We start from the raw sequence: 120,906 nt of genomic DNA, 5'->3' as shown, positions 1-120,906 counted from the left end.
GAAGAGGAGAGCTTAAAAAAAAACAGCACTGGTCAGTCCAACAAATACAGTATTCAGAATCAGTACAAAGCAACAAAGTCCTTGTCAATGAGAGCGTAACATCCACAGCACTTAACAGAAATACAGATCTAAGAATTCCATGGTCTCAGAGATCTACCACTCCTTAAGTAGATGACTTATACATAAATAAGTCTTAGATCAATCTGGTTTTCTTAACTCCCTCGCCATATTAAAAACAGAGTTATCAACTCAAGTGATTGACTCATTTTAATTTTTAATAAAAATGCCAGAAAGTACAAGCTATATTAAAGCAATCTGTGGAGGTTATGGCTCCATTACAATTACCAGACCACTGTATAGACAATTACCGCTTGGGAACATGGGAGTTACTTTTTAAAAAATAACCTCTTTTCACATGCACTTTTGTCTGTTAAAAAGCTGGATTTGGTGTTAGGGAATGGCCTGAACTCATATGGATCAAAGGTACTGGAATAAAATTGGTAATGAGGCTGGATACTTGTGGTACAAATTCAGGTGTGTTTACTAACAAAGTCTATTTACCTTCTTATGAGACTCAAACAGACTTTAAAACAATTCCAAAAAGATGTCCCAAAACTTTTTGGATGGAAGTAGGGCTGTTATAATACCAAGATAACTTCTCAAGGTGGCTACTCCAAGTAAGAATCCTCTTTTGAGTAATTCTTCGGTCTCACTTCACTGAGTGGAAACTTCAACTACATGGTCGCGGATATCCCGTTCAATGCTTGGTCTTTACAAACATAATCACACCTCATACGTACGAACAAAACAATTCCTGCACACCACACTTTATCAGCAATGGGCATCTTATAACATGGAAACATCACATAATAGAGTACCTTTTCTTCAAAATGATCACATATTAATTTGTTTCACCTAAAGCATACTACCATTAAAAATGCCATAACTGAGCAATGCAGAAGCCAGCTTCTGGATCTTTAAAAATCACTTTAATATTAATGGAGGTGATTAATACTTATATGTCACAGACTTATTAGTGTGCAAAATGTTTCAAGTCAGTATTTATTAAACAATAAGTATACCAAAGGGTACTTCTAAATAACTTCCAAAAAGTTATTACCTTAAAGTTTAAACAAAGCAGTTACCTTCCACATAAATTCCATGATAAAATAATTTAAACACACGATTGATTCAGCAAGTCTTTAAAAATTGCTTTGGAAACTGTACAAGGAAGCGTTTTTCTTTGTCCTGTGTCACTTCTTTCTTTTTCCCTTCCTACTCCTGTCCCCCTCAGTTTATAATATTTCGGATGTAAACTCAGGAATTCAAAATGAACGGTGTAATTTTGCTTCACAGAAATTATGACCTACACCTTATAGAGAAACAAGGCAAAAACTGAATAGAACTGTATGTACTTCTTTCCAAAAAAAAAAAAAAAATACAATTAAGATGTATAACAAGATTATCTTTGGAAACTAGTTATTTCCCCTCTACTAAAAACAGCAAAATGTTCCACATTATTTTTTCTTTCCCAAGTACACAGTTAATTAGCATACATTCCAACAGTGTGCGTGAAAAAATTTCTAAGCCTAAAATATTTAAATGATTTCTTCGTGTTTTGGCTAATTCAGTGGCCAAGAAAACATGTTTAGTCATGATGTTTAGATGGAGTCAAAAAACGAAAAGCCAGCAAAAATCTGTCATTATGTCAGCTATAAGTCTCCCTTCTCCCAAAAAGGTAGGGGAAAAAAAAAAAAAGTACTGCTTCAAGTGCACAAGATTCCAGTAAACTTCCAACATCTCAGCTGACCTAGGAATGGAGCAAGCCATCTGTAAAGCCTGGAGTGGTCCAAATAGCACAGATAACTTCAGTAACAGCTGGAAACAGATGCTGGCCCCAAATCAGGCAGAAATCCCATCTTCAGTGTCAAGGAATGAAACGGGAGTCCAAGCTTCTAAAACACGTACCGACAAGTCCAGGAACGCGGACGGATATAATCCAGAAATGTGGGCTTTGATGGGGAAAAAAGAAGGGAAGAGTGGCTTATTTGCAGGCACTGTGAGCACGAGGTGTCAGGGTAGATAGGGGTGTTAATGCTACACACCGCACAGTTTTACAATGCCTCCCAGCACTTCCACAACCTCTAAGCTGTAAGCAGCTCACTAATTCAAAAGATTTTTATCTGCAACACAGATTATACCGATTTACAAGTTTTACGCAAAGCTTCTGACCAAATTCCAAACAGGCACTACCTCTTTTCTGTATCTTGCATTTTATCTTAGCACAGGCCTACTTTTGGTGGTCTAAAATCTAAATGGTGGTAGGGTGAGGATGCTAAAATATATACACAAATTACTATAATATGAGGTTTGAAATGACTAAATGAGAACAGATGAAGCACCGTGAAAGGTCAGAAATGGGAAAAGACTGGAGCAAGAATCTGAAAAAGCTGGAAGATATTGCATCCAAACCGGATTTGAAAAGAAAATCTGACAGGTGGATTTGGAGTGCAGAGAGTACCATAACCAGAGACAGCCCAAAGCAGCTAGTTCAGATGTAAAAAGGGGGTTAACAGGAAATAAGGAGGGAGCATTGGGGCAGCATAACAAAAACAAGGCCGTAGGAGAAGCTTTGGGAGAGAAGCTGATTAACTGGACTCTAGGCAACTTCAGTCATAGGTCCCCGTGAGAGATACTCAAGTAGATAGATCAAGGAGGCATCATTAAATATTCGGGAGTTCTCCATACGCAACTAAAAGTGAAGGCTCTAAAAATGAGAATCGTACATAATTACAAACAACAACAACAAAATCAAGGGAAAAGGGATCCTAGGCATATGAGTGTAGCTGGACTTTTTCACAAACAGTTCACTATTCTGGGATGACGTGGTGGCAGGAGGGGCACACGTGCCATTGAGAAGACTCTGCAGAACACCACATTTTCAGGACACAGGAAGAAAATCAGAAAACACTACAGAAAAAGCAGTGAAAGGGGGAGAAAAAAAGAGAGAACCGAAAACTAGGAGTGCTCAGTGTAAACAAAACCAGAGAAAAGAAAAATTTCAAAGACAGTGCAGTAAGATCAAATAATAAGCTAACCCTTTTACCTCCCTCCCCTTAACATTAATCTGGCATCATCTCCACTACTCTTCTCCTTAATATTGCCCACGAACCCTCACAACCAGGGGGCGAAAACATTGCTTTTCCGCTCCAGCCTGAATGAGGACTCACATTTTTCAGAGGACAGTGCTGACGTGCATACCACTCTTGGGAATAAAAGCACAGGATGACTCCGTTGCCCGCGAAAAGAGAAGTCCACACCATAACATTCCAAAATGGCCTTTTCCGACTGTCATTGACAATGAAGTTGAAAGCCACTGAAGTCAGAAAGATGATAAAAAATGTAACAATCTGTCAGGAAATAAGTGGCTTCAGATATATGCTGTGATCATCATCACAATGAGCATCAACTGTGGGTATTCATGTTTGTTTATTTATTTATACAGGTATACAGGTCTTATAAGTGAAAATGAAACTTCAGAATTAAAATTTATCAGTGATTAACTGGAAATCAAATAATATTCAGGACAGGTGAAAATATATTTCATGGACTCATTCATATTTAACCTTGTCCCTCCACCCACCCACCCAAAAAAGGGTCCATGTTTTCCAGGGAGAGAACACTGAATTGTTTAAAGTTTTCATGACCTCCCAAATTACTGTTGTCATTAGTCTTCAAGGCTCTTTATGTCCATTTCTCTACTTCAAATTTAAGCACCCTGCAACAGTGTGTGTTTAAATTACTCAAAATCAATGTTGTAAGCATCTCACAAACACTGCCTCGAAATGGTATTAACTAACATCTGGTTTTCTAGACTGCCTTATAGATTTTTTCTTTTTTAATTTATTTAAATTTAAGTTTGTTAACATACAGTGTAGTACTGGTTTCAGGAGAAGAGCCCAATGATTTATCACTTACATATAACATGCAGTGCTCATCCCAACAAGTGCTCTCCTTAATGCCCATCACCCATTTAAGCCATCTCTCCACCCAACACCCTCCAGCAACCCTCTTTCTTCTCTGTAGTTAAGAGTTTCTTATGGTTTGCCTCTCTCTCTGTTTTTATCTTATTTTTCCTTCCCCTTCTCTATGTCCATGTTGTGTTTCTTAAATTCCACAAGTGAAATCAATGATATTTATCTTCCTATGACAGACTTTTTGCCTAGAATACACTCTAGTTCCACTCACGTTGTTGCAAATGGCAAGATTTCATTCTTTTTGATCGCTAATATTCCATTGTATATGTAAACCATGTCTTCTTTATCCATCTATCAGTCAATGGACATTTGGGCTTTTTCCATAATTGGCTACTGTTAATAGCGCTACTATAAACACTGGAGTGTATGTGCCCCCTTTGAATCACCATTTTTGTATCCTTTGGATAAATACATAGTAGCGCAATTGCTGGCTGGTAGGGTAGTTCTATTTTTAATTTTTTGAGGAACCTCCATACTGTTTTCCAGAGTAGCTGCACCAGTTTGCATTCCCACCAACACTACAAAAGGGTTCCCCTTTCTCTGCATCCTCACCAACATCTGCTGTTTCCTGAGTTATTAATTTTAGCCATTCTGACAGGTGTAAGGTGGTATCTTACTGTGGTTTTGATTTGTATTTCTCTGATGAGGAGTGATGTTGAACATCTTTTCATGTGTCTGTTAGCCATTTGGATGTCTTCTTTAGAAAAGTGTCTATTCATGTCTTTTGCCCATTTCTTCATCGGATTATTTCTTTTCTAAGTGTTGAGTTTGATAAGTTCTTTATAGATTTTGGATAGCAACCCTTTATCTGATACATCATTTGCAAATATCCTCTCCCATTTCATCAGTTGACTCTGGGGTTGCTGATTGTTTCCTTCACTGTGCAGAAGCTTTTTATCTTGATGAGATCCCAACAGTTCATTTTTGCTTTTGTTTTCTTGCCTCCAGAGAAATGTCTGGCAAGAAGCTGCTGAGGCTGAGGTCAAAGAGGTTACTGCCTGATTTCTCCTCTAGGATTTTGATGGTTTCCTGTCTCACATTTACGTCTTTCATCCATTTTGAATTTAATTTTGTATATGGTGTAAGAAAGTGATCCAGTTTCATTCTTCTGCATGTCACTGTCCAGTTTTCCCAGCACCATTTGCTGAAGAGACCATCTTTTTTCCATTGGACACTCTTTCCTGCTTTGTCGAAGATTAGTACACCATAGATTTGTGGGTCCATTTCTGGGTCCCTATTCTATTCCATTGATCTATGTGTTTGTTTCTGTGCTAGTACCATACTGTTTTGATGATTACAGCTTTATAATAAAGCTTGAAGGCCAACATTTTGATGCCTCCAGCTTTGGTTTTCTTTTACAACATTAGATTATTCAGGGTCTTTTCTGGTTCCATAAAAATTTTACAACTGTTTGTACTAGCTCTGTGAAGAGTGCTGGTGTTACTTTGATAGTGATTACATTGAATGTACATTGCTTTGGGTGGTACAGCCATTTTAACAATATTTATTCATCCAATCCATGAACATGGAATGCTTTTCCATTTCTTTGTGTCTTCCTTAATTTCTTCCATAAGCTTTCTATAGTTTTCAGCATACAGATCATTTATCTCTTTGGTTATTTATCTCTAGGTATCTTATGGTTTTTGGCACAAATGTAAATGGGATAGACTCCTTGATTTCTCTTTCTGCTGCTTTATTATTTGGGTATAGAAATGCAACCAATTTCTCTACGCTTATTTTATATCCTGCAACTTTGCTGAATTCATATATCAGTTCTAACGGTTTTTCGGTGGGGTGTTTCAGGTTTTCCATGTAGAGTATCACGTCATCTGCAAAATGTAAAAGTTTGACTTCTTCGTTGCTAATCTGGATGCCTTTTATCTTTTTGTTATCTGATTGTTGACGCTAGGACTTCCAGTACATAACAGTGGTGAGAGTGGACATCGCTGTTGTGTTCCTGATCTTAGGGGAAAGCTCTGTTTTTCCCCATAGAAGATGATATTGGCTGTGGCATCTTCATAAATGGTCTTTAAGATGTTGAGGTAAGTTCCTTCTATCCTTACTTTCTTGGGGGTTTTCATCAAGAAGAGATGCTGTACTTGGTCAAATACTTTTTCTGCATCTATGGAGATGATCATATGGTTCTTATCCTTTCTTCTATTAATGTGGTATATCATATTGATTGATTTGCAAATATGGAACCAGCCTGCAGCCCAGGAATAAATCCCACTTGATCATGGTGAATAATCCTTTTAATGTACTGTTGAATTTGATTTGCTAGTATCTTGATGAAAATTTTTGCATCCACGTTCATCAGGGATACTGGCCTTTTAATTACCTGGTTTTGGAATAAAAGTAATGCTGGCTTCATCGAATGAGTTTGGAAGCTTTCCCTCCATTTCTATTTTTTCAAACAGTTTGAGAAGAATAGTTATTAACTCTGCTTTAAGTGTCTGGTAGAGTTCCCCTGGGAAGCCATCTGGCCAAGGACTCTTATTTGTTGGGAGATTTTTGATAAATGATTCAATTTCTTTGTTGGTTATAGGCCTGCTCAAATTTTCTATTTCTTCCTGTTTCAGTTTTGGTAGTGTGTGGGTTTCTAGGAATTTGTCCATTTCTTTCAGATTGCCCAGTGTGTTGGTATATAATTTTTCATAGTATTCTCTTACAATTGCTTGTATTTCTGTGCTGTTGGTTGTGATTTTTCCTCTGTCATTCATGATTTTACCTATTTGGGTCCTTTCTCATTCTTTTTGGTAAGTCTGGCTAGGGGGTTATCAATTTTGTTTATTCTTTCAAAGAACCAGCATTTAGTTTCATTGATCTGTTACTCTGTTTTTCTGTATCATTTATTTCTGCTCTAGTCTTTATTATGTCCCTTCTTCTGCTGGCTTTAGGCTTTATTTGCTGCTCCTTTTCCAGCTCCTTTTGGTATAAGGTTAGGTTGTGTACTTGTGACCTTCCCTGCCTCTTGAGATAGGCCTGAATTGCCATGTACTTTCCTCTTCTGACTGCTTTGCTGTAACCCAAAGGGTTTGGACTGTCATGTTTTCATTTTAAACAGCTTCCATGTTTTTTTGTTCTTTTCTTATTTCTCAATTTCCTGGTTAACTCATTCTTTAACTTCCATGTATTTGAAAGTTTTCCAAATTTTTTCTTGTGGTTTACTTGCATGGTATGATATAGATTTTTTTCTACCTGTTGAGAGCTGATTTGTGACCCAGTATGTGATCTATTCCAGAAAATGTTCCATGTGCACTCAAGAAGAATGTATGTTCTGCTGCTTTAGGATGAAATGTTCTGAATATATCTGTTAAATCCAACCCATCCAGTGAGTCACTCAAAGCCATTGTTGATTTTCTGTCCATTGTCAGATCATCTGTCCATTGCTATTAGTGGGATATTAATGTCCCCTACTATAATGGCATTATTATCAATGAGTTTATGTTGTTATTAATTGATTTATATATTTGGGTGCTCCCACATTGTAAGTGTTGCTACAGTTGTTAGATTTTCTTGATGGACAGACCCACTATGACATAATGCCCTTCTTCATCTTGTTACAGTCTATGCTTTAAAATAGTTTGATATAAGTATGGCTCTTCCGGCTTTCTTTTGACCTCCATCAGCATAACAGATGGTTTGCCATCCCCTCACTTTCAATCTGCAGGTGTCTTTAGGTCTAAAATGCTCTCTTGTAGGCAGAATACAGATGGATCTTGTTTTTTAATTCATTCTGATACCCTATGTCTTTTGGTTGGAGCATTTAGTCCATTTACATTCCAAGTAATTACTGAAAGATAGGAGTTCAGTGCTATTGTGTTATGTGTACAGTCGGGTGTTTCTGGTGACGTTCTCTGGTCCTTTGTAGTCTTTGTTGCTTTGGTCTTTTTTTCCTCCACTCAGACCCCCTTTAAATTTCTTGCAGGGTGGTTTAGTGGTCATGAACTCCTTAGTTTTTGTCTGGGAAAGCTTTTCTTTTTAAGTTTATTTATTTTTAATGAGAGAGGGGTAGGGAGGGGCAGAGAGTGAGAGAGGGTCCCAGTCAGGATCCGTACCGTCAACACAGAGCCCAGTGCATGGCTTGAAGTCGGACGCTTAACTGAGCCAGCCACCCAGGTGTCCTGGTCTGGGAAACTCTTCATCTCTCCTATTCTGAATGACAGTCTTGCTGGATAAAGCATTCCTGGCTGCATATTTTTCCCATTCAGCACATTGAATATTTCCTGCGAATCACTTCTGGTCTTCCAAGTTTCAGTGAACAGGTCTACTACTAACCTTAGGTGTCTAGCCTTGTAGGTTAAGGACCTTTTGTCCCTAGCTGCTTTCAGAATTCTCTCTTTATCTTTGTATTATGCAAGTTTCGCTATATGTCATGGTGTTGGCCTGTTTGTGTTGACTTTGGTGGGAGTTCTCTTGCCTCTTGGACTTGGATGCCTGTTTCCCTCCCCAGATCAGGGAAGTTCTCAGCTATAATTTGTTCAAATAAACCTTCTGCCCCTCTTTCCCACTCTTCTTCTGGGACTTTATGATATAGATATTGTTTCGTTTCATGGGATCATTGGGTTTCCTAAGTCTTCCCTTGTGATCTAACACTTTCCTTTCCCTTTTCCAGGTTCATTATTTTCTACAATTTTACCTTCTATATCACCTATTCTCTCCTCTGCTTCTTCAATCCTCGTTTTCACTGTATCCAGTTTGTTTTGCATCTTAGTTATAGGATCTTTTATTTCAGCCTGACTAGTTCTTAGGTCTTTGATCTCTGCAGCAAGAGTTCTCTGGTGTCTTCCAGGCTTTTTTCAAGACTAGCTAGTAGTCTTACGACTCTTGTTTTCAATTCTTGTTCAGATATATTGTTTTTGTCTATTTTGAGTAAGTCCCTACCCATGATCTCTTCTTGACCTTTCCTTTGGGGAGAATTCCTCTGTCTTGTCACTTTGGCTAAGTTTCTGTCTTCTGTGTGTTTTAAAATCTTGTTACATTTCCTAGACCTGAGAGTAATGCTGTTAAAAAGGGGCTGTACACTGTCTGGGGCCTGGCACTCGAGGAAGTGTTTCTGGTATATGCTGTGTGCACTCTGCTGTTGCATTCTGGCTGCTCTTTCCCACTGGTCAGTCCTCTGCAGAGCTCCTCCTTGTCTGCAGTGAGGGAGTGTTTGGACCTTTAACTAGCTGTGTTTTGATTTGTTTGTTGGAGTAACCCTGGAAAACAGGAGGAGAGAGGGAAAGCCTGATCCCCCCACCACCACCAAAATGAAAGAAAGAAAAGGAAACAAAAGGGAACAATAACAACAAAAAAACTCTCAAACAGAGAATCAAAAAACTATACGGCTGATTCCAAACAAAAAGGAAAAAAAAAGAAAAAGAAGAAAAAATAAAAAAGCCCCTTCCAAAAAAAAGAGAAAAGAAAATGAAAAAAACAAACAAGAAACTATAAGCCTGGTTCCAAAAGAAAAAAAGAAAAAAAGAAAAAAGAAAAAAGAAAAAAGAATTGCAGGTGTCATTGTCAAGCACTCGATTTTCAGTGTACTTGGTGCATGCTGGGTGCTGGCTGTGCTGGCTGTGCTGGTCTGGAGGAGAGGCCAGTTGCAGTTGAGTTGGGTCAGCCAGTCTTGCTCCAGTAAATAAGCAGTTACCAGGCACGAAGGGGTGGGGTTTGGTGTAAGGAAGTCCTGCCTCCACTGGGGGCAGCTGTGTTGTTCTCTGAAGTCCCACAGTGTCGATGTTGGGGGGGGAAATGGTGCCATCCCAATCTCTCAACCCCGGACCGGGGATCTCATACCTCCTGGTATTCAGGCAGTCCTCACCGAATAGCGAGGGCAGTCAGCTTGCCCTGTGCTACAACTATCCTGCACCTTCTCCTTGCAGACAGCTGGGATCCAAAACCCAGCGTCTAAAAGGACCCAGCATCATACAGATCCGCTCCCCTCCTCTGGGGTAGAGCCTCTCTACCTTCATGATGAAAGGCCTTTGGCTGGCACCTACTGGGTCTTTTGTCCTTGGGGAGGCAAGAAACCCTCTTCCAAGAGTACTCCAGGAAGGAGAATATTCCCTCCCAATGCGCCCCAGAGATCTCTACACCACTCTATACACTCCAGGACCAACTCCCTCCTCCGCGGGAGCGCACGCCAACAGCTCCAATCCAGAGAAGGTTGCGCACTTCCAAAACCTCAAGAGTTTGAGCTCGGAATGCAGTTTGCAAACAAACAAACACACAAACAGAACTAGACACTCGGTGCTTCTCGCTCCCCAGTCCATGGTCCAGAGAAGTTTTCCTCTTGTGCTAACTCAGTGCCACACTTTCTAAATCCCTCTCTCTTTCTCTCTCTCCCTTTTGTCTCTTCACAGAAAGGGTTCCCTCCCTTCCATGGCATTGCCATTTTCCTCTCCCCTAATTCACTTCCACTCGCCTAGTATCTGCCAAGCTCTCTTCCTCCAACTGTGGAGATTCTTCCGCCACTCCGCAGATCAATTTCCTGGATGTTTCAAGTGATCTGACCTCAATACTAGCTATGTTTGAGGGATGAGGAAAGCCTAGGGATCCCCCTACTTCTCCACCATCTTAACTCCTTGCCTCTATGCTGCCTTGTATTTTCTCAATTTCTCTTTTACCTTGATACTCGGTACTCACAGCGTGCCAAGATACTTACTTCCAAAGAACATGAAGAGCACGAAAAGCACTGGATAGAAAAAGTTCAAGCAAACAGCCAAGGCATATTCATGCACTACAGCAGACACAGCAAAGACAGCTAACATGGCAGCCCATTTGAATCTCTTCGTGAAAAACTAGGATAAAAGGAGAATAGGAAAAAGTCATTTTTTAAAAAGTAATAAGCATGAACTATATACAGCTGACCCTTGATTTTCTTATAACATTTTCTTTTCTCTAGCCTACTTTATTGTAAGAATATAGTATGTAATAATGCGTATAACATGCAAAACATGTGTTAACCAACTATTTGTTATCAGTAAGGCTTCCAGCCAATAGTAGGTGATTAGTAGTTAAGTTTTGGGGGACTCAAAAAATTATATGCGAATTTTTGACTGTGTGGGAGGGTCTGCACTCTTAACCCTTGTGTTGTTCAAGAGTTAACTGTATATAAGACTTAAAATTATCACATGCTAAAGGCACCTATTTAATTATGTTTGTATTTGATTTTTCCGATCTACTCTTTGGATTAAATGAAATGTAGTGAAATAATTACAAAAAACATCTAATGCTGAAGAATCCTTATTTTAGTAAAATGAGGCATTGTCAAAGCCATTAATGTCAAAGGATCTGGGCATATTTTCAAAAACTTATTTGTAACTTCTATTTGTAATTCACTACCACAAACCACAGTTTTCATATACAGATGGACACATCACATCCAATCTCAACCTTTAGAGTAACACTGTCCGATAGATAGGACAGGCATCCTCCCCATTTTCACAGGTAACTAAATTATGATTTGTTTGGAAGGAAGCGACATGCCTTGTCCATAAGTGAAACTATATTTACAAATGAAAGAACACTCGACTATAGCGCTATTTGTGCATCATGCTATTGCTTAACCCAACAGTCACTTACTTAACAACTAAAATCTGCAATCCAGAGATACCAGCATTAATCAATCACGAGATTCAAGATTACACTTCATCAGTCTAAATAGATTCCATTCTAAAGAAGGTCTCAAAGACACGTATCACCAACTGGAGATACACCGAACATAAATGTTTCCCTTTTTTCGCAAAGAAACAAAAACAAAAACAAAAACCAAGAAGCTAGATTATTTGTTGGCAATCAGATTCAAAGAAATGATCCATTACTGGTAGATGATTTCAACGTCTCCAAATGCCTCCATGCGTTCTTACTGTAACCATGTAAACTAAAACCCAAAGCAAAACCATGGTATTAGATCTAGTAATTGTACATACTAGTCTCTAAGGAGTAGTGTTCAAAGCATAAGGTTTCTTGGACATATAGACCTAAATGGCCCACAGCAAACTGAAGACAACTAAGCATAACTTCTTCCAGTGGCACAATACTAATACCTTCTGGAAAAGAATCTCCATTTTTTGAACATCAACTAACTCTTGCTGCTTACCCAAAGAAAGTCCTTGTAAGCATAGTAATATAGCCAGTCATGAACTACCACATTCCAGGTCCTGTAATAGTTAGAGTATGATGTAGAGTTCCACCAATCCTGAGGGAAAAAAAGCAAAGGTTCAGAACTACATACACACACACACACATACACAGAGAACCAAAGTAAAACACCCCGAACGTTCCTAAAGAGCACACGCACACAACATAACATCCAGTGTGTTATAATTTGTTAGTCCATACGCTGATGTCAGAAAAAACTTAAAAGCCATTTTGGTTATTAGTGTTCAATAAGACATGAATTCTGGTTCTGAAGTCCCTAAGCTCATTTTGTCTCATTATTAAAGAAGTTACGATGGAAGATACAGAACATACAGAATTATTAAATCTAAGGTTCATCTAAACAGCAAATCCCCTTACCTTGCTAAAACACAAGGAGAGAATTCTAAGGTCATGTAGACTTAGTGTGCAAACCTGAAGAAATGTCCACTGGTACCACAAGTGACAAAATTTACGTTGCACAAGGGAGTGAGACAATGGTTACCTGCAAGTCCCGGTGCGCCTTCATACATATCTTGCTCCCTACTTTCAGATCAAACCAACGGAATCAGAAAGCTACAATTTACAACCCACACTCCCAGTTTCTTTCAGAAAGGAGTGCAAGGCTTTGGGTGTTGCCAGATGAACCACGAAGAAACAAAACTCCAGAGGGCTTTAGGCAGGGTCACAGAACACTGTGAGCAACCCCGCTCCTGTGTGAAACTTAATTCCAACTTTGCAAGTATAAGAATACTATCTTAAGCATAATTGAGGCCTTTCAAAATAAAGGAGGGAAAAGTGATTTCCTTTATGAACTATGACACAATCCTACACAATTTGCTAAGAAGATCGCTCCTACGGCACCAGAGAGCCAATTTCAGATGAAGGATCGGCAAAGTCTCATGATGCCCTCTGGATACTTGCTTTCCCACTTCATCGCCCACACAGGTACCAGCAGAAACTTTACACTTTATTAAGGGAGCAGATATTAGAGGTAGGAGATGTGGCTGTGAGGCTGTGCTAACTGCATCAGTATCAGAATTTCAGACTTAATGTTGGTAAAACTTATGGAAAAAAAATTTCACAACGTTTATGTTAGAAAGCTAGTAGCCAACAATGTTCAAATACTTAACAATGAAGATGGAAGTACTTAAGAAAAATGGGAAAAGAAAGAGAAGTGCAAGTATACATTACCCTATAAAACATCCTGTCACCGAAGCATAACATCTCAGCAAAGGCATTGAGCCAGCAGTGCAAAAAGGCAAAAAACATAAGGAACAGTATCAGCACACCTAAAAATAAGATGAACAATATTAAGAGTCTTTCCAAATAGTTCATATACCTAGCAGTTAATTTTTTTAATGTTTATTTATTTTTGAAAGAGTGCATGCACAAATGAGAGAGGGGCGGGGGGGGGGGGGAAGAGGATCTGAAGCAGACTCTGCGTTCACAGCAGAGTCCAACGTGGGGCTCAAACTCACGAACCACAGGATCATGACCCGAGCCAAAGTCGGACGCTTAATGGACTGACCCACCGTGGCACCCCCCAGCAATTAATTTTATGTCACCATTTGATTAGTCGTAATTTTTCTGTAAAATAAAAGTTACTGTTCCAGCTTACCCATTCAAGTGATGACAGAATGTTCTTTTGAAAGTGATTTTAATTTTAGAAAGCAATAATTACCTTCCAAGTGGGTTTCAAGATAAAAAGAAAAAAAAACAGGCTAGGTCATTTGTTAAGTTTATCTGATTTGAGAGAGAAGGAACGCTAGTGGGGGAGGGGGAGGGGGAGGGCGGGGGGGGGGTTGAGAGAGAGAGAATCCCAAGCAGGCTCCACACTGTCAGTGCAGAGCCTGATGCGGGGCTCAAACTCACACAAACCAAGAGATCGTGACATGAGCCAATGTCAGACGCTTCACCAACTGAGCCACCCAGGTACCCCATGACCCAGCCTGTTTTTAATAGAAATGCCTAGATGAAACCTGCTTTAGACTCTGTGTCTCCCTCTCTCTCTGCCCCTCTCCTGCTCTCTCTCTCTCTCTCTCTCTCTCTCTCTCTCTCAAAAATAAAAATTAAAAAAAAATTTTAAAAGAAAAAAAGAAATGCCTAGATGTACGGCTTAACTTGGTACCCAAGGCCTTTTAAAATCTGGCCCTCATGCATTCCTCTAAACCAACTGCTTAAAACTGTGGGAGATTTGGGGGCACCTGGGTAGCTCAGTGGGTTGAGCATCCGACTTCAGCTCAGGTCATGATCTCACGGTTCACGAGTTCGAGCCCTGCATCGGGCTCTGTGCTGACAGCTCAGAGCCTGGAGCGTGCTTTGGATTCTGTATCTCCCTCTCTTTCTACTCCTCCCATGCTCACACTCTGTCTCTCTCAAAAATAAAGATAAAAAAAAAACAAAAACAAAAACGGAGGGAGATTTTGCTCCTCAGAGAACATCTGACAATTCTGGACACATGTCATTGTCACGACTCAAGGGATACGGGCTGTACTACTGGTATCTAATTAGAGAAGTGGGGATGCTGCTAAATATCCTACAATACACAAGATAGCCTCCCCAAACGGAGTTATCCAGCAAAATGTCCAAAGTGACCAAGTTAACCGATCTGACTCTACTCGCACTGCTGTAAACATTGTCCATGACTGGACTCCTGCCATCCTAAAATCCTCCGTATGGCTCTGCTTCCATCCCACCACCTAAAAGCACATTTCCACCAGTTCTGCCAAACATCTAGCTGTTTTTCAAAACTCAGTATCAAATGTCATGTCCGATGTGATGCGAAGTTCATCAGCACCTTGTTCATCCCAGTTAATATATATTACGTTGTAACATATATTATACATTATATGGTAAAATATCCGTTTATATGCCTACCCCTTTCATTCACCTGTTTATTAAAAAAATATCAAAACATATTTATGGAGCATCTATTATGTATTAGACAATATCAGAAAGACTGTGATTGGCTGACGGGCTGTAAGACACAATCCTTGATCTCAAGGAATTTGCAGCCTAGTGAGGAAGATATGCATTTAATACATATTCTATTAGAGGGACAGATAAAATAATTTATTGGAGTAAATCTCGGGGGACAATCATAAAGGATTACCTAGGAGCATGGGAGAGGGAAAGGAAGAAGGAAGGTAATAAAAGACACAACCAACATTTAAGAGGTAGAGAAAAAAGAAAGTAAAGGAAACTGTAAATATAATTAAAATGCAAGCTTCCAGAGAGTAGAGTATGTGTGTCCAGTTCACTACTAGGTCCACAGCACCTGGCACATAATAGGTACTCCTACATCTCTAAAAAAAGAACTAAGTGGAATGAATGAAGTTAGGAGATAGAGGTATGGCCAGAAAGACAGGAGAGCAAGAACAGGCGGCGAGAGGTTTCCAAACGTGGTCGACAGCATCCAACAAATGCTTCCTGGAGAGCAAACAGGATAAAGGCTAAACCATCTACCGGATTTAGAATCAGGAGGTTACCAGGGATTTCAATAAAGGCCATGTCTGCGGCCTGGATGGAGTCGGAGGAAGATTACAGTGAAGTGGACAGTGAACGGGAAGATCAGGTGTAAATATGGACTATCCACAGTCACAGAAAGCAGAACTTGAGTGGAAGTCAGAAGACAAATGGGAAGACTGGGCTGAAACTGGAAGTATACTTACTTAGGAGACAGACAGAAAGAGGGTGACATGGGTACAGATGTACAGATGAGTTCAGAGCAAAAAGCAGGTAAATCAAAAAAGTGCATATTCAATAGCCCTCTTTTTCCTGCATCAATAGCCACATTAACTAGTACCCATGTTACCTGGCAAGATGGAATTAAATACACATAGGACCAGAACGCGAGCGCTGAAGGGCTCCTGTTTGATATTCCGAAACAAGGGGGTGCAGAGCCTTTCAAAGATGTAGTACATATAAAAAAGGCAACCAAAAACCTGGAAAAAAAAGGACATACTAATCATGGCTTGATAAGGAAAGACGGGGATGTTTTTCCTTCAATAGAAGAGAAATGTGACCCTCAGACTGATGTTTCCATCTATGTTCCATTTAGTGCTACTACATAAAGTTGCCAACCTACAATCCTTCACAGATATTACTCAAGCCTAGTTTCTATCATACCTTCTCTCAAGCCTTTACCAAATTACATACCAAACCCTTGGAACCTGCTTATCCTGCTACATAAAACCCAGAACAGAAGAACTTACTTCATAAATGGGTATTTGGTTGAGACAAGATTTTAAAATGGAAACTTCTGGGATTTATGATTCTTATCATTCAAACTATACCCACACATATATTTCCCAAAATAAAAAACCATAAGGGGAGGGAGAAATAAATGTAAAGGCTTACTAAAGTTACCAAATGAAATGACTTAATTAAAATAAATTCTTTTACTGAAAGAAATGACTTTTGATGTTGACAAAACAAATACCATTTACTGTACTGGTAACATTTTAAAAGACTTCAAAAAGCGTTCTAGAGTCCCCAGATGACAAGAATTTACCAACAGCTTCAATAGATTAAATTAGTATTATAAATTTGAATCCCCATCTCTCACCAATCAACAAACCTCAGGTGGTTAAAGAAAAAATTCACCTGTAAAAACTGCATAGCGACATAACCCCATCTTACAGTGGGAGTCCTAAAAAGGAAGAAACAAAGTAAGTTTTCTAAAGAAAGCTAATGAACACAGAACATCATTTCTGGCATAGGAAATGCCTGTATAATTCTGTCCAGAATTACTGCAATCGAATCGGATTGCCAGAATCACCATTTGGGGCTTTTCCATGCCAGCATGAGAATTAAAACTCATCCTATACTCTTTATAACCCTATATGAACTGGCCCCTGCCTACTATCCCACCTCACTCAGGCTACACTTCTGGTGCTCAACACTCTTCGAACCTCACGCTACCATTACCTGGGATAGTTGTCACGGTAGATGAGGGTAGGAGCAAACAGGAAGTACAGATACTGGTTGACTGTGGGTACTGGAACAATCTCTGGAAAAGGAAAACTGTGGTTAGATCAGACACTCTTCAACTTCTCCTGGCAAAACTGAAAGGGAGAAGAAAGCACACAATAGGGAAGAATAAAATGACTTCTCTTAGCCCACGTCACTTCTTCCTGATCTCCCCAGATGAAGACTTCTTATTCTTATACGGATTCAATATTACCGATCTGTCTAAACTAAGTTATTCCTGTGACTTAGAAATACCTTCTAGAGTTTGAAGCAGCAATTCAAAGGGAAGCACACGTGGGTGTAATGAGTCTATTAACATCCTATAAAAATAAGACCAAGTGTAAGAGGCTGGTGATCAATGTTTTTCAATTGTAGGTACGAAGGCAAAATGGGAACAATCAGGAAACAGTAAGACAGTCTTCCAAATCAGTATGGATCCTACATATCTGAAATCGAACATAACGTCTACAGAATGTAATAAGCCATCCCACTAAATACCAAAGGTTGAAATATTCTATTGAATAATCCTTGACCTAATGAAATTACATACTTGATTTCTCCTTAGCTGAATTTAGTACCCGAGGCACATTCTCTCTGACAAATGAATAGGCCTTCATTATGAAACGAATCTACAAAAGGAGGGGGGGGGAAAAGATGAATTTTCTACCATCGTCTTGTCTCCATAAGCAACCCCAGAACATCACTAGATTGTAATCATATAAAGAACTTCCTAATTTTGCATACACCAACTCAAGTTCACTTTTATGGAATAAAACAAATGAAAAACAAACTCTAAGGAAGGACATGTTATTACTCAAATTATTTTGCATCTAACAGCATTATCTATTACAACCGTATTACGGTAAGAAACAAAAAACCTATTCAAACAAAGTTTCCTGAAATAGTCCTTCCCATTAGTCACACAGAACATTACAGACAGCCAATGTAAGTCAGAAAATTCTAAAGGGTGTATGAACAAAATAAATCCTTTATTCATATGGGAACCGTTTAGATGACAGAACAATGAATCGGACACCTCAAAGGTAGAGTTTTTAATTACAAAAATATTTTATACTTTAAATGATTTCTACACGTGTTCAAGAACAAAATTTGAATTCACCCAGCACAGTTCAATATAATTACCAAGAATCAGAGGATACTGAAACTAGTATGAATTTTAAGACAGGAGATGATCTAGTTTACCACTTTAATTTTATACACAATAGCACAAAGAACCAGATAGAAAGATGTATCCAACTAATACAACTAAAAATAACAGAACATCAGTATTATTTTAACTAAGTTAAAATAACTAAGTTGCACTGCACTGGGCAACATTCAAAACCTTACCTGTTCAAGTATGACAATGCTCCGGGAAGCTGGTGGGAGCGTGTAAGCTAATGCAACATATGTTGGTCCCAAACCTAGAACTCCTATCAGGAAGACCATGAAAAGGAAGCCATGGATGAGACAATGGACCACTGGATGAGAACTCCGGCTGTAGCCTCTGGCCCAATGTTGAAAGAGGAAATAGGGAATTGAAAGTGTACTCAAGAACATGGTCCACCACGTCCACATGGCAATAGGAAATTTGCCAAAAGCGTAAGACATGAGATTGAACTCAAGCACCAGCCTAGGGAGAAGAAGCACAGAGAAAGAACACAAATTTTTAATGTGCGTTGACTCACAGAATCCCAAACTTTCAGACCTAAAACTCTGAACCTTAGGAAACACAACAACATTAATCTACTCTAGTTGTGGAGGTAAGAGCTGTGCTAGAGAGAGAACTGCTCCAAAGCCTCTGCTTCACAATGTATCCCAACAACAAATTTTCTAAAAGCCCTAACATAATATAGTTTTTGAACATAAAGTACCCAAGATAACCTAAAAGAATAAAACTTTAAACTTCTTGTGGTTAGATTCTAACATTCATAAATTCTCAGTTCTAAGATATTATAAAGTTAATATCTAAAGTATTGAAATAGCAATCACTGTTACGTCCAAAAGATGATTTTTAAGAATAGGAATAATTCAAAACTCTAATATACTATTAAACCATTATGTCAAAATGTGACTTTCTAATAATGCACATAATTCAATGTATGATTACCACCCTATCATTTTTAAAGTTACAATTTCATTCTTACATTAAAAAGAAATGTTTTTCAAGCATAATTCCAATAAGCTACTTATTTTTAGTAACAACCTGAAATGCATACCATAGTAGAAAATTGATAAACTGTATATACAAAATTTTCCCATTTAGGAAAATTATTTAGAAACTGCTAAAATGTACTAAAAAAGACCATTTGAAAAATAAAACTAATGAAACTTCCAATATTCCATTTAGTTGTGCTCTTGAGAGAGAGGAATCTCATCCTCCAGTGAGCTGCTCTGGGATTTCCTGAAGCAAACTTAACCAAATCACCAAAATTTACCGAAATTTAAATGTCACAAAAGCTCCCAACACCCCATGCAGGAACTAGCCAAACATTCATTTTCTTGCCTTACCTTCCTTCATCAATGTAATCTACTACGAGTGTGCTGAGGATAAAGAGAATGAGCAGGGCAATAAACATGTGATATATTGTTCTGATGTGGTCCACCTCAAACAGCTCGCTGTAAATGCAGTTCAAACCAATAAATTAATTATCTATATTTAATTTTAAAACACCACATATTAAACACTTAAGGCAGTTCGGCAGGGGTTTAATCTACCCTTGACTAGTAATCATGAGCAAACATCTCCAGTAGTAATCACAGAATATTAAATCTGAAGCAGAGATGGTCAATGACATGACCAAGGTACAAACGTAATGTAAAAGCTTAGCATAAAGTTCTTTCTAATAAAACAATACTGCCTTCTAGAAATAGCATGGATGTCAAACATTTAAAACAAATGATGGGCATTCTTGAAAACCTGCGAGAAGTGGCTGTTTTGTAAGTAGGCAAAAGGCAATGAAAACAGGAAACACAAAAGCTATTCCACAGATTACAAGTTTTTTTTTTTAATCTTATTCTTACATTCCACTCCCTACACTTAACTTACATTAGGTGCTATCTATTTCCAACATGTTAAGATTCACATACATGTGGGGAGCCTGGGTGGCTCAGTCTGTTGAGCGTCCAACTTTGGCTCAGGTTGTGATCTCACCATTTGGGAGTTCGAGCCCCACATGGGGCTCGCTGCTGTCATGCAGAGACTGCTTTGGATCCTCTGTCCCCCCTCTCACTGCCCCTTCCCTGCTTGCACTCTCTCTCTCTAACATTTTTAAAAAACATAAAAAAAATTCATACGTATGCATTTCTATAACAATGATAATCAACCACTACCCTACATATCTATAAACTTAACCATTTACAAATGCTTTTATTTTCTATCCTCATCGATCTTTTCATTTAAGATAGGGCTACTTTTAAAATACAGCAATGACTTTCTAGATGACACCTTCTTAAATAGGTATTTTTTATATTTGACTAAAACAAGTTTGTTTAGCTTTGTTTTTGCAAAGATGTGTGCTCATCATCTAAATAACTTTTCGATGATATTTTAGATTGCCCTGGATTAGGAATCTTCAAATTCTAATAAAAACCCACCTGAGCCATAAAATATTTATTTCCTTGGTTACAAAAATGTTTTATAAGGGCACCTGCGTGGCTCAGTCGGTTGGGCGTCAGACCTCGGCTCAGGTCATGATCTCACAGTCTGTGAGTTCGAGCCTCGCGTCAGGCTCTGTGCTGACAGCTCAGAGCCTGGAGCCTGCTTCAGATTCTGTGTCTCCCTCTCTCTCTGCCCCTCCCCAACTCGCACTCTGTCTCTCTCTCAAAAATAAATAAACTTAAAGAAAAATGTTTTATAATTATCAGATACTTGAGTTTTATTTTTTTACATAGCACAATTCTATCATTAAAACCTTCATTACAATGTTCAAAATCATTTATTTTCCCTTTTATGAGAAAAGCCTGCATTTCCCCCCAGACACAGATTTTAAAAGATAAATTTCTTCAAACAACAGTGTGGCAACTACTGAAACTGTATTCTATATAACATTAACAGGTCCAGAAAACTGGCCTTCTTGGGGTGCCTAGATGGCTCAGTTGGTTAAGTGTCCGACTTTGGCTCAGGTCATGATGTCACAGTTCGTGAGCTCAAGCCCTGCATGGGGCTCTCTCTGCTGTTAGCACAGAGCCTGCTTTAGATCCTCTGTACCCCTCTTTTCTTCTCATCAAAATTAAGTAATACAGATCAAGTTGGCTCACAGAAAGCAAATTTTGGTAAGTAGAAGATGGTTATTTTTTTCTGTTTTGAGAGAGAGAGAGAGCGTGCATGGGATGTGGTGTATGTGGGGGGGCGCAGAGGGAGAGGGAGAGAATCTCACGCAGACTCCACGCCCAGCTCAGAGGCCAATGCAGGGCTCAATCCCACAACTCCAAGACCATAACCTGAGCTGAAATCAAGAGTCAGATGCTTTAACCAACTGAGCCACAGGCACCCTGAAGATGTATTGGTTTTAAAAAAGCACATTAAGACACTCAAGGTAATTTTTCACCAGCCCAACTATTTCAGATGACCTGTACTAATGCAGGTGAAATTATAGTAGTCTGTTAATGAATAAATGACTGAGTAAATAAATAAATGATCTACTCAGAGAATACTATAAAAGAAACAATCATTACCTACCCAAAGTACACCTTTAATTTGCAGTTCACAAATGAGGTCACCATGATTAATATACATTGCTTGATTTTTTTTTTTTCCCATAAAATTCACACAATCAGGATTCTAAACTAAGTAAATCTGAGAAAACTATCAAGTCTCTTGGCTGGCTAGCCAAAGACATGAAAAATATACATAATATACCAAGAAGGCAGCAACACCAGAACTCTCATAATGGGGTTTACCTAATCAGAAAACTTTTGTTCTAGCTTCTTCAGTAATAGGTTCTCTGCATCACAACTTCAAGGAATTTATCAGAGGACAGTTAACCACTGTTACCGCTAACTCCTCCTTTAAAACTAGACATAGAACCAGAAGATCACAGAGGAGGAAAAGAGACAGCAAGTGTACAAGAAGTATCAAAACCAATGATTTATATCAATACAGAACAAACTCACTAAACATGTGTAGATTAAGCAGTGATTTTAATAATCAGAACACTTTTAATTCAAACTAAGAATTTAATAAAAGCAACTAAAAATACTCACTCTAAGAGAGACCGCCTTACAACAAAAATCTTTCCATGTTCTGGAGGTGCTCTGAGATCTCTGGAAAGAGCAAAAAATTAAATTAAAATATAAATACAGCAAGTATTTTAAGAAATGTAAACCTACAGATAAGAGAAACTATAGCATATAACATTAATAAAGCAGCTTCTCACTATGACCCAGGCACCATGTTAAGGGTTTTATGCATGTTGTATCATTTAATGTTGAACAATGCTGTGAGCTATATACAGGCCTATCTGGTTAGGAAAGAAGAGATGTTACTAGAGCAGGGTTCAAAGGCTCTCCATAGCCCAGCCCCTATGGAAATGCATGCCTGCCATCACACAGACAGCCACTCTCTTCTCCTAACAGGCCTCTAGCCCTGCTCCAGTTCACACGCTGTTACTGGCCTGTCCTCTGAAACTGCACTGAAATTCATGATGCCAGGGCACCTGGGTGGCTTATTGGCTAAGCATCTGACTCTTGATTTTGGCTCCGGTCATGATCTCACATTTTGCGATTTTGAGCCCCACTTTGGGCGACCGCAGGCCCCACTTCAGGTGAGCATGAGCCCCACTTTGGGTAAAAACAAAACAAAAAAAAACAGAAGCCCCACTTTGGGTGAGCCCAGCTTCTCTCTCTCTCTCTGCCCCTTGCTCACTTGCGCCCTCTCTCCCTCAAAAAAAAAAAAAAAAAGGCATGGTCTTAAATGAGGTACATGTTTGTTATAATCCTCATATTAAGATGAAGAAACCCACCCTTCAAGTGGTTCATTTGCCCAAGACAACACAGAGTTAATAAAAAGTGGTATTAGCATGTGAATCCAGGCATTTTTCCTGCAGTCCATATTCTGACTACTGAGCATGATCAGAGTACATGTTTGCACTAAAAGAAACTAATATTCATACTTACTTAGCTCTATGGTTTTTATCGCCTTCAAGAACAGAAAAGCTCGTGATGGCACACCCACCACTGTCTAATGATGTTGATTTCTCAATGAGATTGTTCACAAAATCATCAAAGTGACTGCCAACTTCCTTCATAAAAAATGGCTTCAATTCCTAAATTTTAAAACAAATTAAAAAAAAAAAAAGAACACATTAGGAACTAGCACATGCTTGCAGGTTATTAACATTTTTCCAAAGGATTCTCTTAAACAGAGCTAGATCAAAAGAAATCCATGTTTCCAGACTCATTCTATGAAGCCAGCATTACTCTGATTCCCAAACCAGACAGAGACCCAGCAAAAAAAGACAACTACAGGCCAATATCCCTGATGAACATGGATGCAAAAATTCTCAACAAGATACTAGCAAATCAAATTCAACAACATATAAAAAGAATTATTCACCATGATCAAATAGAATTCATTCCTGGACTACAGGGCTGGTTCAATATTCACAAATCAATTAATGTGATACATCACATTAATAAAAGAAAGGATAAGAACCACATGATCCTGTCAATAGATGCAGAAAAAGCATTTGACAAAATACAGCATCCTTTCTGAATAAGAACCCTCAAGAAAGTCAGGATAGAAGGAACATACTTAAACATCATAAAAACCATACATGAAAAGCCCACAGCTAATACCATCCTCAATGGGGAAAAACTGAGAGCTTTCCCCCTGAGATCACGAACACGACAGGGATGTCCATTCTCACCACTGGTGTTGAACATACTGTTGGAAGTTCTAGCATCAGCAATCAGACAACAAAAGGAAATCAAAGGCATCAAAATTGGCAAAGATGAAGTCAAGCTTTCACTTTTTGCAGATGACATACATGATATTATACATGGAAAACCCGAAAGACTCCACCAAAAGTCTGCTAGAACTGATACATGAATTCAACAAAGTTGCAGGATACAAAATTAATGTACAGAAGTCAGTTGCATTTTTATACACCAATAATGAAGCAACAGAAAGACAAAGAAACTGATCCCATTCACAACTGCACCAAGAATCATAAAATACCTAGGAATAAACCTAACCAAAGATGTAAAAGATCTGTATGCTGAAAACTATAGAAAGCTTGTGAAGGAAATTAAAGAAGTACAAAGAAATGGAAAAACATTCCGTGCTTATGGATTGGAAGAATAAATATTGTTAAAATGTCAATGCTACCCAAAGCAATCTACACATTCAGGGCAATCCCAATCAAAATCGCACCAGCATTCTTCTCGAAGCTAGAACAAGCAATCCTAAAATTTGTATGGAACTACGAAAGACTCCGAATAGCCAAAGTAACATTGAAGACCAAAGCGGGAGGCATCACAATCCCAGACTTTAGCCTCTACTACAAAGCTGTAATCATCAAGACAGCATGGTATTGGAACAAAAACACATAGACCAATGGAATAGAACAGAGACTCCAGGATTGGACCCACAAATGTATGGCCAACTAATCTTTGACAAAGCAGGAAAGAATATCCAATGGAAAAAAGACAGCCTCTTTAGCAAATGGTGCTGGGAGAACTGGACAGCAACATGCAGAAGAATGAAATTAGACCACTTTCTTACACCATGCACAAAAATAAACTCAAAATGGATAAAAGACCTAAATGTGAGATAGGAAACCATCAAAACCCTAGAGGAGAAAGCAAGAAAAAACCTCTCTGACCTCAGCCGCAGCAATTTCTTACTCGACACATATCCAAATGCAAGGGAATTAAAAGCAAAAATGAACAATTGGGACCTCATCAAGATAAAAAGCTTCTGCACTGCAAAGGAAATAATCAACAAAACTAAAAGGCAACCGATGGAATGGGAAAAGATATTTGCAAAGGACATATCAGACAAAGGGCTAGTATCCAAAATCTATGAAGAGCTCACCCAACTCCACACCTGAAAAACAAATAATCCAGGGAAGAAATGGGCAGAAGACATGAATAGACACTTCTCTAAAGAAGACATCCAGATGGCCAACAGGCACATGAAAAGATGCTCAACGTCACTCCTCATCAGGGAAATACAAATCAAAACCACACTGAGATATCACCTCATGCCAGTCAGAGTGGCCAAAACGAACAAATCAGGAGACTATAGATGCTTGCGAGGATGTGGAGAATGGGAACCCTCCTGCACTGTTGGTGGGAATGCAAACTGGTGCAGCCGCTGTGGAAAACAGTGTGGAGGTTCCTCAAAAAATTAAAAATAGACCTACCCTATGACCCAGCAATAGCACTGCTACGAATTTACCCGAGGGATACTGGAGTGCTGGTGCATAGGGGCACTTGCACCCCAATGTTTATAGCAGCATTTTCAACAATAGCCAAATTATGGAAAGAGCCTAAATGTCCATCAACTGACAAATGGATAAAGAAATTGTGGTTTATGTATACAACGGAATACTATTTGGCAACGAGAAAGAATGAAATCTGGCCATTTGTAGCAACGTGGATGGAACGGGAGAGTATTATGCTAAGTGAAATAAGTCAGGCAGAGAAAGACAGATACCGTACGTTCTCACTCCTATGAGGATCCTGAGAAACTTAACAGAAGACCATGGGGGAGGGGAAGGGAGGGGGAAAAAAAGTTATAGGGAGGGAAGGAGGCAAACCCTAAGAGACTCTTAAATACTGAAAACAAACTGAGGGTTGATGGGGGGTGGGGGAGAGGGGAAAGTAGGTGATGGGCATTGAGGAGGGCACCTGTTGGGATGAGCAGTGGGTGTTGTATGGAAACCAATTTGACAATAAATTATTAAAAAGAAAAAGAAAAGAAAAGAAATCCATGTTCAGTGACCTCACAGAAGTAAAAACAGAAAACTGATTTCCACAGCCAAGCTGCAGATGCAGAAATGGCTATTAAAAAAGCAACATGCTAATTTATGTCTTTTAAAAATTTAACCCTTTTATACATCAATCAAAATATCAAAGTAATCCCCTACTAAACGAACTTCTACAAAAGATGTATAAAAACAAAATAACAGAAATGATAAAAATGACAATCTATTTCTCTTCCAATTTTTTTTTCTTTTTTTTTTCTTTTTTTTTTTTTTAAATTTTTTTTTTCAACGTTTTTATTTATTTTTGGGACAGAGAGAGACAGAGCATGAACGGGGGAGGGGCAGAGAGAGAGGGAGACACAGAATCGGAAACAGGCTCCAGGCTCCGAGCCATCTGCCCAGAGCCCGACGCGGGGCTCGAACTCATGGACCACGAGATCGTGACCTGGCTGAAGTCGGACGCTTAACCGACTGCGCCACCCAGGCGCCCCTCTCTTCCAATTTTTATGTGGAAAATAACAAAAAGTAAAAAGTCAGTATTATGGCATCATTATATAATTTAAGTCCCTTTTCCTCTCAAGCCACCCCTACACCCACAAAGACCCACTGTTTGTATTTTAGGTCATGTCATTTCCATAGGATATCAATATTTATACGATAATATTTGTTACTACCTCCCCAACTATATATTTACCTAACCGTAACACACATACACTTTCATAACATAAAATTGTTATATATTTTGCTCTCAAACTATTTTTACCATCTTAAAACTTACATATCCACAGTTTTTAAAAAGTATGAACCAAAAACATATTCTTCAGGTTATAATGGGCCACCTATTATAGGTATTCAAATTGTAAATCTGAGCATTTTTCAATTGGTAGGACTCATACACATAAAGGAAAAAGTCTTACAATTGTTTCAAGAAATAAATGCTCATTCCCCTAACTAAACTGTTTAGGTTGAGCCTAAAATATCACAAGTAGCATTTTTCTAGGTTGTGTTATACTAAGAGCTTGACTAAGTCTTTAAAAGTAAGCCTAAAAATATCAATGTATCTAATGGAAGCACATGAAGGTCTTTCAAACTGAGACAGGGAAACTAAAGGGATCCCATGAAATACTGCTTTTCTGTTCCTTTTCCTACTTCTATTCTTGCTAGGACTCATACCGCTGCCTTACATACACCTTACAGATCAGATAATGTAAGTCCTCCCTATAAAGGTCAAGGAGTTAGTGATTTCTTTGGAGTCTTGCAGCACAAGAGATAACACCTAAAAGTGACCAGGTGGGGTGGTCATGACGGATTTTCCAAGACCCCTGGGCTCCAGGGCATAGGTGACTTAGAAAGGACACCTAAATGTGTGTCTTTGTTCCGAATGCCTGAGAAGACATGTCACCAGACCACAATCCTCAATAAAAAACCTGGACTCCAAGGAAAGACAAGTCTCACTCCTCTTTCCAAGTTTCCCAGACACTCCTTTATCTTCACTCTTGGTGTTCAATAAACTCTGTTCTCACTTCCTCTCAGTGGGTGTTGGATTTCCATCTTGCACAAAGCCAAGGACCCTCCTGGCTGGTGCTGTGGGACACCCCCTCTCTCTGGGTCCTCAGACCCAGTCCATCTGCATCAAAACTGCTCCCGCAATTCCCAAATGCCTTTTGGGTCCTGAGCAGTGAGATTACACTAAAATCCCAGCTGCCGCAAGACAGCAGACAGAGATGGAAAATACAAGATATACACATATAAACAATACACAGTGGACCACCTAAGTGTCACCTGAGCAACATACAGGATTATCAGCAAAGAAAGCAAGTAGGAGATGACTGGAAGTGTCTTTTTTGAACTGGGAGCTGAGCTGAAACCTCAAAAATAAAATAAAATAAAATAAAAAAAGGAAAAGTGCCAGAAGGAGACGATGTGATGAAATGGAGAGAGACAGGAAAGTATGAGCCAAAACAGCAGAAGTGAACCACACAGGCTGCTTTTAAGAACAAAATATTATTAAGGACCTATGTTCCCTGGAAGAAAGAATAAAAAGCTTTATAGAATTATTTTTTCATATGAAGGTTACCTCCTAGTATTTTATTTTAGTTCTTTTGCCTGTTCCATTTCAATTATATGTCCATCCTCATATTTTGAAATTTTTCAATAGAATGCTTCCCCAACAAACAAAACCAAACCAAAAAAAAAGTGGCAAACAAAAAAGGTGCGTTCTCATTTAATCTCTAGAGTTGGACTGATTAATAAAGATTTTTTTTTCCAGCTCGTATGAAAATGTTGTCCCATGCAGTTCCAGGCACTAGAGATACAATGAACAAAACCAAGTCCCTATCTTCATGGAGCTTAAAATTCCAACGAGGGTAGACAGGACATAACAGAATGCAGGCCAGGTGTTTGGGAAAGAAATAATGCAAAGGTACTGGGGACGGTGGGGGGGGGGGGGGGGAGGGGAAGGTGTTTTTCACAGAGGTCAAGGAAATTTCGCCTCGAAGATAAGTAGTACACTGGAGAAGATGTGAAGGAGGTAAGAGGACAAGTTAGTGAGTATCTGTGGGAAAAGTATCAGGAAGAAAAAAGGATCATTGCAAAAAACCCTGAGGCGGGAACACCCTGAGCTAATGTGAGAAATATTAAGGAAGCAGGATGTCACAGCTGAAGAGGAGTGATAAGAGTTGAGGTCAGAAAGAAGGAGGGGTGGGGCTGGCTCAGATGGTCGAGCACGTGACTCTTGATCTCAGGGTCATGAGTTCAAGCCCAACGGAGGACGCAGAGCCTACCTGAAACAAGAAAAGGAGGAGAGGGAGGCAGGACGAGGGGCTACCCAGCATAAGGTCTTAACACTCTGCTCCCTATTCAAATCAGACCACTGACATTTTGCTCAGCATTAAAAAAAGAAACCTGCGGGGCGCCTGGGAGGCTCAATCGGTTACAGTTCCGGTTACAGTTCCTTACAGTTCCGTGCTGGATTCTTGATTTCAGCTCAGGTTCTCAGGGTTCTCGTGGTTCGTGGGAATGAGCCCCAGGCCGGGCTCTGCAAGGACTTTCCTTAGAGAGTCAAACCTGCAGCAGGGTATGCAGACGCCTGCTACAATGTGGCTGTTCACTGAGTCCGCAGGTCATCCTTGCGCAGGGGCCATGCTGACGTCCTCATCGTGCCAATTTTAGTATATGTGCTGCCAAAGCGAGCACACGGGCTGTCCATTTAAATTCAGGATGCTGTGCGGCCCTTGCTAGAACAGCTCCTTTGTTTAAGTAGGCTCTACACCCAATGCGGGGCTTGAACTCACAACCGTTGAGATCAAGAGGTGCATGCTCAAACAAAATAAATAAACTTCGAAAAAAAATAAATAAATAAACTTAAAAAGTCAGGCGGGGGGCACCTGGGTGCCTCAGTGAGTTAAGCATCCAACTCTTGGTTTCAGCTCAGTTCATGATCTCACAGTTCATGGATGAGTTCGAGCCTCACTAGTGAGGAGCCTGCTTGGGATTCTCTCTCCCTCTCTCCCTCAAATATAAATAAACTTTAAAAAAAAATTAAAGAAAAAAAAAAAAAGCCTGGAATCTTGAAATGTGGCAAAGGGAGTCAAGCTGTTCCTTTTAGCTAGGATTCCTCATATTCTGGGACCAGTCCCCTTCCCAATTAAGTACTGGCTTAAGTAGACTGGAAGCAAGAAAAAAAAAATCATAATGTTACATAAATGTCAGTAAGAATCATTAAAATCAGGTCCTAACCCACCCAACTCAAGGTGAATAGGGTACAGAGCCAGCTTCTTTTGTCACAAGCTCTTGGCCTTACACACTACACCCCCCCAGACAAGCCTTTGCCTTACACTCCAAAGAACTTGCAGCCTCTGGTCCTGTAGTGAGCAAAGTACAATCTCCCAACCCTCACCCTCTTCATCAACTGTACCCTCTTCTTTTCCCCTTCCTTCTATCCCTTTTTTCTCCATACTCCAAAACTCCTACCTTTTCTTCTTTTCCAGTCGCTCCACAAATAAGAGCGTCCCCTTGCTCTCCCAACCCGCTATCCAATCCCCAGAACCAAACCCAGTTGGAGGACAAAGAGCACCTTACTCAGCACCTAGGGTGATAAACAAGACAGACACAGCCCTGCTCTCGCTGAGCTCACCGTCCAAAGAGGAACGACATAAATTATTAATGGTGCAGGGAATACCACAAAGTGGCATTGAGAGTGACGAGAAACAGAGAAGAGACAAGGTAAAAGAATTAAATCAGTCATCCCAATAGCGTGAGGGCCAGTAGAAGGTGGTGACAGATGTCAAGCCTCCTTGTAACTTGCTTTCACAATCCCCTCCCCCCCACATATGACCTCAACCGCTCATACCCTGGACAGGACAGAACACTTCTTGGGGATGCTGAGCTAAAAAGGTACCTTTTTTTTTTTTTTTTTTTAATGTTTATTTATTTTTGAGAGACAGTGAGCACGCGAGCGGGGGAGGGCAGAGAGAGAGGGAGACACAGAATCCAAAACAGGCTCCAGGCTCTGAGCTGTCAGCACAAAGCCCAGCGCGGGGCTCGAACACGTGAGCCGTGAGATCATGACCTGAGCCGAAGTCGAGTGCTTAACCGACTAAGCCACCCAGGCGCCCCCAAAAGGTACTATTTTAATATGATTAACTTATGTCTCCTTTTCCTGAGGTAGAATTTATATGCAGGTAGGAAAAAGATATCTTTAGTGTTGAGTAATAAAATAGAAAAATACAAGCTTTCAGCTAGGCAGACCTGGGTTCAAATTCTACCTCCACCATTTGAGTGTGGCCTCAGGCAAGCTATTTCACTTTTACCACAGTTACTCATGTGCAAAACTCAGACAAAAAACATCTAACTTGCTAAACTGTGGTGTGAAAAAAAAAAAAAAAGTCCCAAAACAAAAGCCCCTGCAAAAAATGCCCAGCACAGGATCTGACATAGTTATCATCACCCTACAGACAGACATCTCCTGCTCCAACCCAGTCAGAGCTAACCAGTGAAGGAAAAACAAACAGACAAACAAAACCAATGTAAAATAAAAATCGTGCTGTAATGATTTATCATTTTTTATTTAAATTCCAATTAGCTCACATACAGGGTAATATTCGTTTTAGGTATACAATATAGTGTTTCAGCGTTACCCGGTGCTCGGCACATCAAGCGCCCTCCTTAATTCCCCGTGGCCTATTTACACCGACCCCACCCCCCCCTCCCCTCTGGTAACCATCAGTTTGTTCCCTAAGGTTGAGTCCATTTCTTGGTTGGCCTCTCCCTCTCTCTTTTTCTCCCCCTTGGCTCATTTGTTTTGCTTCTAAAATTCCACATGAGTGCAACGTCTCTCTGACTTCTTTCACTTTTACTCTGACTTTTACTTGGCATCATACCCTCTAGCCGTATCCACGTCATTGCACTGTAACTATTAAAAGGTTCAAATCTACCACATTCCTATACACAGCACCGTATCCACAAGATGCCTAATATTCATTACTTAATGCCCAGATTTGTCCTTTTTCTGAGGAATCAAAGTTAACAGAAGCTGGGGCCACCCAGACACAAGGAAGAACTCTGTTGTGGACACGGAGTTTCCTCAGCCTCCTCATTTCATGGATCCAAATACTGATGAAAATAGTGACTGCTTGTTACTGTCACTCCCCTTATAAGAGCAAACATAGAAAAATACAGTACAAACAGTGCTCCACTTCTGCCTTTGGAGTTCTTCCAGAACATGAGACTGTCACTAATTACAGAACTTCACAATGTGATCACTAGAAATCTGAATAGCTGGTATCAGCAACCTGAAAGGGAGGTTGGGGTGTTACAGGCTTCCTAACTTGCTTATGTTCTCAATTTCATCTCTATTAATATTAATTTCACCCAGCCCATGGCCCATGATTGTCCCAGCACGATGACAGACAGACGGAAGGACGACCAAAGGAAGGAGGCAGGCAGTTAATGAGAAACTAGAAAAGCAGCGTGCTTAACCTATTTAAACAGAATCACTGTATTTTAAGAGCCCCAAGAAACTTCATTTTTTAAAAATGATTTTTGAGTGTAGTTCACACACGATTTTACATTAGTTTCAGGTGGTACAACACAGTGACTCGACAACTCTATACGTGATGCTGTGCCCACAAAGGCAGCTACTATCTGTCACCATACAACACTTTTACAATATACCATTGACTATATTCCCTAACCTGTGCCTTTGATTCCCATGACTTCCTCATTCCATTAACTGAAGCCCGTATCTCCCACTCCCTTTCATCCATTTTGCCCATCCCCCCACCAGACCCCCTCTGAAAGAAACCTCATTTTTAAAAATAAGCAGCTGAACTGGACAACCTCTAAGATTCTAAGAATGGGGAACAACCATCATGAAGCAAAGATCCTATGGTCCACTTAGTGAAGGCGCGCATGCGCGATCAGAGATGAGGCTGAAGAAGCAAAGGGGCCAGACTGTGACAGACCTTCAGGCCATTATAAGAATTGTTCGTTTTATCATAAAGGCAACAGGAAACCAATGATGTTTTGTTTTGTTTTGTTTTTAATGTCTATATATTTTGAGAGTGCATGTGGGGGGGGGGGGGGGGGGGGAGAGAGAGAAGAGGAGAGAGAATCCCAAGCAGGATCTGGGCTCAGCACCGAGCTGGACGGGCAGGGCTCAATCTCACAACCGTGAGATCATGACCCGAGCAGAAATCAAGCCTTGGGCGCTTAACCAGGTGACCCACAATAAGGTTTTAAACACGTTTTATAAGCATGTTCCGATTTGCATTTTAGAGAGATAATTCTTCTAAAAAGCCTTCCAAGTACAGGTTACCCTGAACTGAGTTTTAAAACGAGACAAGAGCAGGGTCATTTATGGATAGATAAAATCACCCCTTCAAAGGCACAGAGGCATGGAAAAAATAAAAAAGTAAACAGAGAAAGAAATACAAAGTACAAATACATACTGAGGACGGTGTGTAAAAAATTACACCCTGACTCCAAGGTCACATTGCTAGTCCGTGAACTTATGTCTCTGACTCAATGCCCGGCTTTGCACAGAGAACTTTTAACCTCACAGTGACATGGCACCAGAAACCTGACCTTTCTGAACAAAACAGATAAGACAATAGAATAGGTAATATAATGTTTGGGTCTTAAACTAAATTAACTCCTCAAGAGAGGTTTCTCCTAACAGTTCACACTAAAGCTACTGTACCTTATTCGTTTCCTTCATAGCACTTAGTATCATCTAACATTATATACATTTCTATTTTTTGGTGTCTTAATGTCTGCCTCCCCCGCCTGACTTTAAACAGTATGTCTTCTTGTTAACCACTGTACATCTAGCTCTCAGCAAAGCAACTTGCAAGACTGTTTACATGTTAAGTGTATTTCCAAACAGCTTTGGAAACCAACCCCTAGCACTGAAACTCCTACTCATACCACTGCTGACTACTCAATGTCTATTACAAAGCAGAAAGTACTTGTCTAGAAGAATTCCCTCACCCTGATTTCTTACTAAAAGCTATGAAGGAAAAGGGACTAAAAATCACTACTGTTGCTATTGTTAGTAATGGCTGTGACTTAATGTCTGTGATACTGTGTTAGGGACCTTTATATATTAGTCTTAAAACAATCTTCGTAAAATCGGCAACATAATTCCTACTTTACACAGGAGAGATCTAAGCTCGAACAAATCAAGTAACGTGACTTGCCCAAGGTCACAGACCTTGTAAACTAGAGAACCAGGATTAGAACCCCCAGTCTAGATGACCTTAGACATCATATGACATTATATCACTTTCTACCATACTGGAGCTAAAATATTTTCTTTATGATTAGCACCATAAACCAAAAAAGCAAAAACCTAAAAAAAGGGAACAATGTACATGTAGCCTGAAAATAGTAGGTAATTTAATAAATTAGTCCTATCACAAAATTTCATGAATTTTGCATTTCATTTCAACACACTAACGTAAAAGCGGTTTACAGTCATAGTGTATTATAATAAATTCCTCCTCCATATTTAAAAAGAAACACTTGTTTGCGAGTTAAGTCTTGAGTGTAACTACTGCATAATCCTTAAAACAAGAAGCCAAAGGTTCAAGATAACCCAGTGGCTAATGAAATTAGAGCTCTAAATTATAATCCCTTTTATTTAAAATAAAATTCATCCTGAGCTGTCTCCCAACTTAAGTCAGACCATGATATTCCTGATATCTTATTTTTATCAATCTAAACTGAGGTGAAACACATTTATCTTCATCTGCTTAAGCAGCTCCCTCATCTTATCCAAATGATGTATTTTGCTATTTCTCATCATCTTTACCAACTTCCTAAGCCATTGTTAAACGCTAGAAAACCAGAAAGTGTCATAGTTAACCAATGATACATTCATACAAATGACTATCATGAAATCATTTTATATCACATTGTCAAAGAACATTTTAACACACAAAAAAAACCCACAAAATGTTTAAAAATATATAACTGAACATATAAATTGTTGCTTATTTTGCCGATGTATCTATGATGTACATGCCTACATGTGTCTACACTGTCTGCATGGATCTGTGTGTATGATGGAAGAAATAAAACAAAATATTGGGGGGTAGAGCAGAACCAGAATGTTCGGTGATATGCAGAACATTACCATCTGACTAGTTTCGATGATTTGGATTCTCACTAATGTAAAATAAGGAGTAACTACCACCTGTAAGGTTTTCAATAAAGCTCTAAAATTATGTAACTTCTTGCCACAAATAGCAACTTACACTGACACCACTTTATAGCTTTCAAAGAGCATTTTTAAAGTATCTGATTCAGTTGTTGTTCCTCTGTTAACCTATTCTATACAGAGCGTTCTGAGCCAGCATGAGGACAGAAAACATGACTTCTTCAGAATCCCAGCACCTAACATATTGCCTGACAAAAGAACCGACTAGTTGGTAATTCAAGGAGCTAGATAGATTACTGAACATTCCCTGAGAGGGCAATATAACAGGCACCTATCTGCATTTTATAACTGACGAAATCCTAAGAACAATAAACTGATTTTCCCAAGGTTCATCAAAGGAGACTAGAGACTGACACATCTACGCATTTAGGCAAAATGAGAAAGGGAAATATCAGAAAGCTACAGTCACACAGCCAAACGATTTGACCAGAAGGTCAAGGGAAGGAAAGTAGAATGGACAGTTGTAATAGAGGCTGTTAGGTGTCAACCTACTTTTCTTCCTAACTCGATGGTGCTCCATGAAACTTAGATGAAACGGCTGGAATCATTTGGACAACAAAAAAGAGGATCACAGCCTACAATGGTACAGCACAGAGGTAGAAGGGACCAGGGTCCTGGAGGGACACAGAGTCACCATAACCGTCCTAGACTTCCCACCTCTAGATCATTTACATGAGAGGGCAATACACATCTATCTTGTTTAAGCCACAATTATTTGTGTTTCTCTTGTGTTTATCTTGTGTGAGCACAACCTAACCTCAAAGTATACAATAATCAAAGAATTTCTAGGCCGAAAAGACTCAGACTTACTTACGTCTCCAGCAGTCTTGCCAATATATCAAATAGACTGGCACTCTCCAAAAACTTTTTTGGAAGAGGTTACTTGGATGAGCAATAAACCATGAAAGGAAGTCCTCATTTGCAGACATGCCATCCCAGCCTTACTCATGACAGTTTGCTCATTTATAATAGTTAGGCAATAGCATAAGGTATTGATGTGTAAAATAGTAATGGAAATGCTACAACAGAAGGAAATGAAATATGTTGCAATATGTGTTTTTAAGAAATAGAAACAGGAAGTAATTTTTCATCCCCTCACATGAGACCTAGCATTCCCTCTACAAAGCTGTCTACATTAATAAAAGCTCCACGATAATCAACGGCATCAAGGCACTCCCTTTTTAACTCTTCTCATCCTCTTTTCTCTGGAAACTGTCCTCAAGGGTAAAGACAGGAACTGAGTGTCTAGGCCAGGGCTGTACCATACGGCCCTGCCCTTCTGGCCAAAATCCCAATTCTTTCTCTCAAAGATCTACAACTCTGAGCTTAAAAAGAGGGACAAAAACCTTATTAACTGAAAAATTCAGAAATATCTGAACTCTTGCTACTAAAGCCCTTTTCCATTTTCAAAAGCTGAAGTGTTCAACTTCTAGGATTCCCAGAGATACATTAATATCTTTCAAATGTATTTTCTTTTCCTTAAATAAGCCAAAGTAGGTTTCTTTTACTTGCAACCAAAGAAATAATTTGATAGTTTCACTAACACAATGTTAAAACGAAGCTAATTTATTAACATAAGTTGGTTGGGACTTCATCACTTGAATTTCTCTTGGACTAGTCCAAGCACTTTTAAGTCTGATTACAACACAATTCTGAGCATTTCAAAAGGTCACGACTCGGGGTTACACAATGTTGTATGATCCCACCAGCACCGGATTTTTTTTTTTTTTTTTTTTTTTTTTTTTATTAAGTACTTAAAACTTTCTGATGACAGCACTTGGACCTAGATGTGACCTTAAGAGATTCAATCAGTTCAACCACTAGTTTCATCATCTCTTGTTCCTCTTCCCTTCAGACTGAAGAGCTTGCTCAGTACTTGACAACCCTTTGCACACCTTTCTTTAACATGAGCTCTTCCATCTTTCAGAGAGCTCTTTGTCGGTCATATTTAGCAAATGAGCATACAGTACACCCAGTTAAATGTGAACTTGACACAAAGGACTTTTTTGGCCTAATTATGTCTCAAATATTGCATGATGACTAAAAAACTATTTTTTGTTTATCTGGAATAAACAAACAACAAATAAATGTAAGCCTACTGTACTTTATCTGACAACTCCAGTTCTGCGGAGCGGAAAGAGTTGCCCCATAAAATCTACAGACTACCCATTCCCTTCACACCACAAAAACAGTGAATTAGGAACAAAAGTTTAAGTGAGAGACACAATGACACAGACTATTGGAGCTGAAGGGGGCCCTGGAGGTAGCTAGCCCCATGTCCTCACCTTAAAGATTAGGGGAAGATGGTCCAATGTAGTTGAGTGACCAAATGGGTTAGAGCAGGACTCCAAATTACAAATAACTACAAAGATTCTTGATTTTCATTTGTTTTAAAAATTATTTCTAAAAACCCAAAAGAGAAAAGAAGTCAATTTTATGGCTCCAAACAATATTCACATATCTGTCACCTCAATGGTCATTTCACATTAGTAAATATGAAGTCACAAAACAAAACAACAAAATATAAGCAGTTAAGAAATCGCTCTTGTAAGTGGGGTAATTTAATGAAATTATGTACGTAAAACGTAAAACACCTAGTACAAGCTGTGGCCCATAACAAGACATCTAAATGTAGTTCCCTTCTCCTCCCTGCCTATTTAGTCAGTAATACTAAAGTATCACAATAGTTTCCTATCTTTTGTCTCCAAACTCTATACATCATCTTCAACTTCAGATCAGCACTGCATTCCTAATACATCTCCCTCAAAAGCATTCCAATTAATAAACAATGCAAGATGTTCTATCTCTTTAGATATCAAATTGCCAATAAAAACATTCCTAAGTCAAATCACCAAAAGTTCACCAAAAGAATTTTAGTGATTTCATTTAGAAAGCACTGTGTAATAAAGGCAGAGTATAGACTCAGGGTACACACTAGGTGTAAAGTATAAAGTATAAAGGAGGGAGGGCATCGTTTCAAGCTGGTACTTAGAAAACTGTGGAAGCGGCAAAAGGAACTACAACTTCAAGGACAGACAGTATTCTGACTGGTGAAACAGGAAGTTAAAGAAAGTTTCAAGTGGAAGGAGCTTTCCAAACAGGGCATGAAGGCAGAGAAGCAAATGCTTTACAATCTAGCTCTACAATTTTGCAACTGTATTTTTCCTTCTATCGTGCCCCAACAGGGGCGCAGATGCTGATCAAGTGTCATTTCTGATAGACGGCGTGAGCCTCTTACCTCCACACTTGTGCTCGAGCTACGTCCTCCCCAACAACAGGGAGCGAATCTTGCTCTACTAGGTCGTCACCCGCACTTGTACAACACGGAGTAATAAATACTAGATTAACCAATATCCACCTTCCCTTTCCCCTCAGTTTCTTTTCCATTCTTTCATTCATTTCTTTCTCTCCTTCGGATCCTCCTAACTGACCAAACTAAAAACGTAATACTTTTATTCACTGATTAATATGTAAAGCGGATAAGTAGGATATTCTCTTCATAACAAAGCTTGCAACTTAAATCCTTGAAACCTCCCCCCTCTGCCCACCATGTGGCTTTCCCCTGACCTCTGCTTCCCACTCCATACTCCCTCCCTTTCCTCTTTGGATTTGAGATTCTGCATTCAAAAAGAATTCCTCTCCCACTTCAGATTTTTTTTTTAAATAAACAGTAACGACAGCCGGTTCACTTATTTGAAAATTTCCCTCACAAACAGAACAGATAAGGGCTTTGTGTTCTTGCTGGGCGGTGGAGAAGGAACAAGAGGAACAGAAGGGGAATTACAAAAGTAACAGAACATAAACCCAGGTGTGTCCAGCCAGTCTAGAGGAATAAGGGTCAGAAATACTCTAGCCTGCCACAAAAACAAATTTTCTTTTATCACTATATTTGCAAGAATAAGCCCTTAAAAACAGCACATGCGCCCTTAAAGATTTTTCTTTTGGTAGCCAAAATTATAAATTATCCCTTAGATAAGTGAAGGTTACCTAATAATCAACTCTTTAAACAGTCACTCACAATGGAACAAATTATTAAATGGAAAAGACATGCACCAGAAATGATCTTGATCACTGCAGTCGTGAAGGCTTATACAGGTAACCCAATAAAATCAGAAAAAATAAATAAAAACTTAACACACTGTTACCTCGAAGTCTAGACTCACGGTTTCAAGCATAGTAAATACACCACTGAATACTACTTTATAAAAATACAATGAGGCAGGGGCGCCTGGGTGGCTGAGTCAGTTAAGTGCCCGACTTAGGCTCAGGTCATGATCTCACAGATCGTGAATTTGAGCCCTGTGTTGGGCTGTGCCAACAGCTGAGAGCCTAAACCCTGCTTTGGATTCTCCCTCTCTCTCTCTGCACCCCCACTCGCTCGCTCGGTCTCTCAAAAAATGAGTAAACAAACAAACAAAAAATACAGTGAGTCATTACACTGTAGAAATCACAAATACACTGAACGGATGAGTGGGGGTAGAGAGAGGTCTGTTAATGTTAAGCAAATAGGTACTTGTACTAAAACTTCCAGTGCCAGCATCATCCCTGGACTGAAAAAGTGCTGTACTTCCAAAAGATTAGACAAAAGGAAAAGCTTTCTGTCCCGGACTAGAGAACAACTGGAAAACAAGCACTTATAATTACAAGACACTAATACCAAAGCGGACATAAATAATCTTGCACATAGTGTTTCATGAAATATGATTACAAAAATATCTAAATTTAAATTATTGTATATAAAGGCACATACGCACACTAAATTAATAAATAAAAACAGGCCTATTTCATCATTAATGGATGTGTACACACTCAAGGTGACCCAATAAGGTTTGGAAGTGATCTTCTCATTGGAAAAAAGACTGCCTTGGATTTGAAGTCACATTACATTTAGGCACACACAGTATTAGTTCAGAGTAAAAAAAAAAAAAAAAAAAATCTTCTTTGTCTTCTAGCATTTCCTGAGGGCACCGCTGAATTCTGAATTGTAGAACAGTCTGCCTCACTTGAAATGGCTCCATGTTGTTTTTGACTTGGTATTTCTTCTTTATCCCTAACAAGGAATCTTACTGGGGACTTATTTACTATGAACCACAATAGATCCTTTCATAAAGTACCTGCACAGACATTCACACATTCAACTATATCGTGGTTCACAAAAATCAAGTTCTGCTGGCAAAAGCCACGAAGTGAGAGTGATGGACAGGATGGAAGAGAAAAAAGCAATCTGGTTTTTAAATGTAGGATGCAAAGTGGCAGACCTTATCTTCCTGTTCCACAGCAGGATAGTGTCAACTGATAAGAAAGGTAAATTAATCCTTAAGCAAGTGAGCATTAAAAACTTTAGGAAACAGAGCTCCCTACCCTACCTCTACACTCTTGTTTCTAAAACATGGAGCTACTTACCTCTGCCTCTGCTGTCAACCGTAGCTTCTTTGCCATCAACTGTTTTATGTCAATCCTACCTAAAGAAAGAAAAAAAGGTAACTTTTAAGTTGATGGATACAGCTAACCAGCACAATTTCTTTTCTTTTCTTTTTTTCAAAGTTTATTTATTCATTTTGGGAAGGGGAGGCAGGGAGAGGGAGAACCCCAAGCAGACCGCATACTGTCAGTGCAGAGCCCAACACAGGGCTCAAACTCTCGAACCATGAAATCATGACCTGGGCCAAAGTGAGACTCTTAACTGACTGAGCCTCCCAGGTGCCCCTAACCAGCACTATTTAAATCATGAATTGAAAATCAAGAAGAGGATGACTATGTAAATTACGGTAAAACCACAAAACATGACAACTCTTAAAAAATGAAGCATGGGCACTATCAGCAGAAGGAAATTTATACATAATTTATACATAAGAAGACAGGTGCCTGAGTGGCTTAGTCAGGTGAGCATCCAACTCTTGATTTCAGCTCAGGTCATGATCCCAGGGTCATGGGATCGAGCCCTGCATCAGGATCTGCACTGACAGTGGAGCCTGCTTAAGAGTCTCCCTCTCTCCCTCTCCCTCTCTCTCTCTGGACCTGGGTGACTTAGTCAGTTAAGTGTCCGACTTCAGCTGAGGTCATGATCTTGTAGTTTGAGTTCTAGCCCCGCATCAGGCTGTGTGCTGACAGCTCAGAGCCTGGAGCCTGCTTCGGATTCTGTGTCTCCCTCTCTCTCTCTGCCCCTCCCCCACTCATGCTCTGTCTCTTTCTCTCTCTCTCTCTCTCTCTCTCTCTCTCTCTCTCAAAAATAAACATTAAGGGGCACCTGGGTGGCTCAGTCGGTTAAGCGTCCGACTTCGACTCAGGTTACAATCTCGCGGTCCGTGAGTTCGAGCCCCGCATCGGGCTCTGGGCCGATGGCCCGGAGCCTGGAGCCTGCTTCCGATTCTGTGTCTCCCTCTCTCTCTGCCCCTCCCCCGTTCATGCTCTGTCTCTCTCTGTCTCAAAAATAAATAAACGTTAAAAAAAATTTTTTTTAAGTAAAAAAAAAATAAACATTAAAAAAAATTTTTTTAAAGGTTCTCTCTCTCCCTCTGCCCCTCCCTCGTGTTTCTCAAAAAAAAAAAAAAAGGTTAAAGGAAAAAAAACTACTGTATGTACATACAACGTTCACAACATTAATCATATGATGCTATAAGATCCAATACTGACAGTATGAGAAATTAGACTCTGTGAATGGATCTTGCAACTGTAACTACTAAAATGCACAAGCTACCATAGAAAAATTAGATACATTGGACTTCATCAAAAATTTTTAAATTTTTTTTGCTGCAAAGGACAACATGAGAAAAGCAGAAAGACAACACACAAAATAAGACAAAAAAAATCTGCAAATCTGATCAGGAACTCGTATGTATAGAGCACTCTAAAGTATATATATTGGGGCACCTGGGTGGCTCATTCGGTTAAGTGCCGACTCGTTATTTCAGCTTAGGCCATGATCTCATGGGTTCGTGAGATTGAGCCCCACGTCAGACTGTGCTGACAGTGCAAAGCCTGCTTCAGATTCTCTCTCACCCTCTCTCTCTGCCCTCTCCTACTTGCTCGCTCTCTCTCAAAAATAAACATTTAAAAAAATAAAATATATAAAGAACTCTTACAACTCAATAATAAAAAGACAAGTGATCCAATTTAAACATGGGCAAAGTATCTGAACAAACATTGCTCCCTGAAAGATACACAAATAGCCAACATCACATGAAAAGATGCTCCACATCACTGGCCACCAAGGAAATGCAAATCAAAACATGAAGAAATACCACTTCATACCCACCAGGGGGCTATAATCAAAAATAGCAAGTGCTGGCCATTGTATACCATAAGCTTATACAATGTTAATGCATCAGTTTTATCTCAATAATGCTGGTGGGGAAAAAAGAGCTGTACATGCAGGAAATTCTGAGAACAGTATTACTTAAGGACTGGATGTGACAGCTCTTCTATGATACAATTAGAGAAGTGTCTATAAACACCTATAACAGGGCGCCTGGGTGGCTCGGTAGGTTAAACGTCCAAACTCTTGGTCTCAGCTCAGGTCACAATCTGATGCCCAGCCAAAAACTGGTATATGAATGTTTACAGAAGCATTATTTATATTAACAGAAAGTGAAACAACTCAAATATCCATTAACTGATTAACAGAATGTGGTCGAGCCACAGAATGGGATATCACCCAGCAATAACAGGAGAAACACTCATACACACTTCAATATGGATGAAACTTGAAAACATGCTGAATGAAAGTCAGTCACAAAAGATTTACACGTTGTAGGACTCCATTACATGAAATCCAGCATAGACAATTCTACAGAGACAGAAGGTTTGTGGTTGTCCAGGGGTCAGGGGCAGGAGGGTGAGGAATAGGGAATGCCTGCATAATGCGCACACGGTTGTTTTGGGTTTTTTTTTTTGGGGGGGGGGGGGAGAAAATAATCTAAAATTCATTTCATTCTAATCTCCTTATTCTGAAAGATTCCTTTCTGTATATTAAGTCGCATTAATGTAGCTCCCTAATGTTTAATTTAACTGAGGTTATTAGTCTATTATTAATCTAACCGGAGCACCTTCTTCATGATTTTCAAGAAAAGTTGATTTTCAAGGTCTTAAAATACTGGTTTTTTATGAGAACCTGTTGTTCTTTATGACTCCCATACCCACAGTACATTGTGATTTATGACCGTCATGGACTCAAAGACAGTTCCTTAACTTCACAGTGAATCACAGTACTACTGTAATTTAAGCAAGCAGGTGGACTGTCTGCTCTTTTATTCTTTCTATTTTATTTTAAAGTTCATTTATTTGAGAAAGAGACATTGTGAGCAGGGGAGGGGCAGAGAGAGAGGGAGAGGATGAGAATCCCAAGCAGGCTCCGTCCTACTAGCTACAGAGCCCAAAGTGGGGCTCAAACTCACAACCTCATGAGATCGTGACCTGAGATGAAAACCAAGAGTCACTCACTTAACCGCCTGAGCCACCCAGGCGCCCTGTTACTAAAATAAGGGTAGTAATAATGTCTGCCCTTTTAATAAAATAAGGGTAGAGTTCATTTTGAATGAAATTCATGAGTCTGTCTTTACACACAGTATCTTGCATAATAGCTTAGCCAAGTTTTAGCTTTTGATATCTTTATTAAACATTTAAGTTTTCTTGGTAAAATTTCTAACTTGTATCCTTCCTATCTACAGAAAGAAAATAAATTTAAATAAAAAAAAAATTAAGTTTTTCTTTGGCAAAAGATTCACAGCTTAAAGCAACACTTTTAACATAACTTGAAAAATTAAATGTCAATGCAGAAGCTAATGTCTACTCTATTGAACTTGGTGCCCATTAACAGTTGCATATACTGCTCATTTTGCTTACTAAAATAATGTTATTGGAACCTCTTGTTAATGTTAGATTTTCCTTTGAGTTAGAGTTTTACTGAAATTCACTTAAGTTCAACATAGACTTAGTGATCTTGAAATGGTACCTTTTTCATTTTTGTATTTTTTTTCAAAGCATACCTTCAGATATTATAGTATCTTCTTCCAGAAAAGGAATTTTATAATCTGATACTAAATGCTATTTCATCTTTTTTAAAATTTTTTAATGTTTATTAATATTTTTTGAGACAGACAGAAAGAGACAGAGCGAGACAGAGCATGAGTGGGGAGACGCAGAGAAAGAAGGAGACACAGAATCTGAAACAGGCTCCAGGCTCTGAGCTGTCAGCACAGAGCCCGACACGGGGCTCGAACTCACAAACCATGAGATCATGACCTGAGCCAAAGTCGGACACTCAACGGACAGAGCCACCCAGGAGCTCCTATTTTGTCTTTTTAATTGAAATGTCAAGGTGTCTACTCTACCATAGGAACCAATAATATCAAACATCATCATGTGTAGAGATTTTCCACACAAATAAATGGATAGAACAGAACAGAATGCGAGCTGAAACATAGGAAGACCACCACTTCTCTTTGCTGTCTTTGTAAAAACCTATAATGTAACTTTGTATCATTTTAGTAGTATCTTTTAATGAGAATTTACATTTTCTTATCTATTTTCCTTGGCAAAATTTACCTGAGTATTTTTGTTTCAGAATCAACAATTGCTACTGTATATTCTACTTAAAAGAAGGAGTGAAGGGCATTCTAAGTTATAAGTAATTTCCCAGAAATACTTACTTTGCAGGTTAAAAAAGAAAACCGCAGGCCAAAAATGGGAGTCACATATGCCAGGCCAAGTCATTAGGTTAGGAACCTAACCTAATTAAAGTTTCTACCACTTCCTGAAATGCAGTTTTACCCAATCAGGAATTCTCTGGTCAGTATCAATGAGGTCATCAGTCACATGGCCTTCTACATCCCACCCCCTCCCAAAGGAAGAGAAGGTAATCCACCCAATAAGACTCCTGCCCTTTCTTTTACTAATCGTCCTGCCCAGTTTCTGCCTATAAAATCTTTCCAGTTTGTACCGCTCCTCTGAGCTCCCCCCTACTTGCCTGATGGGTTGATGTCCGATTCATGAATCAATTAATAAAGCCAATTAGATCCTCAAATTCACCCAGTTGAATTTTTGTTCTTTAACACCAGAATGAATGTTGGGGGCAAATTTGGGCTAATTTTTTTTTTCTTTAATGTTTATTTTTGAGAGAGAGCGTGCATGGGGCTGAGAGAGAGAGGGAGACACAGAATCTGAAGCAGGCTCCAGACTCCGAGCTGTCAGCACAGAGCCCAAAACAGGGCTCGAACCCACGAACCATGAGACTGTGACCTGAGCCGATGCTTAACTGACTGAGCCACCCAGGCACCCCATATTTGGGCTAATTTAAATTTAATAACTCTCTCTCCCTATTCTAAAAGTAATCTTCATTACAGGAAATTAAAATCCCAAATGCTCTCTCCCAAAAGAGCTCTAACAAAACTACCCTATGTCCTATAGTGTTCAAGTAACTAATATTAGTACTTTGGTAGATACCATTTGTCCTTCTACTTTGGCAAATATACATACTATAAAAGTGGACTCATGCATAGTTTTGGAACTTGCTTTTTTCACTTAATATATTGTGAATATCTTTCCATGTCACTACATATGCCTCTATCATTTTTATTTGCCTATTATTCTGTTTTTATGGCTGAAACTTACTATATTTAATCCCCCATTGGAAATTTAGATTATTTATACCCTTTTACAATACTTCACTTGGAAAAAAGGCATGGAGAATGAGAAGGTCCAAAATGCACCCCATCAAAGGTCTATAATGGGAGACAAAAAAATAAGTAATAATGGCTGAGAACTTTCCAGAATTGTGGAAGGAGACCAATCCTCAAATGAAATAAGGTCAAAGAATCCCAAGCAGGATAAATAAAAATCTACACTTAGATAGAGACTCCAGAATTGGACCCACAAAAGTATGGCCAACTAATCTTTGACAAAGCAGGAAAGAATATCCAATGGAAAAAAGTCTCTTTAGCAAATGGTGCTGGGAGAACTGGACAGCAACATGCAGAAGAATGAAACTAGACCACTTTCTTACACCATGCACAAAAATAAACTCAAAATGGATGAAAGACCTGAATGTGAGACAGGAAACCATCAAAACCCTAGAGGAGAAAGCAGGAAAAGACCTCTCTGACCTCAGCCGCAGCAATTTCTTACTTGACATATCCCCAAAGGCAAGGGAATTAAAAGCAAAAATGAGCTATTGGGATTTCATCAAGATAAAAAGCTTCTGCACTGCAAAGGAAATAATCAACAAAACTAAAAGGCAACCGATGGAATGGGAAAAGATATTTGCAAATGACATATCCGATAAAGTGCCAGTATCCAAAATCTATGAAGAGCTCACCCAACTCCACACCTGAAAAACAAATAATCCAGGGAAGAAATGGGCAGAAGACATGAATAGACACTTCTCTAAAGAAGACATCCAGATGGCCAACAGGCACATGAAAAGATGCTCAACGTCACTCCTCATCAGGGAAATACAAATCAAAACCACACTGAGATATCACCTCACGCCAGTCAGAATGGCTAAAATGAACAAATCAGGAGATTACAGATGCTGGAGAGGATGTGGGGAAACGGGAACCCTCTTGCACTGTTGGTGGGAATGCAAATTGGTGCAGCCACTCTGGAAAACAGTGTGGAGGTTCCTCAGAAAATTAAAAATAGATCTACCCTATGACCCAACAATAGCACTGCTAGGAATTTACCCAAGGGACACAGGAGTGCTGATGCATAGGGGCACTTGTACCCCAATGTTTATAGCAGCACTCTCAACAATAGCCAAATTACGGAAGGAGCCTAAATGTCCATCAGCTGACGAATGGATAAAGAAATTATGGTTTATATATACAATGGAATACTACGTGGCAATGAGAAAGAATGAAATCTGGCCCTTTGTAGCAATGTGGATGGAACTGGAGAGTATTATGCTAAGTGAAACAAGTCAAGCAGAGAAAGATAGATACCATATGTTTTCACTCTTATGTGGATCCTGAGAAAGTTAACAAAAACCATGGGTGAGAGGAAGGGGAAAAAAAAAGTTAGAGAGGGAAGGAGGCAAACCATAAGAGACTCTTAAAAAATGAAAAAAAACTGAGCATTGATGGGGGGGTGGGAGGGAAGGGAAAGTGGGTGATGGGCACTGAGGAGGGCACCTGTTGGGATGAGCACTGGGTGTTGTATGGAAACCAACGTGACAACAAATTTCATATTAAAAAAATAATAAAATAAAATAAAATAAATTACATGCTCAAAAAAAAAAAAAAAGATATATCCTAGTGAAACTGTAACACACGGGTTTATTTTAAAAAACACCTCTCAAAAGCAGCCAGAAAGCAAGTACCACCTATGAAAGAATTGCAGTTATGCCTGACTTACCAATGCCAACAACAGAAGCCACCAGACAGTGGATCAGTATCTTCAACCTTTGACAGTGGTGGAGTTTGTAACTGGGAAGGAGGCTAGAGATCATGTCATGAAGAGCCTGGGTGTATTTTAACAAGGGCTATGAGGAAACTAAGAATTTTAAGCAGGAAAATAACTGATTTGATATGGGAAAGTCCACTCTGGCAGAATGAAAAGGACCACAGAAGAGAGAAATGCAATAAATTCAGACAAGAAATGAGGTCATAAACCAAAACAAATGGCAATGAGGGTAGGTAGGAGAAGATAAATTTTGAAGATAGTCACAAACTTTAACTAAATAGGCAAGAAATATGACTAAGACAAATATTAACTTGATTTTTCTGTCAATTATAACACCTTTTTTATTTAGTTCTCTACCATCTACGATCGGACCATGGTTTCATAAATAATCTATTTCATAAATAAATGAATACTGAAGCTTCTTCCCTTCAACTAATTCAATTACCATGGGGGAATGGGGAGAGAATCATTGTAAAAGATTAATTCTCACTACCTGTACATCACTTCCAAAAGGCATCTGTTTATCCATAAATAACATAACCACCATTACAAACTGGTTTTGACTAGTTGGGAACTGGAAAATAGGGAGTATTTTTGCTCACAGCTAGACTAGCCTCTGAAAGCCTCCCTCAATGACATTAAAGCTACACAGTGGAAGAAAAATATATTAAAAAGCCAATTCTATTCATGTTCCTTCACCTTAAAATTAACTTCACACATATTCAAAAGATTTACTTTCTTACTACCAAAAAATTAAAAGTCAAAAAAGCCAGAAGAATAATGCCCTTAAAGCTAACATGCAATGATTTCTTAAAAATTTTTTAACATTTTTTATTTATTTTTGAGAGAGACAAAGTACAAATGGCGGACACGCAGAGAGAGGGAGACACAGAATCCACAAGCAGGCTCCAGGCTCTGAGCTGTCAGCACAGAGCCCAACACGGGGGCTCAAACTCACGAACTATGAGATCATGACCTGAGCCGAAGTCAGATGTTTAACTGAGCCACCCAGGTGCCCTTCTAACATGCAATGATTTAAAGTACAGACTTCCAACCATATAACTCAACTCAAGGTTTCTAGGTTTCTAAAACATTGATCATGCAATTTCTGTAAGATCTTCCTAGGTCTACTGATATCACTAACTTGTAACATTAATATCCTTGAAAACTGATCATTAACTGATAACATCTAATTAACAGACCCAAGGATAAATCCCTTAAAAAAAAACAACAACAAACAAACTACTCTACATTTTGTTTTCTCCTAGCACTCTCATCTCCAACAAATAAACCAGGTTTGCAACATTTACCTTTGTGAACACTACTTAACCCTTGTGAAGTCTATATTTATTTAATGGGAATATTTAAAATTTATTCCCTGAAATATCAAAAATCTTATTTTAACCAGTTGTGATGAAGAACTTTCTAAAATTATCACATGCCACCTTATCATATACCACCTTAAAAAAAAAACCCAACTGTATCCTACATACTTTTTATGTCTAGTAAAAGCGATCATTTATTGTACTATGCTATCAATACCTACAGTAAAACTGAAATGAGAGCAATCAGGACTACACCAAACAACTCCAAGGAGCTGTGCTTTTCGATGGGGCGGTCTCTTCATGGCTTTGTGTCAAATCCGCTTCCTCTAACAATCCTATGTTTACACTGCTATGCCAAGTCCATTGCCAAGGTTACCCAGAAGGAAAAGACACATAACCAAGCTCGTTAAATAGGTAACTCATTTATTCATTCAATTATATATTCAACTCATTAAGTAAAAACCCAGTGAGTACCCAATATATAAAGGGTAGTACACATATATCCTAAACCCTTCCTTTAGAATCTCAGGAGAAATGTGCGAATGTAGATAATTTCAACATACAGATGACTGTGGGGTGGAGCGAGCTTTTGCAGAGGAAGTCAATATTTGAGCTGAGTCCCAGATGATAAAGAAAAATCATAGTGAACAGGTGCTAGACAGATTATTATAGAGGAAAGAGTGAGCATAAAGACTTATAAAAACTTGGGTTTTTTGGGACTTGAACCTGGGTCAAATGTCTCTCTGGGTGCCATGCTTGCTTTGCTTTATAAAACTGATTTTAATAAGCTTTTTGCCTAAGGGTAGCTTTTTATCTACTTACTTGCTAAATGACCAACTTTCCAGATGAGTGCTGTCCAACAGAAATATAACGTGAACCACATACGTAACTTTAACTTTTCTAGGAGCCACAACAGGTATAAGTGAGTCCTTGAAATGTGGTATTTTATAATTACAGTGTTATCTCAATTCAGACCAGTCACATTTCCAGTGCTAAACTAGACGATACTGAAATGTAGGTCTACTAGCTCCCATACTGAACAGCATGGTTCTTTTTCAAGTTTATTTGTTTTGAGAGAGACAGAGCAAGAGGGGCAGAAAGAGAGAATCTCAAGCAGGCTCTGTGCTGTTCCTACAAGGAACCCCACAAACCGTGAGATCATGACCTAAGCCAAAATCCAGAGTCAAGACACTTAACCTAATGAGCCACTCAGGTGTCCCATGAACGGTGTAGCTCTAAATGAGGGGTCAGCACATCTTTTTCTGCAATGGGCCAGAGAGCAAGTATTTCAGGCTTTGCGGGCCATATGGTCCATTCACTCCACACACAAACATGGCTGTGTTTGCCAACTCCTGTTCTAGATGGCTAATTTACTGTAAATCTGGCTGACAAAACTGATAGGTATGTACATGACTTTTTGTTAAGTTAACCTAACTATGGCAAATGCTGTTGGCTGCTTCCCCAATAAGGGCATGTGTTTCATTCCCTTTGCCAGACTGATTTAAGACTGGGCATGAGTATCTGTCAGAGCAAGGACAGCATAAAAATGACTCACTCAAGCTAGTTTACTGAGAGGAGTTCAAAGAGGGCCCTTTTATACATGTGCGGGCAGAGTTTAAGAAAAGCAACAAAGGATAGTGTGGAATTCTAGGGCTAGTAACAAATACCAGGGAAGCTATCCTTAGGCTTCAAAGGGCAAAGGAGGGAAATGGTTAAGGAAACCCAAAGAGAATTTCTAACAGAACTATCAGACAGGAGTGATGGTTACCCAGACGGAGGAAAGTAACTTTAGATAAAGGGAAAACTTTATAACGAAAGTTATAAACACACTCACCTTACTCTCTCTGTCCTTGGATCTGTCAGTTCCCTCCCCATCAGCCGGACCCCAACCCCCATGACCAAACTCTACCAGAAACCATAGGGCATGGGAACCTATGGATACAGTCCAGTAAGATCAGCCTCCTAGGACACAAAATAGGGTAGAAAAGTGTAGAGAGACAAAAGGAAGATATCCAGCATAACCTGTAATCTAATTAAGGCCAATGAGACATAAGAAGTCTGCTGGGGAATTTCTAGTTAAGTTTCATTGCTCTAAAGAGAAACCTAGGGAAATCGTTTCTCTTCTTCTGACAGAGACTGTTTTGTTTTTTAGTTTGCTTTACCAGTTTTCTTACCCACCCTGGAGTTACTAATCCTCTGTCATTATTTCCACTCTTCTCTCCTCAATGCCACCAATTTCCTGGACCCACCACGCCATACTCCAAACCCAGATACTGTCTATCTGCTCTCTCCGATTCCAAATGGTCATGCACTACAGAGAGTATTAAGAAAATGGGCCCGCTCCAAACTGGTGCTGTCAAGTCCTAACCAGCCCCGCAAAAGAATAATGAAATCTTTTCTTGACCTCTTGATGAATTTAACAGCCCTCACAACCATAGCTCTCAACATTTTCTACCTTCCTCAAGTCCAGCCATACCAAGCAACCTCCAGTTGATCCCTTGGGTACAAAGTCCTTAAATGTTTTCTCTTTCTTACTTTTCACAATCTTCAACCCTCTTCTCCATTGTTCCCATGTCAGAGGACGGCAAAGGCCATCTCTTTTTCAATAGTAACTCTTCAAACTATTGCCTTGATCATTCCATATCCTTAGAGAGACTGTTCAAATTGCTCTCAACACAGTAAATCATTTATATTGTCCACATTTACATTCAGAGCCAACCTACTCCCTAAAAATTGTTTCTGAAATTATGATATGGATGTCCCCAGTGGTACACAAAATTAAATCTGGGGTTTTACCAACATTCGTCAAGTGTTACATATTTATTTAATGTGTGTGTGTGTGTGTGTGTGTGTGTGTGTAAGTAGGTTCAACACAGGGCTGAGAGCAAGACCTGTGCTGAGATCAAGAGTCAGTTGGTTAACCAACTGAGCCACCCAGACACCACATTAAACAATATATATTCTTTACAGCCCTGTATGATAAGCAAGATGGTTATTTTATTTTTAAAATAAGATTCAAAGCAATTAAATATCTGGCCCACAGTCACATGGCCTGGCCAGTAAGTAACTAAGCCCGAATGAATACCTGTCTTCTAACCCCTAGTCATGCAACAAGCAGCACAAAAAATAAAATTTAACTTTAAAAAAAAAAAAAAGAAATCAAGGCCTACTTATAGTGACTACATTAAAAGTAGAGTTTTAAGCAATAAGCAATGACTAAACCATTTTTTCAAGTTGTAATTCTTTTAAAAACATTTTCTTGGGGCGCCTGGGTGGCGCAGTCGGTTAGGCGTCCGACTTCAGCCAGGTCACGATCTCGCGGTCCGTGAGTTCGAGCCCCGCGTCGGGCTCTGGGCTGATGGCTCGGAGCCTGGGGCCTGTTTCCGATTCTGTGTCTCCCTCTCTCTCTGCCCCTCCCCCGTTCATGCTCTGTCTCTCTCTGTCCCAAAAATAAATAAAAAACGTTGAAAAAAAAAAAACATTTTCTTTGCCTCCTTGCGGCAAGTGCAGAATTAGCTAACAGACAGGCACTGACTAGCAGGGTTTTATTGCCTAGAGAAATTCAACTCATTTTAAAATCCCAATCATGGGGCTCCTGGCTGATTCAGTCAGAAGAACGTGCCACTCTTGATCTGAGGGTCATGGGTCCAAGCCCCACATGGGGTGTAGAGATTACTCAAATAAATAAAACTTTAAAAATTAAAATAAATTAGGGGCACCTGGGTGGCTCAGTCAGTTAAGCTTATCTGACTCTTAGTTTTTGCTCAGGTCATGATCTCACGGTTTCCTGGGTTTGAGCCCCATATCAGGTTCCATGCTTGGGATTCTCTCTCCCTCTCTATCTGCCCCTCCCTTGCTCACACTGTCTCTCTCTCTCAAAATAAAAAAATAAACAAAAAGTAAATAATTAAAAATTAAATTAAAAAATAAAATAAAATCCTGATTATTTTCTAAAAAAAACTCTCACTGACCATGACTTAGAAGATCTTCATCGCAGCTTCACTTCCTTCTCCACAGAGACAGAAGTAATCTAAGAGTCACTTTAAGTCCATAGGATGGCTGTGGTGAGCATCCCTTGAGAGAATCAATCATTTATCAATCTTAAAAGCAAAAGGGGAGATAAGATAGTATAATCCACCTATCACCTGCTACTGCTCTATTGACCTCAAAAATCTTCTAGAACTACCAATAATTACAGGTCTGTACTAACTGCACAGAAATGGAATATGAACTAGAAATGAGGATCGGTATATATTCATATAGAAAAGGCGATTTAATAGATAATGTTGAAAAACCTGACTAGCCATTTTGGAAAACTACACAGATCCCTCATTCAAAATAAATTTCAGGTGGATAAAATATTTAAATAAATTATAAAACCTAAAGAGTAATTATTGCAAAAAATTTCATATGTTTTCCTTTTTCATCTTGGAAAATCCCTAAACATGACAAGAAATCTTAAAGCAATAAAAGAATATTTGACAATATAAAAACTAAGTATGGCAAGGCACACCATAAGCAAAGTCAAAAAACAAACAGCTAGTTTACAAAATATTCACAGTGGGGCACCTGGGTGGCTCAGTCAGTTGAGCATCTGATTTCAGCTCATGATCTCACAGTACGTGAGTTTGAGCCCCACATCAGGCTCTGTGCTGACAGCTCAGAGCCTGCAGCCTGCTTCGGATTCTGCGTCTCCCTCTTTCTCTGCCCCTCCCCCTCACGTGTGCACTCTCTCAAAAATGAATAAACATTAAAAATTTTTTTTTTAATATTCACACTACATTCAAAGGCTCAATTTCCACTCATTGAACGTGGCATTAGCTCTCCAGGTAGCTGTCTTCTTTACAAGCCAGGCCGGGCCCACACTGAAGCAATTATGTCTAAGGGACCTGCAGGTGGCACCACCTACTCCTGTGTGGGTGTCTTCCAGCACGGGAAAGTGGAAATAATTGCCAACGATCAGGGAAACCAAACCACCCCAAGTTATGTCACCTTTACTGACACAGAACGACTGATTGGTGATGCTGCAAAGAATCAAGTTGCAATGAACCCCACCGACACAGTTTTTGATGCCAAACGCCTGACTGGACGTAGATTTGATGATGCTGTTGTCCGATCTGATATGAAGCATTGGCCCTTCATGGCGGTGAATGATGCTGGCAGACCCAAGGTCCAAGTAGAATACAAGGGAGAGACCAAAAGTTTCCATCCAGAGGAGGTATCTTCTACGGTCTTGATAAAGATGAAGGAAATCGCAGAGGCTTACCTTGGGAGGACTGTTACCAATGCTGTAGTCACAGTACCTGCCTATTTTAACGATTCTCAGTGTCAGGCTACCAAAGATGCTGGAACTACTGCTGGTCTTAACGTACTTTGAATCATCACTGAGCCCACTGCTGCTACTTTGCTTATGGCTTAGACAAAAAGGTTGGAGCCGAAAGGAATGTGCTGATCTTTGACTTGGGAGGTGGCACTTCTGATGTGTCAATCCTCACTACCGAAGATGGGATCTTTGAGGTCAAATCTACTGCTAGAGACACCTACTAAGGTGGAGAAAACTTTGACACCAAATGGTAAACCATTTTATTGCAGAGTTCAAGCGCAAACCTAAGAAGGACATCAGCGAGAACCACAGGGCAGTCTGTCACCTCCACACTGCTTGGGAGCGCAACAAGCGCACACCTTCTTCCAGCACCCAGGCCAGTATTGAGATTGATTCTCTATATGAAGGAATCGACTTCTATACCTCTATTACTCATGCCCGGTTTGAAGAATTAAATGCTGAACTGTTCCGTGGCACCCTGGACCCTGTAGAGAAAGCCCTTCGGGATGCCAAGCTAGACAAGTCTCAGATCCACGCTATTGTCTTGGTGGGTGGTTCTACATGTATCCCCAAGGTTCAGAAACTTCTACAAGACATTTCCAGCGGGAAGGAACTGAATAAGAGCATCAACCCTGATGAGGCTGTCGCTTATGGTGCAGCTGTCCAGGCAGCCATCCTTTCTGGAGACAAATATGAAAATGTTCAAGGTTGGCTGCTGTTGGATGTCACTTGTCTTTCTCTTGGCGTTGAAACTGCCGGTGGAGTCATGACTGTTCTCATCAAGCGCAATACTACCATTCCTACCAAACAGACCCAAACCTTCACTTCCTACTCTGACAACCAGCCTGGTGTGCTCACTCGGGTTTATGAAGGTGAGCATGCCATGACCAAGAATAACAACCTACTTGGCAAGTTTGAACTCACAGGCATATGTCCTGCCCCCCATGGCGTTCCTCAGATTGAGGTCACCTTTGATATTGATACTAATGGCATTCTCAATGTCTCTGCTGTGGATAAGAGTACCGGAAAAGAGATCAAGATCACCATCACCAACGACAAAGGTCGCCTGAGCAAGGAAGACATTGAGCACAGGGTCCAGGAAGCTGAGAAGTACAAAGCTGAGGATGAGAAGTGGCAAGACAAGGTGTCCTCCAAGAATTCCCTTGAATCTTACGCATTCAACATGAAAGCAACTGCTGAAGATGAAAAGCTTCAGGGTAAAATCAACAACGAGGACAAACAGAAGATTCTGGATAAGAACCAGACCGCAGAAAAAGAAGAATTTGAACATCAGCAGAAAGAGCTGGAGAAGGTCTGCCATCCCATCATTACAAAGCTGTACCAGAGTGCAGGAGGCATGCCTGAAGGCTTCCCTGGTGGTGGAGCTCCTCCCTCTGGTGGTGCCTCCTCTGGGCCCACCACTGAAGAGGTTGATTAAGCCAACCCGAAAATAGGTCTAGCACTGTTCCACACAAAACATCTGAAGGACCCGAATTGGTAGCAAATTCCATGACAGTTTTAAAGTTGAGCTGCTGCAGTTAATCAACTGAGGATTCTTGATACTTGAATATGGAATATGTGCACAAGGAAAGGAAATACAACACTGCACTTTATAAGCGCTGTATTGTTAAGTGGAAAACGCAATGCTTTAAACTGTATTTAAAATTGGCACCAAAAAAAAAAAAAAAAAAGATTTCCTTAATACAGAAAGAATTCTTGGGGCGCCGGGGTGGCGCAGTCGGTTAAGCATCCGACTTCAGCCAGGTCACGATCTCGCGCTCCGTGAGTTCGAGCCCCGCATCAGGCTCTGGGCTGATGGCTCGGAGCCTGGCGCCTGTTTCCGATTCTGTGTCTCCCTCTCTCTCTGCCCCTCCCCCGTTCATGCTCTGCCTCTCTCTGTCCCAAAAATTAAAAAAAAAAAAAAAAAAAAAGTTAAAAAAATACAGAAAGAATTCTTTAAAAGAAGAAAAATATAGCCACTAGGTAGGCAACAAAAATGGGCAGAGAATATGAATAGGGTTTTTAAGGAAAAAATAAAAAGTCAACAAATGTATGAAAAAAGCTCCCTACCTCACTTATAATTTATGAGAACAAATTCACACTTATCCCATTTTTCACCCATCAAGCTAGCAAAATTTATTTTTTTAAATATAAGTTATTGTCAGATTGGTTTCCATACAGCACTCAGTGAACATCCCAACAAGCAAACTAGCAAAATTTAAAAGATTGGTAAGACATACTGGTAACTGTATGGGGAAACAATGTATGTGGGAGTGTAAACTGATGTAACATTTTTAAAAGAAAACTCAGTAATACCTAAATTTTGAATAAAAAACTCTTTGATCTAGTAATTTCACTTTTAAATATCCTATAAGCATACTAGCACAAGTAAGCAATGACACTGTTTTAAGAATGCTCTCTGCAGCACTGTTTACAATACTGAAATGCTGGATACAACTTAAATGCCAGTCAATAAAGGATAAGTTAAATAAATTACCAAGCATTTGTACAACAGAAATACTCACATAAATACTTTTAGAAGTATTTATTACACTTAAATAAAAGTATTACATATTCTGAATAAAAAACATCTAATATTTACTAACTTTAGAAAAGGCAAATTACAGGAGAGATCCCAAATGTGATCCTACATGTAGGGAAATGAAAACGATTACCTAGGGGAAAGAGAGCTATTACTTTATAACCATCTCCAGTGTTTGATTTTTTCCCATGAGAACACACTACTTTAAATTTAAATATTTATAAGCATATTCCAGCAATTTGTTTTTTAATGAAATCAGACTATCTTGTATTTAAATTTTTTTAAATGTTTATTTATTTTTGAAAGAGCGCCTGAACAGGGGAGGGACAGAGAGAGAGGGAAACACAGAATCCAAATCAGGCTCCAGGTTCTGAGCTGTTAGCACAGAGCCTGACAGAGGGCTTGAACTCATGAACCAGGAGACCATGACTTGAGCTGAAGTCGGACGCTTAACCGACTGAGCCACCCAGGTGCCCCTAGACTATCTTGTATTTCTAATGAAAGACTAATAGCCCCAAATTATTTAGCATGAGGACAGAAGATTGAGATTTTCAAGGTGTATTACGGGTGATCTACAAAAGCAATAAATGGACATACCAATCACAACTGGTCTATAATTTTTTTAAAGCTATAAATGGTTTTTTTTTTTTAATGTTTATTTATTTTTGAGATACAGCGAACAGGGGAGGGGCAGAGAGAGGGAGACAGAGGATCTGAAGCCGGTTCCATGCTGACAGCAGTGAGCCCAATGCCAGGCTCAACCTCACAAACCATCAGATCATGACCTGAACTAAAATCAGACATTTATTTTTATTTTTTTGTTCATAATTCACTTTTTAAAATTTTTTTTTTCAATATATGAAATTTATTGTCAAATTGGTTTCCATACAACACCCAGTGCTCATCCCAAAAGGTGCCCTCCTCAATACCCATCACCCACCCTCCCCTCCCTCCCACCCCCCAATCAACCCTCAGTTTATTCTCAGTTTTTAAGAGTCTCCTATGCTTTGGCTCTCTCCCACTCTAACCTCTTTTTTTTTTTTTTTTTTTTTTTTTTTTCCTTCCACTCCCCCATGGGTTTCTGTTAAGTTTCTCAGGATCCACATAAGAGTGAAAACATATGGTATCTGTCTTTCTCTGTATGGCTTATTTCACTTAGCATCACACTCTCCAGTTCCATCCATGTCGCTACAAAGGGCCATATTTCATTCTTTCCCATTGCCACGTAGTACTCCATTGTGTATATAGACCACAATTTCTTTATCCATTCATCAGTTGATGGACATTTAGGCTCTTTCCATACTTTGGCTATTGTTGAGAGTGCCGCTATAAACATTGGGGTCCAAATGCCCCTATGTATCAGTACTCCTGTATCCCTTGGGTAAATTCCTAGCAGTGCTATTGCTGGGTCATAGGGTAGGTCTATTTTTAATTTTCTGAGGAACCTCCACACTGTTTTCCAGAGCGGCTGCACCAATTTGCATTCCCACCAACAGTGCAAGAGGGTTCCCGTTTCTCCACATCCTCTTCAGCAGCTATAGTCTCCTGATTTGTTCATTTTGGCCACTCTGACTGGCGTGAGGTGATATCTGAGTGTGGTTTTGTAAAATAAGACGTTTAACCAACTGAGCCACCTGGCGCCTCTATAGTTATAAACAGGCTTCTATTCTATAATCAAAATAACCTAAAAACTGATTACTCAACTAGAGTTAACTTTGGTTTATTTTTCTTTTATCACCACACCTGTTATCAATTGTGTGGGTGGACTGCCACACCCAGTAAGAGAATTAGCCTGTTTATCATTAAATTTTCACAACTCCATATGACCTTATTTTAAAATCAGTAGATACTTTCCGGTAAAACAAACAAACAAACAAAAAAATACAAGATTTCATCCAGATTACAATTCTCAGTTTATATATTACATCACGGGGAATTACCAAGTTTCCTTAGTATCTGGGACCGAAGAGTCCACAGCATCAACGAGAAGATAAAATACCTTAACAAACCTAGTACTATTTGCTCTCCTTGGTTTTGCAGTAAGGGGAAATCTAAGTACTGACAGGCTAGAAATCATCCACATAGGTAGTCAGTCAATGACTACACAGCAAGACTTCAAGCCACATTTTCTTACTTCCTCCTGCCTTTCCATTTGGCTTCCTATCCATGAAAACAAACCACAAATCCATCTATACTACCTCCCCACCTTGCCCAACCAATCCAAACAGCAAGCACCTAACACTGTACGGTCTTCAACCCCATGCCTTTGCAAACTCACACCTTTCTTCTGGCTTGGAAGCCCTCCTCCAGTCTCTTCCTCAAAGACCAAACTCAAATTGTACTTCTGTGAGACACTTCCCTCCATTCTAAACCAAGCCTCGTCCTCAACTCCATCAGTCTCCTACACCACTTAGTTACTACTAATTTACTTAATTATTATTTACAACACAGGACTGTTTTCTGTTTTAGTATCTTATTCACCCAAACTCCGCTAATTAGCAAATCTGGTATAACGCCTTATTTATAGATCAAAGGTACTTTGAAATCAAAACCAACATTTGATTAACCTGTTGATTGAAAGGCAGTAAACCAGACTTTAATCTGAGATGTATGTTACATAGGAGAGCATAATCAAATGACTGCTGGGGCGACTGGCTGGCTCAGTGGGAAGAGCATGTGACTCTTGATCTCGGGGCTATGAGTTCAAGCCCCATGTTGGATTAGAGGCTACTAAAAATTTTAATTAAAAAAATAAAAATAAATAAATGACCGCGAAGAGTAATTCTTATTCTAAGAACCTAGAATTTCAAGACTGAAACTTTTAATAATATTAAAACAATCTAGATACCAGAATGTTCTTCATAGAACAAAGATTTGAAAATGCAAGCTCTTCCCACAAACTTTTCAACTTTACACATCTCTAGCAACCACACCCTAAAAAACCTGTTGATTGTAGGGGCCTGGGTGGCTCAGTCGGTTAAGGGTCCGACTTTGGCTCAGGTCATGATCTCTCAGCCTGTGAGTTCAAGCCCCCGTGTCAGGTTCTGTGCTGACAGTTCAGAGGCTGGAGCCCGCTTCAGATTCTGTGTCTCCCTCTCTCTCTGCCCCTCCCCCCTCACTCTGTCTGTCTGTCTGTCTCTCTCTCTCTCTCTCTCTCTCTCTCTCCTTCAAAACTAAACATTAAAAAAAATCAAAAAAACAAAACTGTTGACTGTATATTTTCCCCATCAGTACACTGTTACAATTTGCAATTCTATTCCAATTTCAGGGTTGGCAACATATAGAGGTAGAACCAGGAAGACTACCAACTACCTCATTAGAAGCAAAAGACAATTATAGACCCCCTTTTCTTTCAAAATAGTCAAGTTATACTTCATATCTTGTTATTTAAAAATGTATGTAGGTAGGATACTACCTAGGCAAAACTGTAATTCAAATGATTTTTAGCAATTCTTCTCAAACACAAATTTGCCTCAAATACATTATAATTCAGAAAAGAATAATCACTAACAATATTTTGTTTGCCCTCTTAGAATTTGAAACCTTTTCAGGACTATGTTTAGCATGATTTTTTTTTTAAGTTAAAAAGCTGTCAGAGAAAGTCTCAGCTAGTATTTTCCATTTCTTTTTGCCTAATCTTCATGTAATGAATTAAGGCCTTCAAACTTACTCCTTTGACCTTAAAAGCTATTTTAAAAAGTACTAATTAAGATTCAATAAACTGGGGCGCCTGGGTGGCGCAGTCGGTTGAGCGTCCGACTTCAGCCAGGTCAAGATCTCGCAGTCCGTGAGTTCGAGCCCCGCGTCAGGCTCTGGGCTGATGGCTCAGAGCCTGGAGCCTGTTTCCGATTCTGTGTCTCCCTCTCTCTCTGCCCCTCCCCCGTTCATGCTCTGTCTCTCTCTGTCCCAAAAATAAATAAACGTTGAAAAAAAAAAAATTAAAAAAAAAAAAAAAGATTCAATAAACTTATTGCTGATGGCAACTGTTATGTCTCATCAAAGCATTTTTCAAGTGGAATTTTTCATCTCTCAAAATCCATATAATTTATTCCAAAGTTCGTATCATCTATGACTGAAAAAAGTTGCTAACAGGCACTCACAGATTGCTACTAGGAGTACATTATTTTCAGGGAACAATTTTGCAATACCTACCACACGAACCTCAGAAAAATGTATTCCTTTGACCTGAAACAATTTCTAGGAACTCACCCAAGGAAAAATCGCACACACTTGAACTTTTGCTTATCTGCACTTTCTAAAGTAAACATGTTTTGCTTTTATCTTAACAGCAACAACAAAATGTGCTCTCAACCTACTCAGTTGATCAAAGCTCTGTGTGGACTGGCCAGTTTTATGATTAGATGCATCTACTGGACAAAGGGGAATGATTACAGAATAACAATATTTAAAACTTTTTTTCATATGTTTTTGCCAAAGGATTCTCAAAACTTGTTACGAAAAGCATGCTCTCCAATGTTCAGACATATATCAAAAATACTGAAACTGAGTAGAACTAAAATATATCCACTGAGCTGTTATTGGTAAAACACTTCAAACAGCGCCTGGCACGTGATAAAACCAATGTTAGTGGCTCGTAGTAGATTAATTAGTTATAAAAGGGAACAAAACAGCAAAATCAAAGGTAGTGAAGAATAAGCACTATCTGTAAATTAGAAGAAAGGTAGAGAACTTCCTCAACCTGATTTAAAGAAGCCCACAGCTATCATAATTAATGGAAACACTGAAAGCTTACTCCCTAACATCAGAACCAGGACAAGTGTCTTCACTCTTGCCAATTCTTTTTATTCACTACTGTACTGGAATTCTAGCAAGTACAATTAGGCAACAAAATGAAAAGGTATGCAGACTGGAAATAAGGAAGTAAAACTAACTCTTGGCAGATAGCATCATCTTGTACATTAAAAAATACTACAAAAACCACGCAGGCAAAAACTATTAGAGCCAATAAAGGAATTCAGGAAGGCTGCAGGATGCAGCATCAATATACAAAACCAGCTACATTTGTCTACAGCAGCAACACTCAGAAAATGAATTCCATTTACTTTCAGAAAACAAAAACAAAAACAACTCCATTTACAACAGCATCAAAAAGAACAATATACTTAGGAATAAATGTAACAAAAAAGTGCAAAACTTATACTCTGAAAAATATAAAACACTGTTGAAAGAAATTAAAGACAATCTAAATAAACGAAAAGACATCTAGTAGTCAAATTCACAAAAACAGAAAAGAGAGAATGGTGGCAGGAATGGAGGGAAATGAGGAGTTCTTTAATGGATATAGTTTCAGTTTTACAAGATGAAGAACTTTTGGAGATCTGTTGCACAACAATGTGAATATACTGAATGCTACCAAACTGTGCACTTAAAAATGATTAAAATGATAAATATTGTTAGACATATTCTTACCACAATTAGAAATTTAAAATGTAATAAATAATTCTTTTTTTTTAATTTGTTTTAATGTTTGTTTATTTTTGAGACAGAGAGAGATAGAGCATGAACAGGGGAGGGTCAGAGACAGGGAGACACAGAATCCAACACAGGCTCCAGGCTCTGAGCTGTCAGCACAGAGCCCGACGTGGGGCTCGAACTCACGGACTGTGAGATCACGACCTGAGCCGGAGTTGGATGCTTAACCGACTGAGCCACCCAGGTGCCCCAAGAAATAATTCTTAAATGAGCAAAGGACTTAACAGACATTTTTCCAAATAAGATATATAAATGGCCAACAGATATGAAAAGATGCCTAACGTTCACTAATCATAAGGGAAATGCAAATCAAAACCACAATGAGATATCACCTCACACCTGACAGGAAGGCTACTATCAAGCACAGAAAATAACAAGGGTTTGTGAGGATGCAAAGAGACAGAACCCTCATGAGAACCCTTATGAGAACAAGTGAGAACGTAAAATGTTGTAGCTGCTATGGAAAACACTATAGCTGTTCCTCAGAAAATTAAAAACAGAATTCAAGGGAGGCCTGAGTGGCACAGTTGTTCAAGCGTCCGACTTTGGCTCAGTTTCATGATCTTATGGTTCGTGGGTTGGAGCCCCACGTGGGGCTCTGTGCTGGGAGCACAGAGCCTACTTGGGATTCTCTGTCTCCCTCTCTCTCTGCCTTTCCCCCAATCAAGCTTTCCCCCTTTCAAAATAAATAAACTGCTTAAAAAAGTTTTAAAAAAATAATAAATAAAAACAGAATTGCCATATGACCCAACAATTCTACTTCTGGATATATACCCGTAAGAAATAAAAGCAGGGTCTCAAAGAAATATTTGTACTCTCATGTTCAGAACAACCAAAAAGTCCGAAGGAACCCAAGTGTCCATCAATGGATGAATAAATAAGGCCTTAAAATGGAAATTCTTACTGTGATAAAAACACTTTACAGGAGAGTCCCCTTAAATTTTAAGTGTATGGTACAGTACTGTTGACTAAGCACAATGCCATACCTCAGATCTCTACACCTTATTCATCTTTCATAACTGAAACTTCACACCCTTTCAACAAGAACTCCCTGTTTCCTCTAGACTCTAGTAACCATCATTCAGTTTTGTTTCTATAAGTTTGACTACTTTGGATACTTCCCGTGAGTAGAATCATACAGTATTTGTTCTTCTGTAACTGGCTTACTGTACTTAGTACAATGTCCTCTAGGTCGGGGCACCAGGGTGGCTCAGTCAGTTGAGCATGTGACTTTGGCTCAGGTCATGATTTTGCAGTTCATGAGTTCAAGCCCCACATTGGGCTCGCTGCTGTCAGTACAGGGTCCGCTTAGGATCCTGTCTCTCTCTCTCTTTCTGCCCCTCCTCCGCTTGTGCCCCTGAGCTCCCTCTCTCTCTCTTAAAAATAAACATTTAAAAAAAAAAAAAAGAAATCCTGAAAAAAAAAAAAAAAGAATTATGCAAACTGAGTGTAAGGAAAAAATCCTTAGGGCTATGTCAAAATGATCAGATCACAAGACAGTTAGATGTCAGCTCTTGATAGCAGTGGGTCTCAATCAGCAATGCCAGTCAGCATTATCCAGCAAACTTTTTCAAACTTAACATTCCTGGACCTTCCCCTGAGATTCTAACTCGTAGGTCTATAATGGGATCCAATAAGCTGTTTTTGTTTGTTGAGTGATTTCTTTTCATTCTACATGTTAATTTTAAGTGTCAGCTTGACTGGGCTAAGGAATGCCCAGATAGCTAATAAAACATTACTTCTAGGTACAAGGGTGTTTCCTGAAGAGATAAGCATTTGAATCAGACTGAGTAAAGAAGATCACCCTCCCCAGTGCACGAGGGCCTGAGGAGAACAAAAGGCAGAGGAAGGACAAATCTGCACTCTTGATTGGGCTGGGACATCCATCTTCTCCTTCCCTGGTTCTCAGGCCTTTGCAGACTTCGGGTTTGGACTGGAGCTACACCACTGGCTTCCTGGGGACTCCTGCTTGTAGATGGAAGATTGTGTGACTTCTCAGTCCCCATCTGAGCCAACACCTCACAATAAACCTTTCTGTGTATCTCTACGTACCCGACTGGTTCCATTTGTCTGTAGGACCCCAATGCACACACCAACTGAATGCTGCCACTCTAAGAACGCTGTCTCAAACCTGAACCTACATATCACCTGATAATCTTATTATAGTAAGAGCTTAAAAAACAAAAATAAAAAATAAAAAAATAATTATTCAGTAAAGATGAGGCGAGGCATTTCTAACAAGCTCTCAGATGCGGCAGATGACCCTAGTCCTGCTTGGGAGGCCACACTGATTGGCATGGACTGCTACTCAGAGGCCACATTTTACCCATCTGCTTATTCCTCAAAGTGAACAATTGTTAAAACAAGTGCAGAAACACATTCTATTTTCAGATCAGCATCATAACCAAGGAGGACGTCATACTTCCTGTTTTAAGTTAAACGATTCAATTTTTAGTATCTGAACCCAGAATTTTATTTTTTTTCATTTATTATTTTTTTATTTATTTACTTTTGAGAGACAGAGAGAGACAGAGTATAAGCAGGGGAGGGGCAGAGAGGGAGACACAGAATCTGAAGCAGGCTCCAGGCTCTGAGCTGTCAGCACAGAGCCCGACGCGGCTGTGAGATCTGTGAGATCATGACCTGAGCTGAAGTCAGCTGCTCAACTGACTGAGCCACCCAAGCGCCCCTAGAACCCAGAATTTTAAACCTTAATGAACTGACAATGGAGAATACTGGAAACATGTAGAAATTAGAGTCACGTAAAAGCTTTTTACAAATTGGGACATAAAGAGAAAATTTTATCTGGTGACAGAATGTGGCAATAAAAAGTGATTTTTCTGTCTCTAAGACAACATGCATTATCTGAAATTCCGAAATCACAGAAGGGGAACGTTTCTACTCCGTGTTGGCTCATCCCTGTGTACAAATTTCACATTTTATATCACACTAAAAGTAGCCATATGTAATAGAGATATTTCATAAATGGCTAATTAAGAGCCTAACAATCAATAAATGTCATTATGCAAACTTAAGCAGCAACATTTATATTCCTGGTGAGATCCACTTGCTGTATTTACAATTAAATTTAAGGAGGAAAAGCAAAAGAACATTCTTTTATGAAAGAAGTCTCACGATGCCCAAGACAACTGTCTCAGAAAGTTCCATCCCTATCTGTTAACCAAACAAGGCTCAAATTTCATATCCTTATTGAAGTCAAACCCATACAAATGTCACTGTGAAACTAAATACGCTGATGCAACAGATGACATCAGCTGGAGTTGTGTTTACAGGTCTATCCATCTAAAGCATAAGCCTTGACCTTAACAACAAGCCCAGCATCATACTCTTTGTATTTGTGTGTTAAGCAAACTTGGATAGAAGAAGTAAAAGAACTCCCTAATCTCTCTCTCCCCCAAGCGTTATAGCCCTGTGCTGAATTAGGTTAGGTACTCTGCTAATTACTCTATGCTCATTACATCTGTTAAGAGTAATGAGTAGCACTTATTTGCAGTAATCTAATTATGCAACTGGGGGAGGAGTTCTCATTCACTTAATGTGTAGCTCCATGAGGGCAAACACATGTACTGATCACTGCTGTAGGCCCAGCACCTCACAAGGCACCACTAATTACTGATGGGTTAGGGACTGAAGGAATGAATAAATGGATGAATGGTGTCTAAAATACGGTAGATGCCCAAAAAATGTTCACTGAAGTAATTAACAAGGGCTTATTTTCTAATTTTTTGTTCCCAGATATAGAAAACTCCATGTAATATAAATCCTAAATTAGACACACCAAACTCCACTTACATCAATAAGGCTCACCTGTATGACATATGCAGCAATTTGCACACCAGTGTCACCAGTACAGGTGGCTGTGACTGGCACTTAAATCAAGCGTTCCTTTCTATTCTCTTTATCAATTTATTTTTCACTTGTGTACCTTCACACTGCCTACCAGCACACCCACTTAGAAAGAGAGCTAAAAAGACCGCAATCCCAGGGTGCCCAGGGGGCTCAGTAGGAAGAGCATGTGACTCTTGATCTCAAGGTTGTGGGTTCAAGCCCTGTGTTGGGTGTAGAGGTTACTAAAAATGATAAAAACTTAAAGAGAGAGAGAGAGAGAAAGAGAGAGAGAGATGACAATCCCTATTCTAAAATGCTGAATTTGTTCTTATTTCATTAAATCACATCAAAAAAATTAAAAGCTTCTCTCAAGGCTGCTGTAGCTCTTGATCTCCGGATCAGGTTTGCTTCTTTTTCTTTAGAGCAGCAACTAATGAACCCACTGCCATGGGCAAAGAGAAGACCCTCATCAAGATCATCAGCATGGGCCATGTGGACTCCAGCAAGCCCACCAATGCCACGCATCTCATCTAGGGGGGGGGGGGGCACTAACAGGAGAATCATCAAGAAGTGGAGGCAGCAGATAAGCAAAGGCTCCTTCAAACATGCCCAGGTGCTACACAAGCCTAAGGTGGAGGGAGAGTATGGCATCACCACTCCCATCCCTATGGAAGTCTGATACATCACCATCATCAATGTCCCAGGCCATAGGGACTTCATCAAGAATGTGATCACTGGACATCTGAAGCCAATGCGCCGTGTTCATCATGGCAGTGTCAGGCAGGAGTTTGAAGTGGGCATCTCCAATAAGGGCAGACCTTCGAGCGCATGCTGTGGCCTACGTGCTGGGCCTGAAGCAGCCCGTGGCTCAGGATGGCCACTAATAAGAGGGACTCGACCAGGCCTACCTATAGCACTGTGCGCTTCCAGGTCAATTTAGAAGTGAGCACCTACCTCAAGAAGATCAGCTACAATCCGGCCGCATGGCCTTTGTGCCCATCTCGGGCTGGCACAGCGACAACATGCCCTGGCTGGAAGGTCAGTAGGACAGATGAAAACACCACCCGGTGACAGCTAGAAGTCTCCGGATTCTACCCTCCCACCCACTAACCCAGTCAATAAGTCCTAAGGCTGCCTCTGCAAGACATGTACAAGATCAGAGGCACTGCAAGCACTTGGGGGGCTCAGTCAGTTAAGGGTCTGACTCTTCATTTCAGCTCAGGTAATGATCTCATGGTTCATGGGTTCGAGTCTCACATCAGGCTCCACACTGACAGCATGGAGCCTGCTTGGGATTCTCTCTCCCTCTCTTTGCCTCTCCCTAACTGGCTCATGTGTACTCTCTCATATTAAATAAATAAACTTAAAAAAAAAAAAAAAGAAAGAAAGAAAAAGATCAGGCATTGTGCCAAGGGGCCAGTGGAGACTGGCTTCCTGAAATCTGGGACGGTGGTCACCCTCATCTCCACCAACCCTCACCAGAGGTCTGTGGAGAAGCACCACGAGGCCTGTCTAAGGCCCTGCCTGGTGACAACGTGGGTTTCAACATGAAGAATGCGTCTGTGAAAGACATTCCTCATAGAAAAGTAGGTGGAGACAGCAGGAACGACTTCCCCCATGGCAGGTGGCAATGTTGTGGCACAGGTGATTGTCTTAAACCACCCTAGGCAGATTTGTGCTGGCCAAACCCCAGTGCTGGACAGCCATACAGCTCACATCTCCTGAACTGAGGGAAAAGACTGACCAACACTTGGGCAAGAAGACAGAAGACAACTGAAAGCCCTGAAGCCTGGTGACGTAGCCACTGTACAAACAGTCCCCAGCAAGGCCATGAGTGTGGAGACCTTCTCTGAGTACCCACCACTAGGCCATTAGGGACATGAGACAAATGGTGGCCCTTGAAGTTATCAAGGCAATAGATAAGAAGTCATCCCCTGCCAGCAAGGTCCCGGAATCAATAGTAACGAAGAATGTCCTCTTCAGTGTCCTAAGCAATCTTCACTATAAAAATTACTTAACAAGACTCTTAAAAACTGAGAACTGAGGGTTGATGGGGGGTGGGAGGGAGGGGAGGGTGGGTGATGGGTATTGAGGAGGGCACCTTTTGGAATGAGCACTGGGTGTTGTATGGAAACCAATTTGACAATAAACTTCATATATTGAAAAAAAAAGTGTATAAAGGACTGATACAACTCAACATCCAAAAAACAAATAATCTGATTGAAAAATGGGCCGAAGACCTAAATAGACATTAATCCAAAGAGGACATACAAATGGCCAACAAACATATGAAAAAATGGTCAACATCAATAATCATCAGGAAAATGCAAATCAAAATCACAATGAGATATCATCCTATACCTATCAGAATGGCTAAAATTAAACAGATAAGAAATGACAAGGATTGGTAAGGAAGCAAAAAAAAAGGAACCCTCATGTGCTGTTGGTGGGAATGTAAATTGGTACAACCACTGGGGAAAACAGTATGGAATTTCCTCAAAACAGTAAAAACAGAACTACCATATGATCCAATAATTCCACTACTAGGTATTTACCCAAAGAAAATAAAAACACCAATTCAAGAAGATATACACACCCCTATGTTTATTGCAGCATTATTTACAATAGCCAAGATATAAAATCAACCTAAGTGTCCATGATGGACAGACAAGAAAGGTGTAATACATATCTATAATGGAATATTATACAGCCATAAAAAGACAAACTGTGACAACATGGACGGACCCAGAAAGTATGTTAAGTGAAATAAGTCAGACAGAGAAAGACAAATACACGTGATGTCACTCGTGTGGAATCCCTAAAAAAATGAATAAACAGAAAGCAGAATCAGAAAAAAAATAAAATAAAATAAAAAAATAAAAATTACTTAACAGTCTATGTATTTACTGAGGAAGATTAATAAAACTTAAGTAGCCGGGAAAAAAACAAAACAAAAGTAAAGGCCTTACCATTACTAGATATCCCTAGGGACTCTTCTGAAGGCTTTCTCTCGTCTTCCTTTTCTTCAAAATTTTCCCCGGACCTTGACGGCCGTTTTCTGAGAGATGTTGTTTCTTCACCCACCATTGTAATGTCTAGGAAGGAAGACATGAAAAGCTTTTGTAGGGGAGGAACACTTCCTTTCTTCCCTTCCAGGTTTCTGGGGTGGTCTGATAATTAAATTGACATAAGACAGATTAACAGGAGAAAAACAAATTTAAATCTGTATGTACGGGAGCCCGTAAAAATTGGGGACGAAAGAAGTGAACAAAGCAGGCAACCCTGTACCTTTTTAGACAAAGAAACAATGTGTGAAGAACTGACAAGACAAAAGGGCTTGGACTTGAGGTAGTAAATTAGTGAAGTAACAAGGTTTGTTAAACAGCCTTCTCAGTTTGATCGAAAAGAAAAAGGAAAGGACCCAAATAAATAAAATCAAGAATGAAAGAGGAGAGATCACAACACAGCAGAAATAAAAACAATAATAAGAGAATATTATGAGCAGTTATATGCCAATAAAATGGGCAATATGGAAGAAATCAACAAATTTCTAGAAACATATACACTACCAAAACTGAAACAGGAAGAAATAGAAAATTTGAACAGACCCATAACCAGTAAGGAAATCGAGTTAGTAATCAAAAATCTCCCAAAAAACAAGAGTCTAGGACCAGGTGGCTTTCCAGGGGAATTCTACCAAACATTTAAGGAAGAGTTAACACCTATTCTCTTGAAATGTTCCAAAAAATAGAAAAGGAAGGAAAACTTCCAAACTCTTTCTATGAAGCCAGCATTACCTTCATTCCAAAACGAGACAGAGACCCCACTAAAAAGGAGACTATAGACCAATTTCCATGATGAACATGGATGCAAAAATCCTCAACAAGATATTAGCCAACCAGCTCCAACAATTATTCACCACGACCAAGTGGGATTTATACCTGGGATGCAGGGATGGTTCAGTATCTGCAAAACAACGTGATTCATCACATCAATTAAACAAAGGACAAGAACCATATGATCCTCTCAATAGATGCAGAGAAAGCATGTGACAAAATACAGCATCCTTTCTTGATAAAACCCCTCAAGAAAGTAGGGATAGAAGGATCATACCTCGAGATTACAAAAGCCATATATTAACGACTCAAAGCTAATATCATCCTCAATGGGGAAAAACTGGGAGCTTTCCCCCTAAGGGCAGGAACAAGACAGGGATGTCCACTCTCACCCTGTTATTCAACATAGTATTGGAAGTCTTAGCCTCTGCAATCAGACAACACAAAGAAATAAAAGGCATCCAAATCGGCCAGGAGGAGGTCAAACTTTCACTCTTCACAGATGACATGATACTCTACGTGGAAAACCCTAAAGATTCCACCAAAAAATTGCTAGAATTGATTCATGAATTCAGCAAAGTTGCAGAATATAAATCAACGTACAGAAATCGGTTGCATTCCTATACACCAACAATGAAGCAACAACAGAAAGAGAAATCAAGAAATCGATCCCATTTACAGTTGCACCAAAAACCATAAAATACCTAGGAACAAATAGAACCAAAGAGGTGAAAAACCTATACACTGAAAACTATAGAAAGCTGATGAAAGAAGTTGAAGACACAAAAAAATGGAAAAAGATTCCATGCTCCGGGATAGAAAGAACAAATATTGTTAAAATGTCAATACTACCCAAAGCAATCTACATATTCAATGCAATCCCTACCAAAATAACACCAGCATTATTCACAGAACTAGAACAAACAATCCTAAAATTTGTATAGAACCAGAAAAGACCCTGAATAGCCAAAGCAATCTTGAATAAGAAAACCAAAGCAGGTGGCATCACAATCCCAGACTCCAAGCTATACTACAAAGCTATAATCAAGACATTATGGTACTGGCACGAGAAGAGACACTCAGATCAATGGAACAGAACAGAGAACCCAGAAATGGACCCACAAACCTATGGCCAACTAATCTTTGACAAAGCAGGAAAGAATATCCAATGGAATAAAGACAGTCTCTTCAGCAAGTGGTGCTGGGAAAACTGGACAGCAACACGCAGAAGAATGAACCTGGACCACTTTCTTACACCCTACACAAAAATAAACTCAAAATGGATGAAAGACCTAAATGTAAGACAGAAAGCCATCAATATCCTCGAGGAGAAAGCAGGCAAAAACCTCTTTCATCTTGGCCACAGCAACTTCTTACTCAACACGTCTCCAGAGGCAAGGGAAACAAAAGCAAAAATGAACTACTGGGACCTCATCAACATAAAAAGCTTCTGCACAGCGAAGGAAACAATCAGCAACACTAAAAGGCAACCGACAGAATGGGAGAGGATATTTGCAAACAACATATCAGATAAAGGGTTAGTATCCAAAATCTATAAAGAACTTATCAAACTCAAAAAACAAATAGTCCAGTGAAGAAATGGGCAAAAGACATGAATAGACACTTCTCCAAAAAAGACATCCAGATGGCCAACCGACACATGAAAAAAATGCTCCACATCACTCATCATCAAGGAAATACAAATCAAAACCACAATGAGATACCACCTCACCCCTGTCAGAATGGCTAACATTAACAACTCAGGCAACAACACATGTTGGTGAGGATGCAGAGAAAGAGGATCTCTTTTGCACTGTTGGTGGGAATGCAAGCTGGTGCAGCCACTTTGAGAATAGCACGGAGGTTCCTCAAAAAATTAAAAACAGAACTACCCTACGACCAGCAATTGCACTACTAGGTATTTATCCAAGGGATACAGATACGCTGTTTTGAAGGGACACATGCGCCCCTATGTTTATAGCAGCACTATCAACAATAGCCAAAGTATGGAAAGAGCCCAAATGTCCATCGATGGATGAATGCATAAAGAAGATGTAATATATATATATACAACGGTGGATTACTCGGCAATCAAAAAGAATGAATTCTTGCCATTTGCAACTACATGGATGAACTGGAGGGGATTATGCTAAGTGAAATTAGAGAAAGATAAATATCCTATGACTTCACTCATATGAGGACTTTAAGAGAGAAAACAGACGAACATAAGGGAAGGGAAACAAAAATAATATAAAAACAGGGAGGGAGACAAAACAGAAGAGACTCATAAATATGGAGAACAAACAGAGGGTTACTGGAGGGGGTGTGGGAGGGGGGATGGGCTAAATGGGTAAGGAGCGTTAAGGAATCTACTCCTGAAATCATTGTTGCACTATATGCTAACTAATTTGGATGTAAACTAAAAAAAATAAAATTAATAAAAAAATTAAATTAAATTAAAAAATAAACTTAAAAAAAAACAGCCTTCTCAGCCCTAAATTCCTTGGTGATAGGGATGCCTTCTACCCTCCTAGTACAGGGAGGATACCTTTCACATGGTATCCTCTGTTTTCAGAGGTCTGTTTTCAGGCAGATAAAAGAGGGTTGGAGTGTCTTCCTTGCACTGGATGTTAAGTAACTTTAATTCAAAATAATCAATATGCCAAAGTGGCACATTCTGGGATGGCATATTTGCTCCCCTTCACTTTAAAGTATCTGGCTTACACCCGAAAAACAAATAACCCAGTGAAGAAATGGGCAGAAAACATGAATAGACACTTCTCTAAAGAAGACATCCAGATGGCCAACAGGCACATGAAAAGATGTTCAGCGTCGCTCCTTATCAGGGAAATACAAATCAAAACCACACTCAGGTATCACCTCACGCCAGTCAGAGTGGCCAAAATGAACAAATCAGGAGACTATAGATGCTGGAGAGGATGTGGAGAAACGGGAACCCTCTTGCACTGTTGGTGGGAATGCAAATTGGTGCAGCCGCTCTGGAAAGCAGTGTGGAGGTTCCTCAGAAAATTAAAAATAGACCTACCCTATGACCCAGCAATAGCACTGCTAGGAATTTATCCAAGGGATACAGGAGTACTGATGCATAGGGGCACTTGTACCCCAATGTTCATAGCAGCACTCTCAACAATAGCCAAATTATGGAAAGAGCCTAAATGTCCATCAACTGATGAATGGATAAAGAAATTGTGGTATATATACACAATGGAGTACTATGTGGCAATGAGAAAAAATGAAATATGGCCCTTTGTAGCAACGTGGATGGAACTGGAGAGTGTAATGCTAAGTGAAATAAGCCATACAGAGAAAGACAGATACCATATGGTTTCACTCTTATGTGGATCCTGAGAAACTTAACAGGAACCCATGGGGGAGGGGAAGGAAAAAAAAAAAAAAGAGGTTAGAGTGGGAGAGAGCCAAAGCATAAGAGACTGTTAAAAACTGAGAACAAACTGAGGGTTGATGGGGGGTGGGAGGGAGGGGAGGGTGGGTGATGGGTATTGAGGAGGGCACCTTTTGGGATGAGCACTGGGTGTTGTATGGAAACCAATTTGTCAATAAATTTCATAAAAAAATAAATAAATAAATAAAGTATCTGGCTTAAGCAAATGTCACAGTATTACCATATTTAGGAGAGGTGGAAAATGACATTCTCTTCCTTTGGTTTTACCTTCATCATGGGTAAGCATTTTCTGAGTACAACATACTATAAAAAATTTAAAGAAATTAGTCCTTAAAAAAATAATAGGTTTCAAAGGCCCTTATTTAAACAAAGCCCCATTTTTTTTTTTTTTTTTTTGGAGAGAGAGAGAAAGAGCGCGCGCGCGCGGGAGGGGCAGAGAGCAAGGGAGACACAATCTGAAGCAGGCTCCAGGCTCTGAGCTGTCAGCACAGGGCCTGACCCGGGGCTCGAACCCACAAACCACAAGATCATGACCTAGGCCAAAATCAAGAGATGGTTGCTAAACCAGCTGAGCCAGCCAGGTGCCCCACAAAAACCCCATCTGTAAAGAACAATTTAGTTGAACAAGGCAGATGCATATGAAAAATTAAGAATTAAATAACAGAAGGTAAGTACACAGACGCCACAAAGTAGGGTACACTTAACATCAAGGGGCGCCTGGGTGGCTTAGTAGGTTAGGCGTCTGATTATTGATTTCAGCTCAGGTCACGATCTCATGATTCATGAGACTGAGCCCTGCATCAGGCTCTGTGCTGAACAGCGTGTAGTCTGTTTAGGACACTCTCTCTCTCTCTCTCTCTCTCTCAGTCCCTCCCCTGCTCTTTCTCAAAAATAAATAAACATAAAAAAAAAGTCAAGTCAATGGTAAAAACAATACCTGAAATTCAGAGACAGAAGAGATCATTAAGAGATGAAAGTTTTCATAGAAAAGGTATTTGAACGGAGTCCTAAAGGATGAGAACAGAGCACTCTATGGATGGGAAAGGATTAAAACAAGGTCCTTATAAGATGTGTTAGAGATCATAAATTGATCAGACTACTTTACTAGAGGACAGGAAACAAGCTCTTGTTGAGTATCTAAAAGTTCAAGGACACTGCTGGGTGCTTTAAGTTTTTTCATCCAATCTTCATAGCTCTGCAAAAAAGATATTATTAATCGCAGTTCACATAAGAAAAAATAAGGCTCAGAGTAGTACTGTCAACGCCGTCTGTGCATACACCAGAAACATATCTATAGTAGAACGAGTTGAGTTTATTAAGAATGTGCACGAAGGGAAACTGTGGGGAATCTCAGAATACCAGAAATGACTTAAGATTTGGGACTTGGCTAGATGATTTTTGGAAAAGTCCAAAGAGGTAGGGGTTGACTCTGGCTTGGGTGCAGTCAGAAAGCAGAACAATGTTATGATCAGTAGATCAACAAATCTTCTCCACAGAGAGGCTAAAGCTATAACCAGTAGAGCAGCAACAATCATTCACATTAGCCTGGAGAGGGGGGTGGTAGAAATTTTATGACTTGGACGATGTTCACATTTTGTCTAGGTTAAGACATGATTATAGCATGTTGTTTCTGTCTTGATCCACCACGATCACAGAGTAGCCTTGTCTGATGCTGACATTCAGTGAAATTGTTTGTGGTCGACAGAAGGACACCAAGAAGACCCAGATGGTAAATGCCAGGCTTGCCCACAACATCACGGCCTCGTTGACAGTATCAGCACAGCTCTGGGATGCCAAGGCTTTCCTTCTCTTCCCAGTAACTTGCCCAGGACCACACAGGGCCAGATTTTAACCTGGGTCAGATCCAAACCACAAACATCATTAACTATCTGCATGGTTTTTTTAAGTCGGTAACAGAGAAATGTGATGAGGGAAAAGACTAGAAAGGAGAGCTAAACTATAAAGGCCTAAGAAACGAGCACTTATTTTTCAGTTAGGCAGTGGTAAGCCCATTCTAAACACTGAAAAATATGATCAAAGTCAAATTTTAGGCAGATCAACACAGTACAAGGTTAACTCCAAAGCAGTATTTTACTGTGTTTTCCTTAATGTGAAGCAAAAAGAAAAACAAAGTACTTATTTTTAAAGCTTTATATTTTTAAATTCTAATATTACGGCCTTTCTAAACTTTTATGTTACAATGTCCTTTCCCGTACAAAATGCAGTACATGGAGAGTTTGATTGTTTTCTTAAATATCACTGCTCAGCAACGTAAAAATCTGGCTAATCTAGATCAATTTCCTTCTAATTTTTTCAGAAATCAAATAAATGAAACAAAATTATGGAACAGCAGATGAATACATGAAGTAGAAATTTTAGGAGACCCATAAGAGCCAATTCAGAGGAACCTAGGAAAGAGGTCAGGGCAACTGATGAATTTAATTAAAAGTGCTTTGTGTTAACAGTGACAGAGGAAGCCAGAGGGCATCCAACTCTCCAACAGAGAGATCAGAGAAGAACTGACCACTGGGGGATGCCCTCAGATTGAGACATCAGGAAGTAGAAAAGAAATCAGTGGGCATTTGGGTGGCTCAGTCAGTTAAGCATCCGACTCTTGGCTTCAGTTCAGGTCATCTCATGGTTTCGTGGGTTTGAGCCCCATATCTGTGATGACAGTGCAGAGTCTGCTCGGGATTCTCCCTCTTTCTCTGCCCTCCCCTGCTCATGCTGTCTCTGTCTCTCTCAAAATAAATAAATAACCTTACAAAAGGGGGGGGGGACAGGGAGAAAAGAAATCAGGGAGGAAAACAACATAGATAGAAAGATCCAAGGGGCACCTGGGTGGCTCAGTCAGTTAAGGGTCTAATTCTTGGTTTCAGCTCAGGTCATGATCTCATGGTTCGTGAGTTTGAGTCCCACATCAGGTTCTGTACTGACAGTGCGGTGCCTGTTTGGGATTCTCTCTCCCTCTCTCTCTGCCCCTCCTTCACTTGCTCTCTCTTAAAATAAATAAACTTAAAAAAAATTAAAGAAAATAAACACCTTTATGTATCCTACTCAGCAAGATCTATGACAATTGTTCTTAATCAAGACTAGGGAGGGGTGCCCTAGATTTCTAGGGTATGCAAAAACTTCAATTATTTCAATAACTGAAATAAATAATTACACATTTTATTACATAAAGCAAGCTGTACAGGATGGCTAAAACAATGCTACTGTGCTTTTGGCCGAGACTATCAATTCACTGAGAAATCAATTCTCAAGCTGATTAAAAGCACTAAATAAGAGGTGAAAAAAATACTAAAACAAGTTGACAAATGCTGCTTAAAAAGCCAAAACAAAAAACAAAAAAACTTAAGCCTGGATACCTTACAGAATAATGAAAACATTACTAAAAGAGTTCTTGGTAAGGAGACCAGGGGCCAACAACCATTAGGTTGTTCTTCCGGGTTACTAGAGAAGAAAGCTTTACTTCAAAAGCGAAAGCACAGGTACGAAGTCTGTACAATTATTCTGCGACAATTTAAATCTTATTAAAATATTAATACTTATTAAAGTATTAAAATAAATACTTATTTTAGAAGTGAGCCCAAGAAGAAAAGTGTTTACATAACAAAATCTTTGTATCCTAATCCACACGAACTTCTTTGGCCTTGATTTCCCCTACTTGGCAGAAGTGAGAACTACGAAGGCACAGGATTTGACATCTGTACCCCAAGAAGTAGTTTACACGCCTGCTCCGTCATATCACGGTATCCTCGCTAAATCCTCCAACCTCTCTGGAACCTGTTTCTTCATCTAGAAAATGAAGATAAATACTACTGCACAGAGCGATAACAAAAGAAGATAATACACACTAAAGTGCCATCATTATTCACAACCACGTTTGAAAAATCAACTAAGTAATCTGATACGCACATATCTACCTCCTGTATGCTAAATGGCAGTCAAACATTAAGCCACATCATCCCTCAAATTCTAGTGTTTGCTTTTATGATGTACCGGATGAGGGTAAACAAAGGGCCATATTTATCTACCTTCTCAAATGCAGCTCAAGTACCGTGTGGCTTCTAAGAAAACATTAACAAATTGTATTACTGTCATACATACAGATGTTAGGAAAGATAAATCACTTAAAATGGCTCACCTCAACGTTGATCAAATCCTCAGATCATGTAAATCATAAGATTATGAGGGGATATCTGAATCTCACTCACTCCCCCATCTCTCCCCACCGCTAATTTTTCCACACTTCTTTAACTTCAACATCCACGTACACAGATCCATCCAATACCCTGGGCCGCCAGCTCCCTGACTTCCTCCCGTCTCCAACAAGCTGTTCTCGTGTTCCAGTCATACCTTCCCCTTGACCTCACTGTTAACCAACAACTGTACCATGTCCATAATTCTGATTTCCAGCAGGTGAACTACTGATGTTCCCTCCAATGCCATTCTTCTCACGGCCTTACCTATCTCAGTTAATGGTTAATGGTCTTCCCCATTTTAGTCTTTGCCCAGATTTTAAACAAAGCCGAGGAGCCACCCTCAATTCTTTACTTTCCCTTACCCAATCCAGCAGCACGTCCATTTTAGGCCGCCCTCAAAATAAATGCCCAACTCCGATGTCTTCTCACCACATCCTCCACCTCTACCAGAGTCAAAGTCACTGTCTCATCTCACTGTAGCCTCCTAACTGGTCTTTCTCCATTTTCTCCTTTCTGGTCTATTTTTTTTTTTAACATAGTACCCAGATTAATCCTTTTAAGGTTAAGTCAGAGCAAGTCACTCCCCTGATCAAAACCCTTCAAACACTGAATTTTGTTCCAACTCCTCACCATTGTCTAATAACTCTTCCATGTTCTGCCACTCACTCCCTGCCCCTCCCCTGCACCCTCAACTTCCCACAACCCTTTCACTTGCTCTGCTCTAGTGACTCTGGCCTTCTGCTGTTCCCGGAATAAGCCACAGCATTCCTACTCACAGGCCTTTGCTATTTCCTTTGCCTGGACTATCTCCCTCAAACACAAGGCTTTCTCCTTCACTTCATTTAAGTTCTCTGCTCAAACATCCCCTCCCTGGGGTCTCCCCTGTCTACCTTAACTAAACGCTCTTGCACCGTATTACTCTCTTATCCCTTACCTTCCTTTACTTTCCTTCAGAGCACTTACTGCCCAACACATTATAGTGTTTATTGTCTATCAACCCACAAGACGACAATCCCCATGAAAAGAATTTTGTCTTGTTCACTATTTTATCCAAGTATCTAGAACCATGCCTGGCACATACACTGCACTTAATACACATTTTTTAAGTGAATAAAGTGTTACCAAGTATTTTCACATGTGTTTAGGAAATGAAATAACTGGTGCACCTGGCTGGATTAGTCAGTAGAGCACGTGACTCTTAATGTCAGGGTCGTGAGTTTAAGCCCCACACTGGGCATGGAGCCTACTTAAAAAAAACAAAAAGGGGCGCCTGGGTGGCTCAGTCGGTTGAGCGTCCGACTTTAGCTCAGGTCACAATCTCGCGGTCCGTGAGTTCGAGCCCCGCGTCGGGCTCTGGGCTGATGGCTCAGAGCCCGGAGCCTGCTTCCGATTCTGTGTCTCCCTCTCTCTCTGCCCCTCCCCCGTTCATGCTGTGTCTCTCTCTGTCTCGAAAATAGATAAACGTTAAAAAAAAAAAAAAAGTGCTGAATAAATAAATACTACTTAAAAAAATAAAGAGGAAATGAAGGAACTGAAACAAACGTCCACTTCCTATGTCCTGAAGTGATCATTAAACAAACAGCAAGAAAGCTGAAATGGTGTTCACTTTTATCTCTAACTTTACCTATTAACACCAAAAGATAAATATAAAAGTTAATGAGGGCATTTACCTAGCTTGGGATTTAAATTATATATTTATATATAAATATACATAAAAATGGGGCACCTGGGTGGCTCAGTCGGTTAAGCATCCGACTTCCGGCTCGGGTCATGATCTCACAGTTTGTGGGTTCGAGCCCCACATCGGGATCTGTGCTGACAGCTCAGAGCCTGGAGCCTGCTTTGGATTCTGTGTCCCTCTCTCTTTCCGCCCCACCCCTGCTTGTGCTCTGTCTCTCTCTTTCAAAAACGAATAAACATTTTTTAAAAAAATTTTTAATTAAATAAATAAAAATAAACATACATAAAAATGATCTGTTCTAGAGCTCAGGATTCTTCATCAGCAACTGCTATTCAGGACCCAATTCTACACTCAGGTTGTCTAAGAAACAATTTGCCGACAAATGCCATGCCCTTTGCTCCACTGGAAAATCTCTTAAACTTGAGATTATCCTCCTGAAGTGATTCAAATAATTAGAAAAATATTATTAATAATGGTTAGTAAGTTTCCTTTAGTGGGTAGTTACTATCTGCTATGCTCTCTGATAAGACTTTTTGTACATTACCTCCTTTAATCCTAACAATAACCCTAGGAAATAGGTAATCCTGGCGGCATCCTCAACCAGAAAAGGGCAGTGACTGCCGGAAGCATAACTATAGATGACAGTAAAGAAAAAAAAAAAAAAACTTTTAAAAGTTTTTAAGGAATCAACATTAAAAATGAGAGCAAGAACAGGTCTTTCAGTGTAGGATCAAACAGGTTAGGTTTCTAATAAGTCCCATAAATCATCACTGTGTCAAAGCAGACCTTCAAGTTCATGCTCTAATGACCCTGGTGCACCTTAAAAAGGCTATGTTAGTTTAAACACAGAAGGCAAGAAGAAAGCTTTTTAATTTGCATTGAAAAAAATGTGTTAAAAAAGATAGAAAAAGGAAAAAAATGTGTTTCTGACACTTGAAAGTATACACCAACTATGTGAAAATTCATGTAAAGTATCTCTTTCTACAGTGATGGTAGATAAATGTGTTATAATAATACAGAGGTCTACCCCATTACCCTGTGTATGTACACACACACACACACGCACGAGAAGGTATAACAAACCATTTAGGGAAGTCAAACAAATCCTCACAGAGGAAATGATATTAAAGCCAGAGTTGAAAGAAAAAACAGAAGTTCCAATGTATCAAAACAGGATGGGAAGAAGAGAGCATTCTACGATAAGCATGGACAAGTAGAGACCTTGGTGACAGATTCACTATTTCAAGTATTTTATTGAGGTCTACTGCAGTACCAAGCCCTGGGATACAAAGATGACTCTAACAGCCTGTGCCCTCAAGGACTAAAAATCTAGCGATTTTTAAATTATAACATAATTATAACATAATTATAACACCCAGTGATATTATAGAACAGTAGTAGCTGAGATGCACAGAGTATTAAGGAAATACAGGCCTGGAGCCCAACAGGACTTAGGGGCCATCAGGAAAGGTCTCCTGAAAAAAGTAAAATCTAGGTTAAATCTTAAAGGAAGAGAAGGAATAATGCTGGAGCATGAAAGGACAAGAACAAAAGGTCAAGGGCCCTTAGGGCTGATTAGAAAGAGTTTCCAACTTACAAAAACAAGGAGCTGCAGGGGTTTTTAAACAACAGGGTGGGGAGGCTGGCAGGCTCAGCGAGCGAAGCAGGTCACTCTTGACCTCGGGATTGTGAGTTCAAGCCCCTGGTTGCATGCAGAGACTACTTTTTCAAAAACATTTAAAATATATACATAAAAAAGAAACAGGAAGGTGACTTCATATTTGTCTTTCAGTAAGATAATTCAGACACCAATGTAGAAGATGAGAGACTGGCAGAGAGAACAGTTAGTACACACACACACACAAAAAGATAAAGGCCTGAAATCAGGCTCAAACGGCAGGTGATGATTAAATGAACAAATGATTTCAAGAAACTAGAGATAAGGGAGATAAATCTACAAACATTAAGCTGAGGCATTGATGATATCCAGGTGGCTACATCCAGAAGGCATCCAGAAATGTAGATCCAGAGATTTGTAATTTGGCTAAGGTTATGGGTGTACCATTGAGATACGTGACTACAGAAGAGAAAGGAGAGGGTAAGTTCAGCATGATGTGCCTGTGGGTCAGCCCAGTGACAATGAAAAGCAGGCGGGTGAACATACAGGTCGAGACTGGAGGCAGAGATCTGGATTCATCGGTGGCAGCAGCTATGGCCAAAGCACAGGAAGGAAATCACCCAGGGAGAGACCATAAATCAAGGTACCTGGGAGGAGACACCTAGCAGGCTCAGTCAGAAGAGCGTGCAACTCTTGATCTCCAGGTCGTGGGTTCAAGCTCCACGCTGGGTGCAGAGATTCTTAAAAAAAAAAAAAAAAAAAAAAAAAAAAAAATTAGTAATAAACTTAAAAAAAAAAATTACCCAGGAAACATCAAAGCTAACATTTACCTAACACTTACTATGGTTCCTTTAATCCTCACAACAATCTATGCAGTAGATACTATTATCCCATTTTACAGGTGATTAAGCCATTTTCCCGGTGATTAAGCCATTTTCCCAATATTATAAGGTACCTAAAGAACAGTGAAAAGGCCTAGGAGAGATTAGAGAACCAGAAGCAAGTAATATTAGAAACCCAGTTAGAAGATTCAAGAAGTAATCTGATCAATATCATGGAAAATTCAAGTAAGACCCAAAAAAAAGAAAAAAAAAAAAAGAAGAAGGAAATAAAAAAAAAAAAGGAGGGTTGGACACAGGAAATTTCACAATTTGGGGACATTAATAGCTACAATTTACTTGTATGGTTCATTTCAAGGACAAAGAAATCTATTGGGTTGGGCTGCAAAATGAGTTGAGGAAGTAAAGGCAGTGATCACAAGACTAGTCTCTCAAGAGGTCTAGCCATAAAGGAACCAGGAACTAATGTTTACTAAGCCAGTAACATTTAGTGCTGGGTAGCAGGGCAGGTGCGATGAACCTCATCTCATCTCATTGAACACTTGCATTTTAAAAGATACAAAAGATTCAGAAACCCTATGAAACTTGTTCAAAGTCACACCACCAGTAAGTGTCAATGGAAACATTTACACTAAGGTGACAAAGAGCTGACCAGATAGCTATTTCAAAATACCACACAGAGACTAGACACTATTTCTTAAGAATCCAATCTGTGCATTGATTTCATAATGTTCAGTGTCATCATATCTAATTTGCCTTAAGAAAGGAAAACAGAAAAAAATTGATTTAAGAAACAAACGAACCATGTTGGAAAGAATGTCAACTTTAGCCTGCCTGCAGTGTTCCTATTATAAAGCTTTCAGGGGCACCTGGGTGGCTCAGTGGGTTAGGTGTCTGACTCTTGATTTCTCCTCAGGTCATGATCTCATGGTTCCTGAGGTCGAACCCCTGCATCCAGCTCTGCACTGACAGTACAGAGCCTGCTTGGGATTCTCTCTCCCTCTCTGTCTGTCCCTCCCATGCTCACTCTTTGTCCCTCTTAAAATAAATAAACATTATTTTTTTTTAATAAATAAGGCTTTCAAAAGAACCTATAAATCTATAACACAAATAGAACGTGACCAACTTTGCTATGTCACTCTCACATTCAGTGGAGGAAAAGAGAACAATTGCAGATAAATTTACGATTCAAAACGTAAAGTTTCTCCCCCTTCCCTCCAAGCAAAGGTTTACCCAAGTACAACCTTACAACACTTCTATAGCAAAGAACTACATCATTAAGCCGGTTGGCTACACTAAGGAACCCACATAAATTCTCATTCACACTTGTATGGTCAATATAATCATTTATCCTATGTTGATAAATTTCAGAAGAAAAAAAAGTTGTTAACTGGCCTTTATTAAAAAAACTTTTCCTATTTCCTTCCCTAAGGAAACAAGCACTTTTATGTAGTTAACATTTCCCATTGAAAACTTCCTTCCTCTGTTCTCCAGCTCATTTGTTCTTTCATTGTGCCACAGGTGCTAGACCAGACTCTGATAATTCAGACATAAACAAGATACACTAGCCCAGGCTTCATGAAATGTACATGCTAGCAGAGGAAACAATTAAAGTATCTAAGTAACAAACATATTACAATTGATGATTAACTGCTAAGGAAAACAGAGTAGTATGACAGCTTGATAGAGATAGGTTTTCTGAAATGACACTTGAGAAATGTGTTGGATTTGGGGAAAGGAGAGAATGGCACATTAGAGGTGAAGAAAACCCCTATAAGACTAGAAGACAGTAAAGAGAAAGAGGCTTTCTTGGAACAAAAATAAAACTCATGTGGCTGGAGCCTAGAGAACCAGGAGGGAAGTGGCCAAAAAGAAATGGAGATGGATGGAAAGAACAGCAGCAGTATTTTGGTCTTTATCCTAAGAGAATGTGAAAGGTTTGAGAGTTCCAATCACGTGATGCACTGGGACAGGTGCATTTTTAAAGAATTACTCTTGAATACATCAGAGCTCCTAACAAATGCCACTCTTCAAGCCTAGACAACACACAAATTTCCCTAACAAGTCATTCATGGATATTACACACATAAGGGGGTGGGGGTGGATTCAAGCTGAATTCTATGTCAAAGGGAGGTTCTCTGAAAAAATAGTTTAAACGATGGCAGCGACCTAGAAAGTGACCAATGAACTTAATCTATACATAAATATGAAAAATAGCATTTTTACTTGTTTCTCGGTTACAAATGACTTCTAAATATAACCGAATGGCTGTTAACATTTCAGTGACAGAAAATTACACCTTAATATTTGAAAATAAAATACGAGCTTGATGAAAGGCTTTGGTGCCCAGATTTCGAATCTTGAAGTGCCCGCCTTCTACTTTTATCCTAAATCAATGAAAAGCTAACTTCCTGAGCTCATTTTTGGTTTCGCTTCTTACAGAATAAAATGTCTTCTAATTCATAACTTTCTTTACTACCAGCTCGAGGGATGCCACGGGATCTGGGAGGCACGCAACAAACCTCCGAGGTTCAAAGGGCTGCCAGCCACGCGGGCGCCCACCGTAACTTTCGCGCCCTCCCCACCCTCCCAAACTCGCCAGGACTCGCGGAGGCTCCCCCCTCCCTCGGCTCCGGGCCGCCTTCTCCGTCCTCTGGCCCAGGGCAAGGCCAGGCCCGTCCGGCCGAGGTGCAGCCGCCACCTCTTTCCCCTTCCTCTCCGGCTGACGCGGGTGGACCCGGGCGGGAAGTGAGGAGGGGATGGGGAAGCATCTGCATTACCTGGGGCCGGAGCCCGACAGCGGGCGAGAACGCCAAAGCCGGGAAGCCCTCGCAGCGAGGCTGGCGGGAAGGTGGGCTACGGGCAGCTCTCCCGGGGTCCAAGACCCGCAGCGCAATCAGCCCCGCCGCAAGCGAAGATAAAGCTCCCCACTCCCCGGCCCCTCCGCCCCCAGCCTAGCGGCCCGCTACGCAGCGTCACGCGCACGGCCCGCGCCGGCTCGGGAGCTCATTGGCGGCACGGGCCGCCGTCAGGCTCCTCCCACCGCCCACGGCCGCCCCGCCCCTTCCCGGGCCCCCGGGCGCCCACCTGGCCCGGGCTCGTCCGAAAGCAGCTAAGCGCGAGCCGCTCGTGTACCCGCTACGACAGCTTGCTTTGCGTTTTGCTCCAGCGAACCGAGATAACTTCCTACAACTCCGAAACGGCACCTGGCGTGGTAGCTCGAGACCGGGGAGTCTAGTTGCCGCCTCCAGAGACTCGCAGAAGCCGCCTCTAGAACTGTGGATCTTTGCAGTTTGAGTCGACCCTCTCTCTAGGAGCAAATTAGAAGCACTAGCCAGAAGCGTTTATCATGGGATACTTTAATGCTTTGTAAACTATACTAGATAAGGAGACAATGAGATATGTGAAATGATGGGACAATTAAGAAATTTAAAAGGGAACTTCAGGGGCACCTGGATGGCTTAGTTAAGCGTCAGACTTCGGATCAGGTCATGATCTCACGGTTGGTGGGTTTGTGACAGAGGCACCTGGGTGGCTTAGTCAGTTAAGCGTCAGACCAGATCAGGTTATGATCTCACGGTTGGTGGGTGCGTGGGTTCGAGCTCCGTGTTGGGCTCTGTGCTAACAGCTCAGAGCCTGGAACCTGCTTTGGATTCTGTGTCTCCCTCTCTTTACCCCTTCCCCGCTCACAGTGTCTCTCTCGGAAACAAACATTAAAAAAAATTTTTTTAGGGGCGCCTGGGTGGCGCAGTCGGTTAAGCGTCCGACTTCAGCCAGGTCACGATCTCGCGGTCCGTGAGTTCGAGCCCCGCGTCAGGCTCTGGGCTGATGGCTCGGAGCCTGGAGCCTGCTTCCGATTCTGTGTCTCCCTCTCTCTCTGCCCCTCCCCGTTCATGCTCTGTCTCTCTCTGTCCCAAAAATAAATAAAAACGTTGAAAAAAAAAATTTAAAAAAAAAATTTTTTTTAAAGGGAACTGCATAATCAAAAGAAAGCTAATGGTGCAGAGAGATTTAGGACGTAGATTAGATGCAAAGGTTAATCAGACTGTTTTGCAAAGGCAAAGGAATTTAGAGTAAAGGTAGGTGACAAGGGAATACTGAGAGCATTAGACACCAGGGCCACGCTCAGAGCCTGCAAACCAATAGGAGCCAACCCAGCCTGCCTAATGACTTTGACCCACTCCAAACAAGTTGAGAGGGCCACCCATGACCCTGTCAAGCTACTCTGATCAAATGGATAGGGCTTCCTGGAAGTGACAACTCTGTGAACGTTTAAACCAAGAGGACTTGTACAAGTCGCCCTTGCCACCAATGCAGGGCTTGTGCTAACTGTGAGATCATGACCTGACCCGAAGTCTGACACTTAACAAACTGAGCCACCAGGCACCCCAATAAATGATCATCTTAATGATAATTATTTCTAATAATTAATGGTTTTGTTCAAATAATAGCAAGATAAATGTTACAGAATAAATACATAATGGTATATGAATTATGTGTGTTTTAATTTTACCCTTATCCAAACATCATTAGATCACCAGTCAAAAATCTAGACAAATGGAATGTTTAAATTGTCATTTTTTATTGTTTATTTATTATTGAGAGAGAGAGAGAGGAGAGTGTGTGTGTGTGTGTGTGTGTGTGTGTGAGAGAGAGAGAGAGAGAGAGAGAGAGAGAGAGAGAGAGAGCAGGGGAAGGGCAGAGAGACAGAGAGAGAGAGAGAGACAATTTGAAGCAAGCTCCAGGCTCTGAGCCGTCAGCGCAGAGACCGACACAAGGCTCAAACTCACAAACTGCAAGATCATGACCTGAGCCAAAGTGGGACGCTTACCTGACTGAGCCACCTAGGCGCCCCTTAAATTTTCATTTTTGACCTTTCACTTCATTATAAAAACAATAGCATTGCTGGTATTTTCCCATTTGATTCTTATAAATGTTTATTTATCGAAGTAGGAGGATATGTTTTATTTGATAGTCTGTGTAAATTTGATTCATAACTTTTATTTAAAGATTTAATTTTTAAGTAATCTCTACACCCATCATGGGGCTCTAACTCACAACCTTGAGATCAAGAATCACATACTTCACAGACTAAGCCAGTCAGGTGCCCCTGATTTATAACTTTTAAAGGATTAAACTTAAGGCATGTGGGCTTTAATTTGTTCTTTGGTCCTCAACCCCACAAATGTTACCAGTGATCCTATACAGCATATGTCTTCTGCCTTGTTTACAGTATATAGATAACTGTAAACCACCTTCTCCAGCTTCCCACATATACCGCACACACGCACAAATACACACATAAAATTCTGTATTGCTTCTGAAGAACAGAGATGGTCTTACTGATTCTTGATTCCCCTATGTAGTATCCATCACAGTGATTGTAGGCACCAATAAATAGGTTTGGAATTTAACTGAATCACATGTATAGGAAGTAGGAGGTATACTTCAAGAGGTTTTCTTTAGATATGGTACATTTAAGAAATCCAAAAGCAGGGATAGTTATGAAGAGTCAAGTCTTTTGTCCTCAGGACATGTAAAACATAAGCAATAGAGAACAAGTTTACTCAGTCTTCATCACTAATATGCATCCTTTGGCAAAGTGAATAACTTCTATAGGTGAAAGTTTCACTGACTCGGAGTTGGGCTGGCCAGTGAGTGGTAATGAGACTTATGCCTTCTTGGTATGTTACTTAGAAAGAGGGGCAGGAAAACGTTAAACCTCATGCTCAGGGATAAAATCAACTCTCTAAAACTAGATAAGATCCTCTATGTAATATTCTAACTGTCCAGCTTTTATTTTCACTGGGAATCTAACTTTATAGAAATTATCAGTCAAAATTCAAGTAATAACTGTGGTGATTTTAGCCACCCACTAGGAATTTGACTCAGATTTCCTAATAGGTTCTTGGGGCTGAATTAATTTTCAATAATAAAAATAATATGAAACAACAACAAATTTCACTGATCAGCTATCAGTCCATGCTGTTACAGGATCAATATGAAACAATGGACGCAGGTCTTTAAATTTCATGTCAGAAGGCAGACTTGCACAAACAGAGGATTATCTCCCTTCTGCGGGAACAGAGAATGTAAATTAACATTGTGCTGGGTCTGGGCAAGAACAAATTGGCTTGTCATCTCCTCCATCTTACCAAGTCAATTTTTGGACTTGAAAGGTTTATATTGGAGATAATGGCAGGAGCAAAAGCATAGAATTCTGAAAACACACTATGCGTTGAAATAATGAGTAATCAAATAATGAGTAATCAAGATTCAGGGCTTCTCAAACTTTTCTGCCAAAAAATCTCTTGACAGAGAAAGAATAAACTTGTATGCCCCACTCACCAAGAAATCTAGGCGTTTGTCCCCATATCCTCACCCAATGTCTTTGATGTCTCATGTGTCATCTTTAAAAATTAATGAGAATTTTGCATTGCATACCAGTCTATCATACCAGTGGTTTCCTATAAAATAATGTTTTAAAGATCTGTTGTCAGAGGAGAAAACAGGTTTCCTTTCTATCCTTGGCCAATAGACTTTCTTGGAAAAATAGGTTCCTACTGGTTTTACTCTGCCTTACACAATGACAAAGGCTTTTATATAAATGCATATCTTTCTAATTTTGTGAGAATTATCATAATTACAAAAGTTCCTATTCAATATAGGCATATGCTTTAAAGATTAATAATAAACTAAACACTAAGTAACTATCACTCATCGTAAGACATCCCAGAATCTTAAAGCTTCCAATATGCCCCTTCCAATATGCCTCTTTCTGCTTATTCTCCACTCCTGAAGCCACTATCTTGACTTTTATATTAGTCATTTCTTTGTTTTTCTCTGTAATTTGCTGGTTTACCACAAATATAGATATTCCTAAGCCATATAACAAAGTAGCACAAACAGCTTTGTTTATTTGTGACTTTAATATAATGTCAATAACATACGTATTCTAGAATTTGCTTTTTCAGTTCTACATTGTTTTTGTGATTAGTCCATGTCAATGGTGTGGCTAAAGTTCATTCATTTTCTTTTTTTATGTATCTATTCCAGTGTTATTTTCAGTTTTATGTAATTACAAAGTGATGTGTCTCCAGATGCTCCGGGGAAAGAATTTCCCTAGGGTAAATATCCAGAGGCGAAATTGTGAGTCACAAGGTATACACATCTTCTATCTTAGTAAATAGTGCCTAGGGCAGATAGTATTTTCTAAAGGTGGCCACAAAAATATCTTCCGTCTGGGGCTCAGTTGGTGGAGTGTGCAACTCTTGATGTCAGGGTTGTGAGTTTGAGCCCCACATTGGGTGTAGAGATTACTTAAAAAGAAAATCTTTAGGAATCTGGGGTCTCAGTGGGTTGAGTGTCTGACTTCAGCTCAGGTCACGATCTCACAGTTGTTGAACTGGAGCCCCTCATCAGACTCACTGCTGACAGTGTGGAGCCTGCTTGGGATTCTTGCCTGCTTGGGATTCTCCCTCAGGCTCACTCTCTCTCTCTCTGCCCCTCCCCTGCTCATGCTCACTCCCTCTCTCAAAAATAAATAAACATTAAAAAAAATATTTTTAGGGGCACCTGGGTGGCTCAGTCGGTTAAGTGTCCGACTTCAGCTCAGGTCATGATCTCATGGTTCATGGTTCATGGTTTGAACCCCACATCAGGCTCTGTGCTGACAGCTCAGAGCCTGGGGCCTGCTTCGGATTCCTTGTCTCCCTCTCTCTCTGCCCCTCCCCCGCTCTCACTCCATCTCTCTCTCCCAAAAACAAATAAACATCAAATTTTTAAAATTTTTAATAAAATAAAATTTTTTTAAAAATCTTCCATGCTTTTTTTATAATGTGACCTTGACACACTTCCCATTAAGAAGTGGAGTCCATGTTCCCTTCCTGTGATAGTGGGTAAGCTTTTGTAGCTGTTTCAACCAATAGAATATGGCAGAAGTAACAAGTCTAGTTCATAAAAGGCCACACATCTTCTACATTGTTAACTCAGATACTTGCTCTTCATTTTTTTTTTTTTTAACGTTTATTTATTTTTGAGACAGAGAGAGAGACAGAGCATGAATGGGGGAGGGTCACAGAGAGAGGGAGACACAGAATCTGAAACAGGCTCCAGGCTCTGAGCTGTCAGCACAGAGCCCGACGCGGGGCTCAAAATCACGGACCGTGAGATCATGACCTGAGCCGAAGTCAGACGCTTAACCGACCAAGCCACCCAGGCGCCCCTCAGATACTTGCTCTTAAAAGACTTTAGCTTCTTGGGGTGCCTAGGTGGCTCAGTCAGTTAAGCTTCCAACTATTGGTTTCAGCTCAGGTCATGATCTCACATTTGGCGGGTTAAAGCCCTGCATCAGGCTCTGCGTGACAATGCACAGCCTGTTTAGGATTCTGTCTCGCCCTCTCTCTCTGCCCCTCTCTGTCCAAATAAATAAAATTTAAAAAATAATAAAGAAGCTAAATTCTTTTTTTGTTTGTTTATTTTGAGAGAGACAGAGACGGGGAGCGGGGGAGGGGCAGAAAGAGACGGAGAGAGACAGAATCCCAAGCAGGCTCCGCACTGTCAGCACAGAGCCTGATGTGGGGCTTAAACACAAGAAATCGTGAGATAATGACCTGAACCAAAATTGAGAGTCAAGAGTCAGACGCTTAACTAAGCCACCCAGGCAACTTGTAGCTTCTTTACAAGCACTGTAGCCACCCTGAGGCCAGAGGCCACTATGCTCTGGGCTCAACCTAGCTACCCAGGAGTAGAGATCACAAGGAGGGGCCCTGTGACACCATGAAGAGAGATCCTAGCCAGCTCCCAGGGGCCCCACCCCCCCAGATGTCCCACTGTAACTAAAAGAATGATTCCAGAGCTGTCCAGCCAAGACTTCCAATTTGCTGACCCATAGAACCTTTGGAATGTTATTGTCAGTCCCTAACTTTGGGGTGGTTCCTATGCAGCAACAGAATACCAGAAAAACAACAAATTATCTTCCAAAGTGGTTGTACCAATTTACGCTAGTAGTCAATGAGAGCACCTGTTCTGTGTCTTCACTACCCTTTAGTTTTTGCATGTCTGATACGTGGGATATGAAATATGATTAGGGTTTAGTTTAAATTTCTCTGATTACTAGTGAATTTGAGAGTTTTCATATACTTAGTGGCCATCTGTGTTTTTTCTATCATAATATCAAGGCTTTTGCTTATATTTCTGTTAGATTTTCTTTGTAAGAGTTAAAAATATGAGTACTAGAAACAATCAACAAGACTAAGGCAATCTACTGAATGGTAGATATTTGCAAATTACATATCCACTAAAAGATTAGTATCCAAAATATACAAAGAATTTCTACAACTCAACACCCAAAAAATAAATAATCTAATTAAAATGGGCAGAAGACATGAACAGACATCTCTCCAAAGAAGATATGTAGATGGCCAACAGGCACATGAAAAGATGCTCAATGTCACTCATCATCAGGGAAATGCAAATCGAAACCACAATGAGGTATCACCTCAAACCTGTCAGAATGACCCAGATCAAAAATACAAGCAACAACAAATGTTGATGAGGATGTGGAGAAAACGGAACCCTTGTGCACTGTTGGTGGTAATGCAAACTGGTGCAATCTCTATAGAAGACAGTATGAAGATTCCTCAAAAAGCTAGAAATAGAACTACCCTAAGATCCAATAATTGCACTACTGGGTATTTACCCCCAAATACAAAACACTAATTCAAAGGGATACAGGCACCCTTATGTTTATTGCAGCAATATTTACAATAACCAAATATGGAAGCAGCCCAAGTATCCATCAACTGATGAAAGGATAAAGAAGATGTTGTGTGTGTGTGTGTGCGTATACATATGTATATACATACATACATACACACACACTGGAATATTATTCAGCCATGAAAAAGGAATGAAATCTTGTCATTTGCAATGACATGGATGGAGCTAGAGACTATAATGCTAAGGGAAATAACTCAGAGATTTCACTTATATGTGGAATTTAAGAAACAAAACATTCAAACAAAGGAAAAAAGAGAGAGAAAGAGAGAGATTGACAAACCCAGAAATAGACTCATAACTAGAGAGAACAAATTGATGCTTGCCAGAGAGGAAGTAGGTAGGGTGATGGATGAAATAGGTGATGGGAATTAAAGAGGACACTTATCATGGTGTTCATTGAGTAAAGTATAGAATTGCTGAATCACTAAATTATATACCTGAAACTAATATAACACTGTATGTTAACTGTATTAGAATTAAAATAAAAAAACTTAATAAAAAATATTATGACTACTAATACTTTGTCAGTTATATACATTACAAATATCACTTCCGGTTGTTTCTTGCCTTTTGTGCTCTTCTTATAGTGTATTTTGATGAACAGAAGCAAGTAATATTTTCCTTAATGGTTTGAGTATTTTGTCTTAAATTCTTCCATCATAACATCACAGAGAACTTCTGTAATTTATTTTTGGAGTTTTACAAGTTTTGTTTTTCACATTTAAGTGTTAAATCATCCATTCGGAATTTATTTTTGTTTGTTCAATATGAGGTATATATTTTATTTTTTTATTTTAAGTAAACTCTATGCCACCCATGGGGCTCAAACTCACAACCCCAAGATCAAGAGTCACATGCTCTACTGACTGAACCAGCCAGGTGTTCCAACATGAGGTAAATTTTTAAAAATAAGTCCCATTGAGCATCTTTTCTCAACCAAAAGCCCTGTTGTACATCAAGTTGCCATAAAATGATCTGTTTCCGTGCTTACTTCTTTTTTTTTTTAATATACTCTTTTCTTTTCTAGGTCATCTCCACACCCAATGTGGGGCTGGAACTCATGACCCCAAGATGAAGACTCACATGCTCCACCGACTGAACCTGCCAGGAGTCCCTGTTTCTGGACTGTCTTGGCAGTTCCATTAAGTTTATTTGTTAATCCTTTTGTCAATACCACACTATTTCAACTATTACAACTGAATAATAAGATTTTTCTTAATCTAGTAGGGCATGACTCTATTGCCTGATTTTTCTTATTTGTTTTTTGTTTTTTTATGTTCACTGATTTTCAGAGAGACAGACAGAGCATGAGCAGGGGAGGGGCAGAGAGAGGGAGACACAGAATTCAAAGCAGGCTCCAAGCTCTGAGCTATCAGCACAGAGCCTGATGTGGGGTTCGAACCCATCAACTGTGAGATCATGACCTGAGCCGAAGTCGGATGTTTAACCGAATGAGCCACCCAGGTGCCCCTGATTTTTCTTGTTCATGATAGGCTATATCTCCCTATTTATTTAGTTTTTCTTAATGTCTTTCAATAAACTTCTATAAATTTCTCTACCAAGATCTTGTACATTTTTGCCATATTTATTCCTGAATGTTTTACACTTTTTTGTTGCTACAATAAGGCTATCATTTTAAAATAAATGTTCTTATTTGTTGCTGGTATCATCTTATATCTGAGATCTTAATAATTGCTCTTATTAAATTATCCATGGATTCTTTTCCAGTTTTTCACGTAGAAAATCATATTATCTCCAAAGAATTTCAGTCATGGCTTCCTTTCAAATTGTTACATATTTTATTTTTTATTTCTTGCCTTAACTTATTACACTGGCTAGAGCCTATAATACATTGGGGAGAAGAATGGGCATAGTGGGCATTTCTGCCTTGTTCCTGGATTCAAAGGGAACACTTTTTTTTTTTTAAGTTTTTAAAATTTATTTTGAGAGACAGAGAGAGCCCAAGAAGGCGAGAGGCAGAGAGAACACCAAGCGGGCTCCGACTGTCAACTCAGAGCCCAACAGGGGGCTCAAACCCATAAACCATGAGATCATGACTTGAGCTGAAATCAAGAGTCAGATGCTTAACCACCTGAGCTACCCAGGTTCCCCTAAAGGGAACACTTTTATAATGACATTTCTTTTACTTCTTTGAAAGACAGAGAGAGTGTGCATCATGTACAAAGGAGGGGCAGAAGAGAGGGGGAGAATTCCAAGCAGGCTCTGCCCTGTCAGGGCAGAGCCCTATGAGGGACTTGATCTCACAACTGTGAGATCATGACCTGAGCCAAAATCAAGAGTCAGACGTTTAACTGACTAAGCCACTCAGGCTTCATCAAAGGAAACACTTTTAATGTTTCACCATTAAACATGATGTTGAGGGTATTCTGAAAGTAACCTTTATCATATTTTGAACTCCTTTTGTATTATTAAATTACTAAGAGCATATTTTTATGTATATTATATCATTATTATGTGGTATTTAGCCTCCAAAATGGCTCCAAATCATTCTTGCCTCCTACTTTTCACACCCTTAGGTAGTTTTTCCTGTATTGCACCAGGGATGACCCACGTAATCAATAGAACATGACAGAAGTGACAATACGCCACTAGATTACGTTATTAAAAATATTATGACATAAATTTAGACATAAAGGTCAATGGAATAAAATTGAGAGTCCATAAAAAAACCCTTGGAGAAGGGTGCCAAATCATTTAAATGAGAAAGGAATACTCTCTTTCTTTTCTTTTTTTAAAAAATTTATCATTAAACATTCTTTTTTAAATTTATTTTATTTCACTATTATTTTTTTAACTTGTTTTATTTTTTATTTTTTTTAAATTTACGTCCAAATTAGTTAGCATATAGTGCAACAATGATTTCAGGAGTAGATTCCTTAGTGCCCCTTACCCATTTAGCCCATCCCCCCTCCCACACCCCCTCCCGTAACCCTCAGCTTGTTCTCCATATTTATGAGTCTCTTCTGTTTTGTCCCCCTCCCTGTTTTTATATTATTTTTGTTTCCCTTCCCTTATGTTCATCTGTTTTGTCTCTTAAAGTCCTCATATGAGTGAAGTCATGTGATTTTTGCCTTTCTGTGACTAATTTCACTTAGCATAATACCCTCCAGTTCCATTGACATAGTTGCGAATGGCAAGATTTCATTCTTTTTGATTGCTGAGTAATACTCCATTGTATATACATACCACATCTTTATCCATTCATCCATCGATGGACATTTGGGCTCTTTCCATACTTTGGCTATTGTCGATAGTGCTGCTATAAACATTGGGGTGCATGTGTCCCTTCAGAACAGCACACCTGTATCCCTTGGATAAATGCCTAGTAGTGCAATTGCTGGGTCGTAGGGTAGTTCTATTTTTAGTTTTTTGAAGAACCTCCATACTGTTTTCCAGAGTGGCTGCACTAGCTTGCCTTCCCATATTATTGTTTTTTTATTAAGCAATCTCTACACCCCACACAGGGCTCAAACTCATGACTCTGAGATCAAGAGCTGGATGCTCTACCAGTTGAGCCAGACAGGCACCCAAAGGAATGATGTTTTTCAACAAATGATGCTGAGACAACTGGACATCCACATGCAGAAGAATGAACTTGAACATCTACCTCCCATCACATACAAAAACTCAATATAGATTAACTCAGTATAGACCAAAACCTAAACATAAGAGCTGAAACTATAAAACTCTTAGAAATAAACACAGGCCTAAATCTCTGTGAACTTTGGGGCTCATGGCTGGCTCATTTAGAAGAGCATGTAACTCAGGCACCTGGGTGGCTCAGTCGGTTAAGCATCCGACTTTGGCTCAGGTCATGATCTCACAGTTCTTGAGTTCAAGCCCTGTGTTGGGCTCTGTGCTGGCAGCTCAGAGCCTGCAGCCTGCTTCAGATTCTGTGTCTCCCTCTCTCTCTGTCCCTCCCCACCTCACACTCTATCTGTGTGTGTGTATGTGTGTGTGTGTGTGTGTGTCTCTCTCTCTCAAAAATAAATAAACATTAAAAAAATTTTTTTTAAAGAAGAGCATGTGACTCTTGATCTTGGAGTCAGGAGCTCAAGCCCCATGTCGCGTGCAGAGATTACTTAAATAAACAAAAGTTAAAAAAGTAAATCTCTGTGACTTTACATCCAGCAATGGTTTCTTAGGGAGCCAAAGCACAAGCAGCAATAGAAAAAAGTAGATAAATTGTGCTTTTTCAGAAAGTAATAGTATTTAGAATATATAAAGAACCTTCAATGCAACAATAAAAAGAAAAATAACCCAATAAAAATGGGCTAAGGATTTGAATAGACATTTCCCCGAAGCCAAATAAATAGCAGGTAACACATGAAAAGATGCTCAACATCATTAGTCATTATGGAAATGCAAATCAAAAGCACCAAGCAATACTATTTCACACTGACTAGGATGTCTACAATAGAAAAGACAAATAATAAATATTGGCAAAGATGTAGAGAAATTGACGTCCTCCTACCTTACTGGTAGCAATGTAAAATGGAGTAGCCCCTTTGGAAAAGAGCTTGGAAGTTCCTCAAAAACTTAAAGTTACCATACGTACGCTCATATTCTTTGGGAAGTCTCCCAGACCGAGGTTTAAAGTGCATCCTTCCTGAGCGTATTTCTATTTGTTCTGCCCAGGGTTGCTCCCAGGTGGAGCCGGAAGAGTCACTTTATTTTCTTTCCTTTTTTTCCAAGACCACCTTACACTCCACAATTAGCTAGAGCTTTTTGTTTATTTTGTTTTTTGAATCGTTGGGAAATTCACAAGAGTCATTTTCCTCCGACAAAGCTTGGGTTGAGTCAGACAAAAGTCACTGGCAAATCCTGTGGAGTAAGTATTTCTTTTCCTAGTTTATATGCTGAAGAAAAGTACCTTTTGGGGGATTTCCAGAGTCACGTAGGAGTTTCTGTCCAGTGTTCCACTATGACAGGACAAGTCTTCAATTTCTCCCCTGCTCACTACACCTTTTAGAACTCAAGCACTAGGCCACCCATGTAGACAGATGCCTCCAGTTGCTCTCTGTATTTAAGAGACTCTTGTGGTTTGCCTCCCTCTCTGTTTTTTTTATAGTGTTTTCCCTTCCCTTCCCCTATGTTCATCTGTTGTGTTTCTCAAATTTCACATATGAGTGAAATCATATATTTCTCTTTCTCCGACTGACTTATTTCACATAGCATAATATATTCTAGTTCTATCCATGTTGCTGCAAATGGCAACATTTCATTCTTTTTGATTGCTGAGTAATATTCCACTGTGTATATACACCACATCTGCTTTATCCACTCACCAGTCAATGGACATTTGGGTTCTTTCCATACTTTGGCTATTATTGATAGCACTGCTATAAACTTTGTGGTGCATGTGTCCCTTAGAAGAAGCATTTTTGTATCCTTTGGTTAAATACCTAATAATACAATTGCTGAGTTGTAGGGTAGTTCTATTTTTAATTTTTTGAGGAACCTCCATACTGTTTTCCAGAGTGGCGGCACCAGTTTGCATTCCCGCCAACAGTGCAAGAGGGTTCCTTGCCAACATCTGCATGCATCCTCACCAATATCTGTTGTTTCCTGAGGTATTAATTTTAGCCATTCTGACAGGTGTGAGGTAGTATCTCATTGTAGTTTTGATTTGTATTTCTCTGATGATGAGGGATGTTGAGCATCTTTTAATGTGTCTGTTAGCCATCTAGATACCTTCTTTCGAAAAGTGTCTGTTCATATCTTTTGGCCAATTCTTCACTGGATTATTCGTTCTCTAGGTATGACACATTCTCGATACATTTAGGATATTAACCCTTTATCCCATATATCACTTGCAAATATCTTCTCCCATTCCATCAGTTGCTTTTTACTTTTGTTGATGTTTCCTTTGTTGTGCAAAAGCTTTTTATCTTGATGAGGTCCCAATAGTTCATTTTTGCTTCTGTTTCCCTTGCCTCCAGAGACGTGCTTGGTAAGAAGTTGCTGCAGCCGAGGTCAATGCTGCCTGTTTTTTCCTGTAGGATTTTGATGGTTTCCTGTCTCCCATTTAGGTCTTTCATCCATTTTGAATTTATGATTATGTATGGTGTAAGAAAGTGGTCCAGGTTCATTCTTGTGTATGTTGCTATCCAGTTTTAGCAACACCATTTGCTAAAAGGGACTGTCTTTTTTCCATTGGATATTCTTTCCTCCTTTGTCGAAGATTAGTTGGTCATACATCTGTGGGTCCATTTCTGGGTTCTCTATTCTGTTCCATTGATCTATGTGTCTGTTTTTGTGCCAATACCATACTGTCTTGATGATTACAGCTTTGTAATGCAGGTTAAAGTCTGGGATTATGATGCCTCCAGCTTTGATTTTCTTGTTGAACATTACGTTGGCTATTCGGAGTCTTTTCTGGTGCATACAAATTTTAGAATTCTTCGTTCCAGCTCTGTGAAGAATGCTGGTGTTATTTTGTTAGGCATTGCATTGAATGTGTAGATTACTTTAGTAGTATACACATTTTAACAATATTTGTTCTTCTAATCCATGAGAATGGAATGTTTTTCTCTTTCCTTGTGTCTTCTTCAATTACTTGCATAAGCTTTCTATATTTTTAAGTATACAGATCTTTTACCTCTTTGGTTAGGTTTATTCCTAGATATCTTATGAGTTTTGGTACAATTATAAATGGAATCAATTCCTTGATTTCTCTTTCTGCTGCTTCATTATTGGTGTATAGAAATGCCATAGATTTCTGTACATTGATTGTATATCCTGTGACTTTGCTGAATTCATGTATCAGTTCTAGAACTTTTTTGGTGGAGTCTTTCAGGTTTCCCACATAGAGTATCATGTTGTCTGTGAAGAGTGAAAATTTTACTTCTACCATGCCAATTTGTATGCCTTTTATCTCCCTCTCTCTCTCTCTCCCTCGCCTTTTATCTCTTTTTGTTGTCTGATTGCTTAGGCCAGGACTTCCAGTACTCTATTGAACAACAGCGGTGAGAGTGGACATCTCTGTCATTTCCTGACCTTAGGGGGAAAGCTCTCAGTTTTTCTTACTGAGGATGATATTAGCTATGGGTCTTTTGTATATGACCTTTGTGATGTTGAGGTAGGTTCCTTCTATCCCCACTTTCATGAGGATTTTTATCAAGAAAGGATGCTGTATTTTGTCAAATGCTTTTTCTTCATCTATGTAGAGGATCATATGGTTCTTATCCTCTCTTCTTTCAATGTGGTGTATCACACTGATTGATTTGCGAATATTGAACCAGTGCTGCAGCCCAGGAATAAATCACACTTGATCATGGTGAATAATTCTTTTTTTTAAGGTTGTTTATTTATTTCGAGAGAGAGACAGCATGAGTAGGGAGGGGAAGAAAGAGAGGGAGAGAGAGAGAACTCACGAACTGTGAGATCATTATCTGAACTGAAAGCAAGAGTCGGACGCTTAACCAACTGAGCCACCTAGGCGACCTGTGAATAATTCTTTTAATATACTGTTGAATTCAATTTGCTAGTATCTTGTTGAGATACTTGTTGCTATAAGTGGAGTATTAAAGTCCCCTACTATTATGATATTATTACCAATGAGTTTCTTTATGTTTGTTTTTAATTGATTTATATATTTGGGTGTTTCCACATTGGGGACATAAATATTTATAATTGTTAGATATTCTTGATGGGTACACCCCTTAATTATGATATAATGCCCTTCTTCATCTTTTGTTACGGTCTGTGTTTTAAAATCTAATTCGTCTGGGGTGCCTGGGTGGCTCAGTCAGTCAAACATCCGGCTCTTGATTTCGGTTCAGATCATGATCTTGCTGTTGTTAGTGGGTTTGAGCCCTGCATCGGGCTCTCGCTGATGGTGAAGAGCCTGCCTGGGATCCTCTCTCTTTCTCGCTCTCTGTCTCTACCCCTGCTAACTCATGTTGTCCCTCTCTCTCTCTCTCAAAAATAAACTTTAAAACATAAATATTAAAAAAAAATAAAATCTAGTTTGTTGGATATAAGTACAGATATTCTAGCTTTCTTTTGACCTCCATTAGCATGATAGATAATTCCCACCCCTTCACTTTCAATCTGCAGGTGTCTTTAGGTCTAAAACGAGTCTTTCGTAGGTAGCATATAGATGGATCTTGGTCTTTTTATGCATCCAGATACCCTATGTCTCTTGATTGGAGCATTTAGTCCATTTACACTCAGAGTGGTTATTGAAAAATATGAATTTAGTGCCATTGTGTGTAGACTTGGTGTTTCTGGTGATGTTCTTTGGTCCTTTGTAGTCTCAGTTGCTTTGGTCTTGTTTGTTAATTTCCTCTACTCAGAGAGTCCTCCTTAAAATTTCTTGCTGGGCTGGTTTAGAGGTCATGAACTCCTGCAGTTTTTGTTTGTACAGGTAATGCTTTATCTCTCCTTCTATTCTGAATGGCAGTCTTGCTGGATAAAGGATTCTTGGCTGCAGATTTTTCCCATTCAGCACATTGAATATTTCCTGCCACTCTCTTCTGACCTGCCAAGTTTCAGGGGCTAGGTCTGCTACTAACCTTAGGTGCCTAGCCTTGTAGGTTAATGACCTTTTGTCCCTAGCTGCTTTCAGAATTCTCTTTATCTTTGCATTTTGCCAGTTTCACTATATGTCATGGTATTGACCTGTTTTTGATGATTTTGATGGGAGTTCTCTATGCCTCTTGGACTTGGATGCCTGTTTCCTTCCCCATATTAGGGAAGTTCTCCACTATAATTTGTTCAAATAAACCTTCTGCCCTTTTTTTCTGCTCTTGTCCTTCTCGGACTTCTGTGATATGGATATTATTTCGTTTTATGGAATTACTAAGCTCTCTAAGTCTCCCCTCATGATCTAATATTTTCCATTCCTTCTTTTCACCTTCATTATTTTCCATAGTTTTATCTTCCATATCCCTTATTATCTCTTATCCTTCTCCAATCCTCATTGTGACTGTATCCAGTCAGTTTTGCATTTCAGTTGTAGCATTTTTTATTTCAGCCTGATTAAGTTTTAGGTCTTTGATCTCTGCAGCAAGCGTTTCTTCTAGGCTTTTTTTCAAGCCCGGCTAGCAGCCTTATGACTGTTGTTTTAAATTCCTATTCAGATACATTGCTTACATCTGGTTTTTTTTTTATAATTTAAAAAAAAATTTTTTTTTCAACATTTATTTATTTTTTGGGACAGAGAGAGACAGAGCATGAACGCGGCAGGGGCAGAGAGAGAGGGAGACACAGAATCTGAAACAGGCTCCAGGCTCTGAGCCATCAGCCCAGAGCCCGACGCGGGGCTCGAACTCACGGACCGCAAGATCGTGACCTGGCTGAAGTCGGACGCGTAACCGACTGCGCCACCCAGGCGCCCCTTATAATTTTTTTTATTTTTTTTATTTTTTTAAATATTTTTTTTTCAATGTTTATTTATTTTTGGGACAGAGAGAGACAGAGCATGAACGGGGGAGGGGCAGAGAGAGAGGGAGACACAGAATCGAAACAGGCTCCAGGCTCTGAGCCATCGGCCCAGAGCCCGACGCGGGGCTCGAACTCACGGACCGCGAGATCGTGACCTGGCTGAAGTCGGACGCTTAACCGACTGCGCCACCCAGGCGCCCCCTTTATAATTTTTTTTAACGTTTATTTATTTTTGAGACAGAGAGAGACAGATCATGAATGGGGGAGGGGCAGAGAGAGAGGGAGACACAGAATCAGAAGCAGGCTCCAGGCTCTGAGCCGTCAGCCCAGAGCCTGACGTGGGGCTCGAACTCACGGACCGCGAGATCGTGACCTGAGCTGAAGTCGGACGCTCAACCGACTGAGCCACCCAGGCGCCCCTGCTTACATCTGTTTTTGAGCAAGTCCCTGGTTGTGATTTCTTCTTGACTTTTCCTTTGGGGAAAATTCCTCTGTCTTGTCATTTTGGTTCAGTTTCTATCTTTTGCGTGTTTTAAAAGCTTGTTATGTTTCTTGTACCTGAGAGTAATGCTATGTTAAAAAGAGGTCATACACTGTCCAGGGCCTGGCACTCGAGGAAGTGTTTCTGGTATATGCTGTGTGCACTCTGCTGTTGCCTTTTAGCTACTCTTTCCCACTGGTCAGGCCTCTGCAGAGCTCCTCCTTGCCTGCAGTGAGGGAGTGTTTGGACCGTTAACTAGGCGTGCTTTGATTTGTGGTTGAAGTTAGCCTCATAGCTGCCATGCGGTCTCCCTCAAACTGTGGAGATCCTTCTGTCATTCTGCAGATTGACTTTTGGGTGTTCCAAGTGACCTGACCTCAATACAGCTGTGTAGGGGACAAGGAAATCCCAGGGTCCCCCTACGTCTCTGCCATCTTAATTCCTCCCCTCTGAGAGTCCGAGAATCTTAAGCAGGCTCCACACTCGGTACAGGGCCCAACACAGACTTGATCCCACAACCCTGGGATCATGACCTGAGCCAAAATCAAGGGTTGGATGATCAACTGACCGAGCCACCCAGGTGGCCCAGCCATACATTTGAAAGCTATACGTACACACACACACACACACACACACACATCCATGCATTTATGCACATATGTCTCTATGTGTGTATGCGTGTGTGTGTGTTTTAGCATTTTTAGATATTCTATACCTAGAGGATTTGTCTAGACGCTTAATCCGCCATAACACCCAATATGAAAAATCTGACAAAACCTATTTGTCCACAAGTTCACACTCCCCCTTCCACCCCCATTCTAAAAAAAAAAAAAGAAAAGAAAGAAAGAAAAGAAAAGAAAAGAAAAGAAAAGAAAAGAAAAGAAAAGAAAAACACTTTAAATAAACACTAGTCTCTGGGAAAATGTACCATATTCATTCTGTGATTTCATTTACCCCTGGACATTCTTGCATCAATCATGGATGAAAGAACACAGAGGAGTGAAAGATAAGATTTAAAAGTTAAGCTGCAGTCACATTTAAAGCAGTCTTAAATGCAGACGTAAGAATATTTGCCCTTCTAAATTGTCATTTTTGTGATTCCATAGATTGAAATTCACTGCCAGCTGTGCTTCGAAGTGGCAATAGTTGTTGATATTGTTGTTGTTGTTGTTGTTGTTGTTGTTGTTGTTTCAAATAGTTTCTTTCACTCAAAATGTTAAGTGGTTCCTGTGCATCTGACACTAGTTTCATGCTGTGAGTAGAGTGAAAGAAATTATAAAAGACAAGTTTTGCCCTTAGGTAATTCATAAGGAGCTCTGGGAAACATTTCTTGTACACAAAAAATTAACTGTGAAAAGCAAAACATGGCAGGTGCCACATAAATGGTGAGAGTTGAGCAAGCTAAAGAAGTTCAAAGCAGGGAACCGAACGGCTAGCGTGGAGTGGGGGCAGGGTGACCAACGGTCCTGCTTTGCTGGAAGCCGGGGGGTTTCCTGGGATGCCGAACCCTCAGAGAGAAAACAGGATAGTGCTGGGCGAACAGGACAGTTGGTCACCTTAACAAAGGCAATGTCGTAGGACGAGTCAGAGAAGGCCTCGTAGAGAACAAGAGACGAAAGTGGAAAAGGACCCTGTAAAGTTAGTTGGGTTGGATTGGCTACCCTCATAAATTAACACCTGTAGCACAAATAGAGCTAACCCTCTTCTCCACTGTAGACAATAGGAGTTCCAGCAATCGTGTAGTGACTGTTTTCTTGTGAATACTTTGATTGTCACAGGGATCAAAACCTTTCAGTCAACCATTGGCTTCCACTTTTGCTACTCCAACTTGAGTATCCTACATGGTTTCCTGATTTCTGGTTGCTATACCTCCCTCCGAAGCTGTATGAAATGAGAGCTTTTTGTAATGCCTACTCATCTCCAAATGTATTCAGTCGCGGTGGAAAATTATTTGTGGCGATAATGTCCTTGGGTCAACAATCTGAAGGAAGGCTGCTTAGAAGCATAAAATGGATCTCCTTTGGAACACCGATTCTCATAAGCAACAGGTGGCCGGCTTTAAACTACAGAGGGGATTGGGGCGCCTGGGTGGCGCAGTCGGTTAAGCGTCCGACTTCAGCCAGGTCACGATCTCGCGGTCCGTGAGTTCGAGCCCCGCGTCGGGCTCTGGGCTGATGGCTCAGAGCCTGGAGCCTGTTTCCGATTCTGTGTCTCCCTCTCTCTCTGCCCCTCCCCCGTTCATGCTCTGTCTCTCTCTGTCCCAAAAATAAATAAACGTTGAAAAAAAAAACTGTTTTTTAAACTACAGAGGGGAGAAGGTATTCACCTATGTGGAATCCTGTAAACCGGTGTTTCTCAGACTGCGCTATGCATCTGAACAAGTCCCCTTCTCTTGTTAAAAATGCAGGTTCTGACTAGTAGGGCTGAGAGGGCCTGAGATTCTACGTTTCCAACAAACTCCCGGTGGATTCTATTGCTGCTAGTCCTAGGATCGTACTTCGAGTAAGAAGGTCCCTGCTGCCGCTTGTACTTTCTGAAATTTCCCTCCATTCCCTAAAACTCTTTTACTTTGCCGCTGAATCTGAAATGTCACCAACTATCCTTTTCTGAAACGACCTGCAGATTTGTTTATAACTTAATATTGACCCTTTCAATCCTACAGTTTTCCTCAATGTATCTGCTGAATTGGGAACTTTAAGAAGAGACATCGGTTTTTGTAAGCATGACAGAAGTTTTACAGTGAGGGACCCTATCAAAGGATGAACACAAAGCCTGGGGCATGAGAAAGTTAGGAAAAGGAGGTGAGGTAGGCGTTGGGCAGCTGCGGGGTATTGAGAAAGCAGGGACAGCTGGGATCAGACCAAAGGCAACATTAGGAGTAGGAGGAGGTGAAGAAAGAGGCGAGAGGCTACCCTGAACAAACCTCATGGTTTTAAAAGCCCCACCCGCCTCAGGCCAGTCTGAGGAAACTTGATCCTAATACAGTCCATAAATCTAATCCTTACTCTTCATAGAAAGATAATGTGTATAGGTCAGTACGATTCGTGGTCACTTCTTAATTTGTGAACGCGGTGACATGCAAGGAGTCGTTTCGGTAAATGCCCACGCCGGCTGAGACTGTCGGAAAGGTCTTTAATCAATATCAAAGATTCTGGGGTAGAATTTAGAGCAAAAGGTATGACGTGTGACTGACAACCCAGGATAATAGTGCTTAAATGAGTCAGAGATCACTCAGACCTTTTATTCTAGGAGGAAACTGAAAACTAGCAGGTTTAATTAGATTGCTCAATTTCATTCAGGTTGCTAATGAAAGAGCCTGGTTTTGAATACCAGGATTTTTGTTTCTCAATCAAGTGCTTTCTATAATACTATGTAAGAGTTGAAAACTCAGGCGAATATTTCCCTAACGGCTTCACATTAAAAAGGAAAAAAAAATTTTAATGGTTATTTATTTTTGAGAGAGAAAGAGCACAAGCAGGGGAGGGGCAGAGAGAGAGGCAGACACAGAATCGGAAGCAGGCTCCAGGCGCTTAGCTGTCAGCACAGAGCACGACACGGGGCTCAAACTCACAAACCACAAGATCATGACCTGAGCCACCCAAGTGACCCTAACAGCTTCACATTTTAATTTCAGTTAAGTTCTGTTTTTTAATGTCAAGATGCATTTTTGTGTTTAATGATCTTGTATTTAACACTTCAATTAATTCTGACTAACTTCCTTCTTTCTTTACTTTTTCATTTGTCTTTCATTTTTTCTCTTCCTTTCCTTCTTGCTTGTTTCTTGACACAAATCAAGAAAGAATCAAGAAACCTTGGCTCCATTTTTTAAAAACGGGGTCTGTTTTCATTTCTAGGAAACCCATACAATTCATTCTATTTTTCAATTTCTATTTATTCAATTTATCAACTGTCAATTTCTATTTATTCTATTTATTCAATTTATCCCAACTGAGATATAAATCTGTTTATTTTCTGAACATATTCCATGGTGCCAAGAGCCCTCCTTTTGAGAAAACCATAAAACCTACTTTCCTGTCCTGAAAATAAGCCCGGTTTTCTGCTGAAGTTTCCCCACCTGCTATACACATACTCCATATCTGGATTTGAACAGCCAAAGGTAGACGTGAAACAGAAGTTAGAGCCAAACGAGATAACTTGCGAGTCCTGACCTCTGACATCACTCCGCCTACCCGTTTGGCCTACTTGACCAGAAATGTTCACACCTGGAAACATTTGGAAGGTAAACACTAAACAAATGAAAGGTAATACCACTTCACCACGAAGGTTGTCAAACAGTGAAATTTACTCCCAGAAAGGACACAAACTAATATGTTACCTTCCATATTCCCTCTTATCAAAAAGACATTACGATAATCAGACTCTTACACTCCCACATGAAGTTTACCCCAACTTACTGCATTTTCTAAAACAATTGGGATCTTACACCTCGGTGCTGCTCTGAGTAAGAGTGAGCAAAAGGTGAGGTCTTCAGTCTTACCCGTTGCTGCCGTTGGTTTAGGGCAAGAAAGCATTGTTTTAACAGAAAAGCTTTCCGGAACCCCTGAAATCACATTGGGTGGAGACAGACTACGCTGGCATTACAGTTATAGAAATCTTAGGAAGATTTATCATTTCACAGAAGATTTGTCACTTCGTGTCCTTAGGAAAATCTGTCACTTCTTTTCTTTGATTAGCTTTCTCTCTTTAATTAGCTTTCAAATAGTGCTTATAGTTCAGAGAGTCCAACCCCCAGGAATCCTCTACTTCAGACACAGGGTTCAAATGGAAAAGAAAAATGCAGAATTCTTGCCAATTTCCAGGTAAACTTTCAGTTTTGCTTTCTAGGTATGATGAAAACGGTTCAAGTTGGCTCAGGGAGATATTTTATGTTGATTAAAGAAATTGGATTTATTATAAAGAATTTTCTTGACTAACTTAAAAGAAAATTTACTTCGTGATACTTTAAAGACTTGTTAAGATAATTAGAATCTCACAATTAGAATCTCATTACCATCTTGTAGTTGAAGTTAGGAAAGAAATCTGCTCACAAAACATCCTTTGGTGTCAATACTAGAATCAAAGCCAGCCTAAATGAGTCAGAAATGTTTCCATGATGGCAAAATCATAGAATCATAGAGATTACCTAGTATAAACTTTTTTATAGATGATAAAGTTAACCCTTATGTTCTTGTGTACTTAATGTCCTACCATTAATGAAATAAATGGTATTTATTTATTATGATAAATGGTATTTATTTATTATGATAAGGGCTCCCTGTAATTAGTGTTAAAAAAATTTTTTTAGTGTTTTATTTATTTTTGAGACAGAGAGAGACAGAGCATGAGCAGGGGAGGGGCAGAGAGAGAGGGAGACACAGAATCGGAAGCAGGCTCCAGGCTCTGAGCTGTCAGCACAGAGCCCGGCGCGGGGCTCAAACTCACAAACCACGAGATCATGACCTGAGCCGAAGTGGGACACTCAACCAACTGAGCCACCCAGGCGCCCCTTAATTAGTGTTTAAACAGTGTTTATAGTTCAGAGAGTTAAATCCCCAGGAATCCTATACTTCAGACAGAGTTCAGATGGAAAAGAAAAATGCAGGGTTTTTGGCAATTTCTGGATGCACATTCAGTTTTGCTTTCCAGGTACATTGAAAAACAGTTCAGGTTGGCTCAGGAATATATTTTGTGCAGACTGAAGAAAAGGGATTTATTATAAAATTTTCCTGAATGGCTGAAAAGGAAAAAAAAAAGAGTTGCTAATTTCTAAAGATTACTTTCTCTTTATTTAATCAAATCTCTATGTAGCAAAATAATTTGTGCTCCCAACTGTGTAGAGCATTATAATAATGACAACCAAGAGTGTCACGAGTCCCTGTTTTCACAGTCTTTTGCAATGCATTGTTACCTCTCCTTCCGTCAAAACACAGAGTCCATCATTCTACCCTCTAGAATTGGAATAGGTCTTGTGACTTGCTCTGACCAACAGAACATGCTGGAAGTGACTTGTGCATTCTGAAGCCTCTGCCTTTAGATGCTTGCTGCTTTTGCCTTCATTCTTCTGGATCAAGGCTGCCATGGAAAGAAGCTTAAGCTGGCTACTGAATAATGAGAAGCGACTGGAAGAGAAATGTTCCAGCCTTCCTGCTACCCCCTCAAGGTCAAGGAACAAATCCTATAATGAGCCATGATCATGCATGATCTTTATGTTACATTTCTTGCTAAATGTGAAACAAATATATTGTAGAATACATATGTAAATAGAGAATAGATTTTTTTCCCATTCTCTTCTAGAGAATATCCATAGTATGTTAATAAGCCCGGAAGTTTTACTGTAAAATGACCAGAGAATAAAGGTCAATATTGTAACACCATCACTTAAAACTGGTTAATTTAGGGGCGCCTAGGTGGCTCAGTCGGTTAGGTGTCCGACTTTGGTTCAGGTTATGATCTTGTGGTTCATGGGTTCGAGTCCTGCATTGGGCTCTGTGCTGACAGCTCAGAGTCTGGAGCCTGCTTGGGATTCTGTGTCTCCCTCTCTCTCTGCCCCTCCCCCCACTTGCGCTCTGCCTCTCTGTCTCTCTCTCTCTCTCAAAAATAAATAAACATTTTAAAAAAACTGGTTAATTTAATACAGATATGGTATAGCCAGGCATTAAAGAACTACTGACTTTTGACAACTCCAAAAAGAGACCAGAAAAGCCAGTTAGAGAGCAGGGGTTATGATTGTGCATGTAAGTGATGTAAGAAGCTAGTTTCTAAATAACATCTAAACTGAAGAGTCCCAGTAAAGAGAAAAGAGAAAATCAGTCTTTAAGTTATGGTATTTGTTTTCTGGATATATTTAACTATTTTGTTTGTGATATCAATGTTTATGAGAATAAAATATTGGGAAATCAGATCATATGGATAAAGCCATGCCAAAGTAAAAATTAAAGAATACAGCCACTTGATGTTGGTGACATTCTCATGTACCTATTTCTTGCAAGGTTTGGATATAAACCAAGTACCTGTACCTGAAGGTTAGTTCTTGGGTAATCAAGCACAGAGTTCACTACAGTTCACCTATAAGGTGAATGTGAAATATTAGGTGTTCTTTTCTGAAGACAATGTACCTTTTTACAGGAGTTACTCAAATATAATAGTGAGGTTTATGCTATACCAACAGGACTTTCTTTTCAGTACCTTATTCAATGGAATTTTATTTGGAATACTTCCGGATGGTAATTTATAATGCCTTTAAGATTTATGCTTGAACTGCATATTTTTAGATAGATTACCCTAGAGGCTGATGAGTTGGAATAATAAAAATACGTACATTCATTTTTGTAAAAATGTTTTTAACGTTTACTTGTTATTGAGAGAGAGACACACAGAGCATGAGCAGGGAAGGGGCAGAGAGAGGGGGAGACACAGAATTTGAAGCAGGGTCCAGGCTCCAAGCTGTCAGCATGGAGCCTGACGCAGGGCTCGAACTCACAAACTGTGAGATCATGCCCTGAGCCGAAGTCGCTCACTCAACCAACTGAGCCACCCAGGCACCCCAGGTACATTCATTTTTTCAGAGGAAGGGCATTCGGTAAACCCAGAGTAATGTTCTTGTTGGTTTTTTTTTTTTAAGCTTGCTTTTTCTCTTCCTAGCTCAAGAAAACATATTTTATAACTTTCCGAATCTCTGTGAAAGTTTGGGTATCATTTCTCTATATTGAAATTTTAAGTCAGTTTTATTGAAATTTAATTTATATACAGCAAAACTGGCCCTTTTGGGGTATACAGCTTGATGAGCCACAATATATACAAAGGATAATCACCACGACAATAGAAATACAAAAGAGTTCAACAGGGGCACCTAGGTGGCTCGGTCGCTTAAGTATTCGACTCTTGATTTCAGCTCAGGTCATGATCTCACTGTGCGTGAGATGGAGCCTTGCATCAGGCTCTGGGTTGGCAGCACAGAGCCTACCTGGGGTCCTCTCTCTCTCCCTCTCTTTCAGCCCCTTCCCTGCTCGTGCTCTCTCTCTCGAAAATAAAATAAAACTTAAAAAAAATTGAAAACAGCCCTACAACTTCAAAAAGGTCCCTTATTCTCTTTTGCAGTCAACCTCCTACCCCAAGCCCTGGCCGTTGCTGCTCTGATGTCTTTATCTATAGTTTCCCTTTCTCTGGAATGCCTTATAAATGACATGGCTTTTTTTTTTTAACATTATAAAATACTCTTGAGATTAACCTATATTGTTTCATACATCAGTTCATTCCATTTTATTGCCCAGTATGTATTTTTTTGTGCAAATATGTCCCAGTTTGTTTAACCATTTACAGGTTGATAGATTACTCTTTTTTTTTTTTTATTGTGGTAAATATACGTAACATGAAATTTTGACCATTTTATTTTTTTTAATGTTTATTTATTTTGAGAGAAAGAGAGAGCATGCACGGGCAAGAACGCGAGCAGGGGGGGCGCCTGGGTGGCGCAGTCGGTTAAGCGTCCGACTTCAGCCAGGTCACGATCTCGCGCTCTGTGAGTTCGAGCCCCGCGTCGGGCTCTGGGCTGATGGCTCAGAGCCTGGAGCCTGCTTCTGATTCTGTGTCTCCCTCTCTCTCTGCCCCTCCCCCGTTCATGCTCTGTCTCTCTCTGTCTCAAAAATAAATAAAAACGTTAAAAAAAAAAATTAAAAAAAAATTAAAAAAAAAAAGAACGCGAGCAGGGGATGAGGCGAGACTCCCAAGCAGATTCCGCGATGTGAGCACTGAGCCCAATGCTCAAACCCACGAACTGTGAGATCATGACCTAAGCCAAAATCAAGAGTTGAATGCTTAATTGACTGAGCCACCCAGGCACCCCTTAACCAGTTTATTTATTTACATATTTAACCTTTTTTTAATGTTTATTTATTTTTGAGAGAGAGACAGAGTGTGAGCAGGGGAGGGGCAGAGAGAGAGGGAGACACAGAATCTGAAGCAGGCTCCAGACTCGGAACTGTCAGCGCAGAGCCCTACATGGGGCTTGAACTCATGAACCGTGAGATCGTGACCCGAGCCGAAGTCAGACACGTAACCAACTGAGCCACCCAGGTGCCCCTTAACCATTTTAAAGTGTACCATTCAAGGGCCCTGGGTGGCTCAGTCAGTGACACGTCTGACTTTGGTTCAGGTCATGATCTAGCAGCAGTTTGTGAGCTTGAGCCCCACATCAGGCTTTCTGTGGTCAGCACAGAACCTGCTTCAGATCCTCTGTCCCCCTCTCTCTCTGCACCTCCCTTGTGTGTGGTCTCTCTGTCTCTCGAAAATAAAAATTAAAAAAAAATAAGTGTGCAATTCAGTGCCACTTAACACATTCACAATGCCGTGCAACAATCACTACTCTCGATTTCCAGAGTATTTTCATCACCGCAGAAGGAAACCCTCTATCATTAAGCAATCACTCCCATTCCTTGCTCTACTTAGCCCCTCATAATCACTAATCTGCCTTGTGTTTCCGTGAATTTGCCTATTTTTGATATTTTACATAAATGAAATCATACATTATGTGACTTCTTGTGTGTGGGTTATTTCACTTAGTATAATTTTCAAGGTCTATGTTGTAGCATGTGTCATTACTTCATTCCTTTTTTATGACTAAATAATATTCCGTTATATGGAGATATCTTTTTTAGTTTATCTATTCATCAGGTGACAGACCCTTGATTATTTCCCCCTTTTGACTACTGTGAATGGTGCTACAATGAATGTTCTTATGTCAGCTTTTGTTTGAACACCTGGTTTCAATTCTTTTGGATACATTACTGGGATGGGATGGGCGTATCATGTGTAATTCAGTGTTCGGCTTATTGAGGAATTGCCAAACTGTTTTCCACAGAAGTTGCACCATTTTACCTTCCCACCAGGAATGTGTGAAGATTCCTCCACATCCTCACCAACACTTCTTATTTTCCCTTGTTTTGGTGTTGTCATCGTTGTCTTCAATTGATCCTAGTGGTCTAAAGTAGTATGTCAATGTGGTCGTGCTTTGTGTTTTCCTAATGACATCGAGGACATTGAGAATCTTTCCGCGTGCTTATTAGCCATTTGTGTATCTTCTTTAGGAAATTATCTATTCAAGTCTCGCTCAGCTTTAAGCTGAGCTGTTTCTCTTTGTTTTGGAGTTGTGAGTGTTCTTTACGTATCCTGAATACAAACAAATTCTTTACAAGGTGTGTGATTCGAAACGCTTTCCTTGGGGTACCTGGCTGGCTCAGTGGATAGAGCATGCAACTCTTGATCTCAGGGCTGTGAGTTTGAGTCCCACATTGGGTGTGGAGATTACTTGAAAATAAAATCTTTAAGGGAGCCTGGGTGGCTCAGTCATGATCCCACAGTTTGTGGGTTCAAGCCCTATGTCGGGCTCCGTGCTGATAGCTTAGAGCCTGGAGCCCACTTCAGATTCTGTGTCTCCCTTTTTCTCTGCCCCTCCCCCACTCATGCTCTGTCTCTCTCTCTCCTTCAAAAATAAATAAACATTAAAGATTTTTAATAAAAAAATAAATAAAATCTTTTAAAACAACAACAACAAAAAAAGAGGGCGCCTGGGTGGCTCAATTGGTCAAGCATCTAACTCCTGATTCCAGCTCAGGTCATGATCTTATATTTGGGCTCCATGCTGACAGCACAGATCCTACTTGGCATTCTCTCTCATGTCTTTCTCTGCGCCTACTCTCTCGCTCTCTCTCTCTCTCAAAAAAATAAGTAAATACACATTAAAAGAAAAAAGAAAATATTTTCTACCCTTTTCTGGATTGTCTTTTCACTCTTTTCGATAGTATCCTTTGATACACAAATGTTTCTAATTTTGACGAAATCCAATTTATCTATTTCTTTTCTTTTGCCGCACGTGTTTTTGGTGTCAAATCTAAGAAGCCATTGCCAAATGCATGGTCACGAAGATGTACTTCTATGTTTTTCCTAAGAGTTTATAGTTTTAGCTGGTATATTTAGGTCTTTGATCCATTCTGAGTTCATTTTTTTTTTCCTGTGGCATGAGGTAAAGGGTCCAACTTCATTTTTTTGCTTGTGCCCGTCCAGTTGTCCCAGCAAATGTTTTGTTTATATATTTATTCTTATTCATTCATTCATGCTATTAAGTGAAGAATTTATGGTAATTTATATCAAAAACATATTAATTAACAGTAGTAATATATACAAATGGAAGTAGAAAGTCAAAACCAAAACAACGAACACGTATACATTGTAGTAGCCAGTGTAGTTACCATCCCTGAAAATCAAATTTGACTTCAAACTCGCGGGCAGTCAAGTACAAAAGAAAAAGTAATCTTCTTAATGTCAATAATTCACTTTAACCACATTTTAACCCATCCATCCATTCAGGGCTTAAAATATCTTTTGGCTAGAGTTATTTAGAAAAAAGAAGTAAGGGCAAAAGATGTATTTTTCCATTCACTCAAAGCCCTTACAGACCAAGGGGGAAAAAAATCAACCCAAGTTTAAAATACTGCTTCATTGTAAAAAAAGACCATTTAAGGAACTAGTTCTTTGTAAGGTTTACAGAGCGCCTTTGCCTCTTCTGTAATGGAACATCCCCAAACCAAACCATGAAGTAGATGTGATTGATTTGTCTTTAGAATCTCCTCTCACCTGTCTGGGTTCCTCCTCCTAAGAAGCAAAAGCTTCCCCAAGAGTCCCTCATTCTCCTAACCCAGCACTTCAGAGATATTTAGCTGTCTTGCAAATTGACCTGATAAACCAATCATTGCTAATGTTTTAACACGTCTGGATTTATCAATATGTTCCCTAGTAGAATTTCGCTCTGGGAACTTTTTGAAACATTACCTCATCCGGAGTCAAGATTCTCCTAGAAGTGACTCCAAGGACATTGGCAGATCTGGGATCGGGGTATTTTAGAGACGACGGTTCTCAAAGAACTCTTACCACACAGACACTTAATTGCCCCTATGAAAAATTTCCCCTTAATAATAGAGGTAAGTGAGAATTCCCCTTTCTCATAACATAAGACCTTGTTATAGGTCAAGAATGAAATAGCATAAAACAAATCCCTTCAGTGTGAGAGCTGGACCATAGCATGTTGAAATCTGTTGAGTTTTCCTTTTTTAAAATAAGCCACATATATTTTTACTAGAATATCTTCAAATACAATCATTTGGTAAATGCATGGATATTAACTGAGTACTTACTATGTGTCCAATACTGTACTATGTAGTTTCAAATGTGTATGAGCATATTTCCTTATTCTTACTGTACCCATTTCTCCTTCTTATGAAGCCAATCCAGTGTTTACAGGATTCATAATCAAAACTCTAAATTTCATACATGTAAATATAGATAAAATGGTTGTATGATATATATCCATTAGACTGTACGCCTTGAGGAAAAAACTACCTGTTCACTTTTCTACCCTCTGAGCCTCTGAACTGCTCCAATGCCTGGCATTTAGTACATAGAATCTTGTTAAATCTTTTTTGAATAATTTTTTTAAGTTGTGTTTATTTAAGTAATCTGTACACCTAACATGGGGCTCGAACTCATGACCCTGAAACCAAGAGCCCTGTGCTCTTCTAACTGAGCCAGCCAGGTGTCCCATCTGCTTTGAATAATTCTTAAAGAAATTATGGAATGATTATTTGGACAGATCATTGTGATTAGTACTTCAATGAGTGGATCTACTCATAGTATCAGTGTTCGGAGTTACTAGGGTAAAAGGGATTAATATGTGAACTTGACCTCCCCCAACAGTGCTTTGTACATAATAGGCCTTCAGTAACAATTTAATTAAATGAAAAAAATCTTAAAAGCATTGTGAGGGATACAGAGCTATATATGACAAACTTTTATAAAGATAGATGTAACCAGAGGCTCCACTCCCCTGGTCTCCAAGATTGGGGTTGACTCATGCCCTACTCTCTCCTCAGAGTATACACGCTGGATCCCTGTAGTCTAGGACTCTTGGAGAATCCAGGGCACTCAGTACACAGAATTTATTATGGACCCTGCTTGGGATTCTCTCTCTCCCCCCCCCCTCTCTGCCCCTCCCCCTCTCATTCTCTCTCTCTCTCTCTCTCTCTCTCTCTCTCTCTCTCTCGCTCTCTCTCTCGCTCTCTCTCTCAAAATAAATAAACTTAAGACACACACACACACACACACACACATAAAAAGGCAGCTGGCCTGTACAGAGTGCTGGGCTTTGTTCCGGCTTCTGCCAAGGCACTGGTAGGATGCCTGTTTATAAAAATCTCCTCCAACCATATGCACTGCTGCCTTATGGACCATAACCTGGCCTTGGACCCAGAATCAGGATGTGTTTAGGTATTTGCCACCTCATGGACCCAAAGCTCTGGTTAATTTTTCTCTTTTCCTCTTTGGGGACCTGGCACATTACTTTCAAATTCAGCTCTAAACAAAAAGACACGTTGATTTTCTAGCCTGAATATCCAGCCAAGTCTTCTTCATCCTCAGTTATGATCATCCCCTAAGTCTCTGAGCTCCACAGAAGGGAAGAAACAGCTCCTTATTTATACTTATGGGCCCTCCTTCCCATAATTTCCTTGGTTCCTGCCATGGGATTCAAAAAATGGACAATAACTACCTCTCAGGCAGCCAAATGGGAGGGGGTCTAGCTTGGATATGGCCAGTCCCCATATTTTCTATTGTTTTGTGAACATTCCAGCCTCTGTCTTCTCTGTCTTGCATCCTTTGCTACCCATGAAGGGAGAGAGAGCTGGTATCAGCCTTGCGATCCTGTTTTCTCTGGGTTTACCCTTGTTTTCTGAAAACTCCATAACATACCCTTCGCTTCCATGTTCTTCTTTGTGCAGCCCCCTATAAAGACCCATCTTATCCAGAGTGAATAAACACATGGACATAGCTGGAAAGTTCCTTCTGGCCTTAAGAGTCTTTGATGCTTACTCTCAAAGTTCTGAGCTGTATTTAACTGTTCCTAATTAGCTGCTAAGACCCTAGGGTGGGCCTTGAAGGCTCTTTCAAAAGGATTAGCTCTTGTTTTCCTCTTTTAGAATTAGACTCCTTAATTCCAGAAATCTTAGAGGCAGTTTTTATAGCTTTAACCTTCATCTCTGTCCTTCATTGAGAGCAGTGTCTGTAATGACGATTTTTCTATGACATCCATTGAGGATAAGTTTTGGGAGCAAAGCCTCTAAATGTGAGTATTGTCTTAATATGCTTTAATTTGGGAATTCTCCTTTCTCTGGAGTCTAGTCTTAAATTTTAAAAAAATGTTAATTTATTTTGAGAGAGAGAGAGAGAGACAGAGCACGAGCAAGAGAGGGGCAGACAGAGAGGGGGACACAGAATCTGCAGCAGGCTCCAGGCTCTGAGTCATCAGCACAGAGCCCGATGCGGGGCTCGAAGTCATGAACGGTGAAATCATGCCCTGAGCCGAAGTCGGCTGCTTAACCAACTGAGCCATGCAGGCACCCCTTAACATTTTTACTAGAGGTCTGATGATTCTGTGTACTCTGAGAAAAAAATTTAAGTTAAGGCCCCAAGTCCTAATACATGCAACAACATGAAAGAATCTCAAAAACATTCTCTAAGTGGAACGAGTCGCACGCACAACATTCCATACTATATGATTCCATCAATGTGACATTCTGAAAAAGGCAACGCCAGAGGGACTGAAAACATATCAGTGAATGCCAGAGACTTGGTTTGGGGGGAGGGGGTGATTACAAAGGGACAGGGTAGTTTTTCGGGGAGATGGAACTGTTCATGTCTTGATTTTGATTTTTAAATGACTCAAAACTCAAAGAACTATATTTAATGTATAATTTTAGTAAAGGGGGACTTTTAGTAAAGGGGGACTATATGCAATCATAGTTTTTAAAAAATGGAAAATATGGGGCACCTCAGTGGCTCAGTCGGTTAAATGCCCAACTCTTGATCTCAGCTCAAGTCTTGATCTCAAGGTCTTGAGTTCGAGCCCCATGCTGGGCTCCATGCTGGGCGTGACACCTACTTTAAAAAAAAATTGGAAAAAACGATTTTGCCCCAACCCTTTTAAGGACCTACAAACACTTCATAAAGGTATTTTCTATCAAAGAGTCATTGATAACCTTTAGGTCACCACCACTAGAGCACTATGTCAATATCTGCCTCTTTTGCAGGACTTCCACAATTTGTCTGAACTTCTGTTATCTTCTATTCTCGGCCTCCTTTATAGGACTTCAACAATACGTCCCAATTAAAATGTTATTTGTTTCTTTCCTGGGGATGAGAAGGTCATTCCAGATAATACCCTCAGGTTTGGGAAAACATTATTTCCATCAGAGGCTGAATGGCCTTTCCCACAGACTATTGCAATATTACATGTTGGGCATGTCTCTCTCTGATGGGCTTGTCCAGGATTGAGATAATCAGGATTTTCTTGTGCACAAAGACTTGCTGTAGTCCATGTTTTAAGAAGAGTGCTGGTGTTTTTAGAAACTTCTAGAGTCTGAGTTAGTAATTTTGGAAACTATCTTCTCTATATCTACCTTATGCAAAATTCTCCAGGGATAGGGCTTACAAAAAAGAAGTTAATATTGTCATGTCTTCTCTCCTGCATCTTCTTCCAACCACTCTCTATCTACCTGGTTTTAAAGCATAGCGTAGAATCCTTCAAACTCAAGCTCACCAGAGACCGCTAGTGTCTAGCCCCCGCATTAGCAGAAACTTTTGAGTATCTACAACCACCCGTGTGTTCTAGCCTGTCTACAGCATCATGGCCTTTGTCTAAAAAGTATCAAATACTTCCCATCTGGGCAGTTTGACTGGTCCCTAATACAAGGATGTGCTAAATGGAAATGTATGCATATCATAAATAAGACCCCTGGTCATGTAACATATCGCCTCCATGAATACATGATACAGATATTGTCCCATCTCTTTATCTTCCCGAATAAATTGCTCTAGTCCCAATCCCCCTCATCAGGAAATCTAGAATATCCCCCTACAGGCTTCCTTCACCCCCTGAATTTGCAATCAACTCAAGGCCTTAAACAACTCCAAAAGGTCAGTCAGTGACAGAGACTCTTAGCTGATCAGCAAAGTAGGATTGCTAGAGTTAGCATATGAAAACACAGGATATCCAAATATTATATGGGACATACTTATACTACAAGATGCGTTGTTGTTTATCTGAGACTTAAATTTAACTGGTGTCTTATATTTTGTCTGGCAGCTCCTACATCAAACTCATTTCTTCTCTCTGGGCATACAGCTGTACTATACTTCCCAGCTCCTCTTACAATTGAGTGGAATCACGTGACTGAGTTCTAGCCATAAAAATCTCTCAAACACATTCTTCCTTGCACTTTTTCTTGCTAGCCAGCTAGGGAATCTGTGTGCTAAGGATGATGGAGTCACAAGATGGAAGGAACCTGGATACCTAGATTACCACCTGAGTGGGACTGCCCAGGAGATAACCCGTGAGAGCCATGTACCATGAACCCTGCATAAACTTATTTGAATAAGAAATAAGATTTCATTGTGGCAAGTCACTAGGTTAGGGGTTTATTTGTCCTGGCAGGTAGCTTTGCCTTAACCAATACAGAACATTAATATCTTGAAATAGAGTGCCTTAGTCCATTTGGGCTGCTATAACAGAGTACCAGAGCCTGGGTGGATTATAAACAACAAAAATTTATTTCTCACCATTCCGGAGGCTGGGAAGTCCAAGGTGAAGCCTCTAGCAGATACAATGTCTGGCGAGGGGCTGCTTCCAGGTGCATAGATGGCCATCTTTTTTGCTGTGTCTTCAAATAGCAGAAGGGACAAGGGATTTCTCTGGGGACTCTTGGTAGGGGGACAAATCTCTTCCATGAGGGCTCCACTCTCATGACTTAATCACCTCTCAAGGGTCTGATCTCCAAATACCATCACATTGGAGATTAGATTTCAACATATGAATTGTGGGAGGGACACAAACATTCAGTGGATAGCGGCTACCTGACAAAAACCTAGAATTTGTGATGTCAGCTTAGTGGATCAGCAGGGGGAGGTAAGGAAACAGATCTCCAAACCTAGAGAAATGGAGACACGTAGTATGCAAAACACTTGATAAGATGTCACCTGAAATAACTTAGAAGGATGATAATGTGCCTAAATGAATTTATAGTTCTAGGGCAGACAGGTTAAACTTTTCTTCCTTCCTTCCTTTCTTTTCTTTCTTTTTGGTGCCATGTACCCCTTTGGCAGTTTGATGAAGTGTATGCACCCCATTTCAGAGTAATGTGCTTAAACGTATAAAATAAAATATATAAGACTACAAGGGAAACAACTGTATCAACAAATACTTAGCAATATACTTTTAAATTTTTTTTTTTTTCAACGTTTATTTATTTTTGGGGGACACAGAGAGACAGAGCATGAACGGGGGAGGGGCAGAGAGAGAGGGAGGCACAGAATCGGAAACAGGCTCCAGGCTCCGAGCCATCAGCCCAGAGCCCGACGCGGGGCTCGAACTCCCGGACCGCGAGATCGTGACCTGGCTGAAGTCGGACGCCCAACCGACTGCGCCACCCAGGCGCCCCGCAATATACTTTTAAAAAGCAAACACATGAGGGGCGCCTGGGTGGCTCAGTCGGTTAAGCATCCGACTTCAGCTGGGGTCATGATCTCTCAGTTCATGAGTTCCAGCCCCACGTCAGGCCCTGTGCTGACAGCTTGAAGCCTGGAGCCTGCTTCAGATTCTGTGTCTCCCTCTGTCTCTGCCCCTTTCCTATTCATGCTCCGTCTCTCTCTCTCTCTCTCTCTCTCTCAAAAATAAACATTAAAAAAATAAATAAATAAGGGCACCTGGGTGGCTCAGTTGGATAAGCATCTGACTTCAGCTCAGGTCATGATCTCGCAGTTCATGGGTGTGAGCCCCACGTCAGGCTCTGTGCTGTCAGCTCGGAGCCTGGAGCCTGCTTCCAATTCTGTGTCTCCTTCTCTCTCTGCCCCTCCCTTGCTCATACTCTCTCTCTCTCTCTCTCTCTCTCAAAAATATACGTTAAATTTTTTTTGTTTTAATGATGAAAATTTCTACCTGTCTTCAAGCTGGAACATTGGATCTTCTGATCTGGGACTCAGACCAAGACTGGAACTTTAGGTCACTGGCTCTCCTGGGTCTCAGGCCATCAAACTGAGACTAGAACTAAACCATCAGCTCTCCTGGGTCTCCAGTTTGCTGATTACAGACCTTGGGATTATCATAATCCCAAAGTAGTGATGTGGGTATGAGCATAAATGATACCTTGAGATATGTGGCAATATGTGTGCAACTATAATATGCAAAATTGAGTGGAATCATTTTATAATATGCAAAAATATCTGTGACTTGTAATTCACAGGAACTGCTGGTACTACTATGATTTGCTGCCTACACTCAAAACTGAATGAAGTAAATGCTAAGTTTCAGCTGGAGGTTAGTAAAAATAAAGATGTAATTCATCCTCACTGTTGGTAGTCTGCCTGATCCTGTCTGATCCTTTCTAGGGGTTCATGTGCCAATCGTATGGCTTCTATTACCATTTCTTTACCAGCTCTCACCTGAGACTTACTTCAGAGGCCTGCCCCTGGGCTACTGTAGCTCTTTGTCTACTGATAAGAAAGTTTGAAAAGCATGGGTGTTTAGGTCCTCAGAGGGCAGCCCATAGCCAACGACTGACTGGTGAGCATGTATGAAAACCCAGCTTCTTTGCCTTGGAATGAGGCCGAGTTTAGGAATTCGCCTAAAATTGCATCCTATCGTTATTCCGCTTATCCCTTATTCCTGGTTACTCCTTGATAAATCACTTGCACAGGAGTCCTCATTTCAGAGTCTTTTTCCAGAAAACTTGACTTAATCCATGCTCCAAGTTATAGAACCCTTTCATCAAAACTCCCCGTGCTAGGGGCACCCTGGTAGCTTAGTTGGTTGAGTATCTGACTCTTGATTTTGGCTCAGGTCATGGGATTGAGACCCACGTTAGGCTCTGTACTAAGCATGGAACATGCTTAGGATTCCGTCTCTCTCTAAAATAAAAAACAGAAAGAATCCCTGTTCTAGGGGAAGTAGTTGGAAAGAGTTTGAGTGCTAGCATGCTTGAGGTTTAAATTTCTGCTTTTAGCAAGTTATTATTAAGAGAAAGATAAATGTAGGCTACAGTTGAGCTGGACTCAATTGAAGCAGAGATTAGAAGGGATGAAGAAAACCCAGAGATCATGAGCTTTATAGGGCTGGAAAATCCTACTGCTTCTAGATTCCAAATTAAACCATTAGACAGAAAAGGCCTTGAGTGACAAAGGCTCATTAAGACTACTAAGTAAACAAAATCATAGCTATGTGGCAATTAGATTAGGGATATTCCCTTCTCTGCCAAGCCTTAAAGTAACCATCTTTTAGGTGAAAGAGTAAATCATGGGGTCAAGAAGCAAAGAAGTAAGACAGTCTTGAGAACCAGAACTAGACATGATTATCAAGTTTAGCAAATAAAAATATGGAACACTCAATATTTTATCTAGTAATTTTAGGTGAAAATATTTTGGGGTGGGGGGGCGCTTGGGTAGCTTAAGTAGGTTAAGCATTTTGACTCTTGATCTCAGCTCAGGTCATGATCTCATGGTTCATGAGTTTGAGCCCCTAGTGGGACTCTGCTAACAATGCAGAGCTTGCTTGGGATTCTCTCCCTCCCTCTCTCTCTGCCCCTCCCATGATTGCATGCATTATCTTTCTCTCTCTCTCTCTTTTTCTCTCTCTCAAAATAAATGTAAAAATGCATATATTTTTGGCAGTAATTCCTGGCACTTGAATCTTTCGAAAGAAAACAAATAGGTGAGAAGCATCTGAGTTTTTTCAAGGGAATGGCATTGACAAAGAAGCCACGAGCCTAGTTTGTACAAACTTTTGCGTGTCCAGGGAACAAAAAAACAACCCTCAAGCTGTG

General features: G+C 40.0%; 1 protein-coding gene, 1 non-coding gene and 1 pseudogene across 4 annotated transcripts; 1 reads left to right on the top strand and 2 right to left on the bottom strand.

The window, feature by feature from the left end:
* Window positions 1-257: 257 nt before the first annotated feature.
* SOAT1 (sterol O-acyltransferase 1) lies at window positions 258-84,316 on the bottom strand. Of its 3 annotated transcripts, XM_030302329.2 has the most exons (17): window positions 84,102-84,316; window positions 81,130-81,222; window positions 68,688-68,813; window positions 40,194-40,252; window positions 23,253-23,401; window positions 22,341-22,400; window positions 19,647-19,754; window positions 18,486-18,768; window positions 17,686-17,764; window positions 17,094-17,175; window positions 16,770-16,815; window positions 15,979-16,108; window positions 13,356-13,453; window positions 12,124-12,222; window positions 10,687-10,822; window positions 3,231-3,376; window positions 258-2,012 (listed from the first exon to the last, which is right to left on the bottom strand). In XM_030302329.2, the coding sequence occupies exons 3-17, from the start codon at window positions 68,803-68,805 to the stop codon at window positions 1,956-1,958; spliced, it is 1,650 nt and encodes a 549-aa protein (XP_030158189.1). In that variant the 5' UTR covers window positions 68,806-68,813; window positions 81,130-81,222; window positions 84,102-84,316; the 3' UTR covers window positions 258-1,955. The 3 variants fall into 3 exon arrangements, with proteins under 3 accessions (XP_030158189.1, XP_030158190.1, XP_030158191.1); XM_030302330.2 differs by lacking the exon at window positions 81,130-81,222 and having other exon boundaries at window positions 84,102-84,213; XM_030302331.2 differs by lacking the exons at window positions 40,194-40,252; window positions 68,688-68,813; window positions 81,130-81,222; window positions 84,102-84,316 and adding an exon at window positions 37,076-37,215 and having other exon boundaries at window positions 1,034-2,012.
* On the bottom strand, window positions 29,161-29,263 carry LOC115505735. The gene has a single exon (XR_003966103.1). It is a non-coding gene; the product is annotated as a U6 spliceosomal RNA (small nuclear RNA).
* Window positions 53,388-55,272, top strand: LOC115505010 (annotated as a pseudogene).
* Window positions 84,317-120,906: the final 36,590 nt, after the last annotated feature.

Source organism: Lynx canadensis, chromosome F1, assembly GCF_007474595.2.
Source record: "Lynx canadensis isolate LIC74 chromosome F1, mLynCan4.pri.v2, whole genome shotgun sequence".
In the NCBI taxonomy this organism is placed as follows: domain Eukaryota; kingdom Metazoa; phylum Chordata; class Mammalia; order Carnivora; family Felidae; genus Lynx; species Lynx canadensis.
The sequence above is the reverse complement of the archived record's forward strand: the minus strand, read 5'-3'. Positions and strand labels throughout refer to the sequence as shown.

Excerpts from the sequence above, each read along its gene's own strand:
- SOAT1 (XM_030302329.2), bottom strand. The coding sequence starts at position 68,805 with ATGGTGGGTGAAGAAACAACATCTCTCAGAAAACGGCCGTCAAGGTCC. Across the intron at positions 17,765-18,485 it reads GCATTGTCATACTTGAACAG|ATTCGTTTCATAATGAAGGC; the intron begins GTAAGGTTTTGA and ends CTCCTTTTGTAG. Across the intron at positions 10,823-12,123 it reads CTTACAAGGACTTTCTTTGG|TTTTTCACGAAGAGATTCAA; the intron begins GTAAGCAGCAAG and ends CTTTTATCCTAG.